The 144,179-nt window shown below is 45.0% G+C and overlaps 5 protein-coding genes and 1 pseudogene across 13 annotated transcripts in view; 4 read left to right on the plus strand and 2 right to left on the minus strand.

Annotated features, from left to right (window-relative positions):
• Nucleotides 1-3,403: 3,403 nt before the first annotated feature.
• On the minus strand, nt 3,404-7,570 carry LOC130377587 (uncharacterized; annotated as a pseudogene).
• Nucleotides 7,571-9,949: 2,379 nt separating this feature from the next.
• vipr1b (vasoactive intestinal peptide receptor 1b) lies at nt 9,950-62,545 on the plus strand. Of its 2 annotated transcripts, XM_056583692.1 has the most exons (12): nt 9,950-10,038; nt 10,269-10,452; nt 20,458-20,558; nt 21,497-21,594; nt 26,062-26,194; nt 51,380-51,539; nt 51,702-51,762; nt 52,034-52,106; nt 57,832-57,923; nt 58,416-58,545; nt 60,728-60,769; nt 61,830-62,545. In XM_056583692.1, exons 3-12 carry the CDS (start codon nt 20,499-20,501, stop codon nt 62,019-62,021), a joined length of 1,041 nt encoding a protein of 346 aa, XP_056439667.1. In that variant the 5' UTR covers nt 9,950-10,038; nt 10,269-10,452; nt 20,458-20,498; the 3' UTR covers nt 62,022-62,545. The 2 variants fall into 2 exon arrangements, with proteins under 2 accessions (XP_056439667.1, XP_056439666.1); XM_056583691.1 differs by lacking the exons at nt 20,458-20,558; nt 21,497-21,594; nt 26,062-26,194; ... (5 more) ...; nt 60,728-60,769; nt 61,830-62,545 and having other exon boundaries at nt 10,269-12,429.
• A 42,879-nt stretch (nt 62,546-105,424) lies between these two features.
• On the minus strand, nt 105,425-114,315 carry sec22c (SEC22 homolog C, vesicle trafficking protein). 3 transcript variants are annotated; one of them, XM_056583832.1, is made up of 7 exons: nt 113,844-114,315; nt 113,468-113,725; nt 113,125-113,288; nt 112,841-113,023; nt 112,120-112,238; nt 110,497-110,562; nt 105,425-108,482 (listed from the first exon to the last, which is right to left on the minus strand). In XM_056583832.1, exons 2-7 carry the CDS (start codon nt 113,647-113,649, stop codon nt 108,282-108,284), a joined length of 915 nt encoding a protein of 304 aa, XP_056439807.1. In that variant the 5' UTR covers nt 113,650-113,725; nt 113,844-114,315; the 3' UTR covers nt 105,425-108,281. The 3 variants fall into 3 exon arrangements, with proteins under 3 accessions (XP_056439807.1, XP_056439808.1, XP_056439809.1); XM_056583833.1 differs by having other exon boundaries at nt 113,814-114,315; XM_056583834.1 differs by having other exon boundaries at nt 113,468-114,315.
• LOC130376909 (E3 ubiquitin/ISG15 ligase TRIM25-like) lies at nt 113,512-120,279 on the plus strand. Of its 4 annotated transcripts, XM_056583828.1 has the most exons (8): nt 113,512-114,183; nt 115,140-115,292; nt 115,491-116,549; nt 116,828-117,198; nt 117,386-117,532; nt 118,012-118,253; nt 119,914-120,002; nt 120,139-120,279. In XM_056583828.1, exons 3-6 carry the CDS (start codon nt 115,493-115,495, stop codon nt 118,129-118,131), a joined length of 1,695 nt encoding a protein of 564 aa, XP_056439803.1. In that variant the 5' UTR covers nt 113,512-114,183; nt 115,140-115,292; nt 115,491-115,492; the 3' UTR covers nt 118,132-118,253; nt 119,914-120,002; nt 120,139-120,279. The 4 variants fall into 4 exon arrangements, with proteins under 4 accessions (XP_056439803.1, XP_056439804.1, XP_056439801.1 ...); XM_056583829.1 differs by lacking the exons at nt 118,012-118,253; nt 119,914-120,002; nt 120,139-120,279 and having other exon boundaries at nt 115,491-115,684; nt 115,764-116,549; nt 117,386-117,846; XM_056583826.1 differs by lacking the exons at nt 118,012-118,253; nt 119,914-120,002; nt 120,139-120,279 and having other exon boundaries at nt 117,386-117,846.
• A 2,712-nt stretch (nt 120,280-122,991) lies between these two features.
• nktr (natural killer cell triggering receptor) lies at nt 122,992-142,653 on the plus strand. 3 transcript variants are annotated; one of them, XM_056583820.1, is made up of 17 exons: nt 122,992-123,581; nt 126,806-126,884; nt 127,484-127,558; nt 130,656-130,763; nt 130,858-130,902; nt 131,882-131,969; nt 133,838-133,867; nt 134,265-134,410; nt 134,912-135,101; nt 135,807-135,983; nt 136,094-136,181; nt 136,420-136,568; nt 136,805-139,450; nt 139,700-139,783; nt 139,920-139,973; nt 141,237-141,335; nt 141,575-142,652. In XM_056583820.1, exons 2-17 carry the CDS (start codon nt 126,827-126,829, stop codon nt 141,642-141,644), a joined length of 4,107 nt encoding a protein of 1,368 aa, XP_056439795.1. In that variant the 5' UTR covers nt 122,992-123,581; nt 126,806-126,826; the 3' UTR covers nt 141,645-142,652. The 3 variants fall into 3 exon arrangements, with proteins under 3 accessions (XP_056439795.1, XP_056439796.1, XP_056439797.1); XM_056583821.1 differs by lacking the exon at nt 122,992-123,581 and adding an exon at nt 123,589-123,940; XM_056583822.1 differs by lacking the exons at nt 122,992-123,581; nt 126,806-126,884; nt 127,484-127,558; nt 130,656-130,763 and adding an exon at nt 131,194-131,217 and having other exon boundaries at nt 141,575-142,653.
• A 667-nt stretch (nt 142,654-143,320) lies between these two features.
• Nucleotides 143,321-144,179, plus strand: part of zbtb47b (zinc finger and BTB domain containing 47b) — a 34,153-nt gene continuing 33,294 nt past the window's right edge. Inside the window, exon 1 of the mRNA XM_056583824.1 lies at nt 143,321-143,672. Coding sequence (XP_056439799.1) covers nt 143,670-143,672 — 3 coding nt within the window. The 5' untranslated portion in view covers nt 143,321-143,669. The remainder of the gene's footprint in view (nt 143,673-144,179) is intronic.

Raw genomic sequence — 144,179 nt, forward strand, 5'->3', positions numbered from 1 at the left:
TATCACTTTATTTTATTTTCAATTTCTGAAGGGAAACTGTCATACTTAGCCTTAATAGTGCATCTTGCAAAACATGCTTAAATATCTGACCTTACAGATACCCCTCCACCCTCATACCCCCCTCCCCTGGATGCCTGAAAGGAGCCAAGAGTCGATTTATATGTAACTCTTAGGGTTCCGTAATAGTACTCTGTGTATCCAACTCCGTGAGGACACAGATGCTTCAACAGAGTTGTGAGCCTTTCGAAGTTCTGCGTTGCAGTTTTTAGTATGGTATTGCAATTCACCGCTGGAACGCTAGGGGCTGCACGAATGAGGCATTAGCTGACCAATGACAGCCATATTGGCCGTTATTACGTTATTGGCCGTTAATACATTATTGGTTGCTACAGGGTGTAAGCCTAGTTAGGCTCCCCTGGGCCTCATGGGGTTAGGTTGTAAGCCTCGTTAGGCACCCCTGGGCTTCATGGGGTTAGGGTGTAAGCCATGTAAGGCTACCCTGGGCCACATGGGGTTAGGGTGTAAGCCTTGATAGGCTCCCCTTTAAACATTTAAACCCCTCTGAAAGAGTGGGTTTTCAGACCAGCACTCTAATACTATCCTTACATAGGCCTATACATGTATGGATACATACTGCTCCCATTGTGTTTTTCACAACTCTTTTTTCGTATCCTGGCGCTGTACATTGAACTGAGGAAGGGCAATAAACTCTGTCTGCACTCCATACTGATGGTCAATGTTTTGACAGTAAATGGGCTCTCGTCCTAATAAATGCCGTCATGACTTGAATTTCCCAAGCGTTGGAGTCAATCAAGTCTCTCCCGAACACTCATTGGGTTGGACACAGGTTTGGATTTGAATTCAGAGAGCAGTCCTCGGGGGCGGATCTTTACTGCAGCCATATCTACCACACTAAAGAGAAGATTGTAAATCAGTGATAAAACCAACAGCCACATGGGGTCATTGACTGCGTCAAATACAAGACACAATGCAGAGCACGCCACTGGAATGAATATACTATACTATACTCACTGCCACCTTCTTTTCACTGCTCCTGCGTCAAGATAATGCCCTCAATTTTCTCCGACTCATCTCTCCTCCATATAGATAGATGATTCCCTTACTGAGGGTCGTTGGTGGGTTCCCATCTCTCTTCATGGTGCCACTGGGATGACTTATTTTAGATTTGTATCTGTTTGTCTTCCCTTCAATCAACACCTCTCCTCCCCTCCTCCCCTTCGCTCCTCCTCCTCTCCTCTCCTCCCCTCATCAGCTCCCTTCCTACCCTCCTCCTCTCCTCTCCTCCTCTCCTCTCCTCCTCTCTTCCTCCCCTCCTCCTCTCCTCCCTTCCACAACTCTCCCCCCTCCTCAACTACCCTCCTCTCCTCCTCCCCTCCTCTCCTCCCCCCCTCCTCTCCTCCTCCCCTACTCCCTCCTCAACTCCCCTCCTCCCCTCCTTCCCTCCTCTCTCCCTCCTCCTCCCCTCCTTCTCCCCTCCTCCCCTCCTTTTCTCCTCCTTAACTCCCCTCATCTACTTCTCCCCTCCTCACTCACAATGAACAAATTGAAATGATCATTGTTATTCAGTTTCTTTGGCTCTAAATGAGACTTGTAGAACGTTACAAGCTGTTACGAGTGTCAGAAACATTTAGCGGTACATCATCATGGGCATGTATTTATAATTCTGTGTTATCGATCCACATCCACAAAGTATTTATTATGCAGGGCGGTCTCCTCCATAGCTCCTGTCTGCTGGGAGGATTCATTACCAGGAGCGGTGGAGAGGCTCTGGCCATTAAGATGAAGGAGTTTTAAGTCTTTCCTTAGACAGCCTGTCTTGGCCCTGGGCCGGGAAGTTCTAACCCCTTTCTCTTTAGAGGCAGCAGTCTGAGTGGCTGCATCAGAAGGTTAGGGAGGTGACATGGAGACTGTGGCTGCCTTGTTTTCGTGTTGCTTTGGAGCATGGCGTGTTTTGTATCATGTCTTGGTAGCCTCTCTCAGTTCCCTGATCTAACGTCCATTTCCCTTTGTACGCTCTCTGGCTGGGCTGTCAGATGGAGGAGGTACTGGAAACCCAGCAGCTGCTCCAGTCTGAGGGTCAGGGTTAAGACGGCGTGGTGCTGCTCTGCTTGCTCCAGTCTGGGGGGTCAGGGTTAAGAAGGCCTGGTGCTGCTCTGGCTGCTTCAGTCTGGGGGGGTCAGGGTTAAGAGGGCCTGGTGCTGCTCTGGCTGCTCCAGTCTGGGGCTAACCGTTCTCTCACAGACCGCTGGCCTCACAGACCGCCCAGCTCCTACTACACATCATATACAACATGTACAAACTATAAAACATTTTTACACATTCTAAAGAAGTGTACTCCCGCCTTCTCCAATGAACCAAGAAAGCCGGCTCCTTGACTAAGGGGGATTTTACCCCCGCGGTTTTACACAGGCAAGACAGTGAAATTGCATGGCGTTCCAAGCTGCGACTGTTCCGGCTTGGCAGTGTAAAAATGCCACTCACATCAAATACACAACATGTACGCACAATAGACATTCTAATAATATACACAACATGTACACATCATAGACACTCACATTATATTCACACTATACCAGGGCAGGAGTGGGACTCACTTTGGGGGGAGCGGGTGGGTGTGCTTTTTATATTTACGAGCCACTGAACAATGAAACCCTTTACTGGACTCATCTGTCGTACCTCCAAACCAACAAAAACGATTGACACACAATTGGAGGCTCCCCCGTTATGGGAGGCAGTGAGTGAGAGGTTGTGAGCGCACAGCTCAGGCTGGCCGGACGGCGCAGCAAGGAATTTTCTAAAGGCAATATCGTAATCCCGCAGTAATCAGCCCGGCAGCCCTGAAACGTTAAAAGTCCCATGGCATGCTACTTTATGGATGCTTTAATATAGATATTAGTGGGCCCCTAACACAGTATTTGAAGTCGTTCCCGAAATTCAGTTGTGGTGCAGAATTATGTAGCTTTAATGCACATGGGGAGGAGAGAGGCGGGTCAAGGAGGAGGGTGCCCCGAGCAGCTTGCAGCCATGGTACCATGCGCTCTTTTTACAGTGGATGCATCGCAATGGCGAGGCACATACAGCTTTTGGCTGTGTTCTGTACATTTTCTAAAACACTCCGGGTGCCCCAGCGGGAGTCCTGGAGCTCTATATCTAAATAATATCATATTATACATTGTTATATATGTCATATAATAGATATTATCACGGCCATAAGCTGTGTGCGCCTCCAGACAATAGTATGAATTTCAAACGACACAGCGATGGGTTCTCCGATGTCTCTGGTATTTCCACTTCCACATCAATCTGAAGAAGACTGAACTGCGACATGGAGGAGGAAGGGATTGTTGACCGCGATTGGCTCCCGCCGGAGCCCCGCTACCCGCTACCGAGGGACCACAGCCTCGGCAGTGGGCAGCGGGCAGCACGTGGGCACCACCGCCTCGCCAGCGGGCAGCACCGAGGCACCACCGCCACGGTGGCGGTGCCTCGCGGCAGCTAGCAGCGGGGCTCCAGTGGGAGACAATCGCAGGCAACAATCCCTTTTTCCTCTGTCGTGGTTCATGTATTTCAGGGAATCAAAGCCAAAGTTCCTTTCCCCCAATTCCTTCCAAACCATGGCTGAGATAACCCCCACTACGATTCTCGTTGTGGAAATAGGGCTGGGCGATTTTTTCGGTTTAAACGATTAATTCGGATCTTTACTTTGCTACGGTTTTTGAAATGGCTGAACCGAAAAATCGCGATTTAAAAACAGTTCTAGACTCTTCAGATTTGTTTTGCTTTATGGGACTCCGTAGTAGCCTCCACTCTCACTTTCCAGAACGCGCGTAAAACTCAGCCTACTACAATCACATTCACCGCGCCCCCGACAGACGTAGGGGAGAGCGGGGTTGATTGAAACACTTTTCTGTTAAACGTCTTTTTCAAAGATGACGTTACGTATACAAATAATTTGTGTTCAACAACTCACATGTGTGTTTTCTTAGTTACAAGTGTAATTGAATATATATGTTGGATGATCGAGCAGTTTTTTTACTTTGAACGTAAGTCGACATCTGTTTCAAACGCCCCGCCTAGTCGGGACGTTTGAAACACATGCGGGACGAATGAAACAGCATACTTAAAAAATAAACTATTGACCTTACTCTTGTTTTTATGCAACCATATTCATATTATTATGGCATGAAACAAAAAACAACTATTTATTACAAAAAAACTACCACAGGAAGGATTATACTTGGCGCTCTCGAAAACAGGTTCGGGGGATAACATTTGAACGGTCGGACGTCATTACACGAAATTTCGCGGGGTTGGTCAGTCTTGCGTGCTGAACGTAGTGACGAAATTTGACGTGAAAGCCTTGCGTGGTTTTCGAGGAAATCGCTGTGTTTCAATCGTCCCGTGTTTCAATCGACCCGGATCTCCCCTACCATAAAAATGTCCACGAACACATATGAAGAAATCATTCATAAAAAGGGTGCTACTTCAGTTGTATGGAAGTGGTTCGGGTACAAGCAGTCAGACATAGAACAAACTGTTCCGTGTAAGATTTGTAGAAAGTCGAACGCATTTTACAAGTTTTTCAGGGATGGCCTACTTTTTTTTTCAGTTTGATTTAAAAAAATCTTTGCACAATAATGACAGCCAGGTGGTGCTGATTTTATTTTTTATTTTTTATTGGTTCACATAGGCCTAGATTACTTGGTAATCTCCTTTATTTTTATTGTGTTAATAAAGAAAACATGTATTTAAATTTTGCCTTGGTCTTTTTAATTTGTTTAGAGGAAAACAGAAAAAAAAATCGAGGTTTAAATCGTAAATTGTCCATTAGTTAGAAATAATCGAGATTTTATTTTTAGGCCAAATCGCCCAGCCCTTTGTGGAAATACAAGAGACGTCAGAGAGTCCAACGTGTTATGCGGCATAACACCAAAAGCAGAACGGTTATCCAAATAACAAAGAAGTGTACAACACTTCGTTACAGTGTGTGCAATCTCACTCACACACACACACACACACACACACACACACACACACACACACACAGACACACACACACACACACACACACACACACACACACACACACACACACACACACACACACACACACACACACACACACACACAGCCATTGGGGGACCATAGGCAGGCTAGGGGAACTCATATTAATGTTAGAAAACCTCATAAAGTGAGCTTTTCATGCCAAGGAACCTTTAACGGCAATTCTCCAAACTTTCCAGATTACCACTCCGCCACTGCAATATCCGCACTCACATTATACGCACAACATGTACACACTATCTTCTCCAGGTCAACCTTCAGCTCCCAGTCTTGTGCTGGAGAGCAGGTAGGTTGAGGGGGTCCTGGAAGATGCTTTTGGCCTCTGACCAGCTCTGTTGAAAGTGATGGTTTTCTTCGCTTGGCGGATATGGTTGCAGTCGTTGATTCCGCTGCCGAGTGAATATGTAGCCCCCTCCCCCAGGGCTTTCGAGCAGGAGCTGAGAATATGCTCATGGGTCCCTGGATCAAGAACTTGATGCGATGGGGCTCCTTTATCCAAAGCTCGGCCCATGACACCTTTCGCTCCACCGCCTGCTCCCATCTTGTCCCGGCTCCCTGCTGCTGGATTATAATTATCCGGCTGGCTCGCTCCTCCTAGACTGACGCTTGCACCTCCTCCTGGATCATGGGCCTCCTGTCCTTCCTCTTTGCCTTGTCGAAGCGTGGTTTTGTGCTACTACCAAGGCCAGCCCTCCCGCTTGTCACCATGCCTGTGTCTCAGCCGAAACTCTGCGACCTCGACGGCCTCTGCTGCCTTCCACTTCCGACCTGTTCTGACCTGGATGCCGGCCTTGTAGACCTTTGAGTCGCTCGACTCTCGGTATTGCAGGACCTCCCTTTTACGGGTCACCATGAATTCTTCCATCAGGCTGCTGAAGGGGAGCTTCAGCATGGTGTTCTTCCCATTCAGGGCAATGTTGCTCAAGGTTCGGGGAAGACCCAACCACTTCCGTAGGAATTTGCTGACCCTCCTCTTGAAGCCCTCAACGGTGGAGATCTTGACTTCGTAGACCAAGAGGGGCCAGAAGATCCATGTGAGGATGCCTGACTTGTCCACAGCCGCCACCCACGCTTCCAGTGGTTGCTCGGATGGATTCTGTGTCCCTAGACTGCAGTCGAAAACCTTCCCCAGGCTCTTCCCTGGTTTCACACTGATTGATGGCATCTGACTGCCGCCAACAGTCAAATGGTAATTGTTGACGGGATTGCCCTTCTTTAGCACCAGGGATCTGGATTTCACTAGTTTGAAGCTCATGCGAGCCTAATTGATCTGTTCCTCCAGACTTTTCAGGATCCACCTTTTCTCCGGGACAGATGTGGTTGTCACGGTCAGGTCATCCATGAAGGCCCTGATGGGAGGTTGTCGGACACCAGACTTGGGGAGGGGTCTTCTGCACTCAACCTCAGCTGAATTCACCAGCATGATCATTGCGAGCGCGAAGAGCATCACTGAAATTGTAATCACTGAGAAATTGAGATCCACTCCGATTTTGTCCCGGAGAAGACCCTCAAACTGTAGCTGTTGTAATAGTCCAGTATGAGGTCTCTGATCTTGCCTGGGACGTGGTGCCGGTTCAGAGCCACCTCCACCAGCTTGTGGGGTATGGAGCTATGGACGTTTGTGAAGTCCAACCACAGCTCCACTAGGTCCCCCTTGTTCTCCCGGACTTCCCGGATCATCTGGGTGACCACGCCTGTGTGCGACTGATCAATGTTCTCTGATCAATGTTCTCCCACACATCTCCACTGAGGAGCAATCTTGCCCCTCCTCCAAATCACCTTCAGGATACTCCAGTGCCTGTGGAGTAGCCTCGGGCAATACTTACACCTTGTAGGTTACCTCACTTGGTCCTGGGGCTGAGCTCGCTCTTGCCTTTTTGAACACCTCCTGGGTCTCTATCAAGGTGGGCTCCTTTCCCTGGAAGTCCAGGGTTGGTGCAGGTGGAGTATTCAAGAACTTGCATTGGCCCAGATCTTGCTCCCTGGTTGCGTCACTGTAGGTGTCTCTGAGGTAGCTGTCGATCTCAGATTTGGGGGAGGTGAGCTAACCACTGCGCTTCTGCCCCAGCAGCTGTTTATTAAACCCGAACGGGTTAGGCTGGAAAGGGGGTTCGTGACCCTCTCCTTCCTTCGCCTCCGATGCAACTCGGCTCTCGTCAAGGTAGTAAGCTTCTTGCGGACGATGCGGCACAGCTCTGAGAGAGCATCCCTCTCCTCCTCACTCGCTTCGTTGTACTGTTGCCTCAGGCTCTTCAGCTCCTTCCTGAGATGGAAGATCTTGGTCACTCTGTTGCTCATGGTATATGGGGCTTTTGCTGCTTTATTTTCTTCCAACCCGAATCTTTCTGCTGCTAGAGAGACAATGATGGTGGTCATTGATTGGAGGCGTCTGTCAGCCTCCCTCTTGGCTGTTTCTTAGATGATGGAATTAACATCTTCGTTGGAGCAACTCCTTCTCCTTGCTAGCTTGGGGCCACTTAACCTGACGATGTTCTGATATTCTGCGTTGTGCTGAGGCTTGTGTCACCTGGAGGTCCCGAGCACTGAGGGTTGACTCCGGGCCTGGCTCCTCTTGCGTCTAACCAGGAGTATCTCCTGTGCGCTGTGACACTTGCACCATTTGCACGCATTTCAATTTGGCCTGGTGGATTTTCAGGCCACGTGGGTTCTTGCAGACTTTGCCACAAAAACATCAGTCCTAGTTCTGTTTTTCATTTTCATGATGGCAAGTGAAGAAAAGCCTTTCCCACACTGATATGTGGTCTCAAAATCCAAGGAAAAAGCGCACAGCGATAAGCACAGTGTGTGTTCACTGTGTGGCTGTGTCCAAAAGTCCAACAACGATTGCCCTCCAAATCCTTCTCATCCAGTTGTCTTTCAAAACCACAGTCATTATACACACGAATTCTGCACAAATACACTCATATACTCAAATATCAAATCTACTCACATAACATCAACACATCTATGCACATGACCTCTACACACGTACACATCCTAATAATAATAATGATCCATTTTATTTATGGGCGCCTTTCTTGAGACTCAAGGTCACCTTACAAAATCAAACAGTTATAAGAGCAAGCAAAAAAAACAACAACAACAACATAATAAAACATTGTATAAGAGAAATTAGTGGGGTCATTCTAGCCCAAGAATGCAACTGATTTAAAGGGAGTAGGCTTGTCGAATAGATACGTTTTCAGGTGAGATTTGAAGGTGAAAATGGAACTGGCTGAGCGACTGAATGCTCTTGACCCCATGGTAACCAGGCGAGCAGGTGGGAGGATGAGCTAGATGGAGGAAGAAGATCTGAGGGAACAGATGTGTGTCTTGATATGGAGGAGCTTGGTAAGAGACTGAGGGGCAAGATTAATGATGGCCTTGAATGTGAGGAGAAGGATATTGTAGATGATGCGATATTTGATGGGGAGCCAATGGAGTTGCTACAGGACAGGTGTTATGTGAGTGATGGAGGATGTTTTAGTAATGATACGGACTGCAGCGTCTTGTACATAGATGGAAGTATGCTGACCGAGGGACATAATTGATATGGGACTGAAATAATAGGGTGCTATCCAGGATGACACCCAGACTCTTGACCTGGGGAGAGGAGGAAACTGATGAATTGTATATGGAGATGGAAAAGTATTTTTTTAAGAGTGGGTGGATTTGGTGCCAGTAAGGAGGATTTCAGTTTTATAACAGTTGAGCTTGAGAAAGCCAAGAGGGAGGAGATAGATAATGAACAGGAGGGGTCAAAGGACAGAACCTTGGGGTACACCAGAGGAGACGGGGGAAGAATGGGATCTAAATGTTTTGAGTTGGACAAACTGAGTACGGCCAGAGAGATACGATTTAAACCAGTCCATGGTTGAATCCGATATTCCAAGGGAGGCAAATCGGTCAATGAGGATGGTGTGGGAAATGTGGTCAAAAGCCGCACTCTGGTCCAGGAGGATCAGAATGGTGAGTAGTCCAGAGTCTAATGGTGAGTAGTCCAGCCATGAGGGGATCATTGGTTATTTTAACAAGAGCTTTTTCAGTGCTATGAAGTGTGTGCCATAACTCACTAGAAACTAAACATTGATACGCTCACTTTACACTAAACATTGATTTGTGGTGATGTGCAGACGTATTTTTAGTTTATTTTGTTTTGTTTTTTCTGGAAAGTCAACCGGAGATTATTGTTTAATAAATATGTCAGTATCAAGTCAAACACACTCTGTGTGCTTTCAAGGAAATGTGTGTCGGACATCTTTGCCTCTAACCTGTGGTGGAACAAGAAGGGTGAGCAAAGGGTTTGCCACTACACAGTAGCCGCGTTTACATGGCACATCTGATCCGCATAGATTTCTATGCGGCATAGATCTGTTCCTAAAATGTGTTCCGAATGTACTGTATACATGGCAGTAACAAAAGTGTCCGTTATGTCTCTCGCGCACACCTGACACATCTCTGGACCAGCGGCGACATAATGGATGTCTTATCACTATAGGGATTTTAAATTTGATTTTAATGAAAGCACAGCAGGAGAGAGCTTTTCTCTGCCTGCTCCTTCAATTAAGAAGTAGCAGGACAGCGCAGCAACGTCAATTTCTCGTCAGATCTTTATATTTACGATAAGCTCCGCCGCAAACAAGAGGAATTTGGATGCGAGTCCGCAGCCAAGACTGGTGGAACGTGAATCAGGCAATAAATCCACTTTCCTTGACAGCGGTGAAGTTCGGTGTGCTTAAAAGTACCGACGGAGCTCAGTGGACCAATGGCGAACTAAACATTGTTATTGTGCTGTTCTGATGTTTATTTGGTGAAAGGGAGACCCCTAGTGGTCAACTTTTAACGCAATGTTTTTGTACTAGCAGTCTCGCCGTAGTTCGACGATGCATGGTGAAACAATTCAGTCACGTATTTTTCTCTTTTGTATTGGTTGGCCAGAAAACACGTTTGCCTGTAAGTAGATGTCATACAGCTATCTTGACATGGAATTAAATTCGTTCAGAATGTATATTTTGATCCTTTATGCTAATCGCGAGCATCTTAATGTAACTTCCAATAGACGTTAGCCCTAAGCTAACGCATGTGTTAATGTTTGTTATGAAACGTTTTAAACAGACAATATATGAATATTGTTCTTGAACGTCTGTATGAGTTACTGAAAGATGTATTTTGTATCTGTCCAGTTTTACAGTGCTTCCTAAGTAAAGTTTGGAAAGGAAACAAGCTGCTTCATTCTTTATGAGGGAAAACTGTTAGCTATCTGCCGAGCTGATGTACCAGGCTAGTTCGCGCCACACACACAAAGAAGCGGGGGCAGAACAGTAAAAAGGCAACTCTTCCAACGGCCAGCGTTCGTCCGATCTGGAGGTAAAATACCATCTCTAACACAATCACCATGTCACTTAGAAGAAAATAAGAGGATTGTGATGAACTAGAAACAAGATCACTCGTATCCAACTACTCCAGAACCAGCAGACAATCTGTAGCTAATTCTATGGCAGTGCAAGCACGGGCTAAAGCAGAAGCTGCACGTGCTGAGTTTGCATATGCTCGACGAGCATATGCAAGAGGCAGAGCTACTAAAACAGCAAGCCATTCTAAACGCCAGTCTGCATGAACTGAAATTAGAAAAGGCAGCGGCGGCTGCAAACGCTGAAGCTTTAATCTTAGAATCATCCGCTGAAGAATATGATTATGAATTGTCAAGCCCAATTAAAAGGAGAGCAAATGAAAACACAGAACCTCTAACCCAAGTCGAAATGCACAATTCAAATGCTGAAATGCAGACTCCTGTTACAAATCCAGGTCACCAGTCCTATCAGGGTGAAAAAGCAGCCTGCATGGTAAATACAGTCACAGTCTCACCATCAGATGCAAAGCCACAGAAAACTTCACATTCACCAGAGCGCCAGCCTACCATGGACAGTGGTGAAGCAAACAAATGTGAAAACCAGGGCCATGCACATCTGAGTGAAAGCAGTGACCATGAATTTATTGAGCTGCCTCAACCCCACACACTCACAGGAGAAGACACCTGGATCCCAAATCAGGCAACCAGCACTGCACAGAAAAAATCATACAGCTACAGAGGGCTCTCCTACAACCTGAAACCAACCAGTGATGATTTCCAACCTTCCCAGCCTTACCACACAGAGTCATTCCCTATGTCCAACACAAGCTCATCCAGCGCTGTGGCTGCAACAGACCTAGGGAGGTACCTGATGCGACGTGAGCTGGTGAGTTCGGGCCTGCTGAAGTTTGAGGACAAGCCAGAGAACTACTGGGCCTGGAAGGCATCTTTCAACAGCTCCACCGACGACCTAAAACTCTCTCCCAGAGAGGAGCTTGATCTGCTGTGCAAATGGCTGGGGCCTTCGTCGTCTGAGCAAGCTAAAAGAATCAGAGCGGTGCACATTCACATTCCACCTTCAGGCCTCAGGATGTTATGGCAAAGACTGGAAGATATGTATGGCTCACCAGAGGTGATTGAAAACGCTCTTCTAGGAAAAGTTGAAGAATTTCCTAAAATCTCATTCAAAGAAAACCACAAGCTAAGAGAACTGGGAGATATTCTCATGGAACTTGAAGCAGCCAGGGCAGATGGATTCCTACCTGGTCTTGCATACTTCAACACCTCCCGTGGAGTAAACCCAATAGTCCAGAAACTCCCGTCCAACCTGCAAGAGAGGTGGATTACCGTAGGATCACGTTACAAGGAGTACCATATCCTCCTTTTTCAGTCTTTGTCAACTTTGTCTGTGAACAAGCAAAAACACGCAACGATCCTAGCTTTGCTAGCATAACAGAAGCATGGCGTACAACAAAGACAGAAAAGAGTGTTTTCCAGCCGTCCAGTCATCACACAAGAACATCAGTTGCTGTGAGTAGGACTGAAATCTCAACAAGTGGCGACGATAACAACACAGCAGTCAGGAAACATGATGACCCAGACAAACAGTGTCCACTACATAACAAGCCTCAGCCATTGAGAAAATGTCGTAGCTTCAGAAACAAAACTCTGGAAGAAAGAAAAGCGTATCTGAAGGAAAAACACATCTGTTTCAAATGTTGTGCGTCGTCCACTCATGTTGCTAAGGACTGTGGGAAGCCTGTGCTGTGCCAGGAGTGCAACAGCGACAGACACCCAGCAGCGCTACATCCAGGTCCTGCTCCATGGAAAACCGAGGCCCATGTGAGTACCGTGGATCACAGCGGGGAGCGGCAGACGCTGGAAGCCATTCCGTCTGTGACGTCGAAATGCACGGAAATCTGTGGAAGTGTGAACACTTCAAAATCATGCTCCAAAATCTGTCTTGCATTAGTGTATCCTGCAGGTCAAAGACACCTAGCCATGAAGACCTACATTGTTCTTGATGAGCAGAGCAACAAGTTGCTAGGCAGAACAGAATTCTTTGAACACTTTGGAATTCAAGGCACAGGAAAACAATACACTTTGAAGACGTGCTCAGGAGTGGTGGATACGGCCGGACGGCGAGCCAGCAACTTCTTGGTGGAGTCAATAGACGGCAACATCCACATTCCTTTGCCTACGCTGATTGAGTGTGACATGCTGCCAGACGACAGGTCTGAAATACCGTCACCAGATGCAGTCAGACACCATCCTGACCTCAAACACTTGGCAGACAAAATCCCAGTCCTGGACCCAGAAGCGTCCATCCTCCTTCTCCTCGGAAGAGACCTAATTCAGGTGCACAAAGTGCGAGAACAATGTAACGGGCCACACAAAGCACCGTTTGCCCAACGTCTCGACCTGGGATGGGTGATAATCGGAGATGTGTGTCTGGGAAGAACACACAAACCCACCACTGTCAGCATCTTCAGAACCAGTGTGCTGATAAGCGGGCACCACTCCCTCCTCAGCCCATGCAACAGCAGCTTAACAGTCAGAAAGAAGATTGACAGTGCTGTGCCACCCCACACCTCTCCATGCGTGTCTCCTGCAACCAATGAAATAGACAGCCTGGGCAGAAACGTGTTTCAAAGAACACAGCGTGACGACCAAGTTGGCCTTTCCATCGAAGATGAGTTGTTTCTTGACCTCATGGATAAGGAAGTCTACATGAACAACAAAAACTGCTGGGTAGCACCGCTGCCATTCAGGCCAAATAGGCCGCGTCTGCCCAACAACAGGCAGCATGCTGTCAACCGTCTCGCCTCCCTCCGTCGCATGCTGGAGAAGAAAAGTGCCATGAAAGAACAGTTCTTCAACTTCATGCAAGCCATGTTTGACGCAGACCAAGCAGAGCCTGCTCCAGAGCTGAGGCCTCAACAAGAGTGCTGGTACTTACCAATATTGGGTGTTTATCACCCACAGAAAAAGGACCAGATACGGGTAGTGTTTGATTCCAGTGCGAAGCACGAAGGTACCTCCCTCAATGACGTCCTTCTCAGTGGGCCTGACATGAACAACACCTTACTGGGGGTCCTGATGCGCTTCCGCAGAGAGCCTGTAGCAGTAACAGCCGATGTGCAGCAGATGTTCTACTGCTTCATTGTCCAGAAAGAGCATCGAGATTTTGTGAGATTTTTGTGCTTTGAAGATAACAACCCAACCAAACGCATCACTGAGTACCGGATGAAGGTACATGTTTTCGGCAACTGTCCTTCCCCAGCGGTAGCCATCTACAGCCTGAGAAAAGCATCCCTGCATGGAGAAAAGGAACACGGCAGCGAAGCCAGACAGTTTGTCATGAGAAACTTCTATGTTGATGATGGGCTATCCTCATTCCCCACTGAAGAAAAGGCCATTGCCGTCCTGCAAAGTACAAAAGAAATGTTAGCAGAGTCAAGCATTAAGCTACACAAAATAGCCTCTAACAGCCGCACTGTGATGGATGCCTTTCCGCCTGAGGAGCGGGCCAAAAACTTAGTGGATCTGGAGCTAACTGCTGACCACTTGCCACTGCAGCGCAGCTTGGGACTCACCTGGAACTTGCAGTCAGACACATTCACTTTCCGTGTATCCAGAGAGAAGAAGCCATTTACTAGAAGGGGAATCCTGTCTACTGCAAATGGGCTTTATGACCCCCTGGGCTACGTGGCACCTGTCACAATTCAAGGAAAGGCCTTAGTCAGGGAGCTGTCTGCCGAACAAGCTGAATGGGATGCTCCCCTGCCAGCGTTAAAAGAGGAACAGTGGAAAATGTGGACCGACTCACTCCATGAGCTTGAGCAGCTTCAGATTGAAATAACCTATGTGCCTGTTTCTTTGTGCTCCACCAAACATAGATAACTCTGTGTCTTCTCTGATGCTTCCACTATGGCCATATCAGCAGTGGCCTATCTTAAAGCAACAGATGAAAATGGACACACTCACATTGGATTCGTCATGGGCAAGTCAAAGCTGGCACCTCATCCTCCACACACTGTACCACGGCTCGAACTTTGTGGTGCTGTCTTGGCTGTTGAAATGGCGGAGTTAATCACAGAAGAACTCGACACAGACATCCACAAGGTCACATTCTACACAGACAGCCGAATCGTATTGGGCTACATCAACAACGATAACAGACGATTTTATGTATACGAACAGAGTCACTCGCATCAGGAAGTCCACAAGCCCTGAACAGTGGCACTTTGTCAGCACTGAACACAACCCTGCAGACCATGGAACTCGTTCAGTGCCAGCAGCCATGTTGAAAGACACCAACTGGTGTCTTTCAACATTCAACAGCTTTCTTAGCCAAAGACACCCCACAGCCAGAGGCATTTGGGCTAATTGACCCTGAAGCTGACATAGACATACGTCCACAGGTCCAAGCCTTCATAACCAAGGCCTTTGAATGTCAGCTGGGGTCAAACCGATTTGAACGCTTCTCCAGCTGGAAGTCACTCAGTCGAGCCGTTACCAAGCTCATACACAAGGCCAGGTCCTACACAAAGGACTCAGTCAACAATATGAATGAGATTACACAAGCAAAACTAATAATCGTCAGAAATGCTCAACACGATGCGTTTGCTGAGGAGATGAAATGCCTTTCCAGAGGTGAAGTTGTCCCAAAGTCCAGTCTTCTGAGGAAACTGAATCCAATTGTGGACGCAGACGGCCTGCTAAGAGTTGGAGGACGGATTCCTTTGGCCGACTTACCTTGGGAAGAGAAACACCCAATCATCGTCCCCAAAAAGCACCACGTAGCAACCTTATTGGTGAGGCATTACCATGAAAAGGTTGCTCATCAGGGAAGACATCTGACAGAGGGCGCTGTTCGCTCTGCTGGACTGTGGCTGATTGGAGGCAAGAGACTGGTGTCAAGCATCATTCACAAGTGTGTAACCTGTAACAAGCTGAGAGGAAAAATGGAAGAACAAATAATGTCGAACCTACCTGCTGAACGGCTTGACCCCGGCCCCCCGTTCACAAATGTAGGTGTTGATGTGTTCGGTCCATGGACCATAAGCACAAGGCGCACGCAAGGTGGCATAGCAGAAAATAAACGTTGGGCTGTCATCTTTACTTGCATGGTCACAAGAGCAGTACATAAGCTTTGTTAATGCACTGAGGAGATTCACAGCTGTCCGTGGCCCTGTCCGCCTGTTCCGTTCTGACAGAGGAACAAACTCTGGTGACCATGAACTGACTACTTACCTTGAAGACCAAAGCAGCACCTGGACCTTTAACCCTCCACACTCTTCCCATATGGGTGGAGTGTGGGAACGGATGATAGGCATTGCCCGCAGAATACTGGATGCACTGCTTTTAAAGACAAACACTGCCCATCTGTCTCATGAAGTTTTGGTCACACTCATGTCTGAAGTCATGGCCATTATGAACGGTAGACCCCTTGTTCCAGTGTCATCTGATCCAGACATGCCTACAGTCCTTACACCTGCCATGCTGCTAACACAGAAAGTCAACCCAGTGCTTCCACCCATTGGAGAGTACGACCTTAAAGACTTATAAATCAAGCAGCGAAAGCAGGTACAGGCGTTGGCCGACGCATTCTGGAAACGCTGGCGTCAAGAGTACTTGGTTTCACTCCAGCCAAGGAGAAAGTGGCACGTTGACAAGCCAAACCTGAGCGAAGGAGATGTTGTGCTGCTCAAGGATGCACAGGGCAAGCGGAATGAATGGCCTGTCGGAGTGGTGTTGAATGCCATTCCCATAAAGACTCTAAAGTTCGCAAAGTAGATGTGAGGGTGGTCAGACAGGGTACTCAACGGGTGTATTCTAGACCAGTCTCTGAAGTTGTTCTACTTGTAAAAGGGGAATAGTGTCATAACGCATTATAACAAGCGGGGAGTGTGCTGTTCTGATGTTTATTTGGTGAAAGGGAGACCCCTAGTGGTCAACTTTTAACGCAATGTTTTTGTACTAGCAGTCTCGCCGTAGTTCGACGATGCATGGTGAAACAACAGTCACGTATTTTTCTCTTTTGTATTGGTTGGCCAGAAAACACGTTTGCCTGTAAGTAGATGTCATACAGCTATCTTGACATGGAATTAAATTCGTTCAGAATGTATATTTTGATCCTTTATGCTAATCGCGAGCATCTTAATGTAATTTCCAATAGACGTTAGCCCTAAGCTAACGCATGTGTTAATGTTTGTTATGAAACGTTTTAAACAGACAATATATGAATATTGTTCTTGAACGTCTGTATGAGATACTGAAAGATGTATTTTGTATCTGTCCAGTTTTACAGTGCTTCCTAAGTAAAGTTTGGAAAGGAAACAAGCTGCTTCATTCTTTATGAGGGAAAACTGTTAGCTATCTGCCGAGCTGATGTACCAGGCTCGTTCGCGCCACACACACAAAGAAGCGGGGGCAGAACAGTTATGCTCACTAGACACTAAACATTGATACGCTCACTAGACACTAAACATTGATACGCTCACTGGGTACTCAACATTGATAAGCTCACTAGGCACTCAACATTCATACGCTCACTGGGCACTCAACATTGATACGCTCACTAGACCGGAGGGGGCGGTATGTGGCTCAGAAGGTAGAGTGGGTTGGCTGGTAACCGGAAGGTTGCAAGTTTGATCTCCGGCTCCTTTTAGCTCAGTGTTGAGGTGTCCCTGAGCAAGACGCCTCACCCTAACTACCAAGCTGGCTGTCGCCTTGCATGGTTGCCATCGGTGTGTGAATGTGTGCATGATTAGCTGAATGTTGAGCAATATTGTATATATTATTGTACAATGTTGTATGCTAAACATTGATACACTCACTATCGCGTAGCAGGAGCAGTGAAGCCCTGACCTCCTTAGCGGGGCCTTCTGATTCACACACAGGACACTTTCAATCACCCGCCAACACACCATTTGCAGGCAGCAATGATTTGATTAACATGAGAGCAGGCTGCTCTCCATTAGCAGGAGTGGGAGGTGTTGGGATCCAGCTCCGCCAACATGTTGTGTAGCTTCCACTCCACAAAAACATGTTTTATCAGCACTTCTTGTGTTGCATTACACTGCATTACACTGCATTTTCATGAAGGAAAGACAACAACTGAATGAGCAAATACAAGTCAGTAATATCCCTACATTATTTTCGTAGATGAGGAACTCCATTGCAAAACGATCCAGAGAAATGTGAAACTGATATATTATATTGTTGGTTTTATACCCTTGTCCTTATAATTATCTTTTCTGACAAAGCACACTTAAAACCTCAACTTGCAATCATTTCCATCACATCTATTATTTCACAGTTAGGATTTTCAAAACAAAAGCATTGGGTGGTCATGTGATTGCACTGGTGTCCCCCTCCATGATGAGATAGGGTCAATAAATAAGAAAAAGGCTCTACTCGTATTGCAGGGAACATGTTGAATCCCTGCTCGACTCTGGGCCATTTAATTATCTAGAGCTTCCGGGCGGGAAAGAGATGAAAGCAAGTGTTCTGATTGAAGATTGGCTGCAATTACCCATTGCACCCAGACAGATGGGTGGGACTGGGTTTTGGCTTATTCCTGCCCAGTTTCAATTTAAAGCCCTGAAAAAAACCTGTTGCTCTTCCTCTGAGAATGAACACTCATTGTAAACGCATATACTGGACCTACAGGCAATATTTCTCACACACACACACACACACACACACACACACACACACACACACACACACACACACACACACACACACACACACACACACACGCGCACATGCACATGCACACACATAGAGCCAAAAGGCTAATGTTCTCCCAGTCTTTCAGGGAGGGGGTTTAAGGCAGTTTCAGGGTTCAACAAGTTGTGCTCTATAAGCTGTGCTGAATTGTATCGATGGAATGGTGTTGTTCCCTCTGCATTTTGATTACACAATCAAACACTATAGAAACTCACATCATATACACAACACAACGAGAAAGGGCGAAGCCTCCTCCTCTTCAATTTGCACAATCACAAAACCAACCACCCCTATATTCTGATATAATGAACCCTGATGTTAAGTTGCCGGGTTTCTGTTCCTGGCTTATTCTTACATTATAGTCACGCCCAGTGAGGCTGCTATGGAAATACTCCAGGAACAGCTTTACGATCCTCCGTCTCATTGTAGTGACTCAAAGGTGTTCTCTCTCTCTCTCTCACTCTCACTCTCACTCTCACTCTCTCTCACACACACACACACACACACACACACACACACACACACACACACACACACACACACACACACACACACACACACACACACAGAATACAGGTGTTGTTCATATGAATACTCACCTCTCTGAGTGATAGACCTGTAGTGGGAGTTGGTGGTATCTTGAGTGACAGACTGGCTGTCAGAGGGGGTGGCGGGCTTTTGAGTGACAGACCGGCTGTGAGGGGAGGTAGTGGTTTTTTGAGTGACAGACCGGCTGTGAGAGGAGATGGTGGTCTTTTGAGTGACAGACCGGCTGTGAGAGGAGGTGGGGGTCTTTTCAGTGACAGATCTTCTGAATGTGGACCTGTAAGTGTCTTTTGAATGGGGCCGAGGATTGAACCTTTCCCTTCTATTTGTCTCCCGACAGCCTTTAAGAGCCGGGCAGTTTTATACAACCCCAGTGTTTAATGTTCAGTAATTAACAAATTCAAGGGAAGGTAGGGGGAGGGATTAAACGAGTCTCAAGGACCTAGTATTAAGCAACTGTGGTATGGATCCCATTACATTTGATATCTGCTCTTGTTCAGGGGAGTCGTTTGGCCTACAGACACCCTGTTCTTTTAGAAACGGCTATTCCAGTCTTATATACTCCACTGGAACATGTGGTGAAAACATGTAGAAGATGAAGTGTATTTTGTGAACACTGCGAAACTTGTAGATGGCACTATCACATTAGATGATCTCATTATGAATGCCCTTTTCTTTTGTTTTCATTTTACTTTGGAATTCTGTCCGAGCTACGAGGCTCTCTCTCTCCATCCTGTAATGCAGCGATAGATCACCAGACTTCTCAGTGACAGCAGCACTACAGCATGGTCCAGACCCTAGCTTCAGCTCCACAACGCCAGACCTCTCAGTGACAGCAGCACTGCAGTATACAGTGTGGTCCAGACCCCAGCCTCTTCCGCAGACAGGAACATTTTTAGCGTTGACTGCATTGCAGCAAGGGTTTTTAGACCTTCTTCTCAATGCCTAAAAATATTCAAGCAAGTAGGAAGGTCAAATCACGAAAACAGACTTGGTTTTATCACATGCATCAGATAACTGAATGGGCTGTCATGGCTCACACATGCATACTATGGACTTGTGTTTCAACGTTCAAATTTGCATTTCCTTTCCGGAGACAGAGATGATAATCAGAAACTCTTATACAGTGAGCTCACGTAGACATTTCAGCTGCCGCTGCATGTAACCTTCCACTGAGTGTCCTCCTAACAGGACATTGTCTACACAGGGCCTCCCCCACAGTAGTACCATGTTAAAGGGGTGGTATCATGGTTTTTCAACTTTCCCCTTTGCTTTAGACTGCTATATGACGTATACATGTTTTACGTCTGATAAGCTAGAAAATCTAAGTATGAGCCAGGGGGAGCATTCGCATCCCCCAAGAACGCCCCTCAATAAGTGTGTGAGACAGCCCGTTTGTGTTCAAATATTTCGCAAAGCATTCGACCAATCGAAACAGAGTGGGCGTGCTGACCAATCACAGCAGACTGGGCAAGTCGGGAGGCGGGCCTTAAAGCGTCATGATACAAAACAGAATGTTTTTGAAAGACACTGAAATAGATTTTGCAGAGATGAATAGTCTGAGAATAATAAGAGGTATTTCGAACATACATGCATGTAACCCTATTCTATTAGTACCCCCAAGTGCAATTACAAACCCTAAAAAAGCATGATATGGGATCTGTAAGGCAACCGGTCCCATTCCCTCTGCCGGGGTGTGCAGACCGGTGTTCTCTGAACCGACATTCTGTTTCCAGGTAACCTCACCAAGACCTGCACCGCGGACGGGTGGAGCGAGATGCTGCCCATCGACATTGCCGTCAACTGTGGCTACAACCACAACATCAGCGGGGACGAGGTGAGGCCACACACCGACAGAGACCCTGAGGGCCCCCCCGCACCCTAGCGGGATCTTTCCGCCACACAGCAGGGAGCCAGCTCACAGAGCCAGGGGGATTGTTTATTTGCCGGCAGGAGATTCAGGAGCTGACAATGGTTTACTCATGTCCACCCTTGAAATCCTAAAACACAGAAGACTGCGTGTATCTCCCTCTCGTCAGGGAGTCGACAGTACTGCCAAACCGGTGGCGGTTCTCCAAAGGTATCATAAAATGCGTGTGTGTCCTGAGAGATGTTTCAGCGTTCAGGACGCCTGGCCAGCGTTTCAATCTCTCTGTCTGTGGAAGGCTGTGTCTGGAGAGATGTTTCAGCATTCAGGTCTTTCTGTGGAGGGGTGTGTGTTCTGAGAGATGGTTCAGCGGGCGGCAGGGAGCTGGCCCTCGTTTCCCTCTGTCTGTCTGTGGAGGCTGAATATCCTGATGGATGGGAGGTCGTTCTTTAATGTTGTCTTCGTCTGTCTCTTCTGATGCCAAATGTTCGCTTGGTCAGACCTGCCTTAGAAGAGAGAGCCTTTTAACCCCTGCATTGAGTAATGGATAATGTCATGTTGTAATTTAATGAGTAAATATATAGGAAATAAATAACATGTCCTTGGTAGATGCAGGTACTCGATAGCAGCCAACATTTCTGTCCAATGCCTCTCAAGAAGGATCTTTCAGACCACTCAGGAGAACAAAGGGGGCTTGCTCAAAGACGCCGACCACAAAGTGCCAAGCGTTGGTGATCAAACCCTCCGGCCCCCTGGAGTTAGACAGGCATAGGACATCGCTCTGACACCACAAGGACATCTTCAAAGCCTTTCCTCTGTCCAGCAGCATCACACACCCAACAACAAGCATCTTTGTGTTTCCATCAGAAGCCCTTTTGTTGTTTGTAAGTGTCTGCTGTCTCCTGCAGGGGAGGTTCTTCTGGCAGGTGAAGGTGGGCTACACCATCGGCCACAGCGTCTCCCTCGCCTCGCTCCTCACTGCCGTCCTCATCCTCTGCATCTTCAGGTAAGCACTGGGACCCACACATCAAACACCCTACCCTGCTCCTAATCTCCCACCCTGCTGCACCTAATGCTCCACCCTGCTGCTACTAATGCCCCACCCTGCGGCCCCTAATGCCCCACCCTGCTGCTCCTAATGCCCCACCATGCTCCTAATGCCCCATCCTGCTGCCCCTTATATCTCAACCTGCTCCTAATGCCCCACCCTGCTGCCCCTAATTCCCCACCCTGCTCCTAATGCCCCAATCTGCTCCTAATACCCCACCCTGCCCCTAATGCCCCACCCAGCTCCTAATGCCCCACCCTGCCCCTGAGCCCGCCCCTGTTTCTAGTACCCCATCCTGCTCCTAATGACCCACCCTGCCCCTAATGCCCCACCCTGCCCCTAATACCCCCACCCTGCTCCTAACGCCCCATCCTGGTGCCCCTAATATCCCACACTTCCCCTAATGCCCCACCCTGCCCCTAATGCCCCACCCTGCCCCTGAGCCCGCCCCTGCTTCTAGTACCCCATCCGGCTCCTAATGACCCAGCCTGCACCTAATGCCCTGCTCCTAATGCCCAACCTGCTCCTAATACCCCACCCTGCTGCCCCTAATGCCCCTCCCTGCTTCTAATGCCAATCCCTGTTCCTCATGCCCAACCCTGCTCCTAATGCCCCAACCTGCTTCTAATGCCACACCCTGCCCCTAATGCCCCACCCTGCTCCTAATACCCCACACTGCCCCTAATGCCCACCCGGCTCCTAATGCCCCATCCTGCCCCTAAGTCACCACCCAGCTCCTAATGCCCCAACCTGCTGCCCCTAATGCCCCACCCTGCCCTTAATACCCCCACCCTGCTCTTAGTGCCCCATCCTGCTTCTAATGCCTCTCCCTGCTCCTAATGCCCAACCCTGCTCCTAATGCCCCACCCTGCCCCTAAGTGACCACTCAGCTCACAATTCCCCACCCTGCTGCCCCTAATGCCCCACCCTGCCCCTAATACCCTCCACTCTGCTCCTAACGCCCCATCCTGCTGCCCCTAATATCCCATACTGCCCCTAATGCCCCACCCTGCTGCCCCTAATGCCCCACCATCTCCTAATGCTCCACCCTGATGCCCCTAATGCCCCACCCTAATCCTAATACCCCACACTGCCCCTAATACCCACCCGGCTCCTAATGCCCCACCCTCCTCTTAATTCCCCACCCAGCTCCTAATGCCCCGACCTGCTGCCGCTAATGCCCCACCTTGCCCCTAATACCCCCAGCCTGCACCTAATACATCACCTTGCTGCTCCTAATGCCCCACCCAGCTCCTAATTCCCCACCCCGTTGCCCGTAACGGTCCACCCTTCTCCTAATACCCCACCCTACCACTAATGCCCCACCCTGCTCCTAATGCCCCACCCTGCTCCTATGCCCTTACCCTGCCTCTAATTCCCCACACTGCTGCTAATGCCCCACCCTGCTGCCCCACCATACTCCTAATGCCCCATCCTGCTGCCTCTAATACCCCCACCCTGTTGCTAATGCCCTATCCTGCTGCCCCTAATATCCAACCCTGCTGCCCTTTATGCCTCCGCTCAGCCCCTAATATCCAACCCTGCTGCCCCTAATGCCCCACCCCGCCCCTAATTCTCCATCCTGCTGCTAATGCTCATCCCTGCATCCCCTAATGCCCCCGATCTGTGGCCCCTAATAGCCCACCCTGCTCCTAATTCCCCACCCTTCCGCACCTAATTCCACATCCTGCCACTAATTCCCAACCCTGCTCCTAAAACCCCACCATGCCGTTATTTGTTCTGAGAGAGAGAAAGAGACACGAGAAAGGGATAGAGAGAGGGGAAGAGGAGAGTGTGAGAGAGTTAGGAGAGTAAGAGAGAGAGACAGAGAAAGAGAAAGGGAGAGAGAGAGAGAAGGAGAGGGAGAGGTAGGGAGAGAGGGGGGAAGGGAGGGAGAGAGGGGGGGAGAGAGAGAGAGAGAGACAGGAACGAGAGAGGGAGAGAGAGACAGGAACGAGAGAGAGAAAGCGAAAGAGTGAGATTGAGTTTTTTCTAAACTTAACTTTAAGGCTTGTAACTTCCTGTGTGCTCGACACCTCCTTAACTCTTGGCTTCATGTAATAGTAGTCTGGAGATGACATCTATTCTGTTGTCAAAGGGGGGCCAGCTAACTGCTCCAGCATATGACAGTGAATTATCTTTGATTGACCCCCTACGCTGTTGGCATAGAAATAAAAATAATAAGAAGGCTTACGTTAAACCGTGGCAGCATAGCGGGGGGGGAGAACAAACACTGACACCAGAAATGAGTTGTCCATCCCCCCACCTCCCCACGCTCCCCTCCCACCAGGCCTTCTGATTTGCTGTGTCTCCCCCGCGGGACGGCGTTGTGGGAGCCTGAAGGGATCAGGTGGACAGTGATGTCTCTGATCTGTGAGAGCGTCAGGGGATTGATCCTCTGCTCGCTCCCTTTTGACCACAATCCCACAATCCCCCGCTCTTGACACTACGAATGAATATTGTCAGCTTACATTGGCATCATGACTATTCTCTAAGCCAGTGGTTCTCAAACAGTGGTACGCGTACCTCTTGAGGGACTTTGGAGTACTTGCAGGGGGTAATCAGGAAGTTTCACTTCTGAAAGCTAGACAATAGAAAATCGAGTTGTTGAAACTTAAATCTGATAACAAGGAGAAAGGAAAATATATGAAAAAGAAAGAGCATCCAGAAACACCGTCAATTTCAGGAAGAATATATTTGATAAAACTTAAGAAGAAGAATAGCTGAGCACTGCTTGCAGCACTCACCTTAATATACTTCTACATGCTCTGACCCTCTCCTAGCATCTGCTTTTTTGTGGGGAGAAATTAGCCAACAGTTACATGAAGCACAGGCCCATGTTTCTCATTAAAGGTCCCATGATATCACACCAGGTGTGGGCCGATTAGCCGTTACGGAAATCTGTCCCTCATGACATCACAGTGGGCATGTCCACCTAGATGTGTGCTGGATAGATCAGTCTACCAGCCTACCCAGTGGACTGTAGCAACGTTTGCTACAGTCCACTGGGTAGGCTGGTAGACTGATCTATCCGTCACACATCTAGGTGGACACGCCCACCTGTGATGTCATAAGGGACAGATTTCCAAAACGGCTTGTAACGGCTAATCAACCCACACCTGGTGGCATGCCATGGGACCTTTAAATTGTGAGCATTTGTACCCTTTTAATTGTCATGTTTATACTGCCAAATAGAACGCACATACATTATTTATGTTCTTTTTAATTTTTTTTCCAAAATAGTTTTTGGCCGATATCATAGAGGGGATGAGTCAGTAGAAAAGGTTTGAGAACCACTGGTGTAAGCGAACCTCAGGAAGGGCTGAAAGAGCAGCCGTGGTCAGCGTCAGTCTTCTCAACAAGTGGTTCTTCATCTGTTACCTTCAGACACGCTGACCTTCAGCGACTCGGTTTAGTATTGCAGTGTTCAGGTTGCTACGTCATACCTTGGAGCAGCATGCAGTGTGCAGACCTTCTCAGACCCCCACTGGTCCATCCCTCTTTGATCTGACAGTATTCTTTCCTTCTGCTGAATCAGTTTGTTGTACTGTTCAGTTAAATGTAATGAAATGCTAAGTGGTGCAGATCTGCTCTCATGTTATTCTACCAACAGAACATCTGTGGGATTTACTTTGAGAACTTTGGGATCCAACTTACAACTTCCATAAATGCTCTTATCCTCTCATCATAAACACATATTTATATAAAACCATGATGTTCTTCAGATCCGCCCATACAAGGTTAATTAAATCCTCGCACTGATTACAGCTTCTATCCATTAACTTCAAGAACGTTTGGTAATCAGCATGGGGACCCTCTTATCGTGTGTGTGTGTGTGTGTGTGTGTGTGTGTGTGTGTGTGTGTGTGTGTGTGTGTGTGTGTGTGTGTGTGTGTGTGTGTGTGTGTGTGTGTGTGTGTGTGTGTGTGTGTGTGTGTGTGTGTGTTATAATGCATAATGAGAGTTTTATGCCGTGATTTTATCAAGTCTAATCCAGTGTGTGTGTGAGTGGGATAACCCATGTTTGTTTGAGTGTGCGCGTTTGTTTGTAAGTGTGCATGTGTGCATAAGATAAGATGCTTTTGTATGGTTAGTGTGCGTGTGAATTGTCTGTGTGTATTGTTAGTGTGAGTGTGTGAATGGTGTGTGTATGTTTGTGTATGGTTGGTGTGCATGGTGCTTGTGTAACGAATGAGGAGTGTGTATGGTGTGTGTGCATGGGTATGGTGTGTGGGTGTGTATGGTGTGTGTGTGTATGGTCCGTGTGTGTGTAAGGTCGGTGTGCGTGCGTATGTTGGGTGTGTGTGGTACGTGTGTATTGTGTATGGTGTGTGTGTATGGTCAATGTGCGTGTGTATGGTGTGTGTGTGTGTCCCAATCCCAAGCCATCTAAAGGACTCTGCCTGCTGATGTCCTCCACCTGCAGGAAGCTGCACTGCACCAGGAACTACATCCACCTCCACCTGTTCGTGTCCTTCATCCTGAAAGCAGTGTCCGTGTTCGTGAAAGACGTGGTGCTGTACGAGGTGGGGGAGGAGGACAACTGCTCCTCAGGGTCGGTAAGTCCACAGACCTACACACCTTCAGCTCAACGGTGAGGTTAGGATATGGGGGCCAGTGTTGGGCAAGTAACTTCCAAAATGTAATATATTTCATATTACTAGTTACTTGCATTTGAAAGTAATACGTTTCTTTACAATATTACCTTCTGTGTAGAGTAATAAGTAATAAGTTACTTATTACTTTCACCAAAATAAACATTCAGGACAAGGCGGAGGGGGGGGGGGGAAACATTAAAGTCTAATGAGGTCTATATTGCATCTGCATGTAGTGTGTACCATGAATAGCTGAATTACAATAATGTTATGATATAGAATAATTAAACAACCAAAACCTTTACACGACATGACACAAACTCTTTTTCTATGCCTCATTTATTAGCTCCTTAGTTACAAAGTGCAGCCACACAAACATTTAACAAAAAAAGTTGCATTTCCATGAAATCAAACATGTTAATAGTTTATACTATTTCAATAATAAAATAAAAGTGCAGTTCAAGAATGACGTCTAACAGCCACCAGACAGGGCATGTTTTGTAATGAAGTATTTTAGAACCTGAGCATATATCCTGCCCTGAAATAGCAGTAAATAGCAGTAATAAGAAAGAGCATGAGAACAGCATAAATAATGAAACACATTCAACATTTCAGTCCCACAGAGACTTTACAAGGAACTTATGCTTAGAGCCTATTAATGTTTTGGTTAGGACCAAACAACAAAGTCTTAATAGACAAAATATACAGCCAAACAAGGGCTGGAGTCTGTGTGGCTCGGATTGTAACCAAGCCCCCAGGAACACTGCATACTTCCGCAATCCACCAGTGCTCAGCGGCCAAGCCTGGTATTGCAGCTGTTTAAGCGGGCTGTGGACGGGTCCCTCAAATCATGGGACCCAGAAGTAGATATCTCCGTTCACTCCAATACAAGTGGGGAACAGGAATGTGTCTCCGCAAAAAATGTCTGGATATCAATCAAAGGCTAATAATTACCTTCATGCCATGTCCTCAAAACGCCACCTCAAGCGTTTTATTAGCCCTTATCTCGCTGGGGAAGTGGGGTGTGCAGCTGAAAGGAGTCGTAGTGAAACAAATGGCATCCGAGAGGGCCTAGTTCAGTGCTCCGTTAACGTGTCAGATTTTTGGACTGGTTCATCTGCTGCTCAATAACTCTCACGGTCCTTTGCTTGCGATCATTGTGATTCATCATGTATTGATCCATTTATTCAAAAGATCCAAAGACAAAGAACAGGTGCATTACAGTATCATTTTATATTGTTGTTGGACCGGAGTGGGGGGATGGGCACGCATGCGTTCTATATTTCTGCATCCGGTACGTCACGGACTAGGCCACGTGTCTTGGCCCCATAACGCGGAAGCAAATCGCTCCTGTATGTTACCCTGCGCCACTGAGCAGTTTGTATAGGAATGAATGGGCGGCCACTTTCCAGTCCGTGGTCCATCCTTTATTATGTCCATGATTGTAACGCGTTACCGGACTCAGTAACTGTAATAATATTACCGAAATATAGTTAGTAACGCGTTATATTACTCCGTTACTGACTAAATGTAATATATTACGGTAACGCGTTACTTTTGTAACGCGTTACTTCAAAAGCGTAATGCATTATTTATTACTTGTTACTGTCATTTCAAAGTAATTAGTTACATTACAGTATTACTGTCTTTGAATTGTAAGGCATTACAATACTTTTACATTACTTTTGCATTACTTTCACCAAAATTACAGGAAATATGGATTTGGTGTTCTCAATAGATCTTCTTGTGTTCAATGCAGCTCATTACACAGCAGGAGGTGATGTGGTTGGCATAATGACTGAGCTAGGCTTAAGGCTAACAAATGTACAATATAATGGTCGCATTTATGGCTCATGGTGCAATGCATTTTATAATAGAAATACTGTATCTTTAGGTATTGAAATCAATAGATTGTAAAAAAAAAAGTCATGACAAGATACACAACCCTTTTTACGTTTCTATCCCTTTATTTTCTTTCATTCACAGAGAATTCATAGCATAATGAATGACATAGCTAGACCTACATAATGGCTATGGCCATAGGTCCCCCCCCCCGTCAACCACTCAGTGCAGCTTAAACTTGGGCAGTGAGACGGAAGCCAGTAGCGCAGATTTGGATTCAATAGTAGTGTGACAGACTGTTCTGTGTTTAGTTTGGAAAAGGAGGTGTGTCCCTCGTGAGTTGCCGTAGGGGGGAAGTTCGGGGAAGTGTTACGCCTCGTGCCCACTACCTCCGTCCGTTGACTGATCCCCATTGACTTTGAATGGGGACGGACGCGCAATGCATTTTGGATCCGTCCGTTCCGTTGGAGCCTTTGGCTCCGTCAAAAAGTTGAAAAATGTTCTACTTTTTCGGCAGCGACGGATCTGTCATCCAATCAGATCGCGTATGCAAATTTAAGCACTGTGACGCGACTCGGGCTCTGACGATACTGGAAAGCGGGAAAGCAGGTCATCTTGCATTGCAACAAGCAGGAAGAAGTGGAAAAACCCGGCGAAGCGATTTGATTGGCTGACGGATGCCTCTGCAAAGACTACTCCCCCATCCGTCAGCCACGCCTTCCCACGTCCGTTGACTGACGGTGCAGTGGCCATGTAGGGTTACGCTCATGTGTTGTGTGCTGTGGGTGTGTCTGAGATTTAACTGAAACGTAGTTGGCTGCTGAACAGTGACACACTATCTCGTCTCCGGTCCCGTTCATTGTTTTCTATAATACTACAGTATAGGCGAACCCAGAACGCTCGGCTACAGTAGCATACCCATCTCGCAAATGTAGAGTCCGACTCTGCTCCCGCTGTCCTCTTCTCCTCTAGCAGTAAGACGAAGTAAACATTTGCGCCTTTTTTTCTCCTCTGCGAATCTCGCGGTGTTGGCGAATTTGTATAAAAACAACACGCCAGTAAATTTCGGGTTAAAATTGCATTAACGCGCATTACTGAGATTTGTACCGAGTAAAATATTACCTTTTTTTTTGGTAATGCCTTACATTACCGCGTTACAGCAAAAGGTAATACATTACAGTAATAACATTACTTTTGTAACGCGTTACTCCCAACACTGATGGGGGCTCAGCGTGTTGCCTGCTGACACAAAACACAAAGAGGAGACACGGATCCCCTATAGCAGTACAACTCCACATGTAGGATCTATTTGGTCAGATTAGTGACACTCTAGCTTGACGTTCCGTATTTCCCCTCGTCATATACCTCGTCCAATATCCATAATAATCTACGTGACAACGACGTGAAGTTTGAAAGGTTTACTTCTCAAAATCAAAATACGAAAATCCTTTTCCATAATATGAGGTTACGATCAAATGAGAGCGAGAGAGGCAGAGGTAAAAAAACTGTGTGGCTCCGCTCTTGTTAATCCTGACTGTCACAGGTCGTAAACACAATAAAGTTTCCTCTCACACTTCAAAATATGGTACATCTGGCCTTATTCAGATTGAAACATAACAAAACAAACACATATTACATAGTTACACAAACTATGTGCTTTCAGAAAAACTGAAATCCCATTAACGGTGAAGGCCATGGTTTTGTTTCTGAAGTCAAGTTGGACAAAGCCGACTTCTGAGGGTTCAACCAGTCGGAGCTGGTTTTGTCCAGCGTGGTTCCTCATCATCCCAGCAGGTTGACACAGTAGCGTAGCCAGGACTTTTCAACAGGTTTGGCCATTATTTTGATTCCGATATAGGCAGTAGGCCTACAGCAATTGTCCCAAAATTAAACAACACTTGATTTCATCAAAGTTCAGACGATAAATGGAAAACAATAATATCCTACATGAATAGATTATACACTATTCGGCCCCGGAAGGATTTTAAGGCACAACATGCAGGCATGAATGTGATTTTGAGATTGAAAATGGAGACTAACTAGTCTCTATTTGAGCTACTAACTAGCTCAAATAGCTAGTGAACACCATGGAGAAGACAACCACATAAAGTAGCCCGGACAAAATATTAACAAAAGGTTGTAGGCTATTGTAAACATGTAACAAAAAACAACCTCGTCAATACAGCCTGAACCCAAAACATTGATTCTGAAGAAGGTACTACTCAAAGTACCAAAACATAACAGAACAACTTCTGACCAAGAAGGCTATTGGGTTCAACAAACATTTCAAGGATTTACAATTCCGTGTGTGCGTTTCGGGTGTGGCTGGGTTTGACTCGGAGAGAGCTGAAGCGCTGGGGCAAGGACTGGACTGGGTAGACAGGTCGGCAGGCGGACCCCTGGACTGACGGGCAGAAGGGTCTTGAGAACTTCTCACACTCTGAGGCATTGAGAGAGCTCTCCATGCCTGTGGTGGTCAAATCTAATCTTGGTCTTTTTAAAAATGACACCAACAACATTTATTTTGACATATTTGTAGACTAACTGAAGTTAGACTACATGTTCCAGCAAATGTCGTCACAGCTTACGGACGCACACTGCGGCCGCCTACATAGCTTAACCCAATCAAAATTAAGCGTAGAATATAAAAAAATGAACAAAAATAGCATTTCTGTAAATATTTGTAACATAATGATACTTTACTGAAACAAAATGTATGTCACACAATTTTGTCATTATGTTGAGTAGTATATGGGCTGTTTTTGCGTTCCTTGAATTTCAAGTTAATGCAAGTTAATAACTTCTGATAGGGTGGGCCAGCTGTCAATCATAGTGGCACCGGCCCATGTTGGCCTTTTTGTGGCTACGTGCCAGGGCTGATGGCTGGTGTTGTTGAATCACTCTTATTCAGAGTGAACCGAACAATGAACATTAAAGAAGTCGTTTCTCAGTGTTAGCACAACAGTGCTCAGTGGGCTGGTTGGAGAAAAACATTGTTTTGGAAAACTATTATGCAACTGTTATTATATCTTCTTATATCAAAGATATCAAGCATAATGAATCTAATTCTACACTTAATTTATAGATCTAAGTGTTCTTATTGTCCTTTAGGATTAATAACGTTTTAGATTCAGCCCTGGTCTCACGTCGGGCTCCCTGATGGTGGTCCTAGTGGGTCTATGTTACACCGGTCCTAGTGGGGTTCCAGTGGTCCTAGTGGGTCTATGTTACACTAGATGCGTTTACATGGCACAAGAGGTCATGGGACAATCACTTAATCATGGCAATCTCGCCTATCTCCAAGGCTTAGAAAAAGAACCCGCTCACGGTGCAATGTCTATACCAAATCTGTCTGACTAGCTAAATAAACGGACCATTTTCCCCATCGCTTTTCACCCAACTCCTTTTGAAGTCATTCTTTCCAAAAGATGTAACTGCTTAACAATGCTAACAAAGAGACCAACAGTAGGAGCATTTTTCTGAAGCCAGCATTTTGTGACGCCCTTTTTACTTGTTGCCAGCAAAATCTATAAGAGGTATGCATCATCTTTACTTAGCTTATCAGGAAAATAACCAAGATAGAGACATAAGAACGTTACACTTATATTGAGGCCCAATGTTTTTGTAATAATCAATGCCACTTCCTTCCAGAAAGACTGAATAAGTGGGCAAGAACAAAAGACATAGGCATGATCGACCAGAATGTCCCCACAGTCCCTCCAGCAGCCTAGCTGGGTACCAGTTTGTTTAGACTTCTGTTTTGGGGTGATAAAAAAACGAATCAAGTTTTTCCAACAGAAGTCCCTCCAGGCCCGGGAGTTGATGGAGGAAAACTGTGTTGTCCAGGCATTCAGCCATATGTCTTCAGTTATTACAATGTTCAGTTCTTTTTCCCATCGTTCCTTCACATAGTCTGTTGAGTCCTTGTTCAGAGATATGATTCCACAATACAACTTGCTTATCAGACCTTTGATGTTTCCAGAATTATATACATCAATAAATATTTGAACAATAGTTGGTATTTCTCTTAAATAAGCACCTCTTATCTTCTTACAAAAATAGTCACGAAGCTGCAAGTATCTGTAAAAGTCTTGTATGTTTGACATAGGTTGTCAAAGATTTTAAACTTGCCCTTTTCAGCGGTCTTACAAATAGCAGTAATACCATAATCAACCCACTGTCTATACCTATATTATCCTGCAGTGCTGGTATGAAGTCAGGGTCGTAGGCTGGCCATCTAAGCATTTTAATGTCTCTTTGGAGTTTAAAACATTTTACGACTTCCCTCCATACTTTTAGTGATAGATTAACCCACTGACCCTCTACTTGTATAATTTCGTTCTCCTTGTCAACAAAGCCAAGCAGTGATTGTATTGGTGAATCTGTTATAGATAACTCCATGGTTTTCCAGTTGGCAACGTAGGATGGGTTACACCAATAAACCAAAGGCCTCAACAAATAATATTCTCTTAAAGAAGGGAGGGCCATGCCCCCCCTTTCCTCCGGCAGTTGAAGGGTAGAGAATTTTACCCTTGGTTTCTTTTTATGCCAAATAAATCGAGAAATATGCTTATCCCATTCTCCAAATTGGTTCTGGGGGATTTCTACTGGAAGTGATGAACAAATATATAATAATCTGGGAAGAGTATTAATTTTAACGGATCTAATTCTACTGCCAAAGTCAAGAGGAAGGAGGGCCCATCTAGTGAGGTCATCATATATATTTTGATTAACTGAATTATAATTAATAACAAATAGCTGTGAGAGATCCTTAGGTAGACGTACTCCAAGATAATTTATGCGAGTTGAATTCCAATTAAAATTATACCTTGTGATAAAGTCTTGCGTAGGACAATAATTAAATGTCAAGACCTGGGTTTTGTGTACATTAAGAACATAACCTGAATGTGTCCCATATTTTTCTAACATTCTCATTAGTACAGGTAAGCCAGAGTCCGGGTCAAGGATCGTGACCAATACGTCATCTGCGTAAAGTCCTATTTTGTACTCCACACCTCCCACAGATATGCCTTTAAGTCCGTCCTCCTGCCGAATTGCTTCAGCCACGTTGCAAAATTATAGAGTTGGAAACACTCCCGTTTCCAACTCTATAATTAAGCTTAAATAAAGAGCTTGAATACAGCATAATCTTTGCTAAAGCCAAATCTGTTCATCACTAAATAGAGGAATTCCCACCCAAACTAATCGAAAGCTTTTTCAGCATCCAAACTGAGGACCATAGAGCTACTATTTTCCTGCCTAACCTGCTGAATGATATGCAATGCTCTCCTTATATTGTCCTGAGTTTGTCTATTTTTTATAAAGCCTCATACATCTATTAATAGTGGCATTGCAGTTTCCATTCTTTTGGTTAGGATGGTTCCGTAAAGTTTATAGTCCGTGTTTAAAACACTAATAGGTCTGAAACTACTACACTCCATCTTGTCCTTTCCATCCTTAGGGATGAAAGGAAAGGCCTCGTTCCAAGAAGGGGGAAGTGAGCCTTCTTTTAAGACATAATTAAAATAGGTTACAAGTAAAGGGAGCAGATGTTCTTTCATGGATTTGTACCAGAGGTAAATAGCCTTTTCTATTTCTTCTACTTTTATTGGAGAGACAAGTTTATCATTAATTTCTTTACCAAGTACAGGAAGGTCTAAGGAGTTAAAAAATTTGAGTATAGTCGTTTCATTACGATGTTCTTTTTGAGAATATAAAGATGTATAATCATTTTCAAATGCCATTTGTATACAATCGATACTAGTAGTAATCTTTTTTGTCACAGGGTCTCTAATCTTGTGGATTGTATTTTCCCCTTGTTGCTTTCTAAGCCTCCAAGCTAACAGCTTTGTCGCTTAAGGCCTGACTCGTAGTATCTTTGCTTCATGAATCTAATATTTTTCTCAACTTCCTCGCTTAATATTTGATCTATTTCTTGCTTTAAATTTCTGATTTTATTTATGATACTGGCCTCTTTATTGACAATTTGCGTTCGCTCTATTAATTCTTCCTGCAGTTTTGATAATTTTCTTGCTTTTATCTTTTTCAACATTGATGTCCTGGCTATGATTTTCCCCCTGAGAACGGCTTTACCTGCATCCCATAAAATACTAGGATTCACATCTCCGGTATCATTATCCTGTAAATATGAGTTTAAATCAGACACTATTGAATTGCTAAAAGCAGGGTCATTCAACGTACCGGTTTTGAGTCTCCACAGTGTTTTGGGCTGTTTACTGTCTAAATGTAACGTCAGATAAATTCCAGAGTGGTCCGAGAGGTCTCTCGGGCCCATTCTACAATCCCTTACTCTATGTAAATCCCCACCATACATAAAGCAATAGTCGATTCTAGAGTGAACTGAGTGTCGCGACTCGCGCAGAATAAAAAGTATAACCTGGGACTGATCCATGCACAAACCGCCATACATCATTCAGTCCAAGGTCTTTTAGTACTTTATTTATATATTTCTCAGTAGCGTTATTTTTCATCTTTCTATTCGTTGTATCTAGTAGGGGTTTAATTAGCATGTTAAAGCCTCTGGCAAATATTAGAGTCCCATATGTTTCAGAGGCTATCAAATCAAACACCTTTCCGAAAAAAGATTTATCACTCCCAGGGGGGGCATATACATTAAAGAGAGTTACTTCTATTTTATCTATTTTTCCTTTAATGAGAATGAATCTACCATCTTTATCACCTATTTGGGATATAAATTCGAATGTAGTCGATTTGAAATTAGTCCGGCAACTCCCCTCCGTTTTCCATTTTTAAATTATGAGTAAAAAGAGTTCCCAAAGCCCATTCAGGGCCAGAAAGGTGAGTTTCTTGCCAAAATGCTATGTTTACCTTCTCCTTTTTTAATTTAGTTATCATTTTACTTATTTTGATCGGATTATTCAGCCCATTTACATTCAATGACAGTATGTTATAGTGTTGGTATTGCATTATGTGTACTCATGAGCAATTGTACTTGAAATATCCCAGACCTCAAAACAAAGAAAATAAAGCAGAACAAGAGAACTAGAACTATAAAACAGAACATCAAACTGAGCTTAAAATAAAGTAGAACAAGAGAACTATAACTATAAAACAGAACATCAAACTGATTTTCCAACAAGCAAGGTGACATGTTGCATCGACAGTGAGGGGAGCAGGCCACAAAGTGGGGCCCCTCTGTAGCAAAAAGAGAGAAAAAAAAGAAGGAAGAAAGTCGCGGCTCTCTGTCTGTGCGCACCGTAGGTATCAGCCTTATAGTACAGTGTATTTACCTCGGCGTCCTCCAGTTGGTTGAGGGCGTCCTTCACTCCAATGTCCCATCTTTCCATACCGGCCATGTTTTCCTCCATCTCATCAATGCGTTTCACCGCGCCCTCAATCTGACCAGCCGTATCTTGCATTTTCCGGTCTATTTCTGTGGAAAATTCCTCCATTTAGCTCACGGCTACACGTATTAGGTCCAAAGTATCGCCTTCTCCGGGGCCGCCATCTTGACCTGCTAAAGTTTCGCTAGCCGCATCTTCTTTGTCGATTTGCCGATCGGCGTTGTATCGTAACCCATATCCGCCTTTCTTGCTTTTATCCCCATCCATTGTTATTCAGTGTGTATCAATTTGAATGAACAAAAACGCTTGAATTAGGGGGAATTTAAAGGCTGGTACCGGAGCTCTGTTTCTAAGCTGTCATGCAGTTTCGCGCGCCACCGGAGGGTCAGTTAAGAAGTATTTTAACGTTCAGCCTGCAAAATTACTAGTAGTAGCCTACTCATTTACAGTTATCTCGGACGCGCGCAGACACTACGATACGCAAACACGTCATTAATAAACACCCATGTCCCGTCGCTTAGCAACCGGACACGCTTACCGGACTACTTACGGAGTGGTAACAAAGACGTGAATCAGGCAATAAATCCACTTTCCTTGACAGCGGTCAAGTTTGGTGTGCATAAAAATACCGACGGAGCTCAGTGGACCAATTGCAAACTATTGCAGCTGCTCTAAGTTAAACCCCAATCTATTCGGAATAAGTGTATGCATGTCGATTAAAACAGACTACACCACCTCTTCTATTCGGCATAGAATTCTATGCCGAATAGAAGAGGTGAACCGAGGTGTGTTTCCTGTTTACCACTGCAGGCCTGTGTGTCGAGTGTCTACCGTCTGTATGCTGTGTGCTGGGGGAGGGGGTGTGATGATTTATACAGTGGCTCAGGTGTGGGGACTACTGGTCCGTGAGGTTGTAGGTACGATCCCCGGTGTCGGGAAGCCTGTCATGCGAGCAACATTCGTCAACGCTGACGGACTCCTGCCGCCTTGGACCTGAATACACCTAGGGTGGTACTTTGGATATAAATGTTGCATCATAGAATTCTGTGAGTCGACATTGAATAGAAACCAGCTTCTTAAGGTTTTGGCTTACGACAGCTTCTTAAATTGTATATATTGTATTGTTACCTGATTTCACCCGAACCAGTTTTTTTTTGGTGTGCGTGTGCATGCATAGGTTCACGTACAGCCACTATACACTATACCCGGTCCAACAGCCGGTGACAACTCGCACTATCAGGAGGTGGTCCCCTGAGATGGAAAGTGCCCTGAGAGACTGTTTTGACACCACAGTATGGGATGTGCTGATTGACCCGCATGGTGAGGACAGAGAGGGGATGACACACTGTCTGATGGAGTCCTGACAGTCCTGTCAGGACTGTCCGCTGCTACCCTAATACCAAGCCATGGGTAACGCGGGAAGCCAAGGCTGTCCTCAACAAGAAGAAGGCTGCCTTCAGGAGCAGGGACAGAGAGGCCATGAAGGCCGCACAACAGGAGGTGAAACACTGTTTGATGGAAGCTAAGGACAGCTACAGGAGAAAGGTGGAGCAGGAGCTGAGGTAGAACAACATGAGGGAGGTCTGGGCAGATGTGAGGACCATCACAGGTCAAAACACAAAGACCAGAGCTACAGGGGGGACAATGCAGACAATGGAGAGGGCGAACGAGCTGAATGACTTCAACAGCTTCAACCAGCCCTCGTCCCCCCGAACACCCCCACCCTCACCGCAGCCATCCCTCCTTCTTCCCTCTACACACCTCCCCCCAGACACCACAACACCCCCCTCCCCCACCTCAGCACAATCCCCACCTCAAATCACGACAGACCAGGTCAGAGGAGAGCTGAGGAAGCTCCGGCCCAGAAAAGAAGGAGGCCCAGACAAAGTGTGTCCGAGACTGCTGAAGACCTGCGCTGCAGAACTGGGGGAACCACTACAACGGATCTTCAACCTTGGCCCGCGGCTAGGGAGAGTGCCCATGCTCTGGAAGACATCCTGCATCGTTCCGGTTCCGAAGAAGAACAGGCCCAGCGAGCTGAATGACTTCCGACCGGTGGCACTCACTTCACACCTGATGAAGACGTTGGAGCGGCTCTTCTTCAGCCTCCTCAGTCCCCAGGTACAACACGCCCAGGACCGCCTGCAGCTCACGTACCAGCCAGATGTTGGTGTGGAGGAAGCCATCCTCTACATGCTACACCAAGTCCACTCCCATCTGGATAAGGGAAGCGGCACAGTGAGGATTCTCTTCTTGGACTTCTCCAGTGCCTTTAACACCATCCAGCCCCCTATGCTTCAGGACAAACTGAACAGGATGGGAGTGGACCCCTATCTGGTGGACTGGATTGACGATTACCTCACTGAAAGGCCACAGTACGTCAGGCTGAAGGACACCATGTCTGACACTGTGGTCAGCAACAATGGAGCCCCCTAGGGCAAAGTGCAGGCCCCTCTTCTCTTCACCCTGTACACCTCAGACTTTTGTTACAACTCGGAGCTATGGCACATACAGAAGTACGCCGATGACACAGCCATCGTTGGGTGTATCAGGGGTGACAGAGAGGAGGAGTATCAGAGTCTGGTGGGGGACTTTGCTCTCAGGTGACACACTAACCGGCTACAGCTCAACACCTCTAAGACAAAGGAGGTGGTCATTGACTTTATGAGGGCCAGACCAAGCCCGCAAACGGTCCTGCTAGAGGGAGCTGAGGTGTAGGCTGTAAAATCATACAAATACCTCAGGGTGTGGCTGGATAATAAACTGGACTGGACAACAAACACCAGCTACCTGTATGGGAAGACACAAGCAGGTTGTATTTCCTTAGGAGATTGCGGTCCTTCAACACAGCAGCAAACTGCTGTGGATGTTTTACCAGTCTGTGGTTGCCAGCGTCCTCTTCTACACTGTGGTGCGCTGGGGAGGCAGCATATAAAAGAGGGACACCTCCAGACTGGATAAACTGATCAGGCGGGCCGGCTCTGTGGTCGGCATGAAGCTGGACTCACTGGTGACGTGGCAGAGAGGAGGACACTGGACAAACTGCTGGACATTATTGACAATGCCAGCCACCCCCTGCACAACGTTGTCAGCAACCAGAAGAGCCTGTTCAGTGGAGGGCTTGTCCTTCCCATGGTTAGAACCAACAGACTAAAGAACTCCTTTGTCCCTAATGCCATCACACTCTACAACTCGTCACTCGAGGGAAGGAGGAGGAAATAGAGGAAATACAGTAAAGAGGACAGAAGGGAAGGAGTGGTGCACTGTGCAATAATCTAATCTACCCACATACATAACTTGACACTATTCTTTTTTTTTTGTGCAATAACCTAATTAACCACTTCATTTAACTGCTAATTTAATTTATTTAACTGCTAATTTCTGCGATTTGTCATTTATCATTTATTTATTTATTTATCCACTGTATGACAACACAATGCCATATACAGCCATATATTTATCTATATTTATCCTTGATACAGTTCTCTATATTTATTTTCTTTTATTAGAGGTCCGAGCAGCGAAGCTGCTTGGCCCCTATTGTTTCTGTAACGTTTTTTTTTCCCCTCAAATTATGTAAAAGTAATACTGCAGCCTATACCGTAGGTCGAAAATTCTTGAAATTTACACTTATGGTTACCAATAACCCCCTCTACCCATAAACCCTAATAGTGGTACTGCACCCAAAGGTGGCGCTATTGTAAATAAATTATGAATTAGGCTAATTTCTCCTCACCAGAGGACCTGGACTCAAAATTCTTTCAGAATATTAATCTCTAGAATCAGACGCATTTATCAAACCCTGAATGCCTCTTATGCCCTAAAAATGTATACTTTTCCCACAATTTCATATTAAACCTCAACATGATAAAAAGATTCACAGGCTACAAAATAATAATAAAAAATTCTCCAAAATCGCCAAATAAAATCTTTAGACCAAGCCTCACAAAAATCATTGGACAGAATTTGTTTTACTTAGTTCCATTTGAGAAATATTGGCCAATAAAGTTGGAGCAGTCAGCCCATTTTTCTTATATGACCATTTTGATATTGTATAAAAAAAACATACAACTATTATTAGGTGGTACTGCACCCAAAGGTGGCGCTATTTAAAAAATTATGAACCAGCCTTATTTCTCCTTGCGAGATTTACCTGGACTCAAAATTCTTTCATCATATTCATCTCTAAAAACAGATGCATCTATTCACCCTGCCGTGTACTGGTGATCCTTAGGTTGAGAGTTTGAATCCAGATCAGGGCATTATGAACAAGCTGAACATGACATTCTGTCATTGCCACTCATTTAAGAAATACAACATCTAACGGCACCTGAAATCAGGGATGGACTGGCCCAAAAATTTGGCCCGGGACTTTGGGATGGAGAGGCCTTTTATGAGACCGCGGGGATAGCGCGCGTAGAATTTTGCCACGGTGTAAAATAATAAAAACTAGTCCTTATCCGTGGATATGTGCATTGCATGTCAATGTTGGGATGTGCATGTGTTGAATATTGTGAAGATCACTGGGAAATATTTTATAAGCAATCTTGTCCATGTACAACATATTAGAAATTGCATGTGCCTAGAAAGGTAAATCAAGGCTGAAAATGATCTAAATAGTGCAAGATACAATTATTTTAGTGGAAAAAAATTGTCATACACATACACAGGGTTTGGGAGATGGGGGCGGGCCGGGGTTTGTTGTGCGTTGCTGTGGTTACCGGTGTTGAAGTGTTCCAATGGTTTCCGGTGGTATCTAATAAATCGCTCTCTAATCAATACTTCATTCACTGCCTCTTCCGTGGGCATTACAATATTATGAATTGTTCTCCGAAGTCTCTGGTACTTCCATAATTAGTTTAGGCAAGGCAAGGCAAGGCAACTTTATTTATATAGCACTTTTCATACACAAGGCAGACTCAAAGTGCTTCACATATAAACATTGTTATACATTAAAAAAGAAAAGAAAACATATGCAAAGAAATGAGTAAAATAGAAAGTTAAAAAGGCTTTTTAGTAAGTAAAATTGAAAGTGAGTTAAAAAGGCATTTTAGTAAAATAAAGCTAAAGTATTTAAGATTTAGCAGAAAGCTAAAGCAAACATAAAAGTCTTCAATCTTGTTTTGAAGGTGCTCAGAGTTGGGGCAAGTCTTAAATCCTCAGGGAGTTTATTCCAGCTATTTGTTGCATAGTAACTAAATCCTGCTTTCCCATGTTTCGTGTTTACTCGGGGGATAATTAACAGATTGGTCTCAGAAGATCTTAGTGTTCTAGAAGGCTTATGTAGTGGAAGCATATCAGTTAAATATTTTGGGCCTAAACCATGTAGGGATTTATAGGTTAGCAACATGATTTTAAAATCAATTCTCTGACCTACAGGAAGCCAATGTAACGATTTAAGAATTGGTGTAATATGTTCAAATTTTTTGGTCTTTGTTAATACTCTAGCAGCAGCATTCTGAACAAGCTGAAGCTTCCTTAGAGTTTGTTTTGGGAGACCTGTAAGGAGACCATTGCAGTAATCAAGCTTACTAGTGATAAAGGCATGTACAAGTTTTTGTAAGTCTTCTGTGGACATGAGCCCTCTAAGTCTTGCTACATTTTTAAGGTGATAATATGCAGATTTTGTAACTGATTTGATGTGACTTTCGAAATGTAAATCAGAATCCATGATAACCCCTAGGTTTCTGGCTTTGATTGAGGTTTTCAGGGACAGAGAGTGAAGGTGTTGGGTTACTTTAAGCCTTTCCGTTTTAGCACCAAATACAATTATCTCTGTTTTATCCTCATTTAGCTGAAGGAAATTTCGGCACATCCAGTCTTTCACTTGCTCAATGCACTGGCACAGCAGATCTATGGGCCGATAGTCATTTGGTGATAGCGATACATAGATTTGCGTGTCATCAGCATAGCAATGATGGTCAATATTGTTATTATGCATGATTTGCCCTAGTGGGAGCATGTAGATGTTGAATAAAGAGGGTCCTAAGATCGAACCTTGTGGGACTCCACACATCACGTTGGTTGATTCTGATACAAAGTCGCCGATGGAAACAAAGTAGTTCCTATTTTGTAGGTAGGATCTGAACCAATTTAAGACTGTGCCTGAAAGCCCCACCCAGTTTTCTAACCTGTCCAAGAGTATTGTATGGTCTACAGTGTCGAATGCAGCACTGAGGTCTAGTAGCATTAGTATTGAGGTTTTGCCAGAGTCTGTGTTAAGACGGATGTCGTTTACAACTTTAATGAGGGCGGTCTCAGTGCTGTGCAGGGGTCGAAATCCTGATTGGAAGGTGTCATAACAACCAGTTGATGCCAGGAAGTGATTAAGTTGCTGGAGGACAACTTTCTCAATGATTTTACTTATGAAGGGCAGATTTGATATTGGTCTGTAGTTGTTAATAATAGAGGTATCTAGGCTCCGCTTTTTTAAAAGGGGTTTAATAACTGCAGTTTTCAGGGCTTTTGGGAAGTTGCCTGACTGGAGAGAGTTGTTAACTATCTGCAATATGTCTATTGCTAGGCAGTCAAAAACATTCTTAAAGAGGTTGGTAGGTAAAGAATCAAGGCAACAGGTGGATGGCTTTAGTTGTGTAACAGTTTCCACAAGAGTTTTAGAGTCAATAACATTAAAGCATGCCATCCCTGCCACGTTACTTTTGCCTGAACAGGGTGGTAGTCCAACATTTTTGTTTGAAGTGGAGATATTGATGGCGCGTCTGATGCCTTCAATTTTATCAGTATAAAAAGCTGCAAACTCATTGCATTTCTGCGTGGAATGGAGATCAGGTGGAATTTGTGTTGGGGGGTTGGTCAGTCTGTCAACAGTTGCAAATAGGGTTTTTGCATTATTATTATTGGATTTAATGATATTGGAGAAAAATGTTTCTCTAGCACTTTTTAAGTCAGAATTGTAGGCACGGAGGCTCTCTTTGTAGATATCATGGTGAATTTGAAGTTTTGTTTTACGCCAGATGCATTCAACCTTCCTGCATTCTTTTTTCTGTGCTGTTACAGAGGCAGCTTTTCTCCAGGGTGCCTTTTGCTTTCCAGAAATCGTTTTAACCTTATAAGGTGCAATGACATCCATGATTTTCAAAATTTTCAAATTAAAGTTTTCTACAAGATCATCAGCAGAACATGGGTTGAGAGGCGGTAGTAAGGAGATGGCCTTTCTAAAAAGTACATACGATTCTTCATTGATATACCGTTTTTTGACAGTATTTGATTTTGTCTGTATGTCGGGAATAAACGATATATTAAAGAAAACACAAAAGTGGTCATACAAGGAAGGATCAGTCACAGAGAGATCAGAAACATTGAGGCCCTTTGTGATAACCAGGTCTAGAGTGTGGCCCTTACAATGAGTAGTCTCTTTCACATGTTGGGACAGTTCAAATGTGTCCAAAATGGTAAAAAGTTTTTTTGCACACTTGTCATTCAAATCATCAGTATGAAAATTGAAGTCACCAGTTATAACTAGACAGTCAAAGTCTGTGGAGATGCTAGACAATAATTCTGTGAATTCATCGAAAAAATTTGCAGAGTATGTGGGTGGCCTGTAAATAATTAATAGGAGAACTCTGGGGGAGCATTTCAATACAGCACAAAGGTATTCGAATGATGGAAAATCACCAAATAACATCTGTTTCCCCTGAAAATCATTTTTAAATATAACAGCAACCCCTCCACCTCTTTTTCCAGATCTACATGCATCAAAAAAGTTATAGTTGGGAGGAGCTGTCTCTATCAGAACGGTTGCACTGTTATTTTGTTCCAGCCATGTTTCAGTTAAAAACATAAAATCCAGTTTAGAGGTGGTAATAAAATCATTAACTAAAAATGATTTGTTATTAAGAGACCTAACATTAAGTAGACCCATCTTGATGGTGTTGTTGATAGGCTTTAAGGTTGTTTTTGGTTTGGAGGAAATATGTAAGAGATTTGTGAGGTTAGCAGTGTGTCTACGTTTCCCTTTGTTTACTCTCTTAGTGGTTATAGCAGGAATGCAAAAGTTGCCATGTTTTGACATAGGCAACCTTGGGTTCAGCAGATTATGCGAAACGTCCTTTATACTTTGTCTACGGCTGAACCCTTTTTTGTCTCAGTAATACTCAGGACTACTATCAGTATAGGGGGCGGGGGGCTGGGGCGCCCTCCGCTTTGGTGTTATCAGCCTGTGGGAATGACCTGGCGATGCTATCATTGACACAGATGCAAGTTTGATGCCTACATATTCCTGTTTCTTAAATTCAGCTGGAAAATCGCAAAGGGAGGAGACAGTGGAGCTGGAGTTGTTGTGGCTATGGGAGAGATGAGGAGGAGGGTGGCCGTTCCTCGCCAAGCCAGCATCAGCGATGGGGGAGGGCACGGTGTCCATGGTGTCGGGCAGGCTGTTGTCTCTCTTCAAGGTCTTTGGTCTGTAATGCAGAGGAGGGGGGTGGCCGTTCCTCGTCAAGCCAGCATCAGCGATTGGGGAAGGCACAGTGTTGATGGCGTCGGGCGGGCTGTTGTCTCTCTTCAAGGTCTGTGGGCTGTCTGCTATCTGTGTGTCAGATAGTGGCAGAGTAGATGTGTGGGGGAGGCTGTAGTCTCGCTTCTTCTCAACCTGTGCTCTGATTGCGGCCTGTGCGTCAGACCATGGCAAGATTGTGGCCTGTGCGTAAATCGAGAAGAGAAGATTGTCCCTCAACAGTTTTGAGCCTAACCTGTTTGGGTGTAGGCCATCTGCTCTGAAAAGATATTTGCGCCCCCAGAATAAGTTGAAATTGTCAATAAAGCCCCTTCCTCTTTCATTGCAGACTCTGGAAAGCCATGTATTCAGTGCAAGTAGACGACTGAATCTGTTTATTCCCCTGTCAACTGATGGTATGGGTCCACTGATGAATGAGTTGATGTGTATTTTGTCCAGTGTATCCAATAGATCAGTGTAATCCCTCTTCAGAAGTTCTGACTGTTCTCTTTGAACATCATTAAATCCTGCATGCACAATAATCTGTGAGATTTTGGGGTTCTCCAATATGACTTTGGCTAGTTTATGGTTGATATCACTAACCATTCCATATGGGAAGATGCATGTTTTGATCTTCTTACCGGTTATATCCTTGATGGTTGAGTCTCCTATAATCAGAGTGTCTGGTTCATCTGCTTCCTCTGAGATGGGCCCTTGTTGGACGGTGGCAGACACATGCGCAGCCCGCCTCCGTGGCGACTGGTTGTTCCATGTCTGTCCGTACCGTCTGTCCGGACACATTTCAGGGGTCAGGGGTGCACAGGTGGCCGAGGCATGCGCAGCTCGCCTCCATGGCGACTGGTTCATCTTCCGTCTCTGTCCGCACTGTCCGTCCGGACGCATCTCGGGGCTCAGGGGTGCATGGGTGGCAGGCTCGTTCGTGGACTCTTGAAGTGGCAGGAACCGGTTCTTCAGTGGCAGGGTTAATTTCAGTGACGGGCTAATCCGGCTGATAACTTTAGCTTTGGGTAGTTTAGCATTTGGCGTTGAGTGATCTTGTTGATTCACTTTGGTATGTTGTTTTGGCTTAGCGCCGACTCTGTGCCAGTGAAACGCAGCTGGAACTGTCTCTCTCTTGTCCAGCTTCGGGAAGGATACAGTGTAGCTTTGATCATCTTGCTGTATCTGAGTGAGCTCAGCAAACTCACCCATCGGCACTGTATCCTGTAGGGGTCCTTTGCATTTTTCTAATGCTGCTAGTCGCGTTTCAATTAAAGCCACCCTCTGTTGCATTTTGGTGCAGTCTGTGCATTTCCCAGTCTCCGTGCCTGAGATATCCGAGTACAGAGGCATGTTGGCGATAGGAAAGTCCAAGGCTTTTTCTGCGGTCTGATCCGGGAGTAAAAAGTGCCAAAATGTATTGTTGAATCGAGCGATGGAGGATGACGAAAACAAACTATATACTGTTAGGTATTATGATCATGAAATAAAATAAGATAAAGTAGATCTAAATGATGAATTAAGTAGTTTTTTCCAATGCCTAGCGGAGCTTCGGGAAACATGACCTCTCTCTGCTGCTCTCTCTGCTCATTTAGGGCTTCGTTCCATTATTGTAACATGCTTGGCTCTGGCATGAACATAAACTGGGGAGGCCACACGCAGGGTAAAGGAATAACAATGGTTTATTGAATAAGATTGAACAGAAACTAAGGTAAGGTTAATGGGATGTGGTGTAAGTCAGTAATATGTGATGTAACCAAAAGTGTGGTGTGAGATCAGTCGTGGAAACAACCAAACAAAAGCCTAAAGCCAGCAGAGGAGAGGAGAGCCCCGGATGTTGGCACGGCAGGTCTTTTCTACCCTCCCCAATCAGCAGGGACATTGCACACACCTGATACCTGCAGACAAGAAAGGGAGGTGACAGAACAGGCAAGCAGCACAAATGGGCGGTGTCTTGAGAGACCCACCTGGGTCGTTACATGTCCCCCCCCTTAAAACAGAAGCCCACCTATGTGGGATTCTGCCACTATTCCAACTACAAACACAGCATTTTAACCCTACGTGATTAAACTAACCCCACTCCCGAAGTAACAGCCCACACACACACACACCACACTTCCAGGGCCATGGCCACCCTTTAAAGAAAAAACTAGAAAAAGAAAGAACAAGTGACCGTAATTCACCCCTTTGACTGATTGGCATATGACCCAATAGGTCATCGAGTCTTTAACATTTCTGAATTTTTTAGTCTCGGCCGTATCACACAGTCATCGGGACCAGCATAGTCCTCCTCCCCAGCTGCCTCCTGCTGGGAAGGAGCGCAAGTCACACCCCCCATGACTAGCGCGGTCAGCTCACTACTGGAGGAATAGTATGGCCTTAACAAATGTATATGACACAGTTGAGACGGTTTCCTCCGATCTGGAGTGGCAATCACGTAATCTCGCTCAGTGACTTGCCGGACAATAGAGTGAGGACCAGAGAACTTAGCCCGAAAGGGAGAACCAGGCACCGGCAACAATGCCAACACCTCTTCCCCCGGACTAAATACTCTTGACTCAGCTCGGCGATCAAAAACCTTCTTCATACGCGTTTGTGCTTTGGACATATTTTTGGTAGCACACTTCCAAGCTAGAAGCAGTCGGCGTCGGAAGCCGTTGATGTAATCTATTAGATTGACCGGTGGCTTCGTTTCCTCCAAGCCATCTTTTCGGGCTAAAACGACTTCGTTACGGGACAGTGACTGTGCTAGGTTTGGCAACGATGGGATCGCAGGTTTGGCTGACTCTGCGAGACTCCTGGCTCGAGTCACCGCGCACGCAGTAACCACCTCAGGGAATTCCTCCACACTCTCATGCTTCTTTGTAGCCTCGGCAGGTTCAGTTGATACTACCGGTGTCACTGGCTCACTCAACCATACTCTGTCTCCAGCCAAATTGTTGCCCAAAATCATTTGTACACCAGGTACAGGTAAAGCCAAGCGAACACCTACAATGACATCCCCCTGCACAAGATCGGAACTCAGTGCGATCCTATGCAGGGGAACGGACATGGTTTGCATACCTATGCCCCGAATGAGAACATTTTTACCAGTATTCGACTGGACTGAAAATGGCAAAGCGGATTCCACTACAAAACTCTCCGTTGCCCCAGTATCTCGCAAGATCTTAATAGGCCTTCTATCAGTGCTGCCCACTAGGGAAACAAAACCGTCTGTGATGAACGGGCCATAACTCCCACTGACCTGTCCATCACAAGACTCAGTGATCCACTGTCTCTCTACTGGGTCCTCAAGTAGGCCTACTTCACAGCCTGAGCCACCCGCAAGGTTTGTGTCATCTGATGGACTACTCTTTATCTGTACCCCTATATTCGTGTTGTTTGACTGGCGCACTGGAGCAGCGCAACCTACCCCCTGCGCATGGTTCGACAGATATTTATTCTTATTTCGATTCCCTGGGCATTCTCCCTTCCAATGACCTTTTTCCAGGCAATAATGGCATTGGCTATCAGGGCCAGGTTTAATACGATTTGAGGGATCTTGTTTCACCGGATACTGACTGTTCTGATTTAACTGAGCGCTTTGGTCAACAAGTGAACGATTCGACCACTGTTCATCTCGAGAGTACTGATACTTACTCTGTGAATAATCTCTATCCCTAGACTTATGAGTTAAGACATACTCATCAGCCAGTATGGCAGCCTGAGCAGCAGTTTCAACCTTATGCTCACACATAAAAGTAGCAAGACGTTCCGGAAGGATGTATTTAAACTGTTCAAGGACAATCAAATCACTTAATTTTTCATATGAATCCACTTTTATGGAAGAGCACCAGCGGTTAAAAAACCCAACCAACTCTCTCGCCACCTCTGAATACGTCTGTCGCTCTGTTTTTTTCCAATTGCGAAACCGCTGTCTATAGAACTCTGGCACTTGTTCATACGCTCTTAAAACCGCCTCCTTAACACTGCGATATATTTTCCGCTCAGTCACCGACAAAGCTACATATGCGTCTTGAGCTCGGCCAGAAAAAACGGTTTGGAGCAAAAGGGTACGTTCAGAATCGCTCCAACCGCGCTCATCAGCAAGGCCTTCAAAAAGAGAAAAGAAAATATCAGGATCCCGGTCATTGAATTTTGGTAAAAACCTAATCATATGGGAGAGGTTTCCCTCTGCGCCCATCCCACCCGACGACCCAGTACCACCATCCTGTATTTTCCCGTCAGCTATTAATCTCAGTCGCTCTCTCTTTAGTGCGTCTTCCCTCTCTTCCTGCCTTTCCTGTTGCCTAAGTTTTTCAATTTCAACTTCAAAACGCCTCTCCTCAAACACAAGCTCTCTTTCACGCATTCTATCATGTTCTGCGGCCTCCCAGCGTCGTTGTTCATTTTGAAGCTTTAAAAGCTCCATCTGCTGCTCAAACGTCAACGGATTATTATCTAAAAGTTGACTGTCTGACCCAACGCGCTCGGGAGTAGAGTAGTCTGTCAGAATAGGCTTGGCAGGGTTAACCAAAGTAATGAACAATTCTCTCAGTTTCTCTTTCACCTTGTTTTTTAACTGTTCCTTTTTCCAGTCCCTTGGCAGTTCTCGTTCAAAGTGATAATGCTCAGCCACCTCTCGTAATTGTTCTTTAGTTAATCCCTCCAAAAAAACTTCAGAGGGATTTGCAAAGAATTCATCCATCGATTCTGTTTTACTCATTTTCTCCCAACGTCGAAAACTTGAATGGCTTCCAATGCCTAATTATTTAGCGTCATACAAGATAATTCAGACCAGCACTCAATTGGAAGCACAGGTGCACCACCACCCCAAAATCAACCCGCAACCAAAGAGCAGCCCCGCATCTACCTTAAACCCCCTTGCCCTAACTATTTCTAAGTCTAGTCTTCTGTGTGCCCACATGCAATTGAGTTGCCGAAGCAACCCCAGCGCGTTCGACACACGAAAAAGGACAAACAAAATAAAAAGGCAAAGAAACAAACGGCGTTAGGCGCCCTTCAGCTGCGCAGGGGTTCACGATAGCTCGGTAGGTCTAACCTACCATCCCCCACCCAGTTACCAAGTACACCTGTTCCCCCCCAATCAAGCGCTGCCTGCACAGCCAGGTCGCGTTGCAGCCACAACACCTGCAACGCTGCAAGAACCCAAATGGCCTCCCTCCACGGCAAACCAACATACAAAATCTCGGCCAAATCAAATCACAATCAACCCAACCAACCAACCAAACCATGCGTGGGTCTCCCCAATTCTGATAACTAAACTGCGCAGGTACTTCACACCATGCCAGCAAGAATCTTTAATTTTAATTTAGCACTACAAAAACCACACTATGCTCCCCAATAGCCAATAGTGGGAATCAAAAATTTAACTTCTACATACCAATTTCCAGGTTCCAAAAGCACGGACGAGCCCCCATATGTAACATGCTTGGCTCTGGCATGAACATAAACTGGGGAGGCCACACGCAGGGTAAAGGAATAACAATGGTTTATTGAATAAGATTGAACAGAAACTAAGGTAAGGTTAATGGGATGTGGTGTAAGTCAGTAATATGTGATGTAACCAAAAGTGTGGTGTGAGATCAGTCGTGGAAACAACCAAACAAAAGCCTAAAGCCAGCAGAGGAGAGGAGAGCCCCGGATGTTGGCACGGCAGGTCTTTTCTACCCTCCCCAATCAGCAGGGACATTGCACACACCTGATACCTGCAGACAAGAAAGGGAGGTGACAGAACAGGCAAGCAGCACAAATGGGCGGTGTCTTGAGAGACCCACCTGGGTCGTTACATTATTATATTGCCAAACATGCTCGCTAGTGCACCTGTCATAGCTATGCTGCTGTGTCCTGTTCCCGCCTAACCATTGGTCTCGCTGACAGGGGCGTCGCTGTCAACCTTGGCTTTTCCACGGAAAAGGTCGGTTAATTTAGCACATTTGGCTGCGTCTTGCTCTAACATTTTTTTCCTTTTCAACCTCAACTTCTGAGCGCCACCCAATTATTTTGTCTCTCCACCACCTTTTTTCCTTTTTGACATTTTCGTATTTCTGTGTAACTTCAGTGAGATCAACGAGAAGTACCGGGTAAGTGACCCGGCCGTGTGTCAGGCTGAGCCAATCAGAAATGACAGACCACGGAGCAGTCCAAGTTGGGAGGGGCCGTTCGGCCGCTCGCTTTGGCCGCTCGCTTTGCCCCCATGCACTGTGGGGGTGCTCCCCCCTCTAAATTGACAGTAATACATCGGCCCCGTTTCACCGTCAGGCAAGAGCTCCGTTTCGCGCTGTAAGTAAATATCCGGCAGCAGGCCACCCCAAATCACAGCTTACTTAACTTTTTCATATTTTTTTTACATCTTTTACAACAAAAAAAATATATAAATATATAATAATAAAATAAAAAAATAAAAATCTAAAAGAATTACGGCCGGCCGGCTCGGCCTGAAATCCTCCGGCCGTTCGGGAAATCTCCCGAACCTCACGATGGCCAGTCTGCCCCTGCCTGAAATTCATCAGGCAATCAACATTCCACTTTCAACATTCATTCGTTTCTAAGAATCGGTCTGCCAAGACACAAAATGGCATTAAGGGGAACTTCTTCTTTAACCATTTTTCCTTCATAATGAACTCTGTCATATCAATATTTCTTCCGTTAGTGTTCTTGACAACAAATGTTTAATTTCCCCAGAAGATTTTTCAGGTATTTGCTTTTAAGAAAACCCTTAATTAATTTGAGAAATGTTTCCTTGGAGTGTTCTGGATGTTGTGTGCTTATCAATAGACATTTTGACCATGTGAATGAGGCTACATTTCAGGTTTGTCAGTGGCTCAATGGGGTAATGCATTGTACTGGTGATCCTTAGTTTGGGAGATGAATCAGACATGAATGAATTAGACAATTATGAACATGCTGAAAATGACATTCGGCCATTCCTATGCAGCCCAGTCACCTGAAAGCCGAGGCACAGTATGCCATTAAGGGCAACATCAACATCTTTCCTTCATAATTATATGTCATATTTATATCTTCCATTAATGTGTTCTTGACTTTTCGTTTTGCTCGGACCCCGTTAATCACGGCTAGCGGTTATATTTTTACTTGAATCCTGTTTTACTTCCATTCTTATCTCTACTTTCAATATTAGCTAAGATTTTACTGTTTACTGTTATTGTTTACTTTTTATAGTTAGCAAAGAGTTTATTGTTTTATCTTATATTGTATATATATTGTGTTGTGTTTCTGTAAGCTACTGGAAATTCAATTTCCTTCAGGGTGTCATCCCAAAAGGATCAATAAAGTCTAAGTCTAAGTCTATGCGCGCATTGGCGTGTGTGTATTTGTGTGTGCATTTGTACGCGGGCACGTGCGTGTTTGTGTGGGTGCGTGTTGTGTGCGTGTTTGTATGTGTGTGCGTGCATGCGTGTGTGTGTGTGTGTGTGTTTGCGTGTGTGTGTTGTGTACTTGTGTGCGTGTTTGTTGGTGTATGCATGTGCCTGTTTATAATTGTGTCTATGTGCTTGTGTGTGTGTTTAGAGGCTGTTGGGCTGCAAGGTGGCGATGGTGTTCTTCCAGTACGGCGTCATGGCCAGCTTCTTCTGGCTGCTGGTGGAGGGGCTTTACCTCCACGCCCTATTGGCTGTCTCCTTCTTCTCCGAGAGGAAGTACTTCTGGGCCTATATTCTGATTGGTTGGGGTAAGAATGGTTGTCCAATCAGGCCTTTTTACCACACTGCAAACAAAAATAGGAACTTGACCTTTAGAGGCAGTATAGATGCACAACAGGAAGTGACAGGCAGCGAAATTGATGGAAGAACGTGTCTAGATTGTGTTCATACGTTTGTCATTGTGTCTCCAGGAGGGCCGATGGTCTTCATCACAGCTTGGACCATCGCAAAGGCCAAGTACATCGATGTGGGGTAGGAACCGGCCCAGACCGGAATGAGTGTGTCCTGGAGTGACAGAACAAACCCAAAGTGGAATGAGTGTGTTCTGGAGTGACAGAACAAACCCAAACTGTAATGAGTGTGTCCTGGAGTGACAGAACGGGTCAAAACTGTAATGAGTGTGTCCTGGAATGACAGAACCGGACAAAACTGGAATGATGTGTCCTGGAGTGACATAACGGGCCCTAACCCGTTGTTACCTAGAGTGATGCTGGACTGACTTGTGTTTGTTTTCCTGTGCCAGGTGCTGGGATATCATCGAGAACTCGGATGGGTTCTGGTGGATAATTAAAACTCCCATACTGGTCTCCATTTTGGTACGTTCCCACTAACGTACACACATTCTTCATTCTTTATCAATGTTTACTATATCATCAAAGACAGAATCCGAAAGATAAATTCAGATTTTTGGCATATAGTCCAGGCAAACTCAGATTTGACTAGGAAAAAATTGCAAATGAAATATAGCTAATTTGCATAAATCCAATATGGGTGCAAAATTCCATAATTTGCTCTGACAAGGCAAAAAAATCTAAAATCTGTTTTTTTGGACACCAATATTATTTGGAAATATGGTTAATTTATTTTTGATGAAATTCTCATTTGCAATAATCCAATATGGCTGCCAAAAATCTAAATTTCCCATATTTTTGCTCTCAGAAGACATCTTCAACTGATTCTAATTAATACAATATTGCTTTGGTACACCAGGATTCATTTGAACTATATTGCAATTTGAGTGTGGTGGTGGAGTAATGTACCTCCAACAAGAACTTACTGGAAATCTCCACCGGACTTCAGACACCAGAGGACATCAGCATGACTGCTTTGGTTGCCTGGAGGGGAAGAGAGGGTCATTCAAACAGTGCAGGGGGGTGACTAAAGAGTTCATACTTGATGGCACACAATGATGGAAGATCTTATGGTTGCTCTCCCAAGGTTACCAGTCTCTTGAATATCAGCTGTGGGTCCACCTTTATGGATTCTCCTTTGATCTTCACAGCTGATCTTGATCAAAGTGTCATCGTTTGGTCAGCCTTCCGCAATATGAACTCTTGAAGCATTCTCGATGAAGGGATCTCTGTCTCAGAGATGGCTGATCAAGTCTAGTCTGTCACTGAAATCTCTCTCCTGTCTGGCCTTCGACATATCTTTGTGCTGTTCGCTGGTTTCATAAGATGCACCACTGAACTTCTGCATGGCATCTTTGAGTTTTGCACAGGCAGGCATCTTCATGACCCAAATTAAGCGTTGATTCTCTGTCATGCCCTTTCCTTGTGTCGGGGCCCGTGCGTCTTATAACTTCTCATCATCACCTGTTCAATAATGAGGTCTGTGAACAGTCCCCCCCAATACGCCGCACCACATGATATCCTTCCACAAATGATGGACATCTGGGTGTTTCAGTCAGATTAATCATCTAATGAAGGTATACAAATGCAGACTTTGCATATAGCCTATGTCCGGCTGCTTCAAAGTATGGCAGCATTTCATGTACCGATTAAATGTGCAATTTCCAGTTGCATGTCCGTTCAGCTTTAAGTAACCTTCGAAGGATGTCCACCATATCGAGATATTGGACCCATCATTTTGCTGTCCGTGTAGTCATCGTTTCCTTCTTCTCGTTTATTTTACCTTGGATTGTCACCAATGCTTCTGCTGAACACACTTCTACCGCAGATAATGTACCAGACATTGCACCATCATACAGTTTCGCTGCTGCTGTCAAGTTGGTTGTGAATATATCTCGTTGTGTGTCTTGTATCCCTTCATAATTTCCGTCAGGATCAGATGTAGTTATTTGGTCTTCAGATTCCTCAGCTGTCTCCTGGGTTGGTACTGGTACATTGTATGCATCTGCAACAAGAATGGGGTTGAGTGCAGCACCTTCTAGCACAGTGGTTTTCAAACTGTGGGGCGCGCCCCCCCTGGGGGGCGCCAGAGTTCTTCAGGGGGGGCGCGACGTGAGAAAAAAATAAACCTGAAGAAAAACCTGAAAGTCGATGATTCAAATCATCAATCGTACTTCAACTGTAGAAGTAACCTAACCAGGGGCGCTGCCTGGCGGGGAAAAGTGGTACTGATTCTAAGGGCCCAGCCCAACGCAGCACGGCCCACGGCCCGCGGATGGCAATTAATAATATAATATTAATATTCTTTCATAGGGCCCAAAATTCCTGGCAGCGCCCCTGAACCTAACTAAATCAATTTTCAACCGTTTATCTTCGTGCAAACCATTTAACAAATCTACACACTTGTATCTTCAATAATATCGAAACAGAATTTCGATATCATTTAAAATTTCTTCAGAACCACCGTTTTAGTTTCATACCGCTTCGTTTTCAGCTGTTTTCATTGAAGACGTCTGCCCATTCTGATACACCTAGTTCTAGACATCGTAACTCATTCATTTTTCAACCGTTTACCATCGTTCAAACCATTGAACAAATCTACACACTTGTATCTTCAATACTATCCAAACGGAATTTTGATAGCATTTATACTTTTTTCAGAATCACAGTTTTAGTTTCAAACCGGCATCGTTTTCAGTTGCTTATAATAATTTAGGTCACCATAGCAACGCCGGTAAACAAACCCCGCCGAATAGTCGAATCTCTGGACTGAAAAAGCAGATCTGATTCGACTCTGAAAATTCAGAGTCGGGGACCCTGAATGAATCTGTGTAAACTGGCACAAAGATGTTGTAATGTTTCAGAAATATGTTTAAAATGTTAAAAAAATATGTTTCAAATGTTTTAAAATTATGATCAGAGATGTTTAAAATGTGTAAAATAATTAAGATAGCTTTCAAAACACAGGTCTTTAGAAAAAAGATATTTGGAGGGGGGGGGGCTCAGCTGAATTTTTTCTCTGAGGGGGGGCTCACTCTCTCACACTTTGAAAACCCCTGTTCTAGCATATGGCCACGCACTGCCCTTTACACAGCCTTGCAAGTCATCATGTGGCTGACTGTGTTGACAAAAGGAACACATAAAATCCTTTTTAGGTCTTTAGTGACATGGAAAAGGAACACATAAAGTACTTTATATGTCTTTATTGACATGGAAAAGAAGCACAAAAGGTATTTTCTAGGTCTTTAGTGACATGGAAAACGAACACATAAGGCCCTATCTTGCACCCAGCGCAATTTACTTTCTACAACGACTCATGAATCGTTGCTAGTTTGCAGCCGGTGTAAGTACCATATTGGCTCGGCTACCAGATCGGCTCGGGGTCCGTCGTCTGCTGATTACGTCACACAATACGCTATCTACAGCAATAAGGTCTTTTATGGCTTAAATTAAAGAGCCTGTAATGATCTTTCATTTTGAACATAGACCATTCCCAACCTATCTTTATGGATAGTTTTCTTCTAAAAACAAAACATCCCTCGGAATCATCTTGGCTGTTAAGATAAGCCGTCCGTGTTGCCAGATTGGGCACATTTTCAGCCTGATTTGGCTACTTTGAATCACGTTAGGCTGGAAAAACGGGACATATGCCCAATCTGGCAACACAAACCGAAACTAGACAGACCTACTCGCGCTCACACATGTGCTCGCTGTGGTTGCTATGACGACAGCCAGAGCTACAGCACAAAACAGCCAATCACAACTGTCCCTTAGCAGCCAATCACAATGTAGCCTACGCCCATTCAAGCGTACAGCCAATGATATTGTGTAACGTAATCAGCAGACGACGGACCCCGAGCCGATCTGGTAGCCGAGCCAATATGGTACTTACACCGGCGCAAAGCTTATTTTCCCCCGCAGCAAAATCGAGCCACTAAACTTCGCCCTGAGAGGCGTGTCGGCGAAAAGCGAGGCGTTCTCCAGCGCAAATAATACATGGTGCTGTCTTACAGATCGATTTTGCAATTGCGCAACTGACCGAATGGCACAGTTGGTGTTGCTATTTTGACGTGTCAAGGCAGGTCGGAACGTAAAATAAGCTTACACATACGTAGGCTATACACAGCACAAACATGCAAAGAATTACCCTGATTTAAATATTATGATGTCAAAGATTGTTCATAAACGTGAAACTGCATAGAAATAGCATGTGGATTGTTGAATCATTTTCAATAGGGGCTGCATGAATGAACACTGTAGTAGGCTATGCCATGCGTTAAAATAATAATAACAATAAACTCAAGCAAAGTACATCCCAGCCTTCCAAAACCAAATCTGTTTTTAGGGTAAATGATAAGGTTGGTTAAATTATTTGGGAAAGAACAGCTGATACAGCGGTAATAAGTTGTACTTTTAAATCAATGCATCTGCAAACACCGTACAGCAAACACATATTTTCTTGACACAGACACCGTGTACAAGCCCATAACTTTTAGGATTGAGGGTAGTTTTACCACGAGAGAATGTTTAAAAGAATGAATGAATGCGGGTGATGCTTGGCGCGTGTGTGTCTGTTTAAACACATGCAAACTAAACACGTAGGCTAACACATAATACAGTCCATAGCAATATATATTAATTGGGGGACACATGCATATTATGAACACAAGTTGATACGATAATGTATACAATACTGGTAAGAAACAATGTTTGTTAATGTATTGCCGCATATCATTAAATAGACTCACAGTTGCGGCCACAGGACCGCATATCATGTGTATGTTAAGTTCTCTTTGCCGAAATTGACATGACGACTCAGTGTTTCTGAAGTTATAGAAGAAAGTTTGAAATTCATTTGGTCATGCATCTGTCTCAGGGGAGACTGCAAACTCGCTGTCAAAATGTCAACTTGTCAGTTTCAAATGCGCTCCCTTAACGGGGATGGGAGATGGCGCTCTCATTGGTTTATTGCATGTTAAGCCCAAACCACACGTACGGGTAATTAAGCTACTTCAGACCAGCCATTTTTAGATTTGCGTCGGGCGCAAGAGTCATTTATCCGCCGATATATTAGCAACAGCGCCAGAGACCCGCTCACAAAGCTACTTCCGTTTTGCGCTTCTCACTTGCGTTTCGACCGTTAAAATAGAGCCCATAAAGTCCTCTTTAGGTCTTTAGGTCATGGAAAAGGAACACATAAAATACTTTTCAGGTTTGTAATGACATGGAAAAGGAACTCATAAAGTACTTTTTAGGTCTTTAGTGCCATGGAAAGGAACAGATTAAGTACTTTCTAGGTCTTTATTGGCATGGAAAAGGAACACAAAGTACTTTTTATGTCTTTAGTGACTTGGAAAAGGAACACAAGCATAAAGCGAAAGCCTTGTCCTATTATTCCCTGAGTCTCAGCAGTCTTTTTCCAGCAGACTATATTAAAAACACACAAACGCTTTTGTGTTTTGATAAAGCTCTCTGACGTCTATTATTCATGTGTGATGCATGTTTTGATGGCCTCTTTTCAAGGCTTCTGTCTCTCGGCCCATTACTCAGGAGGGTACTTGGCCGGGCAGGTTCTGCTTTGTTATTTGGTGCTAGGCCTACCATTTCGACCTGGCCTCAGCAGTATCTCCTGAGCTTTCTGGGGCGGCCGGACAGTGGTGGAGAAAGCTTGGGCCACCGCCGTGGACGCTAATCCCATTTGGATGCCAACATTTTCATTAAACGTTTCTTTATTATTCGATACGATATGGTACAATAGTACTTTATTCTCAAAGCAAGTCTGAAATTTGTCTTTCATCCCAGCAGCTATATTTACAAACATCACAGACAAGACAAGGACATCAAAAACAGGACATCCAGATAGGACCCACAAATATAATAAAAGTATCTAAATGAAGACACCTGCTTGATTTTTTTCTTGATGGATTACACAAGCCAAATACAATCTCTTCTGTTTTCTCTGAAGTTTATTATTGTCTTTAAACCTTCTTCCAGACTGGCGATATCACCTTAAGGGTGAAACCTCTTTCCAACTATACATGGCTCTCAACTTCTATCTTAAAACATTATTTGAAATGGATGACATTTTCATATATATGTATATAAGAAAAAAAGATTCTTATGAAGAATCATTTTTTTTCTTTGTAGCATGCTTCATAATTTCTTCCCATCTCTTGCAAATGTTGTGCAGATGAACTTCTTCCTCTTCATCTGTATCATTCGAATACTTCGTCAAAAGATCAACTGCCCGGATATAGGAAGAAACGAGTCAAACCAGTATTTGTAAGTTAATTTGAATGTTTCTTTCCTATTGCAACCTGTATTATTTCCTTGTCTTCTTCTTCTTCTTCTTCTTCATTAGTTATAATGATGGTAACCCTATGGTGTATTATTTATGTCCTAGTCCAAACTTGGTCCTCATTCTGTGGAGGTTAACGCGATGTACAAGTTTATTTTAGAAGTGTACAGGCAGTTATCTCTAAGGTAGCGTTTGGGTAAAGATCGATAGCCTGTGTGGGAGTTTAACATGAAACCATGGCTCATCTTAATCTCCCTGAGGCATACATTATTGGAATATTAGATTTTTCTCTGATAGGATTTCAAACACCCGGATAATACTTTGGCGTGAGTTCATTCCAAGCTGATGCTGACATCTGTTCTTCAGTCCGTCTCAACGATCGCCTGGGAAGAGGAACCCCTGTAGAGAGTTTTATCATCACCTTTAGGCTTCAACCAAACTTTCTAAGCCTCTAACCTCTTGTTCCTCTGTTACAGGAGATTGGCGAAGTCTACCCTGCTTCTGATCCCTCTGTTCGGGATCAACTTCATCGTGTTCGCCTTCATCCCGGAGCAGTTGAAGACAGAGATGCGCCTGGTGTTCGACCTGATTCTGGGATCCTTCCAGGTACACTTGGGCCCTTTTAGCATTAGCATTGTTTTAATTGATCAGTAGTGGATATTCTACTTACATTTCATTCATATTTAAGGCATTTAGCAGATGCTTTCATCCAAAGCGACTTACAAGAAGTATATTTGTCATAAAAAAGTTAAACAATATATCTAGATTAACCCATTCCCGTAAACAACAAAGGATAAAATGCTAGATAAGTACTGTAACAAAATACGACATACAATAAGTGCGTATGTTCTTGTGGTTCTGTGTAGGTCTGCTGGTATAGCATGGGGTTCGCACTGCACCGTCTCTGGGTTTCAATTTCCACTCTTCTATTCTACGGGTTTATCCAAATGGTCAGACCTTTTAAAAAAAAGCGGCCACCAAATGGCCGTCATGAATTAATTTTCACAGTGCCCTTAAAGTATCGCGCGGAACACCTCGTCCCAACTGATCCTAGAACCAGTATGGACTTTACTGGATTCATGCTGGGATTTGCAGTTTTTGGCTTGACCTTGCTTCGTGAATCTCTGTGTCCTCCTCTGTGCCACCGTTGAACCTACTGTCCCACTTTATAGTGAGCCAGCTATGCAGCTTGCAGCAGACATTGATGCTCCTTTGGATCAAGGCTTGTCAGTTTATCATACCTTTAATCAGGAAGTGTTTTGGAGTTTTTTCATGTCATCTGTCAAACCTCTTTAAGGAGCCATTGAACCCAAATCCCTTTTTATTTAGTTTTAAATATATGTCTTACATGATCGTCAACATAATAATCTATGAAACTTTATCAACATAGTAATCTATGACGGTTCTTTAGTGACGTCTGAAAGCCTTTACAGAGGCGCTCAGACGTCACTAAAGAACAACCCCTGATCAGCCCTGTTAGTCAGCATTTTCAAAATTCCATGTGTTAATCTTGCAGAAGGCCCTATTCTAGTGTTGATAGTCTCATACTCAGTGGGTTTGTACAAAACATCTTTGGCTACTCACTTGCAGAGAGCTGCTAGTCTGCGATATCATGGGTGGGAGAAGGAGAAATCAGGAGTGGTCATGTATTTGTAATGGTGTTGCTGCTTCATTAAACATTGATATAAATATTCATTAATAGTTGTCAAAGGAATCCATGAAAACATTATACTATTTTACAATCGTCTTCATCTAAAATAAACAACATTGTGAATACAAGTCGTTCACTTCTGGCTCTGTCCTGCTGAGCCGTATTCTCGGGAGCCAGCGAGCGATGGCTCATCAGGATGTAGTCAATTCCACCCTGTTGACCTAAGAGCTCATCAGGGTGAAGTCGACTCCACCCTGTGTCCTAGAGACAGAAGAGCTCATCAGGGTGTAGTCGACTCCACCCTGGAGACAGAGGAGCTAATCAGGGTGTAGTCGACTCCACACTGTCCTGTAGACAGAGGAGCACAACAGGGTGTAGTCGACTCCACCCTGGAGACAGAGGAGCTCAACAGGGTGAAGTCGACTAGGCAGGTTTGGAGCACATGGCAGTGGTCCCAGTGGATCCCTCACCCTGACAGAGTCACTGCGGTCAGCCTGCTGTTAGAGCCCGATGAGCCATGAGAGGGAGAGGAGCCAGACCACCTGACCAAGAGTACTGGTTAATTAACGAGATTAACATTCTGTCCCCACACTCCTTGTTAACCTCATGTCTCAGTTGTCCCAGACTTCTCCGCCAGCATGCGGAGTGTTTTGTAGTTACTCTGATGGTGATGGGTTGTGCTCAGCCTCACTTTGCTTTGGATAAAAGTATCTAAATGGTAATGTATCTCCTGTTAGTTTACCTTTCTGACACACTGTAATGTCATTCATAGCCGATAAATCCTTCACACATCATAAAGCGTGTGTAATCCTCCAGCAGGGCTGAGTGATATCGGGCTCATATCTAGAGTTTGTACCGTAGAGCGGGCTGATATTTACAGTGTGTACCCCAGACCGGGCTCATATCTAGAGTGTACCCCAGACCGGGCTCCTATCTAGAGTGTGTACCCCAGAGCGGACTGATAGCTAGAGTGTGTACCCCAGAACCGGCTGATATCTTGAGTGTGTACCCCAGACCGGGCTGATATCTAGAGTGTGTACCCCAGATCGGGATCAAATCTAGAGTGTGTACCCTAGACCGGGCTCATATCTATAGTGTGTACCCCAGACTGGACTGATATCTACGTGTGTTCCTCAGGGCTTCGTGGTGGCCGTGCTGTACTGTTTCCTCAACGGGGAGGTAGGTACCAGCGCATTACACACTCTAATATTCAAGTTCTGACCTGGCATTCTCACCAGGTCATGCAATGCAACAAGCACAATATTTGGCACTCACACACACACTCACACTCTAACACACACAAACATGTAGGGACCCACACTCACAGAGGTGGATGTTGGGTGTGAGGAGCGATGAGTCACTCCTCCTCAACGGGTGGAGGAGAAGTATATGGAGGGTTGTGTCTCGGGGCAGCTTCCTTGGCACTCTTTTATTTGGGGTGGGATGTGGGTTGGGGTGGGTGGAGGAGGCTGGCTGCCGCTCCAGAATATGAAGTCACTGGCTGTGTGTCGCCCATGGGAACACTGAGAAGATGCTAAAACCAAGCTCAGAGGGATTTAATGCGTTTCCATTTGTCAGGTTATTTAGAAGCCGTGCCAGAGACGACAACACATGGAACACAACATGAACCCTCCACTCTCTCTCCTCTACTCTCTCTTCCACTCTCTCCTCCACCCTCTCTCCTCCCCTCTCTCTCTTCTACTCTCTCCTCAACTCTTTACTCCACCCTCTCTCCTCCACCTCCTCTCCTCCACCTCCTCTCCTCCACCTCCTCTCCTCCACCTCCTCTCCTCCACCCTCTCTCCTCCACCCTCTCTCCTCCACCCTCTCTCCTCCACCCTCTCTCCTCTACCCTCTCTCCTCTACCCTCTCTCCTCTACCCTCTCTCCTCTACCCTCTCTCCTCTACCCTCTCTCCTCCACCCTCTCTCCTCTACCCTCTCTCCTCCACTCTCTCTCCTCCACCCTCTCTCCTCCACCCTCTCTCCTCCACCCTCTCTCCTCCACTCTCTCTCCTCCACTCTCTCCTCCACTCTCTCCTCCACCTCCTCTCCTCCACCTCCTCTCCTCCACTCTCTCTCCTCTACCCTCTCTCCTCTACCCTCTCTCCTCCACCCTCTCCTCCACCCTCTCTCCTCCACTCTCTCTCCTCCACCCTCTCCTCCACCCTCTCTCCTCCACCCTCTCTCCTCCACCCTCTCTCCTCCACCCTCTCTCCTCCACCCTCTCTCCTCCACCAGGTTCAGGCGGAGGTGAAGAGGAAGTGGCGGCGGTGGTTGCTGCAGCGCTACATGGGTTCAGACTCCACCAAGTACCAACAGCCGTCCAGCAACGGGAACACCTTCAGCACCCAGATCTCCATGCTGACCAAGTGCAGCCCCGTGACCCGCCGGGTCTCCTCCTCTGGCCCTGAGGACTCCTCCGTCATCTGACCTCCATCACCATGGAGACGTGTCAACGTGTGTGTATATATCCCCGACCACAAGGACTGCTCCGTCATCTGACCTACTGGCCGCCCCATCATGACCTATGTACCTGTGTGTATATAGATGATGACCTATGTACCTGTGTGTGCATATAGGTCAGGACCTATGTACCTGTGTGTATTAGGGCTTTGACTTTTGCCCAAAAATCATATTCGAAGTTCGTTTAATGTTCGAATATTAATATTCGAATATATTCGAATATTTATTAATAATATTTTGACCATTAAATGCCTTCAGTAAGACCTGGGCTGAATCCGAATACTTAGTACATACTATTTCTGTTCCGTGGCTACTAATTGAACGTACTACACTTCAGTGTAGTACGGTCTACAGCTATGCGTAGAACGCCTCTGAACGCTTCCGAACACCGCCGATCTCCACCGGATGTTTGGAGATGACGTATCTCCCCTCAGATGCCGGCAAAATTACTTTGATAAGTTACCTGTTTTCCGTCTTGTCATCGTTGCTATTAAAGTAAAAATGTCACCTTTTACTTAATTACTTACTTTACTATTTTACTCTTTTTAATGTCTCTTTTTTTCGCCGCTTTATACGACGTCTTTCTAAGCCGCTGTTGGTGGTGTCGGGTCAGCCATCTCTTCTTCGTTCGTTACCAGACTCCGCAGAAATCGCTGTCTAATCAATACTTCATTCACTGCCTCTTCCGTGGTCATTACAATATTATGAATAGACTGCGTCAGGTTCTCCGACGTCTCTCCCTCTTGGCCTGCCCATAACAGGTTAGAATATTAAGGGCTACCTAATATTCGTTCGAATTTTGATTTATTTTTTGATATTCTAATTATATTCGAATTACGAAGTTCGAAGTCAAAGCCCTAGTGTGTATATAGGTCAGGACCTATGTACCTGTGTGTATATAGGTCAGGACCTATGTACCTGAGTGTATATAGGTCAGGACCTATGTACCTGTGTGTATATAGGTCAGGACCTATGTACCTGTGTGTATATAGGTCAGGACCTATGTACCTGTGTGTGTATATAGGTCAGGACCTATGTACCTGAGTGTATATAGGTCAGGACCTATGTACCTGTGTGTGTGTGTGTATATAGGTCAGGACCTATGTACCTGAGTGTATATAGGTCAGGACCTATGTACCTGTGTGTGTGTATATAGGTCAGGACCTATGTACCTGTGTGTATAGTCCCTAGGTCAGGACCTATATACCTGTGTGTGTATAGGTCAGGACCTATGTGTGTGTATATAGTCCCCAGGTCGTGACCTATGTGTGTGTATATAGTCCCCAGGTCGTGACCTATGTACCTGTGTGTATATAGTCCCCAGGTCATGGGTGAAGATGGAGTGAAGTGTGTTTGATTACTTAAAAAAAAGAAAAAAATAATAACTGATTGAAATAATGTAAACACACAAAGGCACACTAAGACAAAAGGAAACGCACTTATTGGACTTTTGGAAGCTGTGAATCGATTCAGAATCATAGAAGCTAAGAATCCCAATTCATACGTGAATGTTTTTTTTCTACACTCAAACGACAAGCTTTCAACACATTAGCTCTCCTGTATTATATCCATGCCATACATGGAAGCTTTCAGACACAGGGAGGAGAGGAAAATAATTACACATTTGCGCACAAGCAGACAAAATGAGAAAATTAGGTTATGCATGTAAAATCGCTGATTATAAATATTCCATTTTCACAAGCAGCTCATCACACTTACTCACAAAAAAAGAGAAATATCAATGCATTCATTAACCAGCAACAGCTGATCCTCTTGTGTTTCCACCAGCGATGACAACTTATAGTGAACGTAGGAGGACAGGGAACGTGACAGAGGCATCCCCTCGCAGCCCAAGCCCTCTGTCAAGGGCGGTGGATGATTCGTGTTACAACGGCTAATCGCTTGATTTCCCATTGATTCCCTAAGCTTCCCTGTCAGTGAGCAACAGGAGATGTAACTTATTAGATGAGCTTTGGCTGAGAATCCAAGTGTGAAATGCAGGGAAAATAAAGAAAATCTGCTGGCGCTGCATTTTTATTTAATTATGAACTGATTGAAGAAATCACTTAAGAGGTTGACCCCTATGCTGCCTGATCCCCTACACAAATGCCCCCCTCCGCCAAACATCTTACCGGGAATAACATAATCAATACTTAGGAATCAATACTACTGGAAATGTGTCAGCTAGAGAGTAAACGGGAGGGCAAACCGAGAAACCGAGAGAAAATTGAATTGGAATATTCAAGGGTGTTGATGATTGGGATGGTTGTTCACACAAACGTGTTGGCAATATCGTGTTGCGTTAGTGGGATGACCAATCATACATTTTCATTTTTTTGTGCTAAAATGAATTGAGCATCGCCATGAAAGTATGGTCAATAAGGTATGTATGACAACGTTTCAACTCTATTTGATAGTCTCAACCACATCAGATAAACTGCTTTGGCACAATAATTCCGACCCATTAGATCTACAGGGACATGATGAAAAGCAGAACATTTCATGTAGAACATTCGTACTGCTCGTGTAAAGGGGCAATCGTAACCCTTCAATGGTTCCAGTCAGATCAGCCATTACACTGTGGAGCGAGGAGGGGGCCGAGAATGCTTCACAACACTTGACTCTCTCCATCAGTCATCAGTGGATTAATGAAGTCACACATGCGTGTGTGTGGAGACGGCTGCTCACGGTAGGCAGCCCTCCAGGAGCTAGCTAGCTAGCCGAGGTTCTGCGGCTCCGTCCGCAGCGGCTGTCAGAGTTTATGTTAAGCTAAGTCAATTGCAGAGAGCAAACCGCTTTCAGAATACTGTCACCAGTTTTCCACTTCACGAGGTTGGACTTGAAACTCAAGACGCAGACTGCATTGTGTGCTTTCTAAGAGAGAACGTCTGGCCCAAACTAGAGAGCTGCCATCTCAGTCCGCAGGGTTGAGTGTTGGCAGAGAAATAACTTGTTTATGTTTCCCCTCAAGCGATTAAACCCATATCAATGGCGTGGGAGAAACCATGTGGATTGGCTGGGAGGAAGGGGGGGGGGGGGGGCGTCTATTAGAGGTTACTATGATGTGCAGAAGGTTCCTTTCAGCTTATGAGCCATGATTTGGTTTATTCTCCAGTTGATGTTCTCATGTAGCACTAGATCACATGTCCCAAGAGGGCCACTGAAGCCTAACACTCAAGTTTGTTTGTGAAGGAATGCTCTAATTTCTATGAAAAATTCTTTGAAAATGTTGAGAGCCATATGTTGTGCTATTGAAAATACCTCCTTCCATAGCTTCATACATGGTGGATGTTTTTTGAAAGTGGAGATATCTGAAGGATTGAGTTCCAAAGCTGTGTGAGACCCATAAACAGAAACAAACATACTCCTGGTAACATCTTGGTAAGAATGTCTGCTGTATATCATTCCTAAAAGTTGGATTATGAAATTTAGAGCTGTTCCACTATGACTGGTCGCAATGGCAACAGAGGAACAAACAAAGGTGCCTCAAACGATGATCCTGGTGATCCTCAGTTTGTGACAATGGACACAGTTACGGAATTACTGGACCAACAGAAGAACTTCTATGAGGATCTGCTGAAGAGGCAGGAGACTTCATTTCGCAGTTTTTCTCAATTGATCATGGACTCAACAAGCAAAAGAGTTGACTCAGTTCTGAGTGAGCTACAAGAAATTAAGGTGAGCCTGAATTACTCTCAAATTGATATTGATAAGTTGATTGATTTAGTTCAACAGGTTATCGTTCGTATACTGTCCATGGTACTAGCAACCTGCTCTGGTGCTTCTTACCTATGTATTCAGGCTAAAATGACTGGATTGTCTGATGTCTCATCATCCCAGCCAAAGAGTATTAGTATTATTAGTAATGGCTATTTGCCAAATCGAAAAATAACTTCACACAGTGTGTCTTTTTCCAATGTATTTGTTATCATTCGTAGCGTTGATCAGCAGGGAAATAATTCGCCAAAGTCGTTGACGTCGCTTAGCAACCGAATATGAATGTAGTCTACAGCATTGAGAAGAGCCGTGTAATAAGTAAGGGATAATGTATAGAAGGCCGGTCATTATCGGAAAAATAAGCCCCGACAGGGCGAACAGGACACCGACGCGCAGTGAGGGTAATTGCTTCCCACTGAAGGGGCTTAAATTCGACCGGCGACGTTCTATACATTATCCCGCTTATTACACGGCTACGTGCCAAAACGAAAAAATGACTTCCACATGGTGTGGCTTGTTACAATCTATTTGTTACCAGCATTCGTAGTATTGATCAGCAGAGAAATAGTCCGCCAAAGCCGTTGACGTCGCTTAGCAACCGAAGACGCTGTGGTTGAAAAGTTACCGGACTACTTGAGGAGTGATACCAAAGACGTCATTATAGGAAAAAAGTCCTTTGTTTTCCTTGACAGCGGTCAATTTATATCTAGCATTCACCGCGAAGTTGTGAAGAGCCAATGCAAGTGAACGGAGCGTTCCACGGCATTGAGAAGACCCGTGTATTAATCCATAATAATTAAACTCGATTTTTTTTTTCTTTTTTTTTTTAAAAGTGGTGGGTACAAAATGATTCTTGACAAAATCTGGTGGGGACGCGTCCCCGGCATAATCGACGCCTATGCCCATAGGCAGATTGCTGCATGGCATTCTTATTCAACTTATTCAAATTGTAGAGGTTGAAGCAGTCTGCATTTTGGTCACTTGCCATGACACTGTCATGTGTTTTATCAAAACACCATCAGTAACATTTAAATTGAGTTGATGTGGACGGCTTTTTCTTGTCCGATTTTTTCAGTGTGTTTGTGCGACATGTATTGTTTGAAAGATCAGCCTTTGATTTTGTTTATTTTAATATGCCTTTCATCAACAGTGGTTTGGGGTTTTATAACTAAAATTAAGTTAGTGTTTATTGAATGGAAAAGGGAATAAACTATTACAAATTATATGGTAAGAACCTGGTAATATCATGGAAACAAACAAGGTTTCCTTTTACAGTAGACTTTCAGTTTACTTACTGGGTAAATTGTCATGTTTTACTTAGTAACGTTGCAGAACACACATGGTACAAGTTTGTGTTGATTGAATGGAAAAGGGAATAATCTATTACAAATTGTATGGTAAGAACCTGGTAATACCATGGAAACAAACAAGGCTTCCTTTTACAGTAGTTTCAGCTTACTTACTGGGTAAATTGTCATGTTTTACTTAGTAACGTTGCAGAACATACATGGTACAAGTTTGTGTTGATTGAATGGAAAAGGGAATAATCTATTACAAATTATATGGTAAGAACCTGGTAGTACCATGGAAACAAACAAGGTTTCCTTTTACAGTACAGTTTCAGCTTACTTACTGGGTAAATTGTCATGTTTTACTTTGCAACCTTACAGAACATACAAGTTTGTGTTAATTGAATTGAAAAGCGAATAATCTATTACAAATTATATTTTAAGAACCTGGTAATACCATGGAAACAAACAAGGCTTCCTTTTACAGTACAGTTTCAGCTTACTTGCTGGGTAAATTGTCATGATTTACTTAATAAAATTGCAGAACGTACATGGTACAAGTTGCAGTTTACTGCATGGACAATGGAATGTATTTATTACAAATTATATGGTAAGAACCTGGAAATACCATGGAAACAGATGAGGCTTCCTTTTACAGTACAGTTTCAGTTTACTTACTTTGTTACCGTATTTTCCACACTATAAGGTGCACTGGTGTATAAGCCGCAGCAGCTAAATTGAATGAGGTATGCATGTATAAGCCGCACTGGACTATAAGCCACAGGTGTTTTAATGTTTAATTACCATTAGGGCTGGCCCGAATGCCATTTTTCAGGCTTCGAATACTCGTTGGTTTTTCCGAGCGAATATTCGAATACTCGTTCCAGAAAAACACACCATCAAAAACAACATTAATAATCCCTATATACTCCCTGGAACCGATTTTGACAGTATCTGTATATTTTATTGAAGATTTAATAGCTATTGAACGTTAATTACTAGGCCTAAGTAGGTTGAAGTTCCTTCGTTTTTCCCTGTGAAAGCGAACAGCTGTTGTTCCGTTCCAAATCAGCTGTCCTCTGCCATCTCAGCCTTTACGGGAGCTTTTCAATTCATCCTGGAACGTGAATCTTTTCAGGGAATTTGTACAATAAATCCAGAACAAATACCGAATATTGATTGTCTTATGCGTCCATATTATTTCCATTATATTGACCAGGTATTCCAGAGACTCTCACGCTCTGCTGAAAGCCAGTCACAGTTGATTGGTGCGGCGCTGTACAGCGAACGTAAACAAACAACTAAGCTTAGCTAAGGTTAGCATTTCGCTATGTATTACTTTTCCCCCCGAGATCCCACTAATGTTGTGTTATAAAGTAAAGGGAAACAAGATATCTATTCTTCCTCCACCGCGTACGTGAAAAAAAACAACGAAGCTCCGAATACTGATTTAAGCTTCGAATACTAATATTCCGAACGAGTATTCGAATATTCGAATAATTCGGGCCAGCCCTAATTACCATATGTAAGGGTTCGTGCACAGAGGGGATTGTCGGGAAAGAGATGGCTGTCTCGCTCTCGTAATGTTTGTCTTGCTCTCGTTCTGTCTCTCGTACCACTCTCGGTTCCACTTTCACTTTTGCGCGCTACCTGTCTCACTCTTTTCCGGCCTCCAGCTTTTCCTGCTGGAGCCCGCAGCTTAAAGGTGGGAGGGCGCGGACCGGTCATAGAGCCCATAGAGTTAAAGTTGGTGGACTGTAACCTGTAAAATCCATAGATTAAGGAGGTTCCCTAGTGGACGTTAGCTGTAAAAATCCATAGATTAGCCGCACTGTTATAAACTGCAGAATCGAAAAATGGGAAAAAAGCCGTGGCATATAGTCCGAAAATTACGGTAATTGTCATGTTTTACTTAGTAACGTTGCAGAACGTACATGGTACAAGTTCTAGTTAACTGCATGGACTGGAATGTATCTATTACAAATTATATGGTAATGACGTGGTAACACCATGGAAACAAACGGCTTCGTACCCAGTACTTAAGAAGATGTACCATGACACTAGAGGAAAACTGTTCCTGCAGTGTTTTTTACCAGGTAATTAATTCCATAGTTTCTAAGGTAAATCTAATAAACCCTTTCTAAATGGGTGTAGCTATGAATAATAACTGTAAGAAGAAGTAATTTATTGGAAAGTACTCTGGTAATTTCTAGATAGTGCATCATTAAGCTTGTGCTGTTACCAACCTAAACCTTGGATAACTACAAGTGTAACTTGAATTAATAGGTGTTTCTAAGAATTGGTTGCCTAAATTCCTAGGAAGTACACAATAATATCTGAGTTATTACCAACCTAAATCAGTTACAACTAGACGGTACTTAGTTGAGTTGATGGGTAATAGTGGAGGTCTTACTTAGTACTTCAGCTTTAATTCCTCTGTATTGACCTTCTGATACCAGAGGTAATTACCCAGTAATACACTCTGATTTACCATATATTTACCGGGTAATTCCTCTGTATTTACCTTCTTATTACCAGTGGTAATTACCCAGTAATGCACTATGATTCACCATATATTTACCAGCTAAATACCTAGTAATTAGGGAACTGTAAAAGGAAGGGTTACCTATGGTTGTGTGGTCCAGCGCCGCTAAAAAACAAATAAAGAAACTCCAGCTGGCTCAAAATAGAGCTGCAAGGTTGGCTCTTCAATGTACTTTTAGAACGTATGTCATGAAGATGCACAACAGTCTTTCATGGTTGACCGTTGAAGCTAAAGTAACATCTAGTCTTGCAATGTTTACCCGAAATGCCGTTGTTGATAGGAAACCCATTTTTTTTTCAGAACAGCTTGTTCAGACAGGCTCAAGGCACAGTCATATGACTAGACTGGTAAGAAAAGGCTGTTTTGACCTCCCACAGCCCAAAACAAATCAACTGAACAAGCAAGTCATTTACAGAGCCGTCAGTCACAGGAATTCCTTACTCATTAGCATAGGAAGCGTCAACGGTAAATATAGTCGTAAAAAATTCACTAAAACAGATGCTGAGGGAATCTACACCACAGGAATGACTCTCTATGCTTGATGTATTTGTAAACTCTTTTTTTTGATTGAGAGGATAATGATGCTTGTACAATGTATTGAAGTGTTGTAATACAGTTTTTCTAACTTTTGTGATATTGATAGGTTTTTGTACTGTATGTAAGTTTATATGTCTGTGTGTTGTTTATTGTTTTATGTGGACCCCAGGAAGATTAGCGACCACAGCTGTGGAAGCTAATGGGGATCTGAATGAACGTAAAAAATAAAAATAAAATGTAATTGTGAGTCAGTGGAAGTAGGTCTTCAGTATCACATTGATGGAAGTATGCATGAATATTGATACCAGCTGCATCGGGACATGAAAAACATCACGCCTAAAATAAAATGTTGGAAGAACACAGTAACACGTTGTTTGAATTTTACGATTTATAGTACTTGACTGTTATTGGAGGGGTTTGTTTTGGATATGGGTGTGATATAGTTTCATGCCGAGAGATATTGTTCCAAACTACGTTAACTAATGTTAATGTTTGTGTGAGTAGTAGTTGTACATTGAACTGGATATTTTGTGTGTATATTCAGAGCTGATTCTTATGGTTGCATTGTTGCATGTAGTCCTTGTAAATTAACTCTGAAACTATGAGTGTACTCTTTGAGTAAAGGTTGTAGTTCTTCAGTCATTTTTGCTGTTAATGCTGTTAATTTATTACTCAAACATTGACTGTGCAGTTTCGTATTTTGATGATTCCATTCGCTGTACAATGTCTTTAAATAGTTATGTTGCCAAATTGTTTTTTTTCATGAAGCTTGTAAAGTCGTTTACACAATGTGCACACAGTGTATTAAATTATTTTGAAACCCCTTCTCATCGTTTTTTAAGAGAACTAGGTTTATTGAGTACCAAGTGAGGTACTACACAGGCAAAGTATAAAGTCACACACTAAACCGAACCGCAAACCCGTCATCACTACATCATCTTTATTGGGCTTGATGTGTTAATTATTAGTAGTGTTTTTTCAGAGGTGGATTGTGGTTGTGGCAATTGCAACCTATTCCTCTAAAACCTTTAATCATCTGGAGCATGATCCAATACTTTCCAGAGGCCTACTGCTCTACATGAGGATTCAACACTGAGCTGAATAAGGGGATGAGGTAAGTGTTCCCAATCTAGCAAATTGATATCCCTTCATTGGCCTATTTGTTTTCTGTGAACGTCTACTCCTACGTAATGCGTTCTGTTAAGAGGTTGCGTTGCCTTTTCCCAACAGTATTCATCAGAATTTCTCGGTTAGTTCTGCTGCAAACCAATCAATTAAAATGTCCAAGGCTATCGAAGAGTTCAGCTGTTCTCTGCGACACGGCACATCCATTGAGACGTGACTACAGAGGCAGCGCTCACAAGCCCACAGACATTTTACAGCTTCTCAGCTCAAATCCTTTTCCTTGTTTTTATTGAACATGAATTGTGCGACAAGCATTTCGGATTAGGATTAGGTTGAAAACCTATTGATACAATGAGAAAAATATAATAAAATTAGTTCTCCAAATAATTCAAAATGCGTAATCAAACATTTAAATAAAATCCAAATAAATCAGTTCTATATTTTCATAAAATAAATTATATAATTACAATATCACTATATAAGTTCTCCCAAAATATATAATATTATAAAATATATGGTAACACTTTATTTGAAGGTGTATGCATAAGACTGTCATAACCATGACATGACAACTGTCATGAACAGATGACAGATTCTCGGACTGTTGCGAAAAATTGCATTGTGAAAAGGAATCGCACCAAACCAAAAAATAAACATTGCGTTTTGGTCTGGACCAAAGAGATCGAACTAAGGACTTTCCTGGTAAAAATACGCCCTAAGATACAAAACAAAAAATGTATATAGTGGTGGCCAAAATGATTTGGGAACAGGCGAAGAGTGTATGTTGGATGGAGGGAGGGGCAGAGATATTTGTAATTTTTCCTCTGATGATCATATACAACCTCTAACAGCAAACAAGATCATTATGGTTAAAGAAAGCTATTTTTATGTAGTTTTTCTTATGCCAATTAACTGCAGGCAGACTGGGATATCATGTGTTTACCAAATCCGAACATTAAATACATACTTAAAACAGAAATAAGAACCACTAAAAAAATGTTCCAGTCCTTAACTGAACAAGTACGACAACAAAACAGTGGCATTAAAATAAATAATATTCAAAATGGCTGCTCAAAATAGATTAAAAAAAATCCAACCATAAACACCAGGGGCCCTATCTTGCATCCGGCACAACTGACTTAGTCACTGGCGCATGTGTTGTTGCTAGTTTACAACTGGTGCAGAGTGTTCTTTTCCCACCACCGCCACTCGCCGGTAAATTAGGGATTGATCATGCGCCCCAAGGGGTGGTTCGGCGGAAGGAGGAGGCGTGTTCTGGCGCAAACGGTATTTTGCCGTTTCTGAATACCATTGCGCTACTGACCAGGAAATACCTGGTTTAAAGTCAGTGGCGCGTTGTTCAGATGCTATTTTAAGGGCGCATGCATACATGCGCATGCGATGCATACGGATTGCTTGTGCACCTCGCGCATACACTTTGCTTCTCTCATCTACCTAGCCGCACATTCTTGGTAAATTATTTGGGAAAGAATGGCTGATGCAGCGGTAATAAGTAGTAGCAGCCTACTTTTAAATCAATGCATCTGCAAACACCGTACAGCAAACATATATTTTCTTGACACAGACATCGTGTAGGCCTACATGCCCATAACTTTTAGGATTGATGAGTATTTGATCGTGAAAAACATTGTTTTACCGCGAGTGAGTGTTAAAAAGAATGAATGAATGTGGGCGCGCGTTCGTGCTCTGTTTAATCACACGCAAACTAAACACGTAACGCATAATACAATCAATGGCAATTTCTATTACCGCGGGGACACATGCATATTAGGATAGCATACAATACTGATAAGAAACAATGTTTATAATGTATTGCGTATATCATTAAATAGAACCACAGTTACCGCATATCATATGTTATATCATATACGTTTTCTTTGCCGAAATTTATTTGAGGACTCAGTATTTCTGAAGTTGTGGAAGAAAACCCCTTATTCCATGTGTGAATTAGGCCATATTATGTGGCAATAAACTGAGCCATTTGCAGTTTGAAATTCATGTGCATCTGTCTCATCGGAGACTGCAGACGCGCTGTCAAAATATCAACTCGTCCGATTCAAATGCGCTCATGGCTCTTAAAGGGGATGGGAGCTGGCACTCTCATTGGTTTGTTGGACGTTACGCCCAAACCACACCTACGGGTAACTAGGCTGCTTCAGACCAACCCTTTTGACACTTGCGCCGCGACGCAAGTGTCATTTATCCGCCTGTAAAATAGCGATAGCGCCGTAGAACCGCCCACAAAGCTACTTGCGCTTTGCGCTTCCCACTTGCGTTTCAGACCGTGAAAATAGGGCCCTAGATGTTTTGTTGAAGTGATTGTGTGGAGATATTCATTGATTTGAACAAACTTTCAGTGTTGCTCATGCCCCTTTGAACCTAAAACCCATATACCTTTGAACCTAAAACCCAAGCCCTGAAGTATATTTGTACATTATCGGGCAAACCTATTGCACTTTTTTTTGCAAGGTCAATTGCTTTGCACAACTATTGCACTTAACATCTATAAGTTAAACACACTAAATTCCAAGTTGATTTAATTCACTCTGTAATGTTCATTTATTTCCCCAGTTAGTCCAGTTAATATCTTGTGTTGTATGTCGTGTTGTATGAACCTTTAAATAGTGAGAAAAACAAAACAACAAAGTGGCATTGCTTTTGTGTTTTATTTAACTTAAGAAGTTTTAGCTTCACTGTCAAGCTATTCAAATTACAGTAAAATGTTTGTATTGTTTTAAAACTTAACTTAAAACTCTGAGCACTGCACTGTGCTACAGGATGGAGACCCGTGTTTTTAGCAGATGACCCTTGAATCATTAGCTGCTGAGACGATATTTTGCATAAAACAGTAAAACAAATTTAAAGGCCTAGAAACAATCTTTGTCAGTTGTTTTAACTTTAAACGATTAAATACGTTCACACTAACATCACAACAAATTACATCAAAATTGTTTTTAGATAAAGTGTGCAAAAAAGTCTGAACAATAAGCTTCAAACTGTAGCAGGAAAATTCTTAACCATAGCCAAGTTCACAATGCTGCCACTGCTCACTTCTTAATGCTAGAAGTGGGTGGATATAGAGACATTAGAAGTATTTTCTTACAATTCCAAACAAACATCTTTTTGAATGTAATCGAACCACAGTATCAGTGCCCATCTATAACATACAATCAGTGGTGGACAGTAACGAAGTACCAATAATTCGTTACTGTACTTAAGTTACTTTTTAGCGTACCTTACTTGAGATTCGTTATTTCTGTGAGACTTTATACTTTTACTCAACTACATTTCGTAGGGGAAAATCTTACTTTTTACTCCACTACATTCCAAAAACATGTCGTTGCTTTCAACGTTCCTTTCCACGACATACATGATGTGTGTTTATGTGTTTGTCTGCACCTGCCCCCTGCGTGCGTGAATGTGAGTGTGCGCACGTGTGTGTCTCTCTGCGTGAGTTTGGACGGGTTTCTCCCAACTTCCTCGTCTCTGTTTTGGCTTCGAATTTACCAAGTGATACACAATAATGGAAGCGCCAGATGATATTGAGCACCCATGGCCATATTTAAGCAAATTATTTGAAATCGTGGAAAAGAAGAATGACTCTTTCATTTTTAAGTGCCTTCTGTGTCTGCCTCAGAAGCATACAATTTCCTCATTCAAGAATTTGCCATCGAATCTAAAGAAACACATAGAGGTAAGTAATTTTCAGTTTGACTCTGAAACCAACTAAAGGCTAATATACCTGTCGTTTGAAGCAAACTGGATATACGCTCATACTTGTGTTAACAATAAATGTGGACATCGGTTGCATTGTGCAAGATTAAGCTAGGAAACTGCAGACTAGCAGCAAGCTCATTACACCAAGGCAAAATAATACCCTTCAGGGTGAAGCAAGACACCTCCGCTTCGCGTCGGGGTTCGGTCCGCCCTGTCTGGGCTTATTTTCCCGATAATGACCTGCTGCGTTCTGTACAACATTATCCCTTACATATATCAAATAAGTCCAGACCAACATAACGGTTGTGTGCGAGAGACATACGGACGTACGCTTACCACTTTTGTAAATTCCATAGATACAGTACATTCGGATGCATGATAGGAATAGATCTTTCCGATTATAAATCTAATCGGATCAGAAGTGTCCATGTAAACGCAGCTATTTAGGCTTCTATTTGACTAGGTTAACAATTAACATTAAAGATATGATTGGTTGCTATTTCAACAGTAGCCTGTCTGCTATTGATAGGCTAGCTAGTTATTCAGCCTTCTCGGCAGCCTACTTGGTACATGCAAAAACACATGGAAAACATTTATGAAATAATTGATATATTGCTGTGAAGATATGATATTCATGATGTGTTTTTTTCTCTTTCTTTCCAGCGAAAGCATTCAAGTCATTTGGCAAGATACAATGCCCTTACAGTCCCTCGAAAAAGAAAAGCTGAAAACCCAGTTCCCTCTACTTCCAGGCAACTGAAATTGGGAGAAACTAAGATTGTGAATCAAAGAAATGTAGACGACATAGTCATAGATTTTGTAATTCAGAGTCTTCAACCATTTCCTGTGGTAGAACAGCCTACGTTTCAGGCTTTAGTGCAAGATCTACAGCCTAATTCACATGTGATGTCCAGAACTTGAGATGCAACACTTGAGATGTTGCCCAACGGAATTGCTTCCGGGTATCGGGTTGTGTAGTCAATCAGGACTAACACAAATCGATACCCGTGTGCGGAACGTTCTAATGGCCCGATAATGTCCATGCCAATGCGGTCGAAGGGGGCTTCCACCAGGGGAAGGGGCCGTAAGGGAGCCCTGGGGACGGCCGGGGGATTCACCAACTGGCACTCGGGCCAGAATACGCACCACCTGCGCACCTCCGCCCGAATCCCCGGAAAATTATTAACCATAGCCAAGTTCACAATGCTGCCACTGCTCACTTCTTAATGCTAGAAGTGGGATGATATAGAGACATAAGAAGTATTTTCTTACAATTCCGAAAAAACAACATCTTTTTGCGCAACGGAATTGCTTCCGGGTATCGGGTTGTGTAGTCAATCAGGACTAACACAAATCGATACCCGTGTGCGGAACGTTGTAATGGCCCGATAATGTGCGCCCACTCCGGGCAAGGCCACCCTGACACCTCGGGCACCCCCTGGAAAGTTTTGAGGAAGGCCTCCGCGTCATCTGCCTCCCCCATCTTCGGGACGTGGATGTGGGTTGCGGCTCCCGCCCCTCGGGGTCCTTCGCCGCGTCCGCCGGAGGCGAGGAGCTCGGGGAGCATGGCCCGATCGGCGGCCAAGGACTGGGCCAGCTCCGTGAGCACCTTGTTCTGTACCTGGTGGAGCTGGCCTTGCCGCTCGGCCATTTTGGCCAGGTGCCCTAGTACCTTTCCTAACGGGGACTGGGCCATTCTTTCTGCCCTCAAAGGGCTGTATTGGATCCACAGAGCGCATGGACACCAGGGTTTCTTTTCAGCACAAGCAAGTCGTTTATTTCGACTATGGGCAGTTCAACAATTCACAAATCATAAATCACAAATCAGCCAAGGCGGTCACAGGGAGCGTTTCTGAGGATCTCTTGCAGTGATCGTCCATGTGGTTCAGTCATTCCTCTCTGCTCCCAATCCTCCTACTACAACACAAAGCAGGCACATAAGTACACACTCCCTGATTGGCCTGATTGCGAGCAGGTGTCCGCAATCAGGTCTAATCCCCCCCCCAGCCGATCCGGTGCGCTCCAAACCTGCCCATACTCCCCCTGCAGGCCAGACATCGCACGTCCCCCCAAACTAACCATTTGGTTTCCGTTTAGTATATTGTGCTTATGATCATTTCAAATGATATCAGTAGTACCTGATATCACAAATAGAACACATTGTATTTAGAGTGGTGTTAGTGTTTGATTTTTTTTAACCTTAAATTATTGGACTGAGTGTATAAAGGGCATAGCAAGACATTGGAACTACATTACACCAAATTACTTTTACTTTTTATACTTAAGTACATTTGAAGCCAAGTGCTTTTATACTTTTACTAAAGTCGACGTTTAAAGGGAGTACTTCCACTTTTACTGGAGTAATATCTTACACTAGGTATCACATCTTTTACTCAAGTACGTGGTCTGAGTACTTCGTCCACCACTGCATACAATGTATAAACATAAGCAGCAACATGTCAGAAGTGCATCATTTCAACCAAGCAACTGATATCTGCACAAGTCAGGAACCAACTTTACCCTGAGAGCTGGTTTTCAAAAAAGACTGGAATTTGGGTGCCAACTGACTTTTACCCAAGCTGATCATTACCTGCTGGACAAAGGAGAAAATATTTTTCATGTACTTGGGATAGTCCAGATGTAGGGCGTAAATCAACCCAAAAAGGATGCAGAAGGCCTGAGGAAGGCTGGCCAGGTCATCCATCACAAGACTTCCTTCCAAGACGATTCCCACTTTGGATGGGTTCAGCTGTGGGCTTTCTTCATCAATACAAAGGAGTCCCACTGGTGTTTGAATGTATGAGTCCTGGGCGTCGTTTCCCAATAACGACGGATCTTCGCTTGTATTATCATTCTCACTATGGATCTTGCGAACCATCGTGGATATCTTTGGAGCGTTTCCCGAAAAACCTCTTAAGATGAACGCATATTCGCTGTACTCACGACGTTCGTAGAATTGTACCTGTCCACTGACACGGTGCTGAAACGGGCTATGACGCAGGGGGAGACGCAGGAATGTCGAAGGGTTAAAATATCTCACCATCAAGGCCAACAGCAGCGTAGCCTACGAAAAGAATAGACTGCAACAATATGAATGGTAAAGACATTAAAACACAATTGATTAGGCCTAGGCCGACATATGCCATATCAGTCCTAATTCCTGAACGCACTGCGCATACAATTTTTTCACTTCATTTCCCCCCCTTAAATAATTCCGTATTACAAAAATCCAAAATAGCTTGTGTGACCACTGCATTTATCTTAATGTGCTGATTTCTGAAACATACTGTAGCGTCGGCCAAGAAGAACACAGAGTCAGGCTAAGGAAAGGTAGTTCTGCGTCCCATACACCCAGAGGTGTCAAGTAACTAAGTACAAATACTTCGTTACCTTACTTAAGGAGAAATTTTGCGTATCTATACTTTACTGGAGTAATTATTTTTCAGTACTTTTTACTTCTACTTCTTACATTTCCACGCACTTATCTGTACTTTCTACTCCTTACTTTTAAAAAATGGCCTCGCTACTCCTATTTCATTTCGGCTTGTTTTTATTCCGCCGGCGTTCAAAAAAACACAGACAAAAAAAACCTATCCAGATAATTTGCGCCATCGGATAGAGTGAATTGGATTGGTTGGATGAGAATAGAAACATATACCATTCTGACACCCTATTGGTTTATACGCGATCCATGGCACCTGTGCATGACCAGAGCCCGTCTTCATTCTCTGACATGGCATAAATCGCGCCACATTTCAGCTACGAAATAGCAGACGTGGATGAGCGAAATGTCCCAACCATGCACCAGTGACGAGGTTGGTAGCCAAGAAGACCAGCCAACCCTTCTACATCCCTGGCCGTACCTGGAAGAATTTTTTTGAAATGGTTGGTTGCAAAAAGGAACTCAGTTCTTACTCGTTACATCTTAAATTCCTGCAGCTAAGCTTGGATACATATATTTACATTTCCAATAAAGGCTTTTGATAACATGCCTCTGAAGTTTGACTTTTTGCACCATTCCAAATACTTACAGTATTGGAAATAGTCATCATATATTCCGCTCCATGAAACACATGTTAATGCCCAGTAGCCCACATATATGGTTCTTTAATGTATTTGCATTGTACTAATATGCGTTCATTTTCAATGGGCATAAATGTTTCTGAAACAGGTGCATCCCAATTTTTTCAACATTAACATTATAGTCATTAGATGGCCTTAGAAAAATGTTTTTTTGGGGGAAGTGGGGCAGTGTGCTATAGAGGTGTGTCACTAATTCACGGATGGGATAAATGCAGAGACCAAATTCCTTGTATGTGTGAGCATACTTGGCAGAAAAGATGATTGTAATTCTATAGGCCCCTATGGCAGGGCCTAAGCTTTTGCCCTTAATGGCATTTTTTTCCCTTGCATTACTTTTACTTTGATACTTTAAGTAGTTTTGAAACCAGTACTTTTATACTTCGACTTAAGTAAAAAGCTTGAGTTGATACTTCAACTTCTACAGAAGTATTTTTTAAACGCTAGTATCTATACTTCTACTTGAGTAATGAATGTTAATACTTTTGACACCTCTGCCTACACCGCACGACTGCAGAACCTTTATTTAAAAATGTCACACAACACACAGCGCACAGCAACACCCAACCGACATACATGCAATTCTCGGTAACGGTTGCCGGCAACACTACATACAACAAGTAACACTCATCAACATCCTACCGACCACACACCCCAAACCCGTTAACCCCAACACAAAAAGAGAATAAAACCACTTTTCCCCCAACCGGCATCACGGATACCCAGACTCCCCGGGGGTAGGAGTCGCCACACAGCTCCCACCTGAGGGGTCAGCCGGACCCCCCTAGGGGCTGCAATTGCAGGGCCCGCGGCCCCGTCCGGAGAGTCAGCAGGGGCAGGGGAGCCGCCCGGGGAGCCACGAGGAGTTCCGCCACCCTCGCCAGCAACAGACGGGGCGAGGGGGCGGTACGGCGGTAAGGCGAGAGTCTGTCCTGGTGCAATGCCGCCAAACGGCACCGGCCCCCTAGTCGGCATCCGCAGGCAGTACACCACCTCGGACACTCTGTCAAGGATTTCCCCAGGCCCCTGCCAGTGGCTCCGCAGTTTAGGGCAGACCCCTTTCTTTCTGACGAGGCAGTACACCCACACCCTGTCCCCGGGTGTGAACGCTCGTCCCCGGCAGCGAGTGTCATAGCCCCTCTTCTGCCTCACCCCTGAGGCAGCCTGAGCCTGGCAGGTGTAGTCATGGACCACCAGCAGGCGATCCCTCAGCCTGCGGAAATATTCCATAGCCGCACCCCCAGCGATCTCAGGCTCGGGCGGGGACCCGAACACCAAGTCCACCGGTGTCCGGAGCTCCCGCCCGAACATGAGGGCAGATGGCGTGCAGTGACTGGACTCCTGTACTGCAGTCCGATAGGACCACAGGACCAGGGGAAGATGGCGGTCCCAGTCCCGCTGGTGCTGGCTGGAGAGGATGGCGAGCTGAGTGGCCAGGGTGCGGTTAAACCGCTCCACCAACCCGTCACTCTTGGAATGGAGCGGCGTCGTCCTCGTCTTGTGCACCCCCAGCCGCCGGCAGACCTCCCAAAAGACCTGGGACTCAAAAATCTGCCCCTGGTCGCTGTGGAGCTCAGCAGGGACCCCGAAGCGGGCACACATCTCCTCCACCAGCCTCTGCGGTGGTGGCGGCACTCTGTTCCGGCACCGCATACGCCTCAGGCCATTTGGTGAATTAGTCCATGGCCACGAGGACGTAGCGGTTGCCGGAGTCGGTGACTGGAAATGGCCCCAGGACGTCGACCCCCACCCGCTCCATCGGTGCTCCCACCAGGTACTGCTGGAGCGGGGCGTGGGAACGCTGGGCAGGCCCTTTCTGCGCTGTACAGGTGTCACAGCAGTGGACGTGCAGCTCAACGTCCCGTCGACAACCCAGCCAGTAGAACCGCCCCCGCAGGCGATGCAGGGACTTAGTCCCGTAGTGCCCCGCTCCCACCGAGCCGTGGACTAGCTGCAGCACCTGGGGACGAAGCACACGGGGCACCAACAACTGTACAATGTCGCCCTTACCCCTAGGGTCCTGCCACCTGCGGTGGACCACCCCATCATGGAGCTGGAAGCATCCCCACTGGGGGTGGTAGGTCTTTACCTCAGGTCCTCGTGCCGACACCTCCGGCCAGCTGGGGCGCTCCCCCGCCTCCAGCCAGTCCCTCACCAACGCCAGGGTCTCATCGGCCCGCTGCTGCTGCTCCAACAGACGCGCCGACAGCAGGAGCGACCCCTCTGCCTCGCCGATGGTCTGGGCAGCCTCAGTGGTCTGGAGAGCCGCCACCATCGGAGACTCGTGGGCCCGCTCCTCTTGCCGCAGGCAGTAGCGGCACTCCAGGACTGCACAGGGCCGTCGGGAGAGTATGTCGGCGTTGCTGTGGAGCCGCCCTGCCCGATGCTGGATCTCGAAGTCATACTCCTGCAATACCTCCAGCCATCAAGCCACCTGGCTCTCAGGGTTCTTAAAACTGAGGAGCCACGTGAGGGACGCATGGTCGGTGCGGATCAGGAAGCGCTTGCCATGCAGGTATGGCCTGAAATGCCGAACGGACAGAACCACAGCCCACAACTCCCGCCGGGTCACGCAGTAATTGCGCTCCGCCCGACTGAGAGTGCGGCTGAAGTAGGCCACGGCACGTTCCTCTTCCCCCACCCCCTGGGAAAGGACCACAATGACCCCCACATTACTGGCATCGGTGTCAGTGATGAAAGGGCGACCAGCGTCGGGGTAAGCCAGGACCGGATCCTCGGTGAGGACCACCTTGAGTCGGGCGAAGGCCGTGGCGCAGGCGTTGTCCCAGACAGACGGCCGGCCCGCCTCGGTTAGGCGGTGGAGGGGGCTGGCGACCGTGGCAAAGTCCTGGACGAACCGGCGGTAGTACCCCGCCAGGCCCAGAAAACTCTGCAGTTCACTGGCGTTGGCGGGGGTCGGCCAGTCCCGGACCGCTGCCGCCTTGTCCGGGTTAGTGGCTACGCCATGCTCGTTCACCACGTGCCCCAAGAACAACGTTTCCCTGGCCAGCAGGGAACATTTGGAAGGGTTCAGCCGCAACCCCGCCCGGCGGATGGCCTCAAGAACCTCCCGCAAGTTCGCCAGCACCCCGCCAAAATCGCGGGCGTGCACCAACAAGTCATCCAGGTACACGACACAACGACTCCGGGGGACGTCCGCCAGCAACCTCTCCATCATCCGCTTGCACGTCGCCGGCGCGTTGCTCGTCCGAACGGCATTACCCGAAACTGCCACAACCCCTGCCCGATGGTGAACGCAGTCTTATGTGACTAGCACTTTCTTTCACTCTTCTATTTTCGACTACAAATCTAGCACTTTGATTCACTCCTTTATTTCGACCTATATTCTTATTTATTTTAATCTTTTATCTTTATATACCCTCTATTTTTATAACTTTATCTTTTATGCTCATTTGTATTCTCTGATCTATTCTCCCTGTTTTGTATTTCTTATGCTCTATGTAAAGCACTTTGAATTGCCATTGTTGTATGAAATGTGCTATACAAATAAAATTGCCTTGCCTTGCCTTGCCTTATGTCTGGCCTCAGGCGCCAACTCCACCTGCCAGTAGCCGCTACGCAGGTCCAGGGAGCAGAACCAGCCAGACCCCTCGATGTAGTCCAGGGGTCGTCGATCCGTGGAAGCGGGTATGAGTCCTTCCAAGTGACCTCGTTGAGGCGCCTGTAGTCCACGCAGAACCTCCAGCTACCATCCTTCTCCCTCACCAGGACGGCCGGAGCCGTCCATGGACTGGACGAGGGCTCGATTACCCCCCCGGCAGCCATCACGCGGACCTTGTCTTCCGCTGCCTGGCGTTTGGCCAGTGCCAATCAGTGGGGCCGCAGGCGGATTGGCTGAGCAGTGCCGGTGTCGATGGCATGCTGCACCAGCCCTGTCCGCCTGCAATCCTCATCCCGAGCCGCAAATGTCCCATACTCCTCGAGTAACAGCCTCAGCTGCTGACCCTGCTGCACGTCGAGCCCAACTCCACTGCGCAGCCAAAGCGCATTGACTGCCTCGGCGGTCTCGGGGAAAGGAAAGGCGGCAGACACAGGGCCGCGGGGAACGCAGGGACTGGGCAGAGGCCGAGGCTCCCGGGCCATAGCCCAGCGACTACTCCGCCGGCCCCCAGAGTCCCTGTGCCCTCCTCGTCCGGACTGGAGTGCCACAGTCTCTGCGCCCACAGTGATGGCTGCTATAGCCATGTCCACCCAGGCACCCCAGCGGGTTAGCAGGTCCAGGCCGATGATGCATGAGTCCCGGATGGCCAGCCGCTTCCTCCCCATCATTCTGGTCTCCTGTCCCGTCACGGTCGTCAGGCGGACGCTGGTCGATGTCCACCCCCCAGAGAGTGCGCCGGTAGTACCCGGAAAAACGCCCGGACGCACCAGGGAGATGGTCGACCCAGTGTCCACCAAGGCCCTGCTGGGCCGCCAACCAGAGCGCACCGACCGTGGAGAGGGGTAGGATTCCGGAGCGGTGGTCCCCTCACTGGGCCACTCCGCCGTAGTTTTCCGCCTGACGAGATGGTCTAGCTCGTGGTGCCGGAAACAGCGCCGGTCGGCTCCGGATTCACATCGGTTGGCGGGTGGTGGACGCTGTCGGGGAGGCTAGGACGAAATCCCGGCCTGGAGACACTCCTCCCCGTCCTCGTCCCGCTCGTAGTCCGCCGTCCGTACGTGAGGCTGTGAGGCACCGGACGGCTGCAGGCTGGGTTGGTTGGACAGATCCCGCTCCGCCTGTTCCGCCACGTTGAGAGCCAAATCGAGAGTCAGGGGCATGGTGAGGCGGACGTGCTGCCCCAGCCGCGGTGGGGCACGTTCCTGAAGGAAGGCATGCAGGGCTAGCTCATCCCTAGCCGCAGCAGGGAAGCCTGGATTACAGCTGGGCGTACAGCTGCACGTCCGCTGCATGGGCCCCCAACCGTTCCCCCTCCTGGCGGCGGCGTCTGGTTGGCAGCTCTCGGCTGTGGCTGCCGACGGCCCGCTGCCCGAAACGCCTCTCCAAGGCACGGATCAGGGCCCCAAGGTCCCGTTGGTCTGCTGGGGCAAGGTCCAGAAGAGCCTTTACCGCCGTTCCCTCTAACGCTAGGGCTAGCTGGGCGGCGGACTCGTCCACGATCCAGCCGTAGTGTCATGCGGCGATCCTGAACTGCGCCCGGTAAGGCTCCAGTGCTGCTGTCGACCCGGACAATTTGGGCAGCCTGGCCACCAGGTGGCGGTCGACCGCCGCAGGCCCTGCGACACCGCCAGCGGCCTCCGGGTGGTACTGCGCCACATTCGCGCCGGGCCATTCCTCTGTGTCTTCATCTTTTGGACGGACAACGGGCAATCCCCACTCAGGAAGGGTGTTCTTGTCCATTTCCCCTGGATCTAACAAATCACACTTCTGACACCACTGTAGCGTCGGCCAAGAAGAACACAGAGTCAGGCTAAGGAAAGGTAGTTCTGCATCTCATACACCGCACAACTGCAGAACCTTTTTTTAAAAATGTCCCACAGCACACCCAACCAACATACATGCAATTCTCGGTAACGGTTGCCGGCAACACTACACAAAAGTAACACTTCAAAACACACAACCTCACCCTACCGACCACACACCCCAAACCCGTTAACCCCAACACAAAAAGACAATAAAACCCTTTTTCCCCCAACCGGCATCACGGATTTCCAGACTCCCCGGGGGTAGGAGTCGCCACAATACTTTGTGCAGAAAAGAGCAGACTTTATCTGATTCCGCATAAGGTTTCATTGATTGGCTCTCTAGTCTAGAATATTTGTAGACATTAGAAATGCAACGTACCATTCATTCATTATCATTCAAACGCAGAGGCTAACGTCTTTGGCTAACTATTTCTCTGCTGATCAACACTACGAATGGTAACAATGTAATTGTAAATAGACACCTTGTGAAGTTATTTTTTCGTTTGGCAAGTAGCCGCTCATTATCAAAAAAGTGCCCCTTCAGGTCAAAGCACCTCTGTTTCGCGTCGGTGTCCGGTTCGCCCTGTCTGGGCTTATTTTCCCGATAACGACTGGCGTTCTATTATCCCTTACTCAACGTCACTATTACTCTGTATTTGGAAGGGAAAATAGCTTTATTTGTAATTACAATATTATGCTGCTGTATTTTCAGAGACCTCCACAGATATTTGAGTTTGCTGCTATCATGGGAGCCAGACCTCTCTCTATGGAAGCTCAGCTTCCACTGGCTCCCACCTAACGCAAACCCTGGCTATAGGACTTTTTACACTGCCGAGCCGGTTCGGTCGCAGCTTGGTATGCCCGGAGATTTCACCTTCTAATCTCAAGTTTCCTGTGTAAAACCAAGGTGGTCAAATCCCCCGTTCGTCACGGCGCAGGCTTTCTTGGTTCACTGGGGAAGGCGGGGCTGCGCACGGAGTCTCTGACCTCTTTTGTATAGTTTGAATTATTGCTCCCGAATGTTTTACATTTTTTATGAATGAAGACACCTGCATGCAATAATGAGTTCACGTCTGAGTGTAGACTACAAACGCGATTAACTATGGTCAGGGATGTTCGTTACTGTCTAGACAGGGTCCAATAAATAGTGAACTTCATTACAGCCTCACCGAAGCGCCTACAGTGCGTAATGCAAACAATCGCAACAAAAAATGCCTGCAGAAATTCTCTGACACCCACTGGTCTAAGCATGATGCATGTCTAGTAGCATGTCTTCTGTAAATTGATCAATATCAGGACATTTTAACCATGATGGTTGAATTAAAATCAGGGAGGGAGACAGCAGGTGCGACGGTCTACAATGCTTGAAATGCTAGTTAACGAGAATATTTCTGCATCCGGCACGTCATGCACTAGTGCGTGGCTAGGCGCCCATGATGTGGAAGCAAATCTCTCCTCGATGTTGCCCTGCTTCATTGAGCAGTTTTAATAGGAATGAATGGGCGGCCATGTTTTAGTCAGCTGTCCTTTCTTTAATAGGTCCATGGTTCGGATGAAGGAATTCCCATTTTTTTGTATTTACACAGTTACTGAAACACATTGGTTTTCCAAGTAAACTATACATGGTAAATATGGAAAATGGATGCAAAAAATGTGAAGACAAAGTAAAATGTGAACTTCAAAACAAATATTGTTTCAGAATATTGTATCAACATACATTTTTATAAAACTTGTGATGCAAACAAATCAAAAAGTACAACATGTAGCCTACTAGAGTAATACTTTGAGTAACAGACCACTATTTCGGGAACACTAAACTATGTCGCCTCACTTTCAGGGACACATACATTATTATAAATGTATTTAATTATTATAAAATTATATCCTGCAAAAAAATCAACAAGTAGGCTACAACATACTAGACTAATACTATGAGTCTCATGGTGTTAGTATAGAACATGTTGTAGTTGTTGTTTAGCTCACTTTGTTATGGCAACGAAAACCCCCTCAGCTGATAAAATTAAACGGATAATTAGCACCCTTGTGAACTTTTTCTGCTCCTTGCGCCTTATCATGCTTATCACTGTGCGTTCACACCAAACGCGACATTTGTCGCCCGTTTGCGTTGTCGCCGAAGTTTTGTCGCACCACAAATCATAATCTCTCGTTCATTCCTCATGCCAATTCATTCTCAACCACGGCCGAGATAACCACCATAACCAGCATGTCTTTACCTTTTGTGGAGGAGGGAGAGACTTCGGAGAACCCAACGCAGTCTATTCATAATATTGTAATAACCACGGAAGAGGCAGGGAATGAAGTATTGATTAGACAGAGATGTATTAGATTGGCCAACCTAATAAACCGTTGGAACACACAAGACCGGAAACCGTAGCAACGCCGGTAAACAAACCCAGAGAAGCCCAATCCCTACGAGAGCTCCCCGCGCTACGGCCATACGGAGGTGCACAGAGCTTTTGGCCGTGATATTATATATACAATTATATCATATTATATACTATTATATATAGAGCTCCGGGAGTCGCAAACGGCAACAATCACTTTCTTCTCCATGCTGCAGTTCACCCAGGACTGCAGCGAATTTGTCACGCCACGAATCCTCGTGAATGTGCTCGCCTGTGCAGGGCGAAAGTGTGGCGCAACAAATCAAAACTTGTCGCCGGTTTTCTCTACCGAATAATTCGCCCGATACGCGTCCCCAGGTTCACTTTGTATGGGATCTTGTCGCCCCATCGCGTTTGGTTTGAACTGAGATGCTACGCACGATTACAAGCCTCTGTCGACTAACTGTGCGTTCACACCAAACTCGACATTTGTCGCCCGTACGCGTTGTCGCCGAAGTTTTGGCGTGGCACAAATCATAATCTGTCGCTGTGCAAGTTTTGTCAGGCGAATTTTTAGCGCCACAACTTTTGGCCGCCAACGGTGCTTCATGCCAATTCATTCTCAACCACGGCCGAGATAACCACCATTGCATTCTTTACCTTTTGTGGAAGCGGGAGAGACGTTCTATTCATAATATTGTAATGACCACGGAAGAGGCAGTGAATGAAGTATTGTTTAGACAGAGATAGGCCTACCTAATAAACCGTTGGAACACACAAGACCGGAAACCATAGCAACGCGGGTAAACAAACCCCGAGAAGCCCAATCCCTATGAGAGCTCCCCGCGCTACGGCCATACGGAGACGCACTGAGCTTTTGGCCGTGATATTATCTATATACAATTATATTATATTATATACTATTATATATAGAGCTCCAGTAGCCTTAAACGGCAAAATCAATATCTTCTCCATACTGCAGTTCACCCCGGACTGCACTGCACTGAGTTTTCCGGTTGAACGCTGATTGACGCTGATTGACTTACACATGTCACTCAGTGGCCACTGAGTGGCCACATGTCACTCAGTGGCCACGCTGTTGAACGCTGATTGGCTGTCATCACGCAAATTTCGCGTTAAAGTTGAAATATTTCAACTCGAGCGAATTTGTTGCGCCACAAATCCTCGTTTTCTCTGGCGAATAATTCGCCCGATACGCGTCCCTATGTTCACTTTGTATGGGATCTTGTCGCCCCGTCGCGTTTGGTGTGAACGAAAAGTAAACGTGCAGCAATTCAAGAAGAGGCATAGATAGAATCGTCTTGTGGTCAACTGTCATTTAAATGACATCAGATTATTTCAAGGTTTTAAAAAGAATTATTACCTGTTCAAGTTATAACACAGCTTGAAATCATGGCTTTTCTGATAAAGACTAGCTAGCCTCATTGACAGCCTCTTTTGACGAAACAGCAGAAACGATGTTAGGTGCGCTCGTGCTGCACTTTTGGTTTTGTCAAACAGGAGACGCCCACCCACCAATCAGAGGTAAGAGATTCCTGCAGGACGGTTGGGCTCGATATCACTAGCCCATTCGTGCCTATTCATTAGTGTAAAGCATCAATCCTGTGACACCTGTGACCCAGCAGTCCTACGATGTTAAAGCAGAACTCCTAGGGAGACTCGCTTGGCCGTCTCCCTCATCTGGTGCAAGGGGCGGAGCTACACCTTGTTTCCAGTTTAATTGCGGAGATATTCTAGCGAAGAAAACTAAATTGCTCATTGGAAGAAGCTGTGAGAGGGGATTTGAATAAGTGTATTTCTACAGAGACCAGTCTACACTGTGTTGATTGGAAAGTGTTTACAGACACGGTTTGCTGCTGCATCAACGAAATGACTGGGCTGAAAAGGACAAAGGAGGGACAGGTTGAAGGTCACAGCCCTGAGGAGAGGATGGCAACCTGGTTCAACCACTTCCGAAGCCTTCTGGGCTCAACAGCATGGGGCAGAGGAAGAAATTCCACCAGTCCTCCAGAACCTAGACATCGATGATGGTCCATTCACTGTCACTGAGCTAGCCCGGGCGAAAGCCACAGTGAGAGCTTGAAAAAGTCCTGGGCCAGATGGCATACCCCCAGAGGTTTTAAAGAACTGTGACCTCACTGACATCATGCTGGAGTTTTCCAACCTAGTGCTACTGCAAAACAAACTGCCTGAAGTATGGTCTCTCTCCAACATCATCCCAGTGCCTAAATCAGGAGACCTCTCAAAGCCAGACAGCTACCGGGGCATCAGCCTGACATGTATCACGGCAAAGATATACAACCGCATGGTATTAAACAGGATCAGGAGCGCCATCGACCCTCACCTGAGGGAGAACCAAAATGGCTTTCGCGAGGGGAGAACCACCACAGCCCAGATCCTGGAACTAAGGAGAATGATCGAGGAGGTGAGAAGGATAACCTGACAGCTGTACTGTGCTTTATCGACTTCAAAAAGGCATTTGATTAGATCCACAGAGGCACGATGGTGAAGATCCTTAAGGCCTACGATGTTCCTCCCAACCTACTCCGGGCTATTGAGACCATGTACCCAGGAACAAGGTCCAAGGTGGTTACCCCAGATGGCAACACTGAGGAGTTTGATATCCTGGCTGGAGTAATGCAAGGGGACACACTAGCCCCCTTCCTTTTCATCAAAGTCCTGGATTACGCGCTCAGAAAAGCTATTAGTGGGCGGGAGCAGGAACTCGGCTTCACCCTAACCCCAAGGAGGTCAGAGCGACACCCTGCAATTGTCCTGACAGACCTGGACTACGCGGATGACATCAGCCTGCTCTCCAACAACGTGGAACAAGCACAGGAACTCCTGAACAGAGTGGAGCTGGAGTGCGCCATGGTTGGACTTAGGCTAAACGCCAAGAAAACAGAGGTCATCACCTACAACATCTCACCGGAGCATCAACCGCTGACAACAACTGGTGGCACTGTGCTGAAGGAAGTCGAGGACTGCAAGTATCTGGGCTCATGGGTCAACTCAACCGAGCAGGACCTAAAGGTGAGGAAGGTACTCGCATGGAGGGCCCTGAACGGCATGACCTGTGTATGGAACTCCAACCTTCCCCGTCAAATCAAACTCAGCTTCTTCTATGCAACGGTAGAGTCTGTTCTCCTCTACGGCAGCGAATGCTGGTCCCTGAAGCCAACCTTGCAGAAGTCTTTAGACGGGTGCTACACCAGAATGCTGCGTGCAGTACTTAACATCAGCAAGAGTACACCGACAGGATCCTGTATGAAGGAATACCAAGGGTGAGTGAGAAAGTAGCTGCCAGGAGAATGAGACTGGCAGGACACTGCCAAAGACACAAAGAGCTGCCAGCCAGCAAATTGGTACTATGGGAACCAACCCATGGGCATCGGTCCCGAGGACGTCCTACACCAACATACGTGGATGTACTCAAGAAGGATGCAGAAGCGCAAAGTACCGATGAACTGGCCAGATGTATGGAGAATCGGGATGACTGAAAGCAACGATGGAGGGCTCGTCTGAGGACGACCTAGAGAGAATGTGTTTCAAACACAAAGAAAAAATCTCTTTACGGGCGCTGCCAAATGGGGGGGTGCCTCTGTGAATTGCTGCAGGAAGCTGGGAGATTTCCCCACTTCCAACTCTGAAGGCTGGTGTCGGAGGCATCTCGTATCAAACCAAGATTCCAGCGAGCCTTGAAGCAGTTATGGAAACTCAGGCAGACCCAAATAAATAACTGGTAGCAATGCCAAACACTACCTCCAATATTACCACCAACTACCACAATATCACAAAAGGTGCGGCAATGAATAAAAAACGTACATTTTTTAATTATGAATGAAGAAATAAAACAGATGTGATTAAGTCCAACCTCTGATAATTGCACTTACCATAAATACATGTTACTACTTACACTAATGATGATAGGATCCATTCATAACCAGTTTCCATGGTTATTCAAATGCTACATTACTGCCCACTGGGCCTGAGCAGAGCCATTACAATCTGTGTTTCACATGTATGCTTGATGTTGAATATTGGATATTGTTGATGTTGTTGTTCATGCTGGTGCCTCTCGGGTTATTCCTGCTTCCACTCAGCCCATAATTACTGCAGTAAATATGAAGTACTATGTGACATCATAAGCCATTTGTCAGAGACTCATCCAGAGTACGATGGTTTCACCCAAGTATAGTTTGGTGGGTGCCAACATGTGTACACTAGGTGTAAACAGGATTAAGGAAATGGTTTCACAAAGTTATACAATGACAGGATGCTTGTGGATCACTTTCTACATTTATGTATGATTCAAAGCCAATTTTCCAATTGAGTCTGGAAGTGTAAGACATGAGTCATGGTGCTTCACACGGTTCCCAGGCCCTGTTTATATCACATTGTATGGATCAGGGCCCCGTTTCCCGATATTGATGGATCTTCGCTCGTAAGATCATTCTCCCGATGGATCTTTCGAACCATCGCTAATTTCGTTGTCGCGTTTCCCGAAACTCCTCTTAACGTGAACGCGCATTCGCTGCACTCACGACGTCGTAGGATTGTAACTGTCTACTGACACGGTGCTGTAATGGGCTCCGTAGGAGGGGGAGACACAGGAATGTCGCAGGAAAATGGTGTTAAAAAGGGTTAAAATATCTCCCCATCAAGGACAACAGCAGAGTAGCCTACGAAAAAAATAGACTGCAATTATATGAATGCTAAAGACATTAAAACACAATTGATTAGGCTTAAGCCGACATATATCAGTCCTAATCCTGAATGCACTGTGCGTTTCACGGCATTTTCCCCCCTGAAATAATTCGAAATATACATATGACAAAAAAACATATGACATATGACAAAAAAATTAAAATAGGCAATGATGTTTGATATAGGCCTACCCTTAACAAATTAGCTGTTTAACATTACAGAGTGTCTGATTGATTGTTAATCATGTGTTGATAGTGTAGTGTTGTAGGCATGACGCATCAAATTAACAATCGTTGACAGGTTTGATTAATTAGTCTCTGAACATAGGCCGATATAGTGCAAGGGACAATGCAGTACGTCAGTGCAAATAATGGCTGGGAGACAGCGTGTGCTAGCGCTCCGTGCGCAAGAGGGAGAGGAAGAGAGAGAGAGAGAGAGAGAGAGAGAGAGAGAGAGAGAGAGAGAGAGAGAGAGAGAGAGAGAGAGAGAGAGAGAGAGAGAGAGAGGCCGAGGCGTCCCCGGAGTCGCCTTGTTGCGATCAATGGCCGAATCCGGGACAACTTTGGCAGTCATACAGCGCTACAGGCTGCCCAGGGAGGCCATCAGACAGCTGCTTGGGGCGATCAGGCAAGACCTCAGACGTGCTACAAGGAGGAGCTTTGCGCTCACACCGCAAGTGCAGCTCTTGGCCGCCCTCCGATTCTACGCCACAGGGGGCTTCCTGCAGATGGTAGGAGATGGCCAGGGCCTGTGCAAGGCGTCAGTGTGCAGATCGGTCCAGGCAGTGACATACAGCCTCCTTCGTCTCGTACCGTGACGCGTCCGTTTCCACAGCAGAGACGAGATGGGTGCGACCCAAGAGAACTTTTTTCGGTCGTTCCGCATCCCACAAGTGGCCGGAGTCGTGGATGGAACTTTGATTCCAATTCTCACGCCCCACGTTGATGGACACGTCTACATCTGTCGGAAGGGATATGCCGCTGTCAACTGCCAGGTGGTGTGCGACCATCAGGGCATCATCCTGGATGTCGTAGCGAGATGACCTGGAAGCACTCACGACTCCTTCGTGTTCCGCGAGTCCTCCATCGGACGGCTGGCTGCAGCCTCCAGGGGAAAGTGGCGGCTCCGCTTAGGCCTCACCTGTTCACCCCAGTGGCTAACCCGGGAGACGTCCACGAGGAACAGTACAACGAAGCCCACCGTCTGGCCCGGTGTATTGTCGAGCGCACGATCGGCAGGTGGAAGTTGCGCTTCCGATGCCTCCACAAGTCCGGCGGAGGGCTCCAGTTTACGCCAGCCAAGTCGTGCGCTGTGATCTGCGTGACAGCAATGTTGCACAACATTGAAGCCAAGGCTGGGGTGGCGTTGGGTGAACCGGACGAGGACGAGGAAGATCCGTTTCGGGACGGCCTCCCGGATTACGCTGCTGGTTTGGAATCACGCCGAAGAGTGATCGCTGCTTTTTTTTAACCCCCCCCCCCCCCCCCCCCATGTCACTAAACATCCCCGTCAACGTGACCAATCCCCACCATATCCCAGCCTTTTGCCTGCTCCTTTTGCCTTTCATTTCTTTTTAATTTCTTTCATTCATTATTTGGTTTCTTTTTTCTTTCATTTCATTCATTATTTTATTTTATGTTTTTTTCATTTCTTTCATTCATTATTTTTAATTTTCTGGGTTATTTTAGGCTATGTTTTATGAGTAGCCTATGTCACAGTCTGCACAAATCCCCCCACTTTCTCTCACACATTTTGAGTGCCCTGCCTGCGCAAACATTTTCTGGACTGTCCCGTTTTATTTTGGCCATTTTAACATCTTTATTAATAAATTAATTAATAATCTTTATTAATCACCAAACTAAGAACATAAAGGCGCAATGCGTTTTAATAAAACGCATCCAATATACGGAATGTCCGATGGTGACGCCAATGAGGGTATAGTAGGCGATGCTCTTAGCGTCCTACGAGTACCTACGAGTACACCTGGAGTACTCGTTAGCTACGAGCATTTTCAAGACGTTCGTTACCAACGATGCTTTCGGGAAACGCGGTGAAAACTCTACGATGCCCTTTTGACGCACTTCACGATCCACTTAGGCGTTGTGGGCAGGTCGGTGTGGGCATTCACGTCCTAACAAGGTGCTGCATTCTGTCTGACCGCTGAGATGAACCAATGCTTTATTTGATCATTCAAGTAGTAATATGGCAATTAGTTTGCAGATTAACTTCACCAACTTTTAAACACATATATCTCAATAATAATTTCATGTTCAAAAACTCACATATCATCCAATGAAACTATTGTCAAATAGTCAATGATACGCAAAGTTACAACTTTACACTGTTGGGGAACGTAAAGCTATGTTTTGCAAAGTCTTGCTTGGCAATAAACATCTTTCATCTGTCATTATTACGTTCACAGCCGTAGCCAGGTAATACATCATCCCCACCATATCCCAGCCTTTTGCCTGCTCCTTTTGCCTTTCATTTCTTTTTAATTTCTTTCATTCATTATTTGGTTTCTTTTTTCTTTCATTTCATTCATTATTTTATTTTATGTTTTTTTCATTTCTTTCATTCATTATTTTGTTTAATTTTTAATTTTCTGGGTTATTTTAGGCTATGTTTTATGAGTAGCCTATGTCACAGTCTGCACAAATCCCCCCACTTTCTCTCACACATTTTGAGTGCCCTGCCTGCGCAAACATTTTCTGGACTGTCCCGTTTTATTTTGGCCATTTTAACATCTTTATTAATAAATTAATTAATAATCTTTATTAATCACCAAACTAAGAACATAAAGGCGCAATGCGTTTTAATAAAACGCATCCAATACACGGAATGTCCGATGGTGACGCCAATGAGGGTATAGTAGGCGATGCTCTTAGCGTCCTACGAGTACCTACGAGTACACCTGGAGTACTCGTTAGCTACGAGCATTTTCAAGACGTTCGTTACCAACGATGCTTTCGGGAAACGCGGTGAAAACTCTACGATGCCCTTTCGACGCACTTCACGATCCACTTAGGCGTTGTGGGCAGGTCGGTGTGGGCATTCACGTCCTAACAAGGTGCTGCATTCTGTCTGACCGCTGAGATGAACCAATGCTTTATTTGATCATTCAAGTAGTAATATGGCAATTAGTTTGCAGATTAACTTCACCAACTTTTAAACACATATATCTCAATAATAATTTCATGTTCAAAAACTCACATATCATCCAATTAAACTATTGTCAAATAGTCAATGATACGCAAAGTTACAACTTTACACTTTTGGGGAACGTAAAGCTATGTTTTGCAAAGTCTTGCTTGGCAATAAACATCTTTCATCTGTCATTATTACGTTCACAGCCGTAGCCAGGTAATACATCATAGATGGCATGTTTCAAAAGCTTTCACACAGTAAATGTGCCAAGTAGTAGTTTAGTTCTTGTGTTGAAAGTGTAGAAAGAAGTAATATCAGAAACACTTCCCTTTAAAATAAATCCAATAACCTTTACTGCAACAACCTAGCATGGAAATAATGACTGAAGCGTCTGAAGAGGAATGTCTCTCCCTTGATGTGCTCCATAGAGCTTCTTAGACATTTGCCTGTGCATTACGTGGCCGATTACCTTCTGGAAATCGTCTCTTCTTTGACCTTTGGATATGAAAAGTGCTGCAGCATTGGACAAATAAATGACATCCTTTCAAGAATTGCATGTGGGAATGTGGTCCACTTTGAGGCTGGCTGAACTCAAAAAGAGCGACTAGAAAGAAGGATAGGTGTAGAAAAACCTTTTCAGGCCCACATTTGCAGTTGTGTCTGTGACGATCCATGAAAGGGTGTGTTTAATCTCACCTGCCATCTTTCTTTTCAGGCATACAGGTTTTTGAAAACGTTTGATGGGGTTTTTGAATATGTGCTTAATACTTTGGGCTTTCCTTTAACTTGCTGGATTTCATTAATAAGGACACGATTAAAGACCAATTAATTCGAATCAACATGAAATTGTTTAGCTTTGGATAACATGTTGATGTAGATTCAGCTCACGTTGAACTCCAGTTATCAGCAGACTAATTGAGTCATTAAGCAATGACTAAAGCAGTGTTTTAGATGTGAGAATTGTTGGGTCCGGTCCAATGCAGTCAATAAATTGTTCAATAAAGTGTGTTGTGAGATTATCACTGGAAGGCCTTTGAAAATTAACTAACTCATTCTCAAATGGTTATTTAGTTTGAGAAGTTATCTATTATCTAATTAACTAACTTGGTCCTGACCTTGATACAAGCAAATCCCTGCACAAACAATATATTACATAAAAACATCACCTTTAAATCCTGTACCCAGGAAGTCAAGAATAAAAGATGCAGACAAATTCCATTCAGGGCATGAAGCAAACGCTTTTAGTTTTTTTAGTTTTTTTGTATTTTGATGTAAAGTGTTGAACTGTATATTGACATAAATTTCAAAGTGAAGTTATATTGAACTATTGGTTTGCAATTTAGAAGTGATCTACTCACAGCTTTTCTCTGTAATCTGTCTCTTTTGGATCCTCAGAGAAACGCCTGAGGGATAAAAAATTAATGGAAAGAGTTAAAGTACTGTCTGGCGTTCACAAGAAGCACCAGGTGGAGTACAGTATTAAATAATCAAGGTCAGAGTGACCCCACCATCATCCAATCAGCATGTCAAATGAGCTGATTTGACATGCTGATTGGATTCCCCTGATATTTCACCGGTGGAGATATGAAGGTTATATGAAGTAAATAAATAAATTTGCAGATGATGTGGTCCTCATTGGATCATCGGCCTGTGACCTTCAGCACTCACTGGATCGGCTGGCGGCCGAGTGTGAAGCGGCTGGGATGAGGATCAGCACCGCTAAATCTGAGGCCATGACTCTTAGCAGGAAACCGGTGGATTGCTTACTCCGGGTAGGAAATGAGTCCTTAGCCCAAGTGAAGGAGTTCAAGTACCTCGGGGTCTTGTTCGCGAGTGAGGGTACTATGGAGCGTGAGATTGGCCGGAGAATCGGAGCAGCGGGGGCGGTATTGCGTTCGCTTTACCGCACCGTTGTTACGAAAAGGGAGCTGAGCCACAAGGCAAAGCTCTCGATCTACCGGTCGATCTTCGTTCCTATCCTCACCTTTGGTCATGAAGGTTGGGTGATGACCGAAAGGACGAGATTGCGGGTACAAGCGGCCGAGATGAGTTTTCTCAGAAGGGTGGCTGGCGTCTCCCTTAGGGATAGGGTGAGAAGCTCAGCCATCCGTGTGGAACTCGGATTAGAGCCGCTGCTTCTTTACTTAGAAAGGAGTCAGCTGAGGTGGTTCCGGCATCTGGCAAGGATGCCCACTGGGCGCCTCCCTTGGGAGGTGTTTCAGGCACGTCCAGTGGGGAGGAGACCTCGGGGAAGACCCAGGACTAGGTGGAGAGATTATATCTCAACACTGGCCTGGGAACGCCTCGGGATCCCCCCGTCAGAGCTGGTCAATGTGGCCCGGGAAAGGGAAGTCTGGGGCCCCCTGCTTGAGCTGCTCCCCCCGCGACCCGACCCCGGATAAGCGGATGACGATGAGGATGAGGATGAAGTAAATAATTATATGCATTATAAATGTGCAAAGAAAATTGAAATCGGTTCGTCCTAGACTGAGAAAAGGCAGAAAGTGTCTCTCTGGTTCAGAAATAAGTTATCCTCCAACTACCACATTCAGGGGCGCTGCCTGGCGGGGAAAAGTGGTACTGATTCTAAGGGCCCAGCCCAACGCAGCACGGCCCACGGCCCGCGGATGGCAATTAATAATATAATATTAATATTCTTTCATAGGGCCCAAAATTCCTGGCAGCGCCCCTGACCACATTGCATTGCGCTCGCTGCACCGCCCGCCTGTTTCCGTTTGGAGGGGGAAGGACCTAGCGCGAGTGGTAGAGCGAGCAAACTTTGTTTATGCATATCCCCGTGATACGTTCACTAGCTTAGACTTCAAGGCCCCGTTTCCCGAAAACATCGTTAGCCTAAGTGTTTGTGTTTAAGTTTGTGAAGTGCGTTGTACGAGCATCGTACATTTTTCAAACCGTGTCCCAAAAGCATTGTTGGTAAATAAGATCGTGAGGGCAGGGAACGTGCGTTAATGTTAAGAGTTTCGGGAAATGCTCCAAAGAAATTTACGATGGATCGTACGAGCGTGGATCCATCGTTATCGGGAAACGGGGCCCTGCTGTCGTTCTTTAAAACACATCATTTGTATATTGCTGTACGGCATAAGTAGCTCAACAGTAGCTCAGCATATCAAGTATTTGTACTAAACTTTTTCTCCCCAGTTGATATAAGGGTTTATCTAATACAGTAGGGCTACTTTAGTATACCAGCACTTGGGTTAGTAAACAAATCACAACAACCAACATGAATTTGAATTTTTTTTCATGAAAAAATATGAACTATTTGCAAAAATAAAACGTGTAGGGTGCGTTTGCGTTTGCTAGTGTCAAAATAGTCACAGCTCATCTTGAGCATCTACTGTCTCCTGGTAGCCACTTTACTGCCCATCTTGTGCTGGGTAATTAGCTCTGATGGCCTGGACAACACAGGAAGCCGATACTGTCTAAGAAAGAAAGAGAAGAACATTAGCAATGCAAGATAAAAATTATGCCTTGAGTAGCCTATACAGACTTCAAGCTAACGTATCGTAGCCTATGCTCTGCCAATAAGATACACTACTTTCGGATAACTACATTGTCACGTTCCCCGGGACTCAAATTCAACTCTGAACCAAAGGCGGCATTATTTACAGTGCGATATCAGATGAATTGTCATTGCGTTGTGCAGCGGTTAATTAGCCAGCAACATGGACAGGTTTTGGAAAAGAAAAGCTCCACAGTCTGATACATCTGAATCTGAGCCCTCAACATCGTCATCATTAGTCAGTGAAGGAGGTAGACACCTCCAGCAAGATGAAGAAATTATGTATGTATTATGATGACAATTACCTCACGTTTGGATTAATCTTCACTGGAGAGCTGTCATGTCCTCTCGCCCTGTGCCTGTTATGTGGTATGAAATTGTCCAACCATGCTATGGTACCCAGAAAGTTGAAAAGACATCTGACAACAAATCACCCATCACATGCCAACCAATGTAAGGAATACTTTGTTTGTTTGAAAAGCGAACACAGCCGACAGGGTCAGGTGCAAAAAAAAGAAATGCACTAAAGGCTAGCTACCTAATAATAGCTAAGGCTAAAAAGCCTCACACCATTGCCGAATCAATAATAGAGCCAGCCTGCACTGCTATTGTAAACAAAATGATAGGCCCACATTATCTCTGTGTGGTTAAATCACAGTTGCGGGGTAATTAGCGATTTTGTCAGCTTACTCTTACATTAAACTGTAATCAGAAAATGTGGTTATATGCTATAGACCCTATAGTATCTGTGGTATAAAGGCTGGGACGAATTTCGAATTATAAATATGTACACTTTATGTTGAAGGTATAGACCGTTGCGATTCCCATTGAAACGAATGGCGTGGTGATTATTCTTCAAAATGAGAGCTGGTAAATTGTGAAAAATGAATCAAACTGCAATCAGACAACGCGGATATATGCTATAGACCCTAGAGCAGGGGTCTCAAACTCAATTTACCTGGGGGCCGCTGGAGGTAAAGTCTGGGTCAGGCTGGGCCGCATCAAGTATTCCATAGAAAAAAGGAGCACATCTGACCCAATCTAAGTTAATGATCGGGCTATAATTAGATCATGTTGGCTATGTAATCGCTGACAAGAGGGTCGTTGGTGGAACGATTCATAGTCGTTGGTGGAAACCAGGACATTTTAGCGTCCTTTGGCTTTTGTCGGGACTCAGGACACGCAACTCAAAATTGGGACTGTCCCGGCAAATGCGAGACATCTGGTCACCCTACCACAAGTGATAAAAAAGCGTGGCAAGCGACTCAGCAGAAATGTGCGTTCGACAACAACGTGCGGGCCGCACTAACACTACATTTTGATGTCAAGTAGAGGGCCACAAAATATCATCCCGCGGGCCTCAATTGGCCCCCGGGCCGCGAGTTTGAGACCCCTGCCCTAGAGTATCTGTGGTATAAAGGCTGAGACGAATTTCGAATTATAAATATGTACACTTTATGTTGAAAGTATAGACCGCCGCGATTCCCATTGAAACGAATGGCGCGGAGATTATTCTTCAAAACGAGAGCTGGTAAATTGTGAAAAATGAATTAAACTGTAATCAGACAATGCGGTTATATGCTATAGACCCTAGAGTATCTGTAGTATAAAGGCTGGGACGAATTTCGAATTATAAATATGTCCATCAATAACGTTAGCTCTCTAGCTCATAGCTCAACGGACTAGAATACCTCCCGTTGCCAAGTCGTAGCTACGGTCCGTCCTATTTATGTGAAAAACGTTATATTTGGATTTTAAAATGCATGAAAATATAAATGAATGATCTTAATTTATTTTCTTTGGCAAGTGACCATGGTATAAGCGGGATAATGCCCTTCGAGGTGTCAAAAACATGTTTGATCGATCGTAATTAAAGGGGACTACTTTTTGAGGGAGATTAACTCAAACAGAGTATACATTTAATAAGCATGCAATATGAATAAGAAAAAGCATAATTATTAAAGTATTTTAATTGTTTTATGTTGGCAAGCAAGAAGAAGAATAAATGGGATAATCAGTCTTATTAATAGGGTTTATGCAACCAACCGCACAACAAGACATGATTGTGGCTCTTGTCGCTCTCGTCTCTTTCTTCAAACGACATGCGCGTAGAGCGGGGAGTGACGTTCTCACCATTCCAGTCTGTGAGGTCATCTCAATCAGTCGAGGCTGTGAACTCCACAGTGAGTACAGCTTCAACGGTGAGCCCAAAAGCATGGAAAAAGCGACAACTGACTGAGGACGTGAACATAACATGGCAATAGATGTGAGTTGGTTTTAAGTTGCTGGTAGGATGTTGATCTATTTTCATAATTTGTAGCGGGCTGGCATGGGATCTCTGTTGCAGATTGTTTCTAATGCTCTGCGTCAGAAACCAGGGGGTCAAGATGTATGCAAAGAGTACAACCAAACTAAGGGCCTGTCTGATTCTACAAGAAAGAAACTTTTCAACATCTTGGTGTCAGATATGATTGAGAGACGGATGGGTTAGTATTTGTCATGTTCTCAACCTTTTACAAATGTTCATATTACTCTAAACTAAATGAAAAATGTATTGTTATTTCTATCTGCTGTGGTGTAGGAGGATTACTATGATCCTCGCAGTGGTCAAGGTTACCTTGCTTATAGATTGAAAACAGTTCAGCACAACAGTACCAGCAAATCTGACCCGAATGCCAGGCCTGCTAATGAAGGTGGCCCAAAGGTTCTGCGAGAGATCTCAGCATCTGAACAGCTATCGGGTGATGAATGCATGGAGGCAATGTCCATCATGAAACATTCGGTGGACCAGCCAGATGTCAAAGAGAAAATGCGTGTCCAACGTTCAAGCATAGACAGAAGATGCTACATGATCCTGACCAGTCCTCGCTTGTCTTAGATCACTTCCCACGATTCCTGGATACACAAGGCCTGGTAAGAAGTAGATTAACTTGACAACAATTGATAGATATATAGTGTGGACATATAGTGTTGTGTTTTTAATATGCTTTTCTTTGTCTTAGATTGACCAAGACTTCACCAAGCTCTCTCTCTGGCAAGTTCATTGCAAAATAGCCAACTTTCTACAAGGCTAGGGTCATCACTGTCTGCAAAAGCCTTTGCCCTGGCACTCATCTGGATGACCTTCTGTTTGCGCAGGAAGTGAATGTGGTAAATGTTTATGGATGTTTGCTATTAACAGTATTCATTATGTATATGCTTATGATCTGTGTGTGTGTGTGTGTGTGTGTGTGTGTGTGTGTGTGTGTGTGTGTGTGTGTGTGTGTGTGTGTGTGTGTCCACTAGGATGGGACAGTGACTTGGCTGCTATCCTACTCCTCGTTCATCTCTTGCCTCCAACCGCAAAAGGAAAAAGACACGGAAAAATCAGTACTTCTGAAGCTGCTGACCATGTGCTCAAATTCATGAAGGTATGTTGTTGACAGATGTTTTACTTCTCGTAACATTACATTGATTCTCACTGTTTGCTAGCTGTGTGATCTCCCTCAAAGAGCTAATAAAAGGAACACTGTTTAACAAGACATTGTAAGAATTTTTTTTGTCATTTTGATTATATACATCATTCATCACTTGTGTGAGAGCAAACTTTAATCACTTTTCCTAATATCTTAGCTTGGGACAAGCATGGCAACCTTCCTTCACGGTGTTGAATCCTCACAACCCTTCCTCCTCTGCGTTGGGGGAAAGAAGACCATTCCCTGCATGTCGCCGACTGCGGTAGGGGCCTTTGACGAACTGTTTAAGGTGCACTTTGTGTTTTCTCTGTCCTATGATGAGACCTTATTCAACTTCTACAATTTCATCCAAACAACCATATACGGCATTGATGTGGCCACCACAAAGGAGAGTCCAAGGGTCAAGGAAATCAGAGTGAGAATCAATAACGTGTAAACATGTTCAATTGTTACATTTGCAAGGTTGGCCACATAAATTGTTGTCATTTAAAATTCAGCCATGCTTTGTACCCAGGGAGGTCTTTCGTTTGAAATGTGGGGAATATTGGCGTTCATCTGTTTTTTTAAACATATTGTGGGTTCAAGAAACATTAAAAGAAAATTCATGGACACGCTTCAGATCCTGTCGATTGTCCAAATAATGATGACAAGGTGAACAATGTTTGTGTTAATCAATTGCCAAATGATTCAACTGTCAGAAACCCATCCCCCCCCCAAAAAAAGCAGTTGTTGGATATGTGTAGCTCAATTATCGCTCAAGTGCAAGCATCTGGAGTTGCTGAAAGTACTGTTCAGTCTTTGGTTTGTTCACTGGAGGAACTTGTGAATGATCATGTTCATATTCAAGCACAGGACAGTGTTCTTAAATGTCTTTCAACCGAGGTGACGGAGCAAGCCTTAGATAAAGCCAAAGAGTGTTTTGAGAACCTTGAAAATCCATTTTCACCCCTCAATACAGAAACAAAGAGGCAAAGACATTTTAAAATAAAATGGAAAATTGTTGAACCAATTGAGCATGTTCTTGGTGTGCGTTATGATTCTCGCAGAGATAAAACTACAGGCGTATATTGTCAAGTTCATGTATGGGCCAATTTTAGGAACTCTTGAGTCCATGTTTAGCAATAAGGAACTTAGTTCCTGCTTTCAGCAAGTAAAGCCTCATGAAGATGGCATTTTCAAAGACATTAGCGATGGTTCATACTTTAGAAATCATACTTTCTTTCATACGCTCCAGATCCAACTTTATTACGATGATTTTGAAACTGATCCAAAAAAGGAATACATAAACTTTGCTGTGTTTATTTTATTTAAAGAAATTTGCCACCCAAGCTCAATTTGGTTCTGATGAACATTCATCTAGTTGCACTTTTTCATTCAGAGGACTTGAAGAAGTATGGTCTTGGTCCAATCCTACAGCCTCTTATTAATGGTTTAAAATTTCTGGAGACGCAGGTGCCCTTTTCACATACATCTTTGATGGGGTCTGTTATTCAGGTCACTGGTGATAATTTGGCGGTACATGGCCTTTTTGGTATGGTTGAATCGTTCAGTATTGTTGCAGATTCTGTTTAACTGACAAAACAAGTTTACAGTCTATATTCAGTGAGGATGACCCGGACCTAATCCATCGCAGAAAAAGAGCTCTATGCAGAACGTTGCGACACCGTGGCACAAACTGCCACACTAATTCACTCATTTGGGGTTAAAAGGGGCTGTCCTTTAAATGCACTTGTTTTTTCATTCCTCAGACAATTATTCAGTTGACATTATGCACGACCTACTTGAAGGTGTTGTACAGTATGAGCTTAAGCTCCTTTTCCAGTTGTTGGTTAGGGATTCAATTAGTTTAACACCATTTGGGTAAGGATCCAGAGCCTTAACTATGGATATAGTGAGCGAAAGAACAGACCTAGTGCCCTCAAAGTTGATGAGGGTAGCAATGACCTTGGCCTCAAACGCTATTCAGTCATGGTGCCTCTTACGTAACACTCCTTGATTTTTGGAGATCTAGTTGATCCGGCCAATAGTCACTGGCATGTAATTATTCTTTTGATTCAAATTGTCAACATTGTGTTCTCCCCAATCATAACAGATGGTATGACCCGTTACTTAAAGCATTTCATTTATCACAAACATTTTAAGTTTGTGTTACAGATAAGAGACTCCAAAGCATCATCTGATGATCCATTAACCCAGATGTATTAGGAAAATAGGGCCTCTCCTACATATGTGATGTATGCGTTTCGAAGGAAAGCACAACTTTTTTAAGATGTCTGTGAAGAATTTTAAGAACATCACCAAAACATTAGGAAAATAACATCAACAAAAATTTGCTTTTCATTGGGAGAATTTTTATTTCCAAAGATTACAGTTTGGTCCTGTTAAGGCGGTCTTAATTAGTAATCTAGAATACAGTGAGGTCTTGAGGTCTTGTGAAAAATGTAATGGGGCTAATGTCGCCACTTCTTCCTGGGTGAAAAAATATGGAACGGAATACCATATTGGAATGTTTGTCTATGTGGGTACTGAAAATGAAATGCCTGATTTCAGGAAAATTGTCAACATCTTTATCAAGGATGACGAAGCACTTTTTTTGACCTCTAATCAAATTCAGATTCAGACTTTATTGTCATAGTGCAAACTTGTACAATGAATTTGGGGTGGTGCTTACTACCCATAGTGCAAAATAAAGCAGTGCAAAAAGCAAAAATACAAACACAAACAACAGCAATAGGCACAATAAATATAAATATGCATGCAGACATAACATATAAGTGTATTTTTTTTTAAATAAATAAATATGGTAGAGGATTTCACATGTCCATTGGGGGGGGGGGTCAGGCGTTAAGTAGACGAATTGCCCAGGGGTAGAAGGTATTCTGTATCTCCTACCCGAAGGGAGGAGTTGGAAGAAGCCATGGCCGGGGTGTGATGGGTCACTCATAATTCTTTTTGGTTTAAGGTTATCACTTTGTGTTTTGAGGATCACCTGAATGCATACATAATTGGGGAAGGGGAGAAAGTGTTAACGATCATATGCGTGTCCAATCTAATTTATTATAAACCCCATGTTCGGCAGTTTTCAACTGCAAATGATGACCAAACATATATTGTGCCCTATTGCTATTATATTTGATCTGTATGAGGAAATGCTGAAATGAGCTGTGATGAAATGCTAAAATATTGACTGTAAACTGTTTTCAATGAAAAATTGATCTATTCAATTGAGCTTCTTTGTATTGTCTTTTATTTAAGATAGTGTGGCATGAGATATTTTTTTTTTTACTTCATAGTGTTAGCATAGACACCAGTAGGGTTAGTTAAACACCCAATAGTGTCATTATCAGATAGACTTTCCACACTACATATTGTTGCATTCACACTACACCGGTGTTGGTGTTGGGAAAATAGATTTAACTTTTAACATTATATTTTAACATTAACACCAGTGTAATGTTAATACAACACTTCCAAGTGTTGTGCCGTCTTAAATTACAACAGGAAATAATGTTAAGATAACTAAAAGTATTAAACATTTAACACTCTCCGAAATGTTACTTTTACACCATGTAGTGTGGCTGCATATAGAATCTTTGCCGGTGTTAAATTTACACCAGTGTTTTTGCTGTGTACTTGAGCTTCCCCCCCCCCCCCCCCCCCCCCCCTCTCATTCCTTATTGGTGAGCTCAAAAATTTGAGGACCAGTGGTTTGTAGTCCTCGGCCCGACATGCTTCTAGCAGGCAAGCAAAGTTTTACTGAGATGACGTCAAACGCGTCATTTGACGTCATCTCAGGAGAAAATTAAATCAGGAAAGCTGGGCCAAGTGAAGACTGGGTTAGACTGAGGGAAAAAAAACTTTTTTTTATATTACAATAGCGATTTTATAATGATACAACGCCGGTTCGAAATCGGTGAAGTATCCCTTTAATTTAATATATTTCAATGTCAAAGAAGCACACGTATCCATGTGTGTGAACTTGATAATGTTGTGTGAAATTGAATGGAATCACAAATGTCAATGGACTGGCAGCACCTAGACCTTTCCTTCTCCAAACCCCGATCCGTTGAAGAATTTCCCTAACTTGACATCTCTGGTAGTGTAAGGGCGCCCCCTAATTTCACAAATCAGAAATGCATTAGTGAATAGATAAGGTTAACGTTGATCAACCCAACAATTTGAGACTACATTATTTCTGTGGTTGGCAAACTCTGTGTAAAGGTTCAATCCAAAACTACTGTAGTTTGGGCTGTACTGACGTAGAAGCGAAATAATGAAAGGTCAATGTCAGTCAATGAAAAATGTAGGCCTACCGCAGAGAGAATTAAGTTAGTACCACAAGTCTTCATATCTTTACATTTTAGGCAAGGGTATAATTGTATGATTATTTTTAATTGGGGTGGGCTAAGATGATGAAGATTTTTACAGAATCCAATGATAAAACAGCAAATTAAAAAGCTCTATTTATTAATTAAATGTCAGTTTTACCAAAGCGTAAGACATACTTTATCCAGAAATTCCAATGAATAATCAAATGTACGAGTTATTTTTAAAATTGAACAGGAAAGAATGTCCTGCCGTATGGCTTTAAGACAGAAGGCATCAAAATAACAAAACAAATCAAATCCTAGCACCTGATATGCGGACAATGTTTTAGACCCAGTACTGTGGCCAGGTATGTACCATCCCAAAAATAAACAAAATTAAACAGTGCAGTCTCCAGTGTTCCCGAACATACAATCTTATAATATTTACTGAACTTTCACTAGGTCATAAAAATCATGTTGGTAGTGAAAGCCACAGTCTACATATTTTGTCAATCTCCCCGCTTTTTGCATTTTTCTTCGAGAAAAAAAACTCAGCATCAAAGATGCACTGATCACTATACAAGATCACATATATGAAATTGTTACAAAAGACTTGCTTTTATATAGTTGAAAAACAAATAATTTAGACAAAACAGGGCATTATGTTCAATTCTTCTGATTAAACATCTTGTGTTTAAGAATGTAAGTATTAATATATACAATGACATTTCGATAGAAAAACTTCCAAAACAATGACATGACTGAACTATAAGCTAGTAAGCTATGTCTGAAGGCCATCCATTCGTGGGATGGCCTTTTCTCATGATCATGTGTTATTCTTCATTTGTTATGAAAGAGCATTTGAAAAATAAAGTTATGACAGGAAGGACAGCAACAACATGGTGGCTGCTGTGAGCACACAACAGCCTCTCTCCGTCATCTGCTTCTCTGCTACACATACACACGCCCTCTTCACACTGCACAGCGTTTAGGCACATTTCTACTAAAACTGAAAATAGATTAGACATTCAACCAATTGTTCCACATTCATCAGCAGCCATATTATTACAAATAAAAAACATTTTTGCCTGGTCATGCACCTCTGAGGAACACTATATTTAAAACTGAATGAACATGCCCTCATCATATTCCAATATCTACCCCACTTAAGATCAACTGCAGTAGCAAAACATAAAGCAAATATTCAATCAAAATACAACCAATAACAAAATCGGTAGTGCAGAATTTGGACATTCATTTTGACACTCATCAAAAACTCCACAGTACTTATATTAATAAAATAATAAACATTTGATAATATATATCACAGATGTATAACTGACTGGAAGCAGGCGTTGAATTATTAAACAATCCCCATTTTTGTTTTCAAACAAAGTATTCGAAACAGCCTAATCATTTGGAGTTCATTAAACTCTCAATGTTATGAATGGGCGATGTCAATAATATGGAAAATGATTTGTTGATCAGCAAGTATCCCCTTGTCTCTAATAGATTTAAGACTTGAGTGTTTAGAGAGAGCAGCCCAGCTCCCAAATACCAGAGCCTATTGTTCTTCAGCAGGAACTAAAATACCCAAACATAGGGAGAATGCATTACGTCCATAACGAAATGTCAATACAATATTACAATATTACCTACATTATATATATAGAAAATAATACCCAGAATAAACCCATGAGAATGTCTTCTACAGGTTGAACAATTGTAAGGATTAAGATAGCACAAAGGGTCTCCTTCGAGTCTAAAACTTTGGTTCAGAGTTGAATTTAGATAAAGTCTATAGATGTAACACCAACCTCTGTAAAAAAGTAAAGTCTAAATGTATCCTCAAAGCTGTGGTAATCAACAAGCATTTCCCTACTTCACATATAAAGCTCAGTAGTCATTAACCTGTCTTTACCTTTCTATTTTGAAATGATATACAGCTAATGATATTGCTAAGAAAAAATAAATAAAAAATCCCTTAAAATGTCTTGCTCTTTAAATGTCTTGGTCTTAGCAAAGAAAATTATATTATAGTATTCAAAGTGCAACAGCTTCCTGTAAGTCCAAAAGAAGTACTGAATTCCACTCCTTTAAGCATTAATCCCTATATCATGACAATTAAAAGTGGTCTACGTAATTGATTTGGCCAGTTTTCCCTTCAGTAACTGACTTAACCTGACCGGGACGGAGAGAGACAGAGACAGAGACAGAGACAGAGACAGAGACAGAGACAGAGCCAGAGACAGAGAGAGAGACTTCCCTCACACCCCACAGTCGTTGCTCCGGTCCAGGAGCTTGCGGGACAGGATGAGGGCGGTGGAGAGACAGGCCACGACTGTGTGGAACAGCAGCTGCCAGCAGTTCCTCAGGCCAAACAGGAACGCATTGCACAGCACCAGCACGCCCAGCAGAGAGAGCGCCTTTAGCCTCTTGTATGACGAGTGGAAGAGATAGAGCTGGCACTGTGGGGGTTAGAAAGTAATTTTATTTATTGAGGGAAACAAAATGGAAAAGTATGTGTGTGTGTGTGTGTGTGTGTGTGTGTGTGATCTGTCCTACCCCAAGCTATCAAAGTACCCCGTCAGCTTGCCAATATACCCTGAATATTCTCTATTTTATCTGTCCAGGCTGCCATTAGCCACAGATGTAAGCGTCACCACCTCAAACACTTCTATTGTTCTATTGTTTTGCAGCACTAATGTAATTCTGGTGGTTTGGTTGTTTCCATAGCCTTGTCCGCTGTTTCAGTGCGGTTAGGCACAACATATTGAAGATCTCCCGCTCCTTTAATTTTATCCTATTGTGTATGTTAATACCCAACCAATTTCCACATGTCAGGGATTCCCTAATGTCAAGGAGGTCTTTGATGGCTTTGTTTATTTCTCTGTGGTATCAATGCTTTTTGGCAATAAATCTTATACCGTTGGAAAGCCTGTTTAGTTCCCTTTCAAATGGTGCCCGATTTGTAAGGAACATGCATTTCTGGGATGAGCAGAAGCGCTGAGTATGTGGGTTGCGGCCATGAAAAATATGCCAAATCTATTCTGCCATTGCCAAACAGGTTATTTTGCTGTTGCTATTGACACTTGTTTTGAGCTTCTGCTACCCCTAGTTGCTGATTGGCACCTGATTGGCAGCACCTGTGAGCATGGGCCCTACACTGTAAGTACAGCTACAGTCAGTAAGTGTCTGCTCCAAGAATCGGCATGCCGCCTTTGACTGATCTGGATAGGGCCCTCTGTGTCACCTTTCATCCACTTCATTATTGTTACAATTGGAGTTGCATAAAAATAATTTTGTATATTCAGGAGGCCTAGCCCTCCATCTTTCTGTTGGGTTAGTAAATTGAGTTTAACTCTGCAAACTTTGCAATCATTTGATTCCACGTATTAACCCTAACCCTTTCTGGTATTATAAGAGATAATGCTTGAAATAAGAAAATAAGTTGTGGGAGAATTTCTTTCAAACATGCAGTTGTTATTTTTAAAAAGTTGACTCTTTTTACTAATGAAAATACCCTGATATTTTATCATCTCTGTATCCCATTTAAACGTATAACATTGTTTGAATACCTGATACTCCGGCGTACCAGTACTTAAAGATTCATATTTATTTTCATTAATTTTATATCCTGATACTGTGCTGTATCCTTCAATCTCCTTAGTCTGTTAGCTAATATTGATGATAGTATCTTATGATCTGTGTTAAGTAGTGATATAGGTCTATGTGAAGCACATTTTCTGGCATCATTATTAATTAATGTTACTTGATGATGACCATGTTTGAGCCCACTTTATTGTATCTAATGCATGCCTGTTTGCTCTAACCAGTAGTGGACTTAATTGGTCTTTAAAAACTTTGTAGAAGTTATTGTAAATCCGTCGTTACCTGGAGATTTCCCATTTTTCAACCCCTGCATTTGCTTATATACCGATGTATACAGTATACAGTTTTTCGTAGCAACTAGCAAATTATTCGACAATCTCTGGTCCAGTAATTATTCTAACTTGATCTGGTTTTAAGTTTGTAATATGTGCTTTGTTTCTTGAGTTTAAAAGCCAGTATTTTTAAGGACTTCTGCCTGCTGACTTCTTCAGAGATGCGTCACCGCAACCAGTTCAGAAACAGGAAGTTACCAGAGAGTGCCAGTTCTCTTCCTATTGGACATTCTCTGGAGAAACTAATCTTTGTTTTCTTCTGATTATATTACTCTGGTGTAGTGCAGCAAGGCATAGGCAGATATATGCATATGCAAGTGTGTGCATACGTATGTGTGCATGAATTTACATATATGGGGATACATGTATGAATGATATATCATTATGCATGCATGTCTGTGCTGTGAATGTGAAGCCGTTGTTGAAGGTTAACAAAAAAAGATAGGAAAAGAAAAACACATACATGTTAGGTTAGAAAGTACTTCTGAAGGATAAAATGCGTTACTTTGAGCTGAACATCAATAAGAATGTGTCTTACCTGAAAAAGACATAGCACAAACGCCAGGAGAAACGCCACCACACTCCATAGTGCGTCATAGTCGTCCTTTTCAATAGGAGAACATTATAGATGTAAACAACTATTCCGATTCAGCTTTATTGGCCAGGGTTGCTTAACAAACAAGGAATTTGACATTGTTTAACCCTTAGCTCTCCAAGAACAACAATCAACACTTAACCTATTGTTAATATATAAAAAAGAAAACACAAAACAGAAAGAACAGTACAAAATATAAATATACTGTTAAGTATAACAATACAATATAATATACTAATTTGCAAATATACAATAACAATATAAGAGAGGGAAGAAATGGTGCAATATCAGTGCAGTCAATATATGTGCAGTCAATATAAGTAATTTAAGATTTCAATATAAATACAGTGCAAGGCAGTTCAGTGCAATGGCAATATATTAATAACAACAATATTGGAATTGAAAAATGTAAATATACATGAGGTAGATGCAGAACAGTGTTGATAGCCCTTGGTCAGTGAAAGGTTGGGGGCTATTTCTGAGCGTTCAACAGAGTGACTGCTTGGGGAAATATGGGCTGTCATTTCAAAAGCAGAGAAGTAAACCGTATATCAGTGTTTCCCCCAGCACTGTATGGTTAAGGCGGCCGTCTAAACAACAATAGGGCCCTACCTTGACTACCAATGTATAAAAATATATATATCTTTTTTTTTAAATATATATACATTATTTATTTTTTCTAAATATTTTTTAATTATTATGAATTAACAATGTAGAAAACTCTCGTAGGGTAAGAAAACATACTTCCATCAGGTATTAAAAATAAAGGTAAATAATGCATCGTAATACTGTTCACTACTAGCCTGGGTTTACCCATGCTGCCTTGCTCGCGATTTCATTTCGCACTGCTAGGCAGCCTGGATTCCATGGATCCGATTTTCTCCTGAGATAGTGAACCAATCATACAACGGGGAGGGACGGCAAGACGAGGACGAAGTCTGCGACACACCCATCGTCTTCCTCCCCATCGAATTTCTGTCGCTCTACATACGTCAGCTGGTATAATTGATACGATTGGCTATGAGCTACGCACAGACTCATATGATAGATATTCGTAGCGCCCAATAAACGTCTCCGGGCAATCGTAAACCACGCCATAAATACGAGAAAATGTATGTGTGGTTCCCAGACCTCATCTCAATGTAGATTGAGATGAGGTCTGGCGTTAGCCAGACTAGTTCACAACAATGGTCGTGAATGGAATTGAAAGGAGTCAAACCACCCCCCCCCCCTTGACCACCTTGACTGAGACATTTTCTGGGGGAAACACTTTTTTAAAGGCTCAAGAATATAAAATTACCTTGAAATACTGTTCTATTGTCGATGATAATGACTGAAAAACATGCCTAGCAAGACGTGTTTTTACTAGTCATTTAGCATACCCTTTTATTCAAGGAGACCTACAGTGAATTTAAACCCTGACCTTCATGAGCAGGTCTTGGATAGATCCTGGATAGGTCCTACTCAAAGAGGCCTACAGGTAGGTATATTGTAGTCGATTCCAGGCTGGAATCGGTCACACAAAGGACCCTGAAGGGGAACAATGAGGTGATTCAGCCCTCCTACCTGGAAGGTGTTCTCCATGAGGTGGACGCCCCGGACGAGGTTCAGAGAGGCACACACGATGTTGAGGACCAGGGATAGGATGCCTGCTGGAGCCACTGGTTCAAGTCTCACAGTCTGACCTACGCAGCCACAACACAACTTGGATAACAGGACCAACTACTACTAGTATAGTACTACAAAAGTTTAAACCACCGCCTGCTGCCATGTCAAGCCCACATGGAATTAAAGCACAATGCATCGCTGAAGGAGCCCTCAGGGTAAGGGTCAGTCCCGGTCCCTTTAGGAGGGCCGACCCAGTTCCTTTAGGGGGCGAACCCGGTCACTTTAGGGGGTCAGACCCAGTACCCTTAGGGGGTCGGACCCAATCCCCCTAGGGGGTCAAACCCTGTCAAAATAGGGGGTCAGACCCAGTCTCCTTAGGGGGTCAAACCCAGTCAACATAGGGGGTCAGATCCAGTCAACATAGGGGGTCAGAGTCAGACCCAGTCCCCTTAGGGGGTCGGACCCAGTCCCCTTTGGGGGTCGGACCCAATCCACTTTGGGGGTCGGACCCAGTCCCCTTTGGGGGTCAGACCCAGTCCCTCTTGGCTGGGACCACCAACAGCCAAGGTGTCAGACTATACGTACCCTTTTCACCCTCTAATGTATAATACTGTAGGTAATAGGCTAAAATGGAATCAACAGCATATTTTGTGATGGGAGCGGTTGATGGTTAACCTACCAGACCCAGGGCCGTGCTCCAAATGCCCGTTGGCGAGCTCCTGGGCTAGCTCCAACTCCTCTATGGTTAGCGCTTTTGGAGGCCGTCGTTTTAAGTCATCCTGGACCTCAGCCAACGTGATCTCCAGCGCCGGGCCACCCCCGATCTGGTTGTATTGCTGCTTTAGCTTCTGAATACTGCCGTCTGTATCAGAAAAAGCAGAGTGGCTCTCAGCACACAGGTGCCATCTAGGATTGAATGATGGGTCACACCAAATGTGGGAGCCGCCGCCTCCTCGTACGCACCAAACTCCAAAAAGGGATATGGCCGGGCAGCTAGGCTGATCGCCTTGCCATCGAAACACGCCTTGAATGCCCAGCACAAGTCCTCCAGGAAACAGAAGGCCTTGACTACAGAGAGGCCGCGGTGGCACACGGCCATATAGGACACTCCCTCCGAAGAAACGAAGCTTAGACATTGGGAGGGAGACAGGTGTTTTAGTAAACAAACCATAATGTCATTATTCAACAAACCAGAGGGTCAACCCCCAGGGTCATCTGTCACCAGGGATATATGATACCCGAGATGAGCTTGAATCAAAATACAATGTCTGTATTGCTTCATATGTTTAGTTTGCTTAGTTCCTACTATATATTTAGGTCCTGGCCCTTGACCGTCCCTCTCTCGGGGAACCGGCTCAGTGACTTGCTCATCTTCCTGAGCTGCTGCTTCCTCTCCTGGAGTTCTCGGTTGTGCGCGAAGTCCGTGGAGGCTGAGAGGGGGAGGCCGTCCCTCAGCCGGACCACGAAGGCGAACAGGATCATTGGCATGGTCCACTTGGCCAATGAATCACAAAACGTCTACATCTTGGGGAGTCAGGCTCGTCGTCCCTCACAGCAGTCATCTCTGTGCGATAAGAGGTGGTTTTCAGTCAGCTGTGAGGATGGTTGAAGAGGCAGCCGATCATGTCTGTATGATAAGAGGTGGTGTTCACCTGTTTGTGGACATCGCTTCGCACCCTTACCTCCGTATCCTTGGATTAATACGGTCAAATAGCTATTTTATCTTGAGAGCTAACAGCATGTTTTGAAAAACCTGTAACCGTATGAAGACTTAAACTAAATTTAGACGTGATTTACAATACCGAGCAAGTTGTATGTTCGAACATCACGCAGCTAACCAGCCTAACTGTGTTCTTCCTGGTCAACCACAACACACGGGAGCCCAGGAGAGACAAAAGAGGCGGGCAAACTCGTTCTTGTATTTCGCCTTCGTTTCGTTCCCGGGCGTTATCATTTCACGACAGAACGCCAGCACCGGGATGCTCCAGATCAGCGTTATTGGCGAGAGGGGGTGACTTTCAGGTACTTGGGTTTAGCGGTGAGAGAGAATGAAGGAATTTCGATATCCGTATTCGTTTCAAATCTAGGGTATATTGCGAAGTCAAAAAATCCGCAAACGTCAATTTGCATTAAGGCCTCCACACACCGGCGCCGCAGCGGCGCGTCAAAAACTCCGCCCCCATTATTCCGGGTGTACTAGCCCACACCGGCGCCGACTAGCTGCGCGGCAGCCATACCCTTGCACAGATTACGAGCGTCAGTGTCGTACGCGATGGAGGGTGGGTGACATTCCTACAGTCTGTGATGATAGGCTATATTTCTACAAATGACTTACTATTACTAGCGATTAACATGACGAAACAACACGAACTAAGCTAACATTAGACTATGATAGTAACATCAATGTTGAATCCATAGTGAGTTAACAACACTGTTGTTAACTCACTATGGATTCAACATTGAAATATCAAAAAATGTAGAGTTGTGTGTCAAATCAACATTAATTTTAAAACCATGACTTTTAAACATTTTGTTGAAATAATTCAGTAGAAAAATAACGTTGTTCCAACATCCAAACAATGCTGATCATTGAAATCGGTTGGAAAATGCTCTCCGCTTGCTTGTATTTGTTTACAGGGCAGTCTGGATCTCCAATATGGAGGTGACGCTGACGTACGATGTCGTCTATGTAAAACTGCGAACGGAGGTGGTGGTGGCAGGGCCGCTAAATTGTTGACGGGGGGGGGGGTATGGAGCGATTGTTGACGGGGGGTATGGAGCGATTGTTGACGGGGGGTGGGGGGGGTATGGAGCGATTGTTGACGGGGGGGGGGGGGGGGGGGGGGATATGGCGCGATTGTTGACGGGGGGGGGAAGACGTGGCCGATAAGTAATTTTTTATTTTATTTTTTTTATTTTTTTCATGGGCCCCCCCTCTGCCTTGGGCCCCCCCACAACTGTCCCCTTTGTCCCCGCAGTCCGTCGGCCCTGGGTGGTGGTGACGTGTTGTTCAAGAAACGAAAGTTTGTTTGAACCGAAACCAAAGTAATGCGACGTCGAGGCACATCTGTCCTTTTGGAGAAAAAGAACAACACTTTTTAATCCAAATAGACCGACAGAAACATTATAAGGTGAGCCCAACATATTTGACCGTAATCCTCAATGAATCTGTCCTGGTAGCAGGGCTTCATGTGAAGATTTATGCTCGAAGGAACATGAAAATGTTATATAAAACACTTGCGTTATTACAACGAAACCTTTATTTTACCATTGTTATGCAAGTTAAAAACGAATGTTATGTGGTTTTATAAACTTGATTTGTTTTCTAGGAATGGCCTCTGCTATTTCCTGGTCTGAAGAGGACTTTTCATGTTCCATCTGTCTGGATGTGTTCAACAGCCCAGTATCCACCCCATGTGGACACAACTTCTGCAGAACCTGTATTACAACGTTCTGGGCTGACCAAGCACAGTACAAATGTCCTGTTTGCAACGCGCTGTTCCACACAAGACCTGATTTACAGGTCAATACCTTCATATCAGGTATGGTTGATCGGTTCAGAAGTTATGTACTAGTGAAAGAGCCGCCTTGTGTTGATGCAGGAGAAGTTCCCTGTGATGGCCCCCAGCTGAAGGCCCTGAAGTCCTGCCTGATGTGTTTCATGTCTTACTGCCACACCCATCTGGAGCCCCATCGGAGGGTTGCACGCCTGAAGACACATCGGCTTGTAGACGCTATGGACCGTCTGGAAGACAGGATGTGTAAGAAACACAACCGACTCCTGGAGCTCTTCTGCCAGACTGAACAGGTGTGTGTGTGTGTGTTCTGCACAGAAGGGCTCCACAGGTCCCATCCTGTTGTACCTCTAAAGGAGGAATATGAAGTGAAGACGGCCCAGCTGGGGAAGATAGAGGCTGAAGTTCAGCAGATGATCGAGGAGAGACAACGAAAGATTCAGGGGATCAAAGACACAGTGGACCGCATTAAAGCAGACGCAGACAGAGAGTTAGCTGATGGTGTGCAGGTCCTCACTGCTCTGAAGCGCTGTGTTGAAAAGTACCAGGATGATCTCAACCAAACAGTTAAAGAGAAACTGAAATCCACAGAGAAAGAAGCTGAAGGCCTCCTCAAAGAGCTGGAGCAGGAAGTAGAAGATCTGACCAATAGAAGCTCAGAGGTGAAGCAGCTCTCACACACTGAAGACCACCTCCACCTCCTACAGACCTTCAGATCCCTGAAAAATCCTCCACCTACCAGGGACTGGACGATGGTGGAGGTCCTTCCTCCGCCATACGAAGGGACCTTGAGGAGATCCCTGGAACAGCTGGAGGAGACACTGGACATTGAGATGAAGAAGCTGCCTGACCTGAAAACAGATGGAAAGAAGTGTAAGTGCTTGTTTAGTTTGAGAGAGAGAGAGAGAGAGAGAGAGAGAGAGAGAGAGAGAGAGAGAGAGAGAGAGAGAGAGAGAGAGAGAGAGAGAGAGAGAGAGAGAGAGAGAGAGAGAGAGAGAGAGAGAGAGAGAGAGAGAGAGAGAGAGAGAGAGAGAGAGAGATCTCTCCAGTGCGTTTCATGTCGTTTGGGTTCCAGTGTGTTTCATGTCGTTTGGGGGGGTTCCGGTGTGTTTAATGTCGTTCATTGCCTGACCAATGTCCCCCGCCTGTAGCCTCCACGCATGGGCATGGCCGGGCCACGCCGCCTCCAGCAGGGGAAGGGGCCACGCAAGATCATCACCAGCATGTCCCTGGGCAAGGACGTGCAGCTGAACAAGGCGGAGCAGGCCTGGAAGCGGACGTGAAGAAGGCCACGCGGGCCGGCAGGGGCGAGCCGGAGGAGCCGGCGGGTGATCTCACGCCTCTCAGCTTGCTCAACAAGCTGACGCCGCAGATGTTCCAGCCTCTGATGAAGCAGGTGACGGAGCTCCAGATCGACACGGAGGAGCGGCTGAAGGGCGTCACCGACCTTATCTTCGAGAAGGCCATCTCGGTGCCCAACTTCTCCGTGGCCTACACCAATATGTGCCGCTGCCTAATGGGGGTAGGTGGCTGCTCATGTCACCCCAGGGGCATGCTCTGCCTCTGCTTAGCCTCTGCTTGGGCGAGCCTAAACCTAACTGTAGAAGGCATATCCAACAAGGGGCGACAAAGACATTCATCGAACAGACCTTACATGGGTGTGTTAAATGGGGTGTTAACTGATGTGTAACTGGTGTGTTACCCCCCAGCTCAAAGTCCCCACCACGGACAATCCGTGTCAGACGGTGAACTTCCGGAAAATGCTGCTGAACCGCTGCCAGATGGAGTTTGAGAAGGACAATGACAACGATGAGTTATTTGAGAAGAAGCAGAAGGAGCTGGACACTGCCTCTGAGGTAGGGCGGACCACCACACACCACGCTGGTCACCGGCCCGGGGGACCACCACACATCACTGTTCAACGAGCCGTCGGACCACTACACACACCACTCTTCACCGGCCTGGCAGACCACCATGCACCACTGCTCACCTGATCCCCTCAGACTGGTCGTACCCTGACTCAAAATACAGAAATAAACAGAAACGGTGCAAGGCAATGCAGAATAGAAGCGCACATACGCGGCCGGCTGTCTGGGTTTTATACATTTTAGGAGATTTTGCTGACGCTTTTATCCAAAGCATCTTACAACCATTCATTCAAACAGTTACACACCTGCGATGGAGTCAACCACGCAGGGCGACAGCAAGCTCGGCAGGAGCAGTCAGGGTGCCGCCCAGGTTGGGAGGGTTAAGAACGAGGAACGGAACAGATCCCTCCTGTGAGCTCCGGGGGCGTCCCTAACGCAGCCTCTCTCTCCCTCTCCCTCGGGTCCAGGGCGAGAAACAGAAGCTGAAGGACACGCTGGAGGCGTACAGGAGGCGAAGGACAAGGCCCACCGGCGCTGGCTGGGTGACATCGAGTTCATCGGCGGGCTGTTCAAGCTCAAGATGCTGACGGAGCCCATCATGCACCACTGCATCGTAAAGCTGCTGACGAAGCACGACGAGGTGTCCATGGAGTGCCTGTGCCGGCTTATTTCCAACATTAGCAAGGACCTGGACCATGGGAATGCCAAGGTGGGTGTGTCTGAGTGTTGTTGGGGGTGTGTGTGTTGTTGGGGTGTTATTAGGGGTGTTGTGGGGGAGTCTGGGTGTTAATTGGGGTGTGTGTTGTTGGGGGTGTCTGTTGGTGTTGTTGGGGGGTCTGGGTGTTCATTGGGGTGTGTGTTGTTGGGGGTGTGTGTTGGTGTTGTTGGGGGTGTGTGTGTGTGTGGGTGTTGTTGAGGGTGTGTGTGTTGTTGGGGGTGGGTATTATTAGGGCTGTTGTTGGGTTGTGTGTGTTGGTTGGGGTGTCGTCCGGATGTGTGTGGGTATTGTTGGGTGTCTGGTTATTGTTGGGGATCTGTGTGTGTGTGTGGTGATGTGTTGGGTGGTGTCCCTGCAACGATGTGTTGGTTGGTGTAATGTGTTGGGTACTGTCCCTGTAGTGATGTGTTGGGTGGTGTCCCTGTAGTGATGTGTTGGGTGGTGTCCCTGTAGTGATGTGTTGGGTGGTGTCCCTGTAGTGATGTGTTGGGTGGTGTCCCTGTAGTGATGTGTTGGGTGGTGTCCCTGTAGTGATGTGTTGGGTGGTGTCCCTGTAGTGATGTGTTGGGTGGTGTCCCTGTAGTGATGTGTTGGGTGCTGTAGTAATGTGTTGGGTGGTGTCCCTGTGGTGATGTGTTGGGTGGTGTAGTAATGTGTTGGGTGGTGTCCCTGTAGTGATGTGTTGGGTGGTGTAGTAATGTGTTGGGTGGTGTCCCTGTAGTGATGTGTTGGGTGGTGTCCCAGTAGTGATGTGTTGGGTGCTGTAGTAATGTGTTTGGTGGTGTCCCTGTAGTAATGTGTTGGGTGGTGTCCCTGTAGTGATGTGTTGGGTGGTGTCCCAGTAGTGATGTGTTGGGTGCTGTAGTAATGTGTTTGGTGGTGTCCCTGTAGTAATGTGTTGGGTGGTGTCCCCGTAGTGATGTGTTGGGTGGTGTCATAATGTGTTGGGTGGTGTCCCTGTAGTGATGCGTTGGGTGGTGTCCCTGTAGTGATGTGTTGGGTGCTGTACTAATGTGGTGGGTGGTGTCCCTGTAGTGATGTGTTGGGTGGTGTAGTAATGTGTCGGGTGGTGTCCCTGTAGTGATGTGTTGGGTGGTGTAGTAATGTGTTGGGTGGTGTCCCTGTAGTGATGTGTTGGGTGGTGTCCCTGTAGTGATGTGTTGGGTGCTGTAGTAATGTGTTTGGTGGTTTCCCTGTAGTAATGTGTTGGGTGGTGTCCCCGTAGTGATGTGTTGGGTGGTGTCATAATGTGTTGGGTGGTGTCCCTGTAGTGATGCGTTGGGTGGTGTCCCTGTAGTGATGTGTTGGGTGCTGTAGTAATGTGGTGGGTGGTGTCCCTGTAGTGATGTGTTGGGTGGTGTCGTAATATGTTGGGTGGTGTCCCTGTAGTGATGCGTTGGGTGGTGTCCCTGTAGTGATGTGTTGGGTGCTGTAGTAATGTGGTGGGTGGTGTCCCTGTAGTGATGTGTTGGGTGGTGTCGTAATGTGTTGGGTGGTGTCCCTGTAGTGATGTGTTGGGTGGTGTCCCTGTAGTGATGTGTTGGGTGTAGTAATGTGTTGGGTGCTGTCCCTGTAGTGATGTGTTGGGTGGTGTAGTAATGTGTTGGGTGGTGTCTCTGTAGTAATGTGTTGAGTGGTGTCCCTGTCTCAGCCCCGGATGAATCAGTACTTCAGCAAGTTTGGGGAGATCATCAAGGAGAGGAAGACTTCATACTGCAGGACTTGCTTGACCTCCGACGGGTAACACACTCAAACACACACACACACACACCAAATATGCGCATGCATGCACTCAAACACACACATGCATGCGCAGGCATGGTCCAGGGCCGGGGCCCGAGCAGCTCAGGGCTCATGGCTCTCTCCGTCCCCCCAGAACCTCTGGGTGCCCCGGCGTGAGAAGCAGGGGCCCAAGACCATCGACCAGATCCACAAGGACGTGGAGCTGGAGGAGCACCGCGAGCAGATGAAGGTCCAGCAGGCCATTCTCTCCAAGTCCAGCGGCGTAGACCGCATGGGAGGAAGAGGAGGAAGAGGGCAGGAGGAGGAGGAGGAGGAGGAGGGGGAGGGGGAGGAGGAGGAGGAGGTGGAGGGTTATGTCTGGTAGGGGACGTCCCGGGACAGGTCTTTTAGGGGACGCCCCCCTGTGTGTCCCGGGACGTCCAATGGCGTGTCTCTTAGAGGCCGAGTGGCATGTTGGTGGTTTGACTTTTTTTGCGGTGACTGGTCAATTTGGAGTGCGCTTTCTTTTATTTCTCTTTTTATTAATAAAATCAGAAAAACCCAACAAAGGAATGCGGCTGGTTTAGTTTAGTTTGTTAGGGATGGTGTCTGTCTGCTGCGATAGAGAGGGTGACAGACGGGGGCTGGAGGGGTGGGCGGTGCTCGGACATGATATCGGTGGACCTTTCTGCTGCTGGAGAGCTGACAAAGCTGTCTTATGACCACGTCGCCATGCTCACCCCCTGCTGTTACTGTATATGGAGGTACATTTGCATTTCCAGTTTTTCCCCCAGGAAATGTATTAGCCTGCCGTTTCAATTCCATTCAAAAAGCTTTGCATGACTATTGTTGTGAACAATATTACCGATGCATTATTTATCTTTATTCTTTGTACCTGATGTTTCCTTACCTTACGAGAGTAGGGTAAGGAAACTGTTGGACCTCTGGCGCCCTCCTAGGTCCTCTGGGGCAGAGTCATTGTGTGGGGTTTGTTTGTCTATGGGTGGGTTAGCGTTGCTGTGTGTTGAGTTATTGTTCCTGACACCGTCACGAGACATGTATGTTAATTAGTTATATTGAGTGTGTTTTGGTGTGTCGTGTGTGTGTTCATTAAAGGCAACTCTCGTAGTCGTGCAGTGTAAGGGCGCGAGAGTTGCATATCCGGCTTGCTGAGTGGCACAACGGCTGGGGTGCCGAGGAGGCCGTCGTCCACCTTGCGCTGGCCTTGGAGGGGACGTCAGCACGGGTGCTGCTCGACCTGGGGGAGAGAGCCTGGGGGTCTACACTGCTGATATCCAGCTGTTGACCCGGCGCGGCTACCCGGAATTCCCCGCGGCTGCACGGGAGGTCTTGGCATCCACGCCTTCCTACGGGGACTGGTGCCGGAGTGTCTGGGGCAGCATGTCCACCTCACCGAGCCCCAGACCCTCGATGCAGCTCTGGACCAGGCAGAACGGGCTGAGGTGGCTGTGCAGAGCGCTAAACACTCGGGACAACGTTTGCGATTCACTTGTTCACATTTCCGGGAAATCATCTACGTAGAGGCACTCCTGCCGCGCCCCCATATGCCTGGTCAAATCTGCCCGCGCGCTTCAAGGAAGGTAACCAATCACCACGGAGTTGGGTTGGCAGGAGGGGGGCGAGGAGGCGGAGAAGGACGAAACCAAGCGTCTTTGAGTGAGCGTTGACAGAGAATGCTGAAAGCGCCCAGATGAGAGAAAGTGTTTCCCGAAAATCTACATCGTTTTTTGTGTATGGTTAAACATGACTATCAATCATTGTAACAACGTTTATAGGTCATAAAAGTCGAAAAAGCATAATAGGTCCCCTTTAATGCTTGCATCGTCCTCGATCAATTGGATTGGGGGTAGGCCTATTCGTTTTGTGACACCGGGCGCTTCTTAAGTGGCTGGAGCAAAACGGTTGATATGCCTCTGTCTGTGGTGGAATAACCAGAGCGCAACGAGCACGCAGAGCCAACACTATTCCGCACCGAGTGACATGATACAGATATGAGGATGACAAATTAAAAGCAGGTTGCTGTCGGGCGCTTCTTCCAGAGGCCCGCCGTGCTTCCACTGGAACTACCAGCCGCTGCCGCTTCAGTTGCCCAATACTGTCGGCTCTGCGCTCTCGTTCCACAGTGGGCAACGGGCTTCAGATCGCCCCAGCATCAAATTGGGCTCCTTAACCCACTACAATTACCCTTACGCTACATGTAAATCCAGCCACGTCACTGCAATCACACACACATTTCAAATACAGGCATAAGTTCATCGGTTAATTCATACTGCAGTAGTTTGCATTATAATTATAAGAAAAACAAATAAAAGATAAGACCCCCCCCCCCCCACCTTGACATAAAATATGCTTAATAAATACATTTTATTTTGTATGATTAGCATTTTACAGACCAATACAATGGATAGGGCATTTAGTAAGGTCCACCACCGTTGTTTCTCTCCCCATAAAAAGCTACAGTCAGTGTTTAATGACATCGATTTACCTTTGAGCATGTCCTATTATAGGCTACTGGGTAAAATGCTGTGTACATTTTTTTATGTAAGAGTTATATTCAGAGGCAAAAAATCCAGATACTTTATTTCAATGCATGAATATTCAGCGCTTAGAATTCAATGGCTTTTTATTTTCAAAATCCAATGGCAGAGATTTACTTTGATATAGTTGTCACACAATCTATTTTTGATTTTTGTAATATGGAATTATTTCAGGGGGGGAAATGCCGTACACACTTGATTACTTCCGGTCACCAATTTAAGCATTGCACAGTCTTGCTGTACGTGCAATTAAATACAATGTCAAGTTGAGTTGTTTGTTTTCGAGCTGGTTTGCTAAAGAGGCTAATGGAGATAAATAATTTACTAAATACTGAATAACGTTGACTACCCAATGAGAAACTGGAACGCTTTAGGGTTCTAGGAGCCAGGAAATTGCGTCACGTTCTCGCTACAGCAGGTCCGCCGTACCGGCGTACCATACAAATGGAGAGCACCATTCGTATAAGACCGGTGTTGTGTCGAGATGTGTTTCCCCTAGTCCCCGCCCCCGTCCGAAATTACCCGAAAAGGCCCTCTGTTCCATAGGAAAGGAGGCTCACACATCTTTCAAATTCATACTGCTGACTTATTTCCCCACAAGAGATAAGTGCTGTGATTTTCAGGCTGATATCATTCAATTTGACCATTTAGAACAGGGGGAACGCATCCTGACAGCTTGGAATATTACTGTCAGATACTGTTCCCCCTCTGTTCCATAAGAAAGGAGGCTCACACATCTTTCAAATTCATACTGCTGACTTATTTCCCCACAACAGATAAGTGCTGTGATTTTCAGGCTGATATCATTCAATTTGACCATTTAGAACAGGGGGAACGCATCCTGACAGTCATTATCTGGGACTAGGGGAAACACATCTCGACGGGGAAACAGATCTCGACACAACACCGGAAATGAAGTTGCGCTAGACCGTGATAACGATACAAACCAGGACCCTCTCCATCTAAGTAAAGCAGGCTTCCGGACAGCAGTCAGAGACCAACAGCTCGCCAGCTACCCGACGGCTGCTACTATATACAGGTGTGTATTGATTAATTCGTGGAACAGTAACAATTAACCAGAAGGGATTATGTTTTGATTTTGGACAATGTCTTATAAATTAGGTTGCTTTGTGCTGATCGTTTCTGCTCTTAAGTCCCGTTGAGGACGGAAGTGGTCACAGACGGTTAGCTAGCTACCATGCTAACTGATGGGGCTGTCGAATAATAACCTACGTTACGTATTTACTGTAGTCTAGGATAGATATGGCTATAACATATTAGAAGTGTATGATCGGGACTATTTAAGTCATTAGCATCGTTACACAACAACCGGAAGAGGTAAAGTCGAGCCCTCACATCTCTTCATGGGTCTCCACATCTCAGGGGTTAGGTTGGACTGTGAGTTAGTTACACTGTACACAACATAATTTCATGTGTCTCTACATCTCAGGGATTGGTCTCACTGTGAGTGAGTACCTGGATTTCAGACAACATGAAGTGGTACTTTTTACAAATGACAAAATGAATCAAAGCTCTTTTTTTTGGCATGTTCTTACTGACATCTAGAACTAATTCTGCTGGTGGTTATTAACTTGGTCTAATCCTGACTAGATGACGTGTTGTCTAGTTAACCTGGTTGATTCCTGACTAGATAACGTGTTGTCTATAATTAACCTGGATTTGTCCTGACTAGATAATGTGTTGTCCAACCTGGTTTAGCCCTGACTAGATAACCTTTTGTCTCTAATTAACCTGGTTTAGTCTGAAGATAAGTTCCGTTGTCTATAATTAACCTGGTCTAGTCCTGACTAGATTCATGTTGTCTATAGTTAACCTGGTTTAGTCCTGATTAGATAACGTGTTGTAACTAACCTGGATTATTCCTGACTAGATAACGTCTTGTCTATAGTTAACCTGTTTTAGTCCTGACTAGATAACGTGTTGTCTATAATTAACCTGGTTTAGTCTGAAGGTAGTGTGTTGTCTAATTAACCAGGTTTAGTTCTGATTAGATAACGTTTGGCTATAATTAACCTGGTCCCTCTCCGCACGACAATACAAGACCTATAACCTTCAACAGGGTCAGGCATCCTGCTATAACTTGCTATTAATACAACCCTCGTGCCACAACACCCCATCTGTCCCTGATCCCTGGGTATTGAAATGGATGCGGTGTGTAGTTGAAGTCTGCTTCGCTGTTGTATATACGTGTAGCCTATTGTTGTTTGTAAGGGTTGAGGGATTTTCACAAAAGTGCTTATGTCAAAACTTTTGAGCAGACGCTGTCAAAGTATAGGGAAAGTAGGGATTCCCAGTCCTAGCCAGGGCCAGCCCAAGCCTTTTGGGGGCTCTATTAGAATTAGGGCCCCCAAGCCTTTGCAAGCCTGTACTTGATGATTATTGACACAAACAGCATACCATGTTTCATTATAAATTGCATTAATACAGGAATGGATCTTTATTGGCCTGGGCAAAGACGCATAAAGACCCCCCTCCTTCAATTGGTGCAAAAGTGGGTGTAAATGGGGGAGCGGGGTGGAACTGGGGGTCCTCCCCAAGTGTGAATTTCGTAGATTTGATTTCCTGTGTTGTGGTGCATCTCTGGGGGATGGCCAGCTGAAGATGGGCAATAACTTAATTCGTTCGGATTCATAGCCTATAACCTGACTTGCACGGCCTGCACATGCTAACAGATATCACACTGGGTTTAGATTTCCCCAAACCATAAGCCTACTTTAAAAGCCTATATTTTGTATTCACAGTATTTTTGAAGTCCATAATTGATAACATAAATTCAGGGTTCCACACAGACTTTGTGGCATAAGCAGAATTTCAGGATTTAGAGGGCTTTTAGATATATCACATCGCATATCCTGTGATATTTACCTTAGGGGCCCCATTCAGACATCAACCCATAACCCATTTTGTATTGTTAAAGGGACACTCTCGTGTAATATTTTCAGTCATTTATTACCTCAAATCAACGTATTCATTGAATCATAAATAAGTCCTCATTGGTGTAAAATTATCTCTGCCAAAAATCTCACTTATCCTCCTGAGAGAAGAATAATGAATATGTAGTTACATAGGACGGGTAAGCTTCATGTAGGCTTCCATGTTCTTCAGGTCTATGAACTGCCGAGAGGTACAAAAAGCACTCCGTCGTACAGGAAATGCAAACGCGTTTTCACTCTGAGCCAGCGTGAATGATGACTGAAATAATTCACTATCTTGCTCGAGGAATAATTACTCATACATCATTAGCTTGCACTAATGATTCAATGCAGTTTGACATTTTTTTGAAATAACGAACCTCATCATCACTCGAATGACGCGATGAGGTAGTATTGGATGTCATGTAACAGCTTCTTGGCACATACTGCCCACCGTAGTTTTTGAACAAGCGAGCACTATTAGTTTGCCCGATAGAATTCGCCCGATACACATCTACATTCACTTTATATGGGATTTTGTTTTCCCGTCGCTTTTGGTGTGAACGCACAATGAGTATGCCGGCGGCGGCAAAAATAAACAGATTACGTGCCAATTTGTATTCGATGTTCGCGACAGGGGCATTTTATACATCCCCTGGAGAACATCTCGCGATACATCGCATATATTCGATATATCGCCCAGCCCTACATCCCTGTATTAATATAGTTATTTACCCAAAACCAGTGTCTTTTTAACATCAAGGGTACTGAAATCAAATCACTAATCTATTATAATCGAGTTAAAATAAATAAAATAACCTCAACACACGATTTGGTGCCCTCTGGTGGCCAAGGGGCCCCTAGCAGCTGCTTAGTTTGTTTATGCCTCAGGCCCGCCCTGGTCCTAGCAGCCTCCTGTGGAACATTCTGTTCCTATAGTTGGACTCTTGCTTGGGCTTCTGTGTAACACTTTATCTTATAAGGCTAGCCTTACGCTTTCCTTCCCCACATGTAGCTGTATGTATAGCCTTTTTCTGGTTGGATATCCAACCCGGTACAACCTGTTCTTTAGCTCTTCTGTCACATTGTCACATTAGACCGGCTGTGAAAACAGGGAGGGGTTGCACTGAATTGTTTTGCATACTGTTGCATATTGACTTCACTGATATGTCCCTCTCTCTCAACCTCCCTCACTCGAGACGTGCCTCAAATCTTATCCGTGTAACACACACTTTGTTTTGATGTCTTCCCAGTTCCCACGTTGGGTAGTTTCAACGGGAGTGACCCCATCTAGCTGGTTAATTTGTTGGTGCTTTTATACTCTTTTTAGGTCGGACTGACTTTGACCACGATGGGCATAAAAGACCGGCCTCAGTGCTACTTTGATGTGGAGCTCAACCGGGAACCTGGTAAGAGATTCTGAAGGCTTCATGGTGTTGAAGACGGTGTATGGGTGTCTCATTCATAAATAATCCCATACCTAGAAAACGGTTTGTTGTTACTGTTTGGATTACAGGCTACTTGTTCATTGTGCAGTATGTCAGTTTGTTATTTGCATCCCAGATTCAGTTGGTTTGTTCTTTGTTTGTGTGTATTTATGTTAAGATTGAGTCTCTTTTCACCGGTATGTAAGTGGTGTCTGGTCTTGATTGAACAGAACATTATTATTCAGGAATATAATGGTAGATTATTATTTCTGGAAAAAGATAGGTCCAGAACTATCGATATAGTTCTGGACCTATCTTTTGCCAGAAATAATAATCTTTATAGAGTAGGTCCAGAACTATATATATGTATATATATAGTTCTGGACCTACTCTATAAAGATCCACTTCATTAGATGGTATATCTTCATGAGTGAAGGTGTGGTCTGAGTGCCCTTTGAGTGGGTTCCCATGAAGGCCACCTGTTCAACACCTTTAAATGCTATTTGGATTGTATTGATTACATTACTTTGTGTTGTATGTATTTAATTTTTTACATCTTCTTTCTTTTCTTTTTTCTGCAGTTGGGCGAATCGTTTTCCAACTGTTCTCCGACCTCTGTCCCAAGACAAGTAAAAACTTCCTCTGTCTCTGCACAGGCAAGTACTTTGTGGTCTAATTCACGTACTAAAGTGATTACCTCCACTGCTTATTTATGATGCTTTTAAATACCCCTAAATCTTAATGATGTTCCTGTTTACTCAACTGGATATGAAGGAAATTAACTGAAATTAATCATTATGGATGGGAGCCTGATCCTGAGAAGGTGAGGGGGTCCCACCATGCCATGATAACACTGAAGGGCACGTGAGAGACTCCATAAGATGAGATGCTCACACAATAACTAGACAGTGGACTGTCCTGGTGGTAAGGGATGGCCCTGTGCTCCTCTGAGGGTGGTCCCACTGACTGGGCTGCAGCCCTGTATGACATGGTCGTAAATCTGGAGAGAGCAGACAAATCAATCCTGCTTCTCGTTTTATTCACCCTCACTGGCCGCCAGCTACATAATGGCAGAAGGGGGCGGGGTCTGAGAATTGGAGAGAGTTAATTGGTTGGAGCCTTGCTTTCCAAACAGGCATCCATACCAAGACTCTCTCTGTGTCTCGGCCTCCATCTCCCTTTTCCAGGCCTGGTTGGCCCTTGCTCTCTCTGAACTTACCAATGTATCCTTTATTTTGTCTGGTTGGTCGGAGTGTTTCCTTTCCTAGTTGGTCAGGTATCCACAAAGTACAATATCTTTCTGTCGCTCTCACCCACCCTAGCTTTCTTCCTATTGGCTGGGTTCCCCTTGCTCTCTGAAGGATCTCCAATGTGTCCTTTTTCTTCTTGTAACAACCTGCCCCTTCTTGTCATTCGGAAACCAAATCATTGCCTCAATTGTTGGAATCAAAAAGCAGGCCCCACTATCAAACAGACCAGTTACACAGCCAACTTTCTGTGTACAGGGAGCCCTCTCTCTCTCTCTCCCTCTCAGACACCATAAAGCTCTCCCGCCACCCCTCCTGTGTCCTAAGTGGAAACAGGAGTTTGATCTCATGTCTCCAGGCCATGTCTTGAAGGGGCAGGCCTTTTTTAAAACCAACCGTGTTTTAGCTTGGGGAACCTTAACTGTGCGTTCACATCAGAAGCGAATTGAGCTGCCAAATCACCGGAAGTCATTCACTTTCTATGGGCAAGAGCAACCAAAGCGACACAAGCGTCTAACGCTACCAGTGGCAAAAGGTTAGCGACCAGAGCGACAAATTGTTGAAGACGGCTGAACTTTATGCAAACAACTGACTTGTTTCAGCGCCAAAATACTGACAGCCAATCGGAATGTAGACGCTCTTCGCTTGCGTGGATCCCAGGGAACACCGAACACCGGCACTTTGGTTCCTACCTACTTTGTTGGTTCCTACTGACTGTACAAAATGTTGACTGCAAAATTAATCGCGGCTGTAACTGGGCACCCGGTGTTGTAGGATCCGAGCCTTTTTCATTTCAGAGATCGCATCAAAAAGGCTCTGGCATGGGCGGAGGTGTCATGCTTGGTTGGTTGGTCTGGTGTGTGAGTTAATGAAACGTTTGAGATTATTGTAAAATAGGCGCGATGGATGCCTGCTAACCGAGATCCTAGCATACTAATCATCCTTGCTCTGAATGGGACGATATCGTTTTCAAATATCGAAAACACATGTGTTGTGCAAAGGAATAATACTGTGGCGAGCAGCACGGGAAGGACGAGACGGGAGCCCAGTTTCAACCAATTATGCAGTTCCGTACCCCATAAACCGCACGACTATGGACTGCTTTTATTAACGACCAACGAACATAACAGAAACACGAGATCACACAACAATGGAACTACACACCATTAACCCCACTTAACCTAGTAACAAACAAGTGACTTCAAAAAACCCTTTCATCAACTGAAAACACTTAACTCCCAGGATCCCCTACGCGACCACGGAGGGGTCGCCACAATATGTTGTGCAAAGGAATAATGCATGCATAATAATGCAATAATAATACAAATGAATAATGCACAGAACAAACGTGTCACTTCAATGCAGTTTAATAGAGGATAGACAGCTGACAAATGACCATTTAGCAGACGCTTTTATCTAAAGCGACTTACAAGAAGTACATTTGTCATAAGAAGTGAAACAATATATCGCTGTCAGTGACAGTGATAATGACAGCTGTGATTTCTGTTATGTGTATTTATAGAAAATATTTGCGATCTAGAGCATTCGTATTTGAGCGGGAATAATTTTAATTTGCTCTCCATACCACCAATCTAACCAACCAATCGCGTGTAGTCATGCTTTAAACAAACCACCTTTTTGAAATCGTCACATACACAAACTAATCAACAAGACGAGGGATAAATGACAAGGGATATATCTCTTGTCTTTTATCCCTCTATTCCCCACTATTCACGGAGCCTGAGGTGAATCATTTTTAATTAAATAGTCTAGAGATAAATAGATAAATATGTTCCACTATTTGCCTTGCGGAGCCAGCCAGTCCTGTGCACGTACGCAAATTAGCCATGTGCTCCAATGTCAATTTGTTTGACGAATGAGTGCAGATCATGACTTGCAGATCATCAACAACTTTTTTTTGTTCTCGGTTGTAATTACATTTTAGGAGTTTTTATATAAATATATATATTGGAGGGGAATCACTGTCCTACTTGCTGTCGAAGCACTTTATCCAACAAGCAAAACCGTCTCTGCAATATGGCCAAAGTATATGGGAGTTCACTCTTTGATATGGCTGTCTGTACTAAAAGCATACGGCTCCTTTTTAAATGCGTCTGCAAAATTGAATTGTAAGTCATGAGCGACTTGAGCGACAAAAGCGAACAGAAATATTCGCAGCGGTACTTTATGAGCGACCAAAGCGTCTTTGCAGCTTTTGATGTGAAGGTACAGTAACAAGGAAATGGCTTTAAAAGGTAATCAAGTTTGTTAGCACTCTCCCCGCCCCCACAACCATTCATCAAAATGTGCTGGATTTGCCTCATGTGGGGGGGTTAAACAGGGTAGGCAGTGCTCATCAACACTCTTTATTTGGTGCACCCGACCGCTCCAGGTTTCATGTAAATGAAACAAATTGTACAAAGGCACCTTTTTAAATAGGCTCAGACCAGTTGTTCTTTCTGTATAAAACACAATTAACGCTATGTCATGTTTCCTTTGTTTGCAGGAGAAAAAGGAACTGGCAAAACCACAGGGAAAGAGTTGTGCTACAAAGGCTCCACGTTCCACAGGGTGGTGAAGAACTTCATGGTCCAGGGAGGAGACTTCACTGAAGGTGAACCCAGACGTTTGTCATTGCACCACATAGTAGGTGAAAGAGGCACCGTAACGAATCCTCATCATACAAGTTTTTCTGTTTCTTTCTATAGGCAATGGAAGAGGGGGGGAATCGATATACGGGGGCTACTTTGAAGGTGAGCAGGAAGTGGTTTATTGTGTCTCAAGGCTCATTAGGTTGCCAAGTCCTCGATAGTGGCTCTGTTTGAATGTGCATATTAGTGGTAGACCCGGTCTCCTTGGAGTTGATGTTTTTGTATGTATTCTTTTCACCCAACCCTCTGAACTCTGACCTCTGCAGTCGGGTTTGGACTTTGTGTAGGGAAAGTAGTGAGCTCTCAAATCAGCATGGAGGCTAGGCATTCTCTCTTCATTGAAAGCTACGATCTTTCCTGCCTAAAATTTTCAACATATTCTTTTATTTATAGAGTGGTCTTTTGCAAAATGAGAAGGTAAGACACCACGCTCAGTAACACCACCCACAAATGTCCCGCCCAAGTTCACCAGCTCCTTCTAAACCTTGATGTATCAGTCCAAATGTAAACTGTATTATGTAAAACCATGCTACTGCTGGACGTTGTAATGTTCATATATATTTACACACACACACACACACACACACACACACACACACACACACACACACACACACACACACACACACACACACACACACACACACACACACACACACACACACACACACACACAGGGTCTTTTAAAACCTTGGCAATTTATTTAAAGATCCATTACAATTCATAAAGGCTGTAAAGCAATCAGCTTTTTTAGTCATAAAATGTCCACAATCTACTTACCCTCACTACTTTCTTATTACACTGGAATACCTAATTTTAGGCCTTTTCTTACATCAGGTATGTTGGATAAATAATACCTTCTTAGGACAATTTCAAAGGTTGTTATTATTAGCTTCACAAAGTACCTACTCTTAACAGGCCACCGAGAGAGGTAAGCTCCTTTTAACCACCATGTCGGATGAGATCTTCCACTCCACATTACTTATTCTACATCAGCCTTTAGTGGTAGTCCTCCAGGAACTAGTCTGGGCCCGTTTGTGAGACCTTCTTCCCTCTGTTTCCCCTCCTTCCCTTCCCTCAGACGAGAACCTCCTTCTCAAACACGACAAGGCCTTCTTGCTGTCCATGGCCAACCGCGGCAAGGACACCAACGGTTCCCAGTTCTTCATGTGAGTACCAGCCCAGTACTCAGACGGTGTGCGTAGCGTTCCTTCTCCTGTCGGACCTCATCTAGATCTCCGACTGCACACTTTGTGCTCATCTTTTTATTGGACTATCACGCATGGCAGTTGAGAGATAGGAGTTTTGGGGTTTTGTTGACTTGATTCTCGTAGTTTTGATTTGTCAGGTCAAATGTGTCATTTCAAGTCAAGTCCCAATAAGCATAACCCTGCCTCCGACCCTCTATTAGTTAGAATTCACAGAATACAGAGAAACATCGACTCTCACCTACAAATGTGTTACATTTTCTCTCCACACGTTTTCTGTAACATTTGCAGAAACTCTAACATCCTGCCCTTCCAAGGTAATGTGTCTCTCCAAGGCTGTGGTCTCTCTCTGTATTCCTCTCTTTGTCTCTCTTTCTCTTTTTCTGTCTCACTTACTTGATTTATTCACTACTCTGTAGGGTTGCAAAATTCCGGGAATTTTCAAAGTTGGAAACTTTCCATGGGAATTAACAGGAATTTATGGGAATATACAGGAATTTACAAAATTGAAGGTTGGCTCTTAACAGGGGACTTAAATATAGTTGGGGAAAATATTAGTGCCGTCAAGCGATTAAGATATTTTATCGCGATTAATCGCAAATCTTTTTTCTATGCTAAATATCCCTTGATTTCTTTGTCCCATTAATTGTTCTAATTTTAATGCTCTTATCAACATGGAGAAGTGCATCGGCTTGCCTTGTGCAAATGTTTTTTCGATTGATAACAACATTGGCATATACTGATCAAAACAGGACGATACAAAAAAAAGCCTATAGTGCAATTATACGATGAACATACAAACATACTGCCTTGAACATAGCAGTCAGGCTACTGCTTCTTTGTTTTGAGCCAAAAAAAAAAAAAGGGTTAGGGTTTTTTATAATAAATTGCGTTAATCGCGCGATAAAAAAATTAACGCCGTTAAAATTGGTTTGCGTTAACGCCGTTAATAACGCGTTTAACTGACAGCACTAGAAAATATATTTTAGCATTATCTTGACTAACACAACCAGATTTCATGCAAGTAAACTTGAATATCTATGCTATTCCTCAATCACGCTAGCACACTGCTTACTGCAGGGCTATTGAGACCACGCCCCCTACATGCACTGTGCATTCCTCCATCACATGTGCACTGATGACTTCTAGAAACCTGGACCACACTTTTGAGCCCAGAGCATATTTAACTCAAAGTTCATGTTTTTGTTCTTCAATGAAAGATTAAAATAATTAAGACTTGTTAGTTACTTAGAAATAAATCTGCTAAAATTATGTTTTTCAGGTTTTTGTAGTCTTTAAATGTTTTTTTTGCTTGCTGTGTCTACTTATAACAATATAACTAATTCATTTATGCTTGGATATGATACAGTTAGATTAAATTACCCCAATTCCCATTAATTCCGATTTTAAATATTTCTAAAATTCCCAAGTTTAACTTCCCATGGTCATTTGCCGGAAAGTTTCCGGAAATTTACCGTAAATTTTCCACCCCTTTGCAACCCTACTACTCTGTATTGAGAAAAGTTGTGTTGTGTGCAATTACCTTTTTGTAACAACAGCAAGAAACAAACCAATCATTCAATGTGATTGAGAGCATTTCTATGCGTGTCACCCAGCGTCCAGTCGAGATCAGTGGTTATTCACCATACTGGGAGTTAAGGGAGCTCATAGGAAGCATAATTTTCTTACATCCATGTTGATTAAGTCATATATTGTGTGGTTATTCCCAAGGGGAACTTGATGTATACTAATTGGGGCCCTGTCCCTGTCCCCCCACCCCCTTGTTTCATGACCTTCCCCTTGTTGGCTTCTGGATGCTCTTCACACAGTACTACCAAGATGGCGCCTCACCTCGATGGGTAAGCCAAACCGACAAACTTTTTAATAAGTGATTATTGAACACACTGAATCACCAGGAAATATTGTGTCATGCATTCAAGTCCTCTTGTCTAGCCTCAAGTGCTCATGCTTATTAAGTCCCAACACCATATCCCCCCCTCGTCCTCCATATACCAGGCTGGTACTATTTTACCCTACTATGTAGTCCTTTAACTTAGTGAGTTACCGTATGGATACAGCTGATGAATGAGCCGGTAGGTCTTGGAGAAACTCTTCAAGAAGGCCTGCAGTAGTGGACGTTAGGGTTGAACCCAGAGCCCTTCCTGCTAGAAATCAATCACAAACCACTGCCCAGTCCCCACCTGCTGGTGCTGGTGGACAGATGGATCAGGATCCAACCCTCCTTTCCTCTCCCAGGGTGCACGTGGTGTTTGGGCTGGTCATCTCCGGCTTCGAGGTGATCAAGAAGGTGGAGGGTCTGAAGACGGACTCGGCCAGCCGGCCCTACGCTGACGTCAGAGTGGTGGACTGTGGGCAGCTCTTCACCAAGTCCGCCAACGACGGTGAGCGCTCGCAACGCTGTCTACACTGCCTAATGGTCAAACGCTACTACGACACAGGAATCATTGCCCTCGTTGGCTGATTTTGCTTTGATAGTCTTTTCAAATTGGCTTTGTGTAATTAGATTGTTACTGCGTTAAGTTCACCTCCTAGTTAGCCGCTAATGTTTATGCAGAACATTACAAGGCGTTAATTATATTTAATCATTAACCATAAACAGCATCGGCCGTAGTGTAAAATATGGTGCAATACTATTGGGCATGAAATGTTTTTGTAAATAGATCAATCAAATTGGGTTCCATTGGTATTGTTTTATAATAATATATCCTGTACTATCCTTTAGAAAACAGAACGAAAGCCTGCAACAATATAATGATTGTGTTTTTGAATTAATGTATAGTACCCAGTGGGCCAAAGAACTCTGGTGCCTATCAATGTAACTGGGTCATGTAGTGTAGTATTCCCGGTCTTTCCACCATTTAACACCACCTTTATTTCTTCAGTGCTCGAGGGCAAGAGAAAGCGGGCCTCTCAGTGTGCAGACCTGTCCCAGAGCCGCCAGGGGTCTTCCTCTGGCTCGGACCCCCACGGGGAGGCTGGCACGCGCACGCGCTGCAAGCGCAGGAGGCGCAACGCAAGCAATCGCTCGGAGAACACAACCATAAACAGTGACCCAATCCTCTCCGATCAAGGGTAACCTCACTGTTAGTTCATGACCTTACGTAGCCCATATACTATGACCACGCCCTCTCCGATACGGGGAAACCTGGGTGTTTGTTCATGACCTTATGTATCCATCCGGAGGGAAACCTCCTACCAGCCTCCATTTATCGTATTTATGATGCAATTGTCCATTGTGTTGAAGCTGTATGTGCTATATGTAAGAGTCCAGAGCTCATATTTAAGAAACAGCACCGTCATGAGTAAGTGAAATGCGTAGTGACGATCTCTGTCTGAGGGGATGCACAATGTATATTTTAGTCGGCTCCCGCCATCGCTTCAGGGTTGGTTTGGGGAATCCGTCTTTCTGGGCAATCAGAGGTTTGTGTGAAATGCATCAAGGGAGTGGGGGAGCAGGGAAGGAGGGGACATGGTTTTTGTTGTTAGGTTAAAAAACATACTCTCTCCTGCTTTTTTCTGCTCTCAACTCTCAGATTTTACCTAAAGAACCTTTTTTAATGCACCCTTCTTTTCTCCAAAGCAAAATACAGTAGAGTTGGGAAGGAAACATGGAATTAATGAGCAGGTAGGGGCTTGGCATCTGGCTCATGGATGCCTGCAAACTCCCTAGCCCCTAGACTATCCTCTTCATTCATGAGCAGTCCATAGTGAAGCACACCCATGGTCTTCTAGTTAGAGGATGAGTTGTTCACAGCCTTGTCGTTGGTATTCACACAGTCCCGTGGAGGGGGACCTGGAGGAGGGAGGGTACGATGAAGACGAGGAGGGATGGAAGGAGCATGTTGGGAAGAGGAGCAAAGCTGTGGTGAGGCCGGAGGAGATTCCACCCGTCCCAGAGAACCGCTTCCTGCTGAGGCGGGGCATGGCGTTGCAGGAGGGGTTGCCAGATCTGAGGTCAGTCGGTTCTATAGACATGGAGGAACCAAGTCCACTTTTCCATATATGGATTGGAAATTGCCATTATCATTTTAAGTAGAGTGTAACGTGCTCAAGTCTTTCTGTAGAACGGAGCATGACGAGTCGTCTGTGCCATGTGACCTGAAGCCCACGGTCACCAAGTCTGGGCGCAAGATCAAGGGAAGAGGGACAATGGTAGGATCCCTGTCCAGAGTGGATGCTTCTCTGGTTTCACAAGCAGATATGTCAGAGAGTACTCGTGTAGAAGGGTTGTATTCATTGAGAAAAAAATGATTTATTCCTTGGCAATCGATGTAAGATCATATCAATATGTGCAATTAATTGACATTCATTTGTGCAACTCTATTCTTGGACTCTATATTGTGGAAAGCGTCTGTTCTTTTTAAATGGTAATAGTTTATTCTTTCTTCAGAGATACCACACTCCCACTCAGTCCAAGTCTCGCTCGGCCTCGGCAGAGGAGCCAGGCAGCAGCGAGACCCCGCCCCACTGGAAGGAAGAGATGAAGAGGAGCCAGGTGTACCACCCCCCCAGCGCCGAGAGGTGGAGCCGAGGGGACCGGTAGGACCACATCACAGCCTTTACCTAACGTCTTCTGGAGTTCAAAAACCTAAAGAATAAATCAACTTGACATTTGTTCAGAGTAGCTAAAGAAGTAAACAGAGTAGGTCAGTGCAAGTGCATAGTTGGAACATAACTTATTTAGTTGTGATGTAATGTATATGACTCATTCAACAATATGAGGTGAATGTCTGTCCTACTCTGAGAAACTCTTTAATTCCTCTTTAACTGAACAGGCTGAATGACCATTCTTCAACCAGATGGGGCGACAGGAGTGACTCTGCATGGTCCCGTTCCCAGGACGGCTCCCCTGGCCAGGAGTCCAATCGGTCCAGCCTACACCTCCCAGCCAAAAAGGAGAAGAAAAAGTCAAAGCGCAAGAAAAAAAGCAAGAAACGAAGGCATGCCAAAAAGAAGTTCTCCAAGAGCAAGCCTCCGGAGCCGCTCACCTCGGGGAGTGAGCGGTCTCTTTCCTCAGCCAGACAGTCCCAGCTAAGGGGACCTCTCTCAGCTCCCTGTCCTGGACGCACACTGTCCAGTAAGAGGTCATCGCCTCCTTCCTCCAGAAAGTTGCGCTCCTACTCCCGGTCCAACACATCCAGCCATTCCAGATCTCAGAAAGGGTCACGGTCCTACTCGAGATCAAGAAGTTTATCGAGATCTAGAAGCCGTTCTAGGTCGCTTTCCAGATCAAGATCTCAGTCCTATTCCCACTCTCGTTCTAGATCCAGGACGAGAGCGCGATCTAGCTACAGATCCAGGTCTGTGTCATGCTCCAGGAGGAGGACTTCCTCTAAATCTCCCAGAAAAAGTAACGAGAGCAAGTTGAGGACACGGAAATTGACTCAAGTGCAAGCAAAGATTCCAGAGCCCAAAGTCCCACCTGTGGCGGGTGTTCCTACAGTTCCAGTTCCCGAAACTGTCCCGGTAATCCCACTCAGTGACAGTCCTCCACCCTCTCGCTGGAAGCCAGGTCAAAAGCCCTGGAAGCCGTCCTATGTCAATATTCAGGAAATGAAAGCAAATCCAGGCTCCACTCCCCCGTTCCCCTCTGGTCAGGAGCCTGTTGTTGGGATGGTTCTGGTCCAAACAGTAGCTACCCCAAAGATTACCCAAGGGGACTCGCAGAGTGGGTACAGTCCCAAGGCCCGCCGACCCCCAACACAGCGCTCCCCCAGCGGTTCCTCAAGTGGCTCCTCCAGGGGTCGGTCGTACAGCCGCTCATTCAGTCGCTCCCGGAGTGGGGGTAGATCTAGGTCGGGGTCTAGGTCTCCCCATAAACACCGCAGCAGATATGCAGTGTGTAGCGGATCAGACTCCAACCACGACTCACACAAGAGGGGTAAAGACAGGAAGAAGTCTATGGAAAAAGAGTGGAAGAAATATTACAGTTCTCTAAAGAGAATCAAGAATTTAGATAAGTACATTTCCCTTTCTTGTAATCAAAGTCCCAATTCAGGTGCCATAACGGGTGGTGAGAACAGCCCGAATGTCAATGGTACGAAAAGTGAAAGAGTATCATCTATAAAGGGGGAGGAGAACCATTCTGAAGGTCACCAGGTAAAGCGTACCAATTCAATGTCCAACCCGAACAGCAGGTCTGAATGGGACAGCGATGGAGACAAAGAGGGCCAAGCAAACAGTACTGGTGCAACTCAGAAGCCCAACCCAGGAGCCAGTGAAGCCCTTCAGAGAAAGCTGTCTGTCCTGGCTGGGTGGGATTCAGACAGCGATTCTGAACACCTTCTAGCCAAGACCTCAGCCTCTGAGAAGGAGGAAGGGGAGGCCAGCTCGGAGTCGGAGCGAGAGGCTGGCTCCAAGCCTGGATCAAAGGCTCTTCCCAGGAGCGCAAAGAAGGTCACCCACTTGGAGAAACGCAAGAGCAAGAAGTCCAAACGCAAACATAAACGCAAAAGGAGAGGAGAGACCAAATCTGGCTCCGGACACCCCAAGGACAAGGCAAAGAGATCCAAAAGGAAACGCCACAAGTTGAAGGAGACCTTTCACTGGCAGCCACCTTTAGAGTTCGGAGAAGAGGATGATGAGGTCGAAAACCGGAAAGAGAAACGGGCAGAGAAGCATAATATATCTGGAGTTGAAAGCACTAAAACACCTGACCATGTGCGTAGCAAGGAACACAATATCCCTGCTTCTGGTAACAATGGTTCGACAAAAACTCCATCCAACCGGAGAGAAGAACAGGTGCATCTCAGACCAAGAGGCTCTGTCCATGAGAATCACCCCAAAGAGAAACTGCTTGATCATCCATCCTCCAACAGTATCGCCCAGGCTCAGACTTCATCAGCGGATGATATGGACATCTGTACTCCGGAGCATGATACTGAGTCCATAGTAGAGCCTGTGTTAAACACAACTCCTGATTCAACCCTGACAACTATTATCAACTCGGTGAGTAAGACCACCCAGGACGACACGCTTCATAACCAAGTTCCACCCCCGGCAATCTTTGACATCAGTTCCCACTGCGCAGCAGTGGGAACTATTCTGGACCTGAAATGGAAGCCCTTGAAAGGAACGACGCCGTTAGCGTTAGCCAGTCTTCTGGCGGTCTCCTCTAAGAGCAGCCGCCCGGCGGAGCACCTGACGCCCCGGTCCCAGGGGGTCAAGATGGAGATCAAAAGCAAGAGCCGGGTTCGACCAGGCTCCCTCTTCGACGAGGTGCGGAAGACGGCCCGGCTCAACCAGAGGCCCCGGAACCAGGACAGCTCCAGTGAAGAGGACTCCCAGGCTGGGTCCAGGGAGGAGTCCCACACACCCTGGAAGTCCGGTTCCATGTCCAGCCACCGGTCTCGCTCCAGAAGCCGCTCCCTTTCCTACAGCAGGTCTAGAAGTAGATCTCGCCGCTCCAGCTACAGCTCCAGGTATGTGATGGCTCATCCTGGAATCCAAAGTGGACCATACGGGCCTGGGGGAGGGATTAGGGTTTTTCATGTCGGAGCTCATTTAATTTATCATTTAATCAAAATATCCTCCTGATCGAGGTCTGTAGTATGTTTTGTTGAGAAGAAGGGTACTTTGTTGATACGTTTAAACTTTCATCTTGAACCTGGGCCTTTGTTACCTCCAGGGATTTCAGGTGACCCCCTGTTTTGATTGACTTGTCTTCACAGCAGTCGCAGTAGGAGTCGGAGGAGAGGCGGCCGGAGGCGCTCACGCAGCCGCAGCAGCACGTATCGGAGCTACCGCAGTCACAGGTATCCTGGCCAGGGACGAGCAGTGCTGCTCAGGTCCTCACCGCTGCCCTGCAGAGTCTGGGACTGCCCCTCCTCACATGATAACGGATGTTTTATTCACTTGAGTAGCGTCTAACAGCGGTCGTGTTCCCCGCAGACGGACCTACAGCAGGAGCCACTCCAGGAGTCGGTCCTACACCAGGAGGTCCAGGTGAACTATTGAACTCCTTCAGGGCTTGACGCAGAGGAACAACTCATTCTATTCTGATGAGCAATAGAAGAATACAATGGGTGGTGTTAGCCCCACCACAACATGGACAGCTCCATCTCTCCATCTAGTTAACGCTGTGTCACAGACAACAGGGGTTCTTATTATAATAGTAATTATACTTTGAACAGCAGTGAAACTAATAAGCTACTCATTAATGCATCAATGATCATTGAATAGTCCTGGCTAGTGCATATAGACACATTTATTACATTAGGGTACTCAAGTAGAAATGATGAGGGGCCACAATTTTTTTTTTCAGTGACTCAAGGGGCCGGTCGGTATACGTGTGACTGAGGCCGATATATGCTCTGTTTTAGACGTAACGCGTAAGCACGTAAGATACATAACCCCCCCTTGCGCGGTAAAATATCCCCCCTTACGTGCTTAAGTGCGTCGGCCAAAATTCCTGACTATGCGACTAAAACACTACGGCCCTACGCAGCTCGCAAAGACTGTGATTGGCCAGCTAACCACATCCTTTCAGGAGTCTCACATTTCCTGTTTTACAGCATAATAGCGCCATTTTTAAAAGGCTGTGACAGAAGCGAATGAAGAATTTTGAAGAAGGAGAAGAAGAAAACACAAGAACGTATTTTTTTGTTTATATTTAATTATAAATATAAACAAGCCAGCGATTTCCACTTCCACGCCCACAGATTTGTTCGTTGCTCCCCCTACTGTTCTGGCGGAGAATCCCCTTGCAACACGCGCAATCCTTAAGGAACCTTAAAGGAACCGTAAATCAAAACTTGTCTAAAACAAGTCCCTTGTGTAAATTACGTGCTTACGTCTCTGCGTCGAAAACGACCCTAAATCGGCCTTGACTGCTGCTGAGATGGACTGTCTGCCTCGAGTTTGGGAGGGCTGGAGCGGTCTGTGGGCTGGTGTGCTATCTGTTTATCGTTGCAACCCCCAGCCTCGTATTGAGATCGCGGCGCGCGGTTTCAAAATAAGAGCGCCCAGCACGATTTTTTTTTTATTTTATTATTTATTTTTTTAATAATTAAAACAACTTTTCAAAACAGCTCGAGGGCCATTAATAGACACCCCGCGGGCCACAAAAGGCCTGCGGGCCGCTACTTGAGTATGACTGCATTAGAACATTGAAGTAAGATAAAAACTAGGGGCATGGGGAGGATTATCCAATCAACGTACTGCATTCATATTATCCCACCCAAACTAACGGTGGCCGTGGGGTCGCAGGTCGGACTCTGATGACAGTGCCTCCTCCAGGAGCGCCAGCAGGAGGTGCAGGCGCCGCCGGAGGAGCCACAGTGACCGCAGTTCGGAGCGGCGCTCGTGGTAAGACCCCTCGAACCGTCACCAGGGGACGGCCAACGGAGACCACAGCCTGGGACTAGGGGGAGGGGCAGGATGTTAATGCATTGAACTCAATCACACTCGTCAACGCAATTTAGAAGCAGAGCCTGCTGAAGGGTCACTCGGCCCTGGGGGAGCTAGACTTCAATTGGTCAGTCCATCTGTCTGTGTGCTCCTTCATTGTGGTGAGGTGTGAGTGTAATCCCGTGCTGTGCCTCCAGGTCCTCTCCCTGGTCTAGCCGTAGCTCCTCCAGACACAGGACCCTCAGCAGGGGCAGCCGGTACAGCTGAGGCCCAGAACCAGACACCCTCCTCTCTGGATGTCTGGAGACCACGTGGACCAGCTCTACCAATCATCAGGGAATGTTCTACGATCCGTTTCTTCCAGAATATTATTTTCGGACTGTCTTTGTTTTTACTACCTTCCCCACAAGTTAAAGGAACGTCCCTCCCTGTAAATGTTTGTAAATATTTTTGATTGTAATTTCTTTATTAATTGTTAATAACCAAATTGTCAGGACTCTCTATATATATATATATATATATATATATATATATATATATATATACTTTTTTTTTTTTTTAACCTCTACCACAACATGGTGAACAGGGTTGAAGAGAAGCGCCATACCCTTCCCAGGGTCAATTGCTTTCTCTAAATATTTTTTTACTGATTTCAAAGCATTTTTTTTCCTCCTCAAACCTAACTGCAAACCTACGATCAGTTTGTAGGAGCTTTTATTGTTTGTCTTGGTTAAGAATGTAGCCTGCTGTGTTAAATAGGATGACTCTAATTTGAAATAGATTTGTAACATGGAGACCAAATAAACAGTCCCAACCTGAAATTCTTTTCTGTGTGGTTTGTAGGAGAATTGCATAGCCTAGAACCGTGGTACACTCATGACATTTCTTAATTCAACATGTTTACTGTTGACGCGTCATTAACAAGCTGGAATTACAATAAAATAAATGAAGGCATATTTTGTGGATTAGTTAAACACACACCCTCCAAGGCTCAGCTCGTCAGATTGAAGGTTTTAATTGAAGAATCTCTATTCATTGTCTCTGCTATATATAATGGATTTAGGAGAATCCCAATAATGTAGCCGTCTAATTCTCCCCAAAGCCAAGCACTTCATCACAACGAGCGAGAGGCAGACAAACGGGATAAATTATTAATCGCGCTCTGAACTAATTGAAATCTGGTTCCTTCCTTGCCAATATTTGCATATCCTAAAAGCTCACTTTCTTCATCTCTCCCATGCTTTCACCATCCCCAAAACATTCAATGCTTTTCATATTTTGGCAGAAGCCTCCATCTCATTGGAAGTTCTGCTGGCTCGCTTCATCTCTGCTGTTGAGACAGTGTGCAGATACTCAATTGATATAAATATGTATTGTAAGTAGTAAGTAGGCTACTGTAAACTGATTTTTGTAGAATTGGTTATCAGTCTATGTTATGATAGTAGGCTAATATGTATTGTCATCAAGTATTATTCATCTGTGTTCACAATTAAAGTATAACGTGCAGGTGGTACATGCATATTACACCAATGCAATGTGATTTGTAATACAATCAATATAAGACCAGAAGAATGTATAGCGTAGTTCTAGTGCTGTCTGTTCAGTAAATGTCACGGAGGAGGACACCCTGTTAATGCTCTCATAGGCCTGTGGACAGACGTTCAGCCGTCCTCATATGCCTTCTCAGCATCACCGTCCAATGAACCTAGTGGGCTGTCGATGGATTATGAACGATGTGTTTGACCGCTTATATCACACAAGGGAACCTGGGTCAATATTTTCAGCCATCGCTAGGCCGGTATGTGCGTACGGTCCTCGGCGACCTCTGCGGTGTACTGATGTGACCCCAACACACACACCGGAGGAGAGGAGACGAGCGTGTGTCCGTCCCCCTGACGTCATAGCCGCCCTAAGCGCCGAGCGACGCGCCCGGTTCACGGTGACTGACGGGTCCGCCGTTTTCCAGACGTTAGTGTCCTAAGCATATCAAATAAATCCGAGTACACTACAAAGAAATCCGTCTGTCTCACAACTCCGTGGTATACAGTACCGTGTCCCTTTAAAATCCTCTGACTAAAAACCCATATGATCCCAGAGCTCCAATCACCAATTCCTTCTGCAAAAGCAGCCTCTGCATTCTGCTCCGTGTGAATGCTACTGGGGGGCAAGGACCGGGGAAGAGGGGAGAGCTGAAGAAATGTGAAATTCAACGATCCTTTTCATGGCGAACGGAAAGCAGATGCAAAGGGAGTTATACTGGGACTCCTGTGAGCCTCGACCCACCGGATCAAAATGGTAGGAGAGGAGCGGTTCATTTTCCTTTATTTTCTCTGTCCCTTTTTGAACGGTTCCAAATTTGGGCTACTCAGCAGGCCGACTCAAACTTGACATAGTTATGCATTAACACGATGTTGTGCCACTCGTAGTCAGACGTTGTCTTTTTGCAGTTATTTCTCATTGTGAAGTTCACAACTTGCATATATTTCACAAGTTGGCAAATTAACCTGCCAAAATAATGTCATTGGCCACAATAGGCACATTGTTGCAGAGAAAGAGTTAAATTCTTTCATATCAGGCAATAATAAGGTCGTGACGGGAGAATATTTGTAGAGATGAGGAGTAAGCGATTAGCGAAAGTCAACCGCCCTCTCCCTACTACCCCTATCTCTCCTCTACCACCCCTACCCTACTATCCCTAGCCCCCCTACCCTACCACCCCTTCCATACTACCCCACATAATCTACTACCCCTACCCCCGCCCCCCCTCCCACCCTACTACCCCTAGCCCTGCGACTACCCTAC

Source organism: Gadus chalcogrammus, chromosome 23, assembly GCF_026213295.1.
Source record: "Gadus chalcogrammus isolate NIFS_2021 chromosome 23, NIFS_Gcha_1.0, whole genome shotgun sequence".
NCBI classification, from domain to species: domain Eukaryota; kingdom Metazoa; phylum Chordata; class Actinopteri; order Gadiformes; family Gadidae; genus Gadus; species Gadus chalcogrammus.

Excerpts from the sequence above, each read along its gene's own strand:
- vipr1b (XM_056583691.1), top strand. The coding sequence starts at position 10,632 with ATGCTCGACGAGCATATGCAAGAGGCAGAGCTACTAAAACAGCAAGCC.
- sec22c (XM_056583832.1), bottom strand. The coding sequence starts at position 113,649 with ATGCCAATGATCCTGTTCGCCTTCGTGGTCCGGCTGAGGGACGGCCTC. Across the intron at positions 113,289-113,467 it reads GGCCAGGACCTAAATATATA|CTTCGTTTCTTCGGAGGGAG; the intron begins GTAGGAACTAAG and ends CCAATGTCTAAG. Across the intron at positions 110,563-112,119 it reads TCATGGAGAACACCTTCCAG|GACGACTATGACGCACTATG; the intron begins GTAGGAGGGCTG and ends CCTATTGAAAAG.
- LOC130376909 (XM_056583826.1), top strand. The coding sequence starts at position 115,493 with ATGGCCTCTGCTATTTCCTGGTCTGAAGAGGACTTTTCATGTTCCATC. Across the intron at positions 116,550-116,827 it reads GAAAACAGATGGAAAGAAGT|CCTCCACGCATGGGCATGGC; the intron begins GTAAGTGCTTGT and ends CCCCGCCTGTAG. Across the intron at positions 117,199-117,385 it reads TGTGCCGCTGCCTAATGGGG|CTCAAAGTCCCCACCACGGA; the intron begins GTAGGTGGCTGC and ends GTTACCCCCCAG.
- nktr (XM_056583820.1), top strand. The coding sequence starts at position 126,827 with ATGGGCATAAAAGACCGGCCTCAGTGCTACTTTGATGTGGAGCTCAAC. Across the intron at positions 131,970-133,837 it reads AACGGTTCCCAGTTCTTCAT|TACTACCAAGATGGCGCCTC; the intron begins GTGAGTACCAGC and ends CTCTTCACACAG. Across the intron at positions 135,102-135,806 it reads CCAATCCTCTCCGATCAAGG|TCCCGTGGAGGGGGACCTGG; the intron begins GTAACCTCACTG and ends GTATTCACACAG.